The sequence below is a fragment of the Amblyomma americanum genome, chromosome 2, assembly GCF_052857255.1.
Source record: "Amblyomma americanum isolate KBUSLIRL-KWMA chromosome 2, ASM5285725v1, whole genome shotgun sequence".
Taxonomy (NCBI): domain Eukaryota; kingdom Metazoa; phylum Arthropoda; class Arachnida; order Ixodida; family Ixodidae; genus Amblyomma; species Amblyomma americanum.
In genome coordinates, this window is record NC_135498.1 from 34038786 (window position 1) to 34182325 (window position 143540).

Genomic DNA, 143540 nt, shown 5'->3' on the forward strand with positions numbered 1-143540 from the left:
CGTGCTACCACTAAAGGCCCTCAAAGCGAGAGTATTACATAGTGGGAGTGCAATGCATTCTGACCTACCGAATTCAATGAACGTTATTAAACAATTCATAGAATACAAGAAGAGAAAGAGCCTTTTAAGACAAACCAAAGGAGTAAGATTAGATGTACAATATCTGAGAAGGCGTATGAAGTGACGTCATTACACATCTACGTCCAGCGAACGCGGACTTTATATTTTTAATGTGTATTTTCGTGGCGATGTCTTGACGCAGACTGCTCTTCTGAATGTCCCTGTCGGCAATGAACGAATCGGCGTCGAGAGACGAGTGACAGGTATCGCGTAGAAATTTGAAAGGATGATCGCGTCTAGGAAGCACGTCGCGGGGGAAGTGAAAGGAACTGTCTTGAAGTGACGGGCGGAAATAAAGCCTCCACGATTGTGTGATAAGTTTTCAAATTAGGCACGTTCTTTTAGAACTGTAACAGTAGTAAAGTTCGAGTAGTATGAGAAGCTAATGGAACAGTATGATTTTAGAAAGGTTGGATATTATTGATAAAATAGGCTTGGACAGGGTCGCTAACGCCTGCTGCACATTCAATTACAGGCGGAATTATAGTGGTGCCAAGATGTTTTTAAACGTTGATGGGTGCTCGTTTGAATTGCGTTTGGGAATACCGAGTGCACAGTTAGTAGACTTTACAGAGGTATTAATAATGCGGTGCGATGTTAGTTCAAATTGAAGATGCACCCTAATATGTAATAACTGTTACTAATATGTAATAGCTAATGTGTAATAACTCTGCTCTACTTGTGAAAAGCGGTATTGTTAGGTATCTAGGCATTGAAATGGAGCCTTCTTTCCTTGGAGTAACAATCTGGATTTTATTTACAAAACGCAGCGAGCCGTTGCTGTACAGATTTATCACATCAAAAGCTGCACAACTATCAGTCTCAGAAGAATTAAATATCAAGAACTTGGGGAATCACAATTACGGTATGACATTACATTATTTGGGTTTTCTTCACAAACGCTAAGAAGAAAATTACCTGCATGATCCATGAATTTGTCCAAGATATGTTGGAAGGTATATTCATAGAAGATAAAGAGAAAGAATACTTATTTCCAATTGCCTTTCCAATTTGAAGATTTCCGTAATAGCGCCTCACGATCTTCAGACTGAAAAGGCAATTAAAAACGAACTACTGAAGATAAGTTGATTAAAAGTGGTCAAAATATTGATCATGTGCATCCCGATACACAGCAGTTGGTCATGCCCAATTCAGCCAAATTCTGCTATATTTCAGACGCTGTCGACCAAATACAATTCAACGAACGAAAAATATGAAGCTATATGATACTAGATAAACATCTATTAAATATTTAGGCCAAATGAGGCTCTCTTGAGTGAAGTAGTTTCCTCATAATTATTCTCTTATGTGGGAAATATCAGCGAAACTACCAATTTCGTCATCTTCACTACTACCTCTTGTGCGGTTGATAATGCAGCTACACTATAGAGGTTGGCATCGATTGACAGAGTGTTCATTAAGATTTCGAATTACGTGTGCATTGCGATGTTTGAATAAGAAAAACGCGCAGAATGCTCGCGCGGACAAAGCCTCAAATGGAGCATTCGCGCTGCCGGATTGGTACTACTGCCTTAAACGACTGGTAAAAACTGAAGGAACTGAGAGACGGGATTTACTTGACAGAAGAGTAACAGCCATATGGCTTACAAAGATGGCCGCATAGGCGCCAACTGAAACAGCAAGATAAACTGTTGAAGAAGCTTAGAGAATGTGATATCTACTGCGGCTGAAATTTCCCACAAAGATGTCTCAAATAAATGCCTAGGCCGCAACCAACATGGCTGCTGCCATGAAAAGGGTAAGAAGTTCTTAGGAATCGAGCCTCGCCGTGTTGCAACTTATCTATATCCTTGATACCAGGTCAAGTTGTAATTCTTGACGCGCTATAGTTACCCGAAGTTATTTGGTACGGTAATGCATTAGCAAATCGAAGGTCATTAATTTTTTGATAATCAAATTTGATCCTGAATTTTTTCGAATTCAACTGCCTGAATACCTCTTTGTAAACACGAGTAAAATTACAATGGCGGAGCTGTATTACCCTGTTGTAAACTAGGAAGCGCAAAATACCGGACGAGGGACGGGGTAAGGGACACAAAGCAACAACAAGTTTACAACATGCATCACCAACTAGCCCGGCAGCTTGCTCTCCTGAACTGTTTTACCCTGCCTGGCACCAATACTGGTTCGTGTAAAAATTTTCCATGTCCAGGACTTCGATCGCGGTGCGCAGTCCTTATGAACAAATTCTAACATATTTGCATGCGCCTCGTCTACGTCCTGATTGCTCAATGCCTGCGTGACTGTTGAGGAAACCATGAAAGGCATGAAAGCAAATTACGGGGTCATTCCATGCCAAACGTACCAGGGCTTGCGCTCGACCCCCTCTGATCTTTTCGATAAAATTTGTGGTTGTTCATTGAACCGTCTAAAGTAATTACCAATTAATAACTTTGGCGAAAAAAAATTCCTGGTCATTTGACAACCCTTCGATTTCTCAGAGAAACGCAAAAGTTGGTCTCGCTAAAAAAATTACAAAAAACAAATAGTTTTACTGTTGCGCTTGAAAACTCTTCAGAGACAATGAATATGCATTGTGGGTTTTAATCGCAAAGACAACAAAATTTCTAGCGCAAAGTTTTTGTGCCGCTTTATGTCGTTATTTTTCCATAAAAAAACGTTTTTCCAATTTTTTTCTATTCTTTCGCGACATTGGCGAGCAACATAACATGTTTCGGCGCTTCTCTATAATATGTACTATCCCATTAAATGACTGAAAATATGGTACAACACAGTATATTTCAGAAAAAAAATGTCGAACCTAAGAAAAGGGTACTGTGCAGCGTTTTCGAGCCTGAATTTCGTATAAATTCGTTATCGAACTCAGTTGATAGCTAGTTGCATTGAAATATTGCTCAGCGTTTTTTATCGGAGCCGTTTTTGTTTAAAGCGGCCAAATCTTTTGTTTAAGTTCGGCGCTGCACCTCATGCAACGGTTGCCCCATACCGCCACTGCACTGCCGAACACGGCCGCGGCGCAGCTCACATCTTTATATTGAGCCAGGATCGAACCCGCTTCTGTACGGTCAGCAACTGAGCACCATAACCGCTCAGCCAACGCGGCGGCTAGTGGAAAGAGAAAAGATTTCATGGCCTATATCTTTCATTTATTTTATTTATTCAATACTGCCAGCCTTGGCAGGCCCAGGCAGGAGGGGCAATGCACCGAGATCCAAGGCAAGGTAACGTTTATCACACAAATTAAAAGAGAAACAAACCAAAAACAACACATGCATGGTTCGAACAAAAAATAGGTAAACTGAACGCAATTTTCTGCCAGAACTGGACATACAACATTCAAAAGTCTTTATAGAAATTGGCAATGCTCTCAGTGCTTAATAGTGCACTCAAAAGAAGCTATCAGTTATCAATAGTATCGGCACCCTATAATATAGTTAACGCCACTGGGCCTGTGTACTATCAAAGACAGATTTTCATCATCGATTTTATCAATCCCGATGGTGTACTTGTGGGGTCATACATTCATGATAAGGCAAGGCGACTGAATGTTGAAGCGGTAGCAACGGATGCTGCAATGAAAACGCGCTGTTCTATAGCCAAGGTCCTTCACATCGTGCCGTGTGCCAGCGGCACACGCACACCATCGCACGTCGTGTCGCGAGGAGTATAGCCTCACGCAATTTCCGTTTAATGTATGGTCTAAATTACGCTTACAGCCGGAGGATAACTGAAATATAGTGGCTCACCTCTATGACGATTTTCAATGGCTTCAGATTGACTTGCTTGCATAGGTTCTTGTGTTGTCCCCATAACCACTGCCGAAGTCACGAAGTATCTGATGCCTTGCGTACAGCGCGCAGCCTACTAAAGCCACCTTGCTCCCGCTATCACAACACCGCTTTTGCGCTGCCTAGCGATCGGCCCATGTAGCAATGGTGACGAGAGAATTTCGTTTCCTTGCGTCATGCGTACCCAACCGCTGCGATTAAGCCGTCGCGACAGTATACCCATGGCGCCGTGGACCGATTTTGATTTTCCAGCCGGCCAACACGCAGCCTTCGTTGACGACACAGAGCCCCCTGGAATTGTTATCTCTTTAATGTTTGCAGCAGCGCGCTTCCCGGACAGCGTATGACTCTCGGAAACCGGCAAAAGCATGCCGAGCAGTGCAGTGGCGGTACGGGGCAACCGTGGCTCAACTGCAAAAACTTTTTCTCGCTTAAAACACAAAAATGTCTCCGATAAAAACACTGAGCGAAATTTCAATGCAACTAGGTATCAACTCAGCTACAATTTATATTTTTACTAGGAACATCTTTGTACGAAAATTATGCCCGAAAACGCCGCACAATACACTTTTTTTAAGATCGACATTTTTTTTTAATGAAATATACTGTGTTGTATCATACTTTCAATTATTTAATGAGATAGTACATATTATAGAGAAGCGGCGAAACATGTGATGTCGCTCGTCAATGTCGCGAAAGAGAGTAAAAAAAATTGCAAAACGGTGTTTTTTGTGGAAAATAATGAAATAAAGCAACACAAAAAATTTTCGCTACATAATTTTTGGTGTGCGAATAGAAAGCACAATTCACATTCATTGTCTCTAAAAACTTTTCAAGCGTCAGGGTAAAAATATATGAATTTTGCAAATTTTTTCTGACAACTTTTGCAGTCCTCTGAGAAATTCGAAAGGCTGTCACATGACCAGGAAATTTTTTTCGCCAAAGTTATTAAGCCTGCTTACTTTAGCCGGTTCACTAAACAGCCACAAATTTTATAGAAAAGATCGGAGGTGGCCGAGCGCGAACTCTGGTAACTTCGGCATGGAATGACCCTACGGCGAACATCGTCCGGAAACTGCGGTGAACCTTAAGACGAACATGAGGGCAAAGATATAGCCGAACATGAAGCAGAACTTATCCGAAACATTCCGAAACTTTCCTTCTGAATGATATCCACAAGAAAAGAACATTATCGAATTATTTTCCCGGAGGGAACCCTCACCAGGCCTACCTAATTGACTCACACGACGCCATCTAAACCAGGCCAGCACGTTTCATCACCTCGCAGTACAAACCTCGGCTCAGTGTTACTGTCATGAAATAATCTTTCGGTCTGAAATCATTAGCGCTTCGCAGAAAGTTTCAATTCTCTGCCTCTTCCACAAACTGTACTTTAATTTTCCAGCACTCCGGGAACACGTTCTGCGCACTCCGGTACGAGCATCTCGCCGCTTATTTAATCCATTTAGCGTACAGCGCTTGCACGGCTACACCAATGCATTCAACAAATCGTTTCTTCATTGTGCGATCGAATTCTGGAATAACCTGCCCGAAAACATTGTCGTTGAGACAAATCCTTCCAGCTACTCATCGACCATGTCAAAGAATAAAACTTTAATATATCCTGTGTCAGCTACGATGCACTGAAAAACAATCAAACACTTAATTGTACAGATTGCATTACTGTAGCGTGTATTTCTGTGTGCTTCTTTTTCACATTTTTTTTGATTGAATACGTTATTTTTTACTGTTTTGCTTTGCCTAGTTTTCTCTATTTTGTTTGCCTTGTCATATGTATGACAGTAGGACAATTTGTATCCCCTTCCCCTTATGCAATGTCCCTTCGGGACCCTTAAGGGTTAATAAATGATTATGATGATGATTATGATGATGTGGCGATAACAGAGGATCTTCGTTTTCCGATGCCTTTATCCGATGATTATTAGCTGTAACAATGGGCCCCGGCCCGATAGCATAAGAGCCTCGTTACAAGCTGCCAAGCAGGGCCACAGATACCATGCAAGTGGAGCCTCCGCGGTGGCTCAGTGGCTGCGGTGCTCCACGGCGGTCGCATTTCGATGGACGCGAAATGCTTGTACTGTGCGGTGTCAGTGCACTTTAAAGAAAACCTCAATTTTTAGGAGCCCTCCACTACGATGTACATGACCGTCTAAGTCGCTTTGGGACGTCAAACCCCACCAACCAGCCACCAAGCATCCAAGTGTATAGGGGGATTTCCCTCTCACCACTTTTCCACCTGCCAGTCATGGCAGGTTGCAGCTGGCTCTTCCGTGTGCCAACATTGGTAGGTGACAGCGTTCCGCCCGCGCCAGCTACTTTCCAGTCCCTCCCTCCTCTGCCCTAGAAGAGGGAAGGAAGAGGAACGGGAAAGTGTTGTTTTCGTTGACTGAACTGCGAGGTTTCTCTGGTTCTCTTGGCAACTGCAAACAATTGATTCTCTTGGCATATACCTTGTAAGCCGTGGATTGTAAACTAATCGGTCAGTTTCTTTAGTTCCTTTTTGTTGTGTTTTTGCGTAGTTTTTAATAACGTTTATCCTGGTGAGTTTCATTACGTTCTTGAGGCGTGTTTTTCACTGCCGAATACGTCAGTAAAATGGACCTGAACTAGCTTCAGCTATGGCCCAACACTTGCGTGTATTTGCTGATTTATTGAAATGAATGAATGAATTTTATGTGCTTCACACCCCCTTTTTGATGAAACAGCATGCTGTTAACATATTCCCACGCTTTCAGCACGCTTGGGATTTGTAGGGATAGATAGCTACATTACGGTAGCTAGTTTAGTTTATGGCGGTTTAACGTCCCAAAGCGACCCAGGCTATGAGAGACGCCGTAGTGAAGGGCTCCGGAAATTTCGACCACTTGAGGTTCTTTAACATGCACTGACATCGCACAGTACACGGGCCTCTAGAATTTCGCCTCCATCGAAATTCAACCGCCGCGACCGGGATCGAACCCGCGTCTTTCGGGCCGGCAGCCGAGCGCCGTAACCGCTCAGCCACCGCGGCGGCTACATTACGGTAGCATTTCGAGCCTTCAGCGTGGCGGCGCCGCCACGCTGTGGCTGCACCGCCACGCTGTCACGTGGCTGGTCACGTGGTGCGGAGAAGCTTTCGGCGGCGCGGCGCCGTGGCTAATCACGTGGTTCGTCACGTGACCAAGTTCCACTCGGCCAGCTGTAGCTATCGCGTCATTTCAGGTTATAACCAAAGCTAAACAACCGCCAATTTTTTTTTTAATGCACAGCCTATGCAGCTGGGAGATTTATCTAGCACAATGTTTCCACCATCCCTCCGCCGATATATCAAATGGATATGTGTATCTGTAGTGGCAGGGCTGCTCTATTTTTAGCGCAGGAATGAAATTCCCAGCACTTTTCTTGTTTTTCTTTCTTGTTTTCTTTCTTTTTCGACATTTAACCTTACAGCTAAATATATTTACCTATATTCAGTAAATATAGATCAAAAGGCACTAATAAAATCCGCCGCTCACTATACGAAACCGACCACACTCGCGAGATGAGGTTTCCGAAACTGGTGAATAACTGTAGACATACACAATCCCCCAGCTTTTCGTATTAAGTTGTCCGTCAACGCTTTGCGTATTCATAGTCGACTTGTGTTAGTTGCTCCACGGTTCCCCAACTTACCGTTCATATTCTCGAAAAATTTAAATTGTTTAAAGTTTGTAGGCATATCCCAAATCACTAGGGTATTCTTTTGGAACACCTCGATAAGCCTACTTTTGGTTATCCCCACAAACCGTCACGTATATATATATATATATATATATATATATATATATATATATATATATATATATATATATATATATATATATATATATATATATATATATATATATATATATATATATATATATATATATGCATCCTTCTGGCGCGTATTGCGCTTCTTTGCTGTTCCAGCTTGTAATGTTCGTAGTAATAGCATTATTTATGGAACCAGCTTTTACATGAAGGTAAGACGCAGGAGGTAAGCAAACTGAGAAACAAAGAAAAAATCCTGCTCAAATTTGAAACGTGCGAAGAGAATAGTAAGGCAATCGAAATATTCAATTTATTCGAAATTACAGTAGCCGCAATTTCAGATAAAAAGACGTAAGTCTTTTTATTTCGATGAACCGGATGAACCAGTTCGAACCTGAACGGAGCTCGTAAACGGAACCACCGGAACGCAGCCGAACCCGGGACTGAATCCGAACCGAACTCCCAAAAAATCCGGTTCGACACCCTGCTCACAGCGTTGGCAACACACCCCACAGAAGCAGGCTATAGAGAGAGCACTCACATTTTCTCTCTTCTCGAAATTTACGAAACTTCAAGCGAAGAAGAAACGAAGGAACTCAGTCTGCGCAGCTTGCGGGAATCAACGACTTTCAGACTGTCGTTCTGACCCGACAGCTCCTCAGCGAAGCCTGAATCTAGCTCCCTCGGCTCCCTTGCGGTGAAAGGCACACCGCCGCCTCACCGTGCAGCTCAGAGGCATCGCATAGATTACGAGTTGATATCAGACTGCCGTCGCGTCGCGTCTGCTTCCTTTATACCTGCGTTGTCTCATATCAAGTTAGTTTGGGTTCCGTTTTTGTATTTGTATAGGCATTTATTATACTTTCACAAAAGGTGGATCACTCTCTTCATCTAAAGAGCGAGCTAAAGTACCGAGGCATGCTTATTTGCAGTTGTCGTTGTTCTTGCGTCCAGCCAAATAAAACCAACGTTTTTGCTTTTTCGTTCAAGCGAAAGAATACGCCCTTCCTTTGGGAAGGATTAATTAAAATGCCCAGAATAAGCTAGAGAAGAAAAGTTGTTTCCAGCAGCTGAGTGAATTCTGAAATTAGTGGCAAGGGAGTCTGCAGCTATACGCGCAGGCGAGGTAAGAAAGGTGCAGGGAAAACTTTCCAGCTGTTTTTTTTCTCTAGACTTTGCGCATGCGTCATCGTAATTCTGTCCTTCTCTGAGTTTTCCTCCGTGTTTTACGCGCAAAATTTATTCGTTTAGAGCGTGGCAGCCTCTCTCCTTAATTCTGCACTTGTGGCGAAATCAAATTTAATTAGCTTAATTAAATTTATGGGCAATCGTCTATTCCCATGCATCATCTCACCTCCGCAAGGAAATTTACTGGAAGTGAAATAATGAATATGTTTTTTTTTCTTTCCAGTGCGAGGGTGGATGGCTTATCAAAACAGAAAACCGGCGTCGCCAAAAAATTACGCCGTTACAAATCGCGTTGGTCGAAACGGTGTGACATCATCAAAGGCGGTAAAATACGAAACGCTAACCAGTAATAGTCAGTACCTGTGCTTATAACTGCAGCAACGACAAAGGAATAGAATATAATTAGATTAGAATAAGGTTAAAAATAAAATAAAACTATAATGGAATTGAAATAGAATTGGGATACAACTGCAGCGTTTTCGTGATACTCGCACGTAAGTTGCTAAGTTCCTTATGTGCACCCGGTAATTTCGGCACATATCCTTAATCGCCGATGAGTTATGAAAGGCAGCGGTTAAAATTGTTTCAGGAACATAAAGTAAAGAAGCGGTTGGTTTACAATGGCAATAAATGGCAAAAAAAATACTGCTTTGTGAATAATAAGGTTACATGGTTATAGGCCCAAATCAGTCAGGCGATACGTGAAAATACTATGATGATTACAGCCCAAATTAAGAGCGTGTTTGAAAAAGAATCACAGCAAAGAGATAACAAAAGTTATCAAGCGAGCACGAAGTGCTGTTCCCACTGTCCCTGTCCGTCTGTCCGTCCGTCCGAAAGAAGCGGGTTCGATCCAGGACGCGGCGGTCGAATTTCGATGGAGGCGAAATTCTAGAGGCCCGTGTGCTGTGCGATATCAGTGCACGTTAAGGAACCCTGGGTGGTCGAAATTTCCGGAGACCTTCACTACGGCGTCCCTCATAGCCTGAGTTGCTTTGGGACGTTAAACCCCCATAAACCATAAACCAATTTGCAGCGAGCTGCTGGGAGTGGTAAAGGAATACGTCTACTTAGGGCAGGTAGTGACAGCTGATCCGGATCATGAGAGGGAGATAACTAGAAGGATAAGAATGGGGTGGAGCGCATATGGCAGGTTCTCGCAGATCATAAGTGGCAGTTTACCAACATCACTCAAGAGAGAAGTGTACAACAGCTGTAAGTCTTACCGGTACTCACCTACGGGGCACAAACGTGGAAGATAACGAAGAGGGTTCAGCTTAAGGACAACGTAGCGAGCCATGAAAGGAAATATGATAGGTGTAACGTTAAGAGACAGGAAGCTGGCAGAGTAGGTGAGGGAACAAACGCGGGTTAATGACACCCTAGTCGAAATCAAGAGGAAGAAATGGGCTTGGGCCCGGCATGTAATGCGAAGGCAGGATAACCGCTTGTCTTTACGGGTAACGGAGTGGATTCCAAGAGAAGGCAAGCGTAGCAGGGGGCGGCAGAAGGTTAGGTGGGCGGATGAGATTAGGAAGTTTGCAGGCATACGGTGGGCGCAGCTGGCAAAGGACCGGGTTAATTGGAGAGACATGGGAGAGGCGTTTGCCCTGCAGTGGGTGTAGTCAGGCTGATGATGATGATGATGATGATGATGATGATGATGATGATGATGATGATGATGATGATGATGATGATGATGATGATGATGATGATGATGATGGTGGTGGTGGTGGTGACGATGATGATGGTGGTGGTGGTGGGGGGGTGATGGTGGTGGTGGTGATATGATGATGATGATGAAACCATAAACTGATACATTCCGCGATATTTTCCCAGAGGAGCACAAGATAGACATAAGTTTGTTTCTCGCGAAGTACAAGGCAGACACGCAGACGCGATACCTATCACATAAACATGCGGATTTGCGATATGGTTGCGGTATAATGGGTAACGTTCGGGAATAGAAAATTATGACTTAATAACCTACCAAAGCTTCCGGAAGTGCAATTTAAGTCTTGGCACTCGTCACGAATTTAACAATATCTGTAAGATATTCTCAAGCATTTGGTCGGCATAATTAGTTCTATAGTACTTCGTAACCGCTCTATTCTTCATTGTGGAGTGAACATGTATGCGGAGATATTTCGACGCAAGCTGGCGATAGTCAGCAACATAGACCCTTTTTTCTAAATTAGCTTGATTATAGTGTCCTGTAGGATATCATAAACGCCTCGGCATTGTCCACTTCCAGGCGCTGTTAGTCACGATCCAATAACGCCGATTGTGACCCGTGGCGTGAACCAGGATTTGAATGTGACGCATGATTCAGACAAAGCGGAGTTGTGCAACTAGCTGAGCGGCACCTGCATGTGCAAACGACGCTGCATGCTCTGGAGAACTGCCGCCGTAATCATACGGCCGCGAGCGGCTTTTTAGCTCATTGTAGGATTCTACAAACCGACTCACACTTCGGTAATGGTAGAGGCAATTTAAGGGTTTCAATGTGAAACTGCATAAACGGTCCGAGCTAAAAAGTCCTGTGAACACTTTTCCGTTCTTATTGACAGCAGAACAAAAAAATTAAGGAAAAAATCGGAGGGGACACTTCAGTTCCGCCTTAAGGGTATAACGCGATAGCTTTAATGGGTTAATGCCTGTATATGCGGAATCGGTCATTATCGACTTCCGCAGATCCCTGGGACCCCACGCACCACTCCTGGCGCCGTGGTGCAACGGTTAAGCGATGCGCCACTGCCCTGCGTTGGCAGGTGCTGCCAACGGTGGGGATTGAGCGACCCAGGTTGTCCTTCCCGAGCGACCTCTCGCTACCAATCATTGTTTAACAGCCACCTGCCATGGTGGTCAGTTTGCTCACAATCCAGTGGACAGGTTTTGACGACGCCACAAGGCCACGTGACCAAGGGGGCCCACCTAGGTTGCTTCTCGGGTGATTTTTTCGCTCACGACACCAAGGACGACGACGGCTTTTCTGCACAACGGGATCATTAATGTATAAGCGTTAATCACTTGTTGACCCGCCGACCGAGCGAGTGACAGCATTAGGACGCGCTAAACTGGTGCACGGCGGGAGAACAGCGCAACCTCCTGCCTACTGCATGCTGTGAGTTCTGCCGCAATACGGACTACTCTGCACGTGCGAAACGTCTAAAATTCAGCGGCCCTTTTATACAGATTTGTACCGTTTAGACAGCCGGTGCGCTTTCATACTTTTATCCGTTTTGAGGTGACGTTTATTTTGGTCTTGTTCCAATCCACTTGAGACCGTTGTCTACAACAAACTATCCGGAATGCTTCACGGCGACGCTTGCCTTGAAGCGACATTGCGAAAGTTAGTCAGAAAAATTCTGTTCGAAAGCACGATTACTCCTACGACCAGTGATTCCATCGGTAAAGAAAGCCCATTGCTGTGGTGCAGCTCTAAAAAGAAGTATACTTCTGGGGTGCATAACTGGTGTAGAAAACATAATGAAGGCCATGCAGCAATAGTGCAAGCCAAGGAAGCAATGACCCATTTGCAGCTTTCTCTTTTTTGACATGAGCTTTAATTTTTTTAGACGGACATGAAGTCTTAACTACTACAGAGTTGTCGTAATACGTTAAATTTTGTAACAGTGAGGATTCGCAAGTTAACATGAGCCCCGAAAAGCAAATTAAAACTTGAGGATTGCCGAGTGGCTTTCTTTATGCTCCCTTTGGGTTTACTGAGTGGTGCCTTTGATTTAACGTCTTTTACAATATAGGAATTTAATAAAGAAACTGGCTTTCTTTCTAGTATATCTCAAAAGCGTTCTCAATGAATGTATGGTATTCAGAAGGAATCAAACAGTTTCACCTATAAGGGACACTGCATTCGATGGGCATTGACAGGTCTCCCAAACTCTCGCGATTTTCTTATACATTTGTTTGAATCCTTGAGTTTTTTAATTCCGCTAGCAAACTACTCTTTTCCAATGGCTACAATATGTCGGAAGTCATGACATGTGGCATTGGTGACAGTAAAAATATCCAGAAACAATTATGACAATAATGTCGACATCGACCGGCGTTCTTGTCGCAAGGGAACGCGGTGATTGCGTCGTAAGGAAATTCTAAAAAAAAAGAAAAAAGAAAGACGTCATGAAAGACGAATCCTTCTGCCGTGTGCTTTGTGAGTGCCATTGTAGCTTAAGATAAACTCTACGTAAAACCTGAAAAACCAAGAAAATGAACGTTAGTTCAGGAGCTCTCCGAATTCCAACACAACAAGTTGTTTCACCTTCGTTTCAGCCGGGGGCTAAAGGTCACGCGTCCGACTCCCAAGCATAAGTTCTGCGGTTTGGTTCCCCGTTGTAGACATGTCTGTCAAGGAAGTAGCAGACATTCATCCAGGATGCGGTAACAGTTGACCCTAGAATCGCTAAGTATATAATAAACGTGTAAACCAATAAATCTTAAAGCTTATAATTATCGCCTTTGCTAATGTGAAGGCGGTGAAGTGCCAGAGAAGCTATCATTGAAGCTTAAATAGCGGGAAACTACTTACTTGTGCAACATCAGACATGAAAGTCTTGCCTCGTTGCGGCTACAACAAAATCTTTTAACGATTCACTCGCTTCAGCATTGGAAATTTATTTATTTATTTATTTCCAAATATCGTTAGCCCTTGCGGGCTGTTACAAGGTGGGAATGGGATAATCAGTCAATACAGCACAGTTCCAGCTGTTTTACAAAGGTTTCAAGTGAATATGTTTTGTCGATTAAGCGTCGGTCCATTCCATTCTATTCCATTCTCTACATGTTATTCCATTCTACACATGTTTTAGGCAGAAACGAAAACTTATACACACCAACTCTCGGCATGTACGGCATAACTGCAAAAAGATGGTTAGTACGCGATGACAATGCAAAGAATGCTCCCAATATTCGCGCATCCGCCATGACTCGCCGAGCGCGCACGGAACAAACTCATTCGTCTCTTCGCTGTGTTTCATTAACGGTCGCAAGGTGGCGCTCGCGCATTTATCTACCACGCAGATGGCCTCAACGTCAGGATGCGTGGCTCTACGAACTAGCAACCAGAAATTAGATTCAGCGCGAATAGGTAGGCAACCACAAAGCAAAGGAACCTTTCCACCCTATCCCCTCTGTTCCCAAACCCACCCCCTTCAATATTAACTACAAAATCAAGAAAAATCGGGCGAATTATTAGCGCCGTAAATAGAAAGAAGCACCTTGTTCGCCAGACTGTACAAGCAGCCGCGCCTCCCAAATTGCGCATACCTTATAGCACCGGGAGCGCGCACGCTATTGTTCCTAAATGAGGCACCCATATATACGAGCCTAGGGCCGAAGGTGCGCCTAAATAGAACACACAGTCTAATTAAAACCCAAAGGAACGGGTAGATAGAATTAAAAGAATTAAACCAAGCTCCCAGAAGAATACAAAAAAAAAAAGCGTCCAGACCGCAATGGCTCACAGCGCGGCGCGGGAACTGACTCGAGTGCGAAGGGGGAGTGATTGGGACACAACTTTCTCTCGCGAAACCGTAATTTATTTTTACTGCGCAGGCCTGCGGAGAAAGAGGGAGAGGAGGACGGAGCAGCCGTTACGGCTTTTTCAAGTGCCGCGTTATTATACGTCCGCAGACGGCAGATGAGTGGGTGAGAGAGCTGGCGCGAGTGTGAGAACGTCATTCGCGCGACTCCGAGGCGGGGGGAGAGCAAGGCGAAAGCGAAGAGCCAGTAAGGAAAAGGAAAGAAGCGGCTGTAAGGTGGCAAGCAAGGGTCGAGAGATGTAAATAAGCGAGGAATAGGGAAGGGGGTGCGGGACGGGAGAGCGGAGATGGGGGAGAGGTGAAAGTAAGCTCAGTGGCAAGAGCCCGTAACGGTCCGAGAGGCAGCGGCGGCACCGGCTCCGACGCTCAAGAGGGGGGTGACATGCGCTGAATAAAACCGCGACGCCTGCGCGAGGAGCAATTACGGCGCGTACAGGGGGGCGGGTTGCCTCTCGCCGTTTCTGGCCTTCCGAGAAGACGACGCCGTGCGCTCGCGTTTCCGCCCCGGCGTCCTCACCCCAGTCGGGCCCGAAAAAAATGCTGCGGCGGAGGCAGGCGGTGCAAGGAGCACGCGTCGACATCGGGATGGCTTTCACGTCGGTTTGCCTTGCCCTGCTGCTTCAGAGCGCCGTCGGTAAGCGAGTTGCAGCCTCGGTTAAGTGCACCGATTTTCGAGGCGCGGTTCTTTTTTTTTTTTACACAAAAAGAAAATGAATGATCGGTCGCAAAGAGAACGATATGTTTGTTACTCAAAAATACCCCATATGGGATGACAACTCAGCGAACTAGGTGTGCAGTCTTGTTGGTATGCACTGATACCCTCTTTGAATCGGCGGAGAAAATTTCACATGGAACTTTCAAATCCCATATGAAAAATCCCGTATGCCGTATTAGACCGCATATGGGACGATCCTTCAACAAAAAGACCGAGCGGACTTGTTAGACGTCCAGATCCCATTCCTTGCATCTGTGAAGGAAGTCCAAGGATAACAAATGTGGTGTAGATGCCGCAAAGGACTTCGCGGTGGCTTCTTCGCAATTTCCGACGCGCAAGCGCAGTTGGAAAAAGCTAGTATGTGATTGAAATGCTTCATCTGGGCAGAAATTTCGGCGCCTGTCTGCCCTTATGGTCGTAATCTCCGCCTTTGAACGTCACGCGGCAGTTTCGGTGATGCTTATTTTATTCACTGTGACAAGCCGAAATGTCTTTGGACAGGGAAAGACGAATTTACAGTACAATACATCCTTGTCGGCGTAGGAGGATGGAGTCAAAACGAGTGTGATGCACTTAAGCGCGGGTATATGCCTCATTTATCGCTTCTGAAAAAAATCTCACGTACTGAACAGGGTAAACACATCCTTTGCTCGAAAGCGATCGCATGTATCCGACGAGCGACTACTCAAACGTGTACTACAACCGTTCTTTAATTGCCCTGTCGATAACCATTCTGCATGGTGTTCGCGCTTAGTCATTGAAGACGGCATATATCGGCAGAGTGACGTCACATAGTCTATAGTGACTATGAAGATGATGATGATGATTATGGATTTTTATGGCGCAAGGGCAGCTATGGCCAAAGAGCGCCATGTCACAAGGTATTTTTTTCTTTTTCTCAAGGTGGGGTCACAGACCCATTTCCCAAGCATTTCACCCTAAATAAGCCGAGCACCAGACCAGGGGAAAGCTTGTACCCATTGTGTCACCGGTGGGTACCCGGCGGCACTGGGGATCGAACCCCGCACCTCCCGCATACGAGGCGGATGACTATGAAGACTCACGACTGCTGGCACTGCATCCTTAAGCATAAGTCTTCACCACAACACCACCGCAACATCTGGTTCGTAGCGGCGTGGAAGCCATGAGCGCGAGGCGGCGGCTTCCAGATCTGTGTGCTTCACTCGCGAGAGCACGAAAACTGCACGCGATAGTGGAAGCCGTCGCCTAGCGTCCGCATCTGTCATGGCGCTGCAAAGTGCGTAGCTGTGAGACGGACCTTAGTTTCATTGTTTGAACACGATATGTCCTTTTATTTTCTGCAAAAAAAAGTTCGTTTTTCATGTGCATTTAACACCCAGCTCAATTTACTTTCTTTGTACGACATATCCTCCAACGACCGACTCACTATACATCATCTGGCTTGCGCTCCACTTTCACAAGCAGCACAACATCACTCAAGCAAGTGCACTTGAAAGTCCGCTGCCACGCGCTGTTTCGGACGAAGCCTGTCTTTCCAGGCAGGCATTCCCAGTCGCTAATCTGTTTTCTTACTCCTTCGAAGTTAGTTTAAGCCACGAAAGTTCCGCGGCTCCCTGGACTGCACGTGCTTATCAAGCATTAATAATAATAATAATTGGTTTTGGGGGAAAGGAAATGGCGCAGTATCTGTCTCATATATATCGTTGGACACCTGAACCGCACCGTAAGGGAAGGGATAAAGGAGGGAGTGAAAGAAGAAAGGAAGAAGAGGTGCCGTAGTGGAGGGCTCCGGAATAATTTCGACCACCTGGGGATCTTTAACGTGCACTGATATCGCACAGCACACAGGCGCCTTAGCGTTTTTCCTCCATAAAAACGCAGCCGCCGCGGTCGGGTTCGAACCCGGGAACTCCGGATCAGTAGCCGATCGCTCTAACCACTGAGCCACCGCGGCGGGGCTTCTCAAGCATTCTGAATTCATTTTCCTCGCAACCGCGGCAAGCATTACTCGCGTGCGCCAGCGTACCCTTTTTTTTACATTCCTATACCACTGAATCCATGAGAGAATGTTCACAAGTAAAATGGGAAACATGTCGGCAGTTTTCACAGCGCCTTTAGGACAGGACGCAGCTGTTTTTATTCTCATTGCCACGAAGTAAATTTTCGGTGAAGCACTAAAAGACTAATAATAACCACAAACCACGAGAATCACGCCGGAAGTTAAAAAACAATTAATTATACTGGGGCCAGACTGACCACGAAAGGTACGCTCTGCAAAATCACAGCAACCATCATTAATCATGCCGCGAAACCAGGCCTGACAGCGTGCGAGTTTATTGTGAACAAGCTGATGGAGCCTTTACACGTGCATGATCTTAAATGCGTTATTTTTTTTTTACATAGGTGTCCTATAGGAAACTTTGTCTTTTCTGTACCTTAAAAAACACGCGTGGTTGAAAATGCTATCGAAGAGAGACGGTATCGGTGATCACATGGGGGCCGGTGAGTCTGAAAAATGTCATATAGGATTGCGTAATGGTAGTGGCATTGGCTGTGGGTATTGTAGCTACGTACATTAGCAAACGCTATCGCTGCTGCTTCTGTGTTCCAAGTAAGAGTCTAATAGTAAAATTATTAGAGCTGGAGCACTTCTAGCCGCACTTCCCGGGTTTCAGCGGTGACCGTCTGTGTGAAACCTCCGAGCAGCAAGTGTAACTGGCTCACTGGGTTAGTGGACACCTCAATCGCGCTGTGAGCAGGCGCTAGCGTCCACCTACAAATTGAGGCAGTTATGCGCTTATTTTTTCTCAAAACCATTAAAGGTTTAGACTCCGTTAATTTTGAAAAAAGAAAAGGCGCATAAGTGGCTCCCTGGGTCAGCGGACACTTCAACCACGCTTTACAAAAAATCGTGCCTCCGCATAATATTCCGTGCTTATCAATGCTAAAGCGCCAGTCATTTTTAGTAAATTGTTACCGTGAGTTGGAACGCACACTTGTCCCGTAAGTAAAGCATAACAAGGCGGCTCTGGCTTTTGAAGGCTGTCATCAACAGCAACGAGCACGCATTCTTAAATACCACCTGTTAGTCTAGAACTGCTACGCTACATTACACTATAGAAGTACCCTGCAATCACCAGCGTTTAATACATACGGCCCGGAATGTTTACAAAATTGTTTCTGGTCGAGCGACTGCAGCCTTCTCCGATACTGCTTTGTGGATATTCCAAAGGTAGTTGCAGTGAAGTTTCATAAGGGAAGAGAACTTCACGAAATCAACAAAGTTAGTCGGATGTGTCAAGTGGTTGCGTTTCCGCGCTTGCGCATGGTTCCAAGTCGCAACCCTTGCATGTGAGCTTCGAGAGTTGAATGCCGTTGTTCATGGTCGTGGCCTCGACTCCCGGGTGGGTTCGACTCCCGCTGCCGGCAGGTTACTCATCGGTTTTCTCAAATGGGTGCATGACATGCCATGACCCGGACTGGTTCTGGATTTTTCAGGATGCATAGCTTTGGAAAAAGAGCCTGCGTCAAAATTGTGTCACTATGGGCTTGGAGAGGCAGTCTAAAAAAAGGGTGACACAAATGCGGTTTACCGCGAATGGTGGAGTTGGAACTTCGACGCATCAACGATCCGTCGAAGGAGGTAGGCCAAAGACCCTCTCTTTTTCCCAAGCATTTCACACCTGAGCACGGCCGAGACGAAGTTGTACCATGGTCAAAAACATTGAAGGACTATGCTTGTACTTATTGTAACACCGGTGGGTATCCAGAAACACTGGGGATCAAACCCAGCACCTCCCGCATGCGAGCCGGATGCTCTACCAGTGAGCCACCACTGCGGTTGTTCATTTGCATTGTACATTAGATTTTTAAAAAATTCTTGTCATGCAGTGCAGAATTATTGAGCTCGAGCCGAAACTCTACACGATCTTGATGACGAAACCGAACCTGAGTCAGCGCACTTACCGTCTTTGCAGAGGAATGCAGAGTGCTCAATCTTACCATGCGTATCAAAAGCTACAGCATCGCTACACCGCTCCTCCCCCTCCTCCCCCCAAACAATAAAGGAAAAAAAGGTCGATCCACCGTGACGCTTATCTTTTTTATCGTTGATTAGGTCCTCGTAGTTATTAAGGTCTACGCCATTTCACAAACCAAGCAGCTCTTCGCGTCTATCACAACCGCACCGAAGTAAGTTGTGAAGTCGGTCGAAAACAGTATCGCCACCCACTACCTCAATGACCTTGTCTTCGGGACACTGATTATCTTGGAAGTTGCGTACACTGGAAAAGTCTGAGATCACACCAAAAGCGATCTCGCGTAATGTGACCACTTTGCAACGAGGACTGTTCCAGCGCGATCTTAGGTCTTAGAATTTGTCTCCCATAGCAGCTGCGGCTCGGTTCGTCAGCGAATGTCAGGAGTGATTTACTCTTCACGAGGTTGGAAGCGCGCCTCGAGGCAGCTGCGTTTGGCAGTCTATACGCTGGCGTCAACTGACGTGAAATATAAGCTTTTAAGTGCTAGTTTTTTTCTGCTTATGTTTGAGTACGTGTACTCAGATATAAACAGCGCAAATAGTAAGAAGTATTAGTGCTGTGCTTACAAGACGCAAATGTAAAGAAGCGACATCATAGATAAACCGAATGCCACGTATCCTTAGTACTTCATGAATATATAAAGCCACAAAGTGTACAGAAAGAATGTTGGAACTTATTTTTATAAAAAATAAATTTGCACGCTATAGTCTTAGTTTGAGTCAGTTTTTCTGAGAAAACCTCTGTTGTTGGCGGGCACCTATTCCTTGAGCCGGCAAAACGGAGAACGGCAAACGCCAAACGAAGAACGAAAATAGATGTTCTCGGAAAAGCGGGGGGTGACAGCTGCTGTTGACCCGTTTGGCGTTTTACAAATGATGTCAGCCTCATATTCGCAAATCCAACTCACCGTTAGGGCAGGGGTACCTTTCGACTACTTCACTGACATTTAGGCCGCAAAAAAAAAGGTATTCGATGTGTATACAAGGTGCAGCCGTCGCTTATCGAAACGCCTTCATGACGGCCGACAGTAATAGCTTTAGCTTCCCCAGCTTTGCCCTTCGTCACACCGAGAGGGCCGCATACCTGGGTCACATACCTGGGCCACATAACCGGGCCACATATACCTATTCACATATCAAGCATCATTTACCACAGCATTGATCACGTGACCAAGACGGCATATTCTCAGGGGCCAGCAGCTAAACCCAGCCGTTTTTATTTGACGGATGTTGATCAGGTGATTCCGGAGACATGACGTCATTGAACGTTTTGTTTTGGTACGGAGGACAAACCTCTTTTATGTACTGCTACAGTAACAATGGTGGCTACACCTAAATCTGGCTCAAGAAGCTCCCACAGAACTTAATATTGACTGCTAAACTTTACTAGTGTTGGACTTTGATCGCACAAGGTTCACTTCTGACGCCTAATGAATACTTTCGTCAAAAGCGGTTGAAAGACAAATCGCGACAGAGGCTGTCGGAGCACTGAAAGCTTCGCTGCGTTTGCACTCGTAAGAATGGAAGTAATCCTACGTGGGCCGCCTATTTGCTAAAGTTCAACGGTAAAGTTTTGCGGTGTCGCATTCCAACGCAATTCCCTCGGCGCCTTAAATAGGATTCGAAAAATTTAGACAATCTGGCGCGCTCATTATTGCGTCCGCAAAACTTCCGTGCGCGCGTGCGCTTAGAAAGGTCCCGCTCGGGTTACTAGGCAGGCCAAACGCAAATTACGGTCGGGTGTTCGGTTGCACTCCTAACAAGGAAGTGTATCTGCGTATGCTTCAGAATTCCAGCTGAGTTCGCCGACAGAACTCTGTATCGTGGCTCTCGCTCTCTTTATCAACTGATGCTCGAACATCATGAAGCATTTATTCTGCTGTTTGTATCTGCATACGTCGCTGCCACTGCCAACTGCAATTAGAGACGACAGAGATGCATTGAAAAGACATAACCACTTTGTTTTACTTATTTGCAGTCCGGGCTCATCGGCACTAAAAACGGGAGTGGATGCAAAACAAGAACACGTGCACTAAGCAGATAAAGGCGGACGACTGGATACCGCTTAGTTGAAGATTTGGGATGCGGTGATGGCACAACAGAGGAGAATAGGTCGTTCCAGACCGTGCGACTCACTGGGACAAAGCATTCAATGTAAACAACAGTTCAGCGGTTTGAAACCAGCTTTCAGTCGATGGTCTGCTCGTTAAGACCATAAGTAGGGGCCGAAAAAAAATATTTTTCAAACGTAAGAAATGTATGTGGCCTGTGAAGGCTGAGAATAATACAGCTATAGCGCTGTAAGAATAAAACTCGGGGTGAAACAGAATCTCCGGTCGCGATAACGTATGCGTTAGTACATTTTCTCTCGAAAGTGTGCTGGAGCAGGTTGCAAGAATACCACAGCATATCAGACCTTCGTACAATGAACCCAGAACGTTCGCCCACGGAGAACAGCACAGAACGAGCAGCCAAGCTAATGGTCCGCTTCTATCTCAAAACGATTCAAACTATAATGAGGATGGTTGGTAAACCTTGAACACCAGTGCCTACGTTTCGCAGAGGTAATTCATTCTCGGCATCAAGGCAGCAGAGGTTAGCGGTCTTCAGCACGCTGGACATTTTATCGTCCACTAAGATGAACATGCATACCCAACAATCTTAACAAAAGCATTTTTGAGCGGGAACCTGTTTATGAACACAATTTTTTCATATAATGTAAGATTTCACTATAGCAATCAATATATCCGCAGATCACCCGACGGCAGTCATGTATTTTTTTTTCTATTCACGTGTTTGTTATCATCAAAAGCGTAGTAGTAAGTGGTTTTTATTAAAATAATAGTAAAAAGGAAGGAAAAGATTTTTGCTAGCCCCGGCATCTGCCATCGATACTGAAGTGCCTGAGCTGGGGCAGCGGAAATAAAGGATAGCAGGCAGAATGGAGAAATGAAATGAAAGAGGTGAGGGGACAGGAAGAGAGGATGGGGGGGGGAGGTAATATAAACAAACTATTTACACAATAAGAAATGTGTCCAGGTTGTGCGCGTGATTAGTTCATGATGGAGCAATAAAAACACATACGCACAGCACTATGCTGACTACAACTGGAGTGTGGCGTCCAGTTGTTAATCGTCCAAGGTAGAACTCGCGGAGCGTTCGGTCGCTGCGTGCAACTATCTGGCGGAGAACAGACGGGACGTCGAGCCCGTCTTCAAAAGCGTTCCCAACTGGTTTCCTATGGCAGTCTTAACTGTTCGATGCGATCACTGGACACACTTTAAAAGAAAGATTTTGCTACATATCATAATGATGGACCGTTACCTTCAATATTTCCGTAACAGTGTAACAGTATAGCACGTTCAACGATAACGGACAAAGAAGCCAGTAACAAGTTATTCTCACCGCCGCTTACACCCAAGGTTGTGGTCCCACCCTCGCTATCTAGAGCTATCAAGTGTCTAGTAATAATAATGATAATTGGTTTTTTGGGGAAAGGAAATGGCGCAGTATCTGTCTCAAATATCGTTGGACACCCGAACCGCGCCGTAAGGGAAGAAGAGAACAAGGAGGGAGTGACAGAAGAAAGGAAGAAAGAGGTGCCGTAGTGGAGGTCTCCGGAACAATTTCGACCACCTGGGGATCTTTAACGTGCACTGACATCGCACAGCACCTCCATCTTCCCTCTTATTTCCTTGCGCAGACCTGCCTTATCTAACGCCTTTCTTTCAAGGACAACAACTCTATCACAGGAAAGATAACGACAAACGCAATGATCTCGACCGTCGGGCATGCTCAGCTATAGGACGAGGACTGATTGACTGAAATACGTCCTTTATTAAATGCACTTCGTGGACCGCTTTACTATAGTGGCAGGCGCAAGAAAGCGGCTGAACCCGCTCGATGTTTTCACCACGTACAGGCCCTCTTTTCTCGTCGTTATAGTATAGCCGAGCTTAGGCGCTCTAAACCGAGCACGAAGCCAAAGCTGCGCGAGCTAGCGAGGTCGGCTGCTGCAGCGCAAGTGCGTTAGGCCCGCTTAGCGAGCGTTTTTCTCCGACGGAGGTTGGTTTTCTCTCGTACACAGCTTCCGACTGCGTCGGCTGGGATGGAAGCACCCCGCGCGCAGTTGAGCTGAATCCGTATGCCTCCCACAGCTGCTCTCATTTCCCTGCTAAAAGGCACTGATTGCGCGCAGCTCTGTATTTCTTTTTTTTCTTTTTCTTCTTACAAAAGCTGCGGAGGCGTGTAGTGAGCTCCACGAGTGCTTCCTGCTGCAAGCGCATTATGTAAGCTTCTGAGCTACGCTGGCTGCAGATCGCTCGGTACCTGTTGTGAACGGAGTAGTACTAACACACATTGTTATCCTTGTTTTTTTTTTCTTTTAAAGTTAAATCGCGGACCTTTGAACCACGGCGGTGTTCGGATTCAAAGGGCGCTTAGATCGCGTTCATTCTTCCCAATCTTTTTTTTTTCTGAATCACGGACGATGGTTAATAGGGTGTTCGCATTTCAGTACTTACGGTAGTGGAAAAAAAAATTTTTTGACAGAAAATATGAAAACACAAATAGGAAATTTTTTCGCGACTTATCTAGTATATATCATTTTATTCGCATAGCCTTTCAGTCACGATATGCGCAGCATATGAAGTGCGTTGACCGTCAAAGGTCAAAAGTTAAGGCTTCACACATAGCTCGCGTTTTTCAGCTGTCCTTGTGCAGTGGCGCTTTCGCGCTGAAACTATATTTCCAGTGATTATTAATCACGCAGTAATCGACTCTACATGAAGTCCTGCATCATGGAGAGTGACAAAAAAAGTTACTGCAGACGTTTTCTTACTAGCGCATTTTTACAGTTAAGTATATGCGTACCTTCATGTACGAATATAGACGAATTCGCTGATTGTTTTTTTAGCACGCTGCACAGTGGAATCGCACGCATCTACCTTTTTTTTTTACGTCGTTCTTTGTTATACTGCTGCTTTGTCTCATTAGTGCGCGGTAGAAGGAAGGCTTCATTAATGTCGGTCTCAGGTTTCCCCATTAACATGTTAGGGCGAAAAATGCAAGTTCCGCCCACGGCTACGCGTGGGTTTCTGTTGATCTCCTGAAACTACTTAAGTTGCTAGCTTTATTAGGACAAAATAAAAGTTGTGCGAAGCTCCTCTTCCCGCCCTCCCCTCTTTCGCCATCACTTTTTCCTTCTATTTTCAAATAAAAAAATACAGACGAATAAACTAAAACGTCAAAAAATATGCGGCAAGGAAAAACAGCAAGCATGCTCCACAAAATTATTGCGCCACAGCGCTTCGCTGAATAAATTCTTCCCTTAATTTTTTGCGTCCAAGCTGTGCAGGGTTTCTCATTATACCTTGCTACCATATACAAAAAAAAATAGCTTTTGCATTAGGCAAGAGCTACAGATACAGACGAGCTAGGCTACACATAACTTAGTTCCGTGCTGATGACGTAGAAATGCTGCAAGCCCACGTTGGTTCCCTAATTTGGCGAATAAGGTTTTAGAAGAGCGAAATACCGTGCAATTAGTACGTCAACGCTCATGTTTCGATTGCCTCAAGTTCGTTGCATTGATTTATACCATCACCTAAATATTTCTTTGTTCGTTACCTCCTCTAATCAACTTACAAATCAGCAAGCCAAATATCTCTTCTCTCCCCCCTCCAAAAATAACAAAATAATAAACTGACGCGAAAAAAATTATCAATTGTTAAGTTGGATTTACCAGACGGAAAACTGACCGACCTCTTTTCTTTTTATCGCCGGCTTTACAAGCCCTGCTTTTCCTTACTTGAAACTAATATGTTTTCAGTTACAAATTCATTATTCAAATCCAGTTACATTATTATCCGTCTTCCATTCCGCTAAGAAATGCACTCCTGGAAGGAAAGCAGCTTCACAAAAAGCTACCCAATTAAGTACAGAAGAATGCATGATTTGTCCTGACAAATTATATTGCATACCTACTGGAGGAAAACAAAAAAAAAAACACGGACGGCGCTTAACCTAGCCTTTAGAGTAGAATGCGATAACATTAGATATCCCTTCCTGGCAAGTATTCCTTCTCTGTCACCTAGGTTCGGCCCACACGCCCGTATACTCTGAGTTGCTCATCCTCCACTTTAAATTCGTAGGTCTTGGGGAGCTACCATACCGCTCCTGGCGCAGTGTGGTGCAGCGGTTAAGCGACGCGCCACTGTCCCGGCAGGCGGCTGTTTCAAACACAGCCACCGGTCGCACTTGTGACACCCATGGTTGCTGTTTCCGAGCTCCTGTAAGGCTCATTTTTGCGCATATACTTCTTCGGAAGACTGTCTTTCTCTCGACCAATTTACCGATTCGTTGCGTCACCGAGGGCACGTGGCAATTGCGCCGAATTTATTTGAATTAATTTTTTTTCCACCTGCTTTATCGTGACGCCAACGGACGGACGCCGGCTTTACTCGTGAACAGGGTCTGTAATGCTGTCCTATACTGATACTGTCCCTGAAGCAAATTGACGCCAATTCTTTCTTTACGGCGAAGAATAAATAAGCTGGGAGCGCGAAATCCTCGTTGTAGTGCGCGAGAGCATACGGGCGTCTTCCCTCGGCCCATCTCAGTTTCTATCATGACAGCTGCCAGCCAGCAGGCCCGTATAATATAGTGGCCGCGCACTATTTTTCGCACTGAGAGCGTTGGCAGCGCAATCTCTGCGGCGGACGAACGGAGCGCCTTCATTTCCTGCGCTCTTTGGGGACCTCATAAACAAACACGATTGCATTCAGAAAGAGAGAAAGAGGCTGGAAAGGTGCTGCTACCGAAACATTATTTCTGGCGGAAGCACCGGTTATATATGTACACTGGCACGCAGTGAGATAATCTGTGACGAAAGGGGCCCCCATAAATGTAGGTGTCACGCAAATGTCGCTGAATACTTTATTTATTGAGCTCTCCGCTACGATGCAACTGATCATAACCCACTGCGTTGCCGCGGCACGTGAAAACTCATTAACGCGTTACCATTTATTACATACCGAAGAGTCGCGGGATCTAGGCAAGACTGGCGATAATTATAGACGAGCCTAAATGTAAGTGCCGATAACAGCAACGTAGAGCTGTTGGTACATAATCTTATACAGAGTGCAGACTGAAATATTTAATTCTATAGTGCGCTGTGAGATAAATATTCACTCCAAGAAAGCGAGGTGAGATACCACCACTTCATGCTGCACCACGTTGGTTGTGCTTGTTTGTACGTTGCTTGAGTAATAAACTCAAGAAACATGCGCAAAAAATGGATCGAGAGAAAATGTCCAACATCCTGCGGACACTGCTTGTTACCAGCTTCTATCATTCAAAGTAGCCGTCCGTTCCCCTTCTCCCTTCCAGTAAATAAGGTGAGCAATGAACTGAAACCCATTTACGACAGAGATCCTACAATTGCCCAAATTTTTTTTTAACAAATGACGTCGCCATGCCTGCCGACCGGAGCCACAGTCAGGTCATTACTTGGGTTTTGATGTGACATTGGCGTATGCAAGTAAGTGCCTGCTACAAATGCACCCCTAAAATGACCTGCATGAGACGCCTCCGCGTGCACAAGCTTCAAAAATTAAGCAAATGTTTAACACGGCTAAACCTAAGTAGACAAAGCAGAAGGTTACGCGTAGTTATACTTGGCTAAGTTCGGACTTGCTAAGCTGCGGTGCATCGGGCAACTAGAGCGGCTTGACGTCTGTAACGTGGAGTGCATTCCTCACACTGGATAGGCGTCGCGCCCACCCTGCCACCCTGGCCGGTGGCAGTTCAATTAATGGTTGATCGCGAGAGGTTGGTCACAAAATTAACGCTGCGGCCCTTTGCTGCAGTGCCGCGTATCTCCCACAACGTTGTCAGCGCTAATGAATGCATGCAGCCCACATCTCTCTCTCTCTCTCTCTCTCTCTCACTATCCCACGTACCTCAAAGCGCGATTGAGACGTCCACTGCCCCACGGAGCCAGTTATGCGCCCTTCCTTTCCTCAAAATCATCGGAGTCTAGAACGTTGTCAAAGTCAACGGCCCATAGAAACAGAGGCGAGTGCTCGGTTTCGGCGGCGGCTGAGTGACATCACAGCTGTCACGTGGTTTCTCCTTTGTTCAAGGTCAAACTCGCGCACACGGTCAAGAAGCTACGCAGGGAAGTAGTAAAGCTTTGGCTTTAAAATATCAGCGAAGAGGGCAGTGTAAACGACACATGGCGCTGCATGTCTCTTATCGCATGCACTATAAGCAGAATGAAGAGTGCTAGGGGCCCATTAAATCATGCGTTAAGCCAGGCAGAAATCTGACATCAGTATATTTGCACTAAATTCCTTGCATCTGGCTTATGGTTACTCACTGAAATACAGATGTAAGGCGCACAGATGCTGTCGCAGCAGTAATGGTTATAACCATTCTAATGCATTCAACGTCTTCCCGGCATTCATGGAACAGCTCATACATCTGAGAACCTTTCAAAACGCGGCATTACATTATCAGGTACGGCATTACCTGGACAACAGACAACAGCAGCCTTACAAATAATTATAGGAAAAAAACTGGCTGTGGTTTAGCTCTGGTTAACCCTAGTTTAATTGCGAAAGCTTCGTTTCCCCGGCACGTCGTCTACGCAGCGTCTCATTCCGACGCTCTCGAGAACTCAAAGCGGTCTCTTCCGAAAGTGAAGAGTCGCTCGGGACGTGGCACGACTTCTTCTAGCCGCATCTTCGTTACGACGCTTCTCGAGTCGTGCGTGGCGTTCTTCTGGCGTCTCTTGAGCGCGTTGTCTCTTCCTCGCTTCGTTCTGTCGTTGTTGCCTCTCTTTCGCGCTCTTCATAACACCTCCCCCGCCGCGAGGCGACACCTCCTCTCCCTCTACCCCAGCGGAGCACATCCGGTTACAGTGGCTAGAATTCCAGCCACTGTAACCTGGTGGAGCGAGCGGCAGCGGCGTCGACGGCGGCGCCATCTGTTGGAGCGCGGCTGCGGCGCTGCTAGGCAACGGCGGCTCAAGGTCGTTCGTGGGCCACGGTATACGGCATAATGCTGAAGTGCGACCATGCGACGAGCCGAGCTGGCTGCCTGGCTGGCGTAGTCTTGCTTTCGCAACAAAAATTTACATCGCATGCTTCCCGAAGACGTGTCTTCATTTAACCAGTATTAATAATTTACTCAGAATTCGTGTTTGTGTAAGTTCCTGCTGGACGACGCACTAATGTAATATAAGTCTCAATCAGCTTACCACATAACTACATCGTGAACACAGAAAAATATGCGGTACCCAAAATAAGTAACCTGGCATATATACAGAAGCACACCTGAATTAATTACAAAAGTGGAGCTTGTACGGCGGACTTGATGAGCGCGTTTAAGCATGGAACAGCGCGACCGGAACCCAGACACGAAAGTGAGACGCTTGCGGCAGTTTGCATTCAAAAGAATTATTACTCACTAATCTAAAATTCTTCATCAGTTAGCGTATACAGTTAAAGCAATGACGAAAAGAAAAAAAATGTGTTCTGTTCATTCGGAATTTGAAAATGAATTGGAATCGTTAGGGGACCCCGCCGACAAACAGCCGTAAGGGTGCCGAATCATGCAAGAAATTATGGCAGTGATAATGAAAGAAAATATTTCAAGCACGCCGGAGACTCCACCCAAAAGCTCTCCGCAGCTTGAGAACCCCGTGGAAACTGCAATGGATGTGTGGTTCTCTGAACTCTGTTGTTGTTGTTGTTGTTGTTGTTGTTGTTGTTGTTGTTGTTGTTGTTGTTGTTGTTGTTGTTGTTGTTGTTGTTGTTGTTGTTGTTGTTGTTGTTGTTGTTGTTGTTGTTGTTGTTGTTGTTGTTGTTGTTAGCCTATCAACAGATGGCACATACCCACACTGGGGGATCGGCCAAGAATCGGGTGACTATTCACTTGTATTCAGGTAATTAAAATGAAAAGCACGCGACAAAGCAACACTGGAGGATTCTTCTTCATGAACAGAAAAGGGATGAAAGTTTTGATTTAAAAATTAGTAATAATAATATTAATAATAATAACAACAAAGAGAGGGACTGGAAAGATTCATTAAGTCAGAATGTACTAATTGAGAGGAAAGAAAATTTTGTAACCCTTAACATAGCAGTTGGTGAGAACTATGCTCTGAACAGCATATCACTGTCTTCTTCATCATCACCTTACGTTTTCTATTCTGATATTCACTCGGTATTCTCTATTTTCGTATTGTATTGTTTCCTATTAGATATCTAATATAATTCTATTTCTATTCTATTTCATTTATTTCTGTTTGATTCCCGTTATACTTCTACCCGTTCCGTACTACCCTTATTCAGGACGGATAACCAGGTTAAATGTATGTCCGACCACCCACTACGTCTTGTCCCTTTCTCAAAGCATTTATCTTTTTCACTCCTTCTCGGACGGTGTTTCATCCGAGGCACCCGCGGCGACGCATATTGCGGAGACCCTTATCACACACCGCGCCTCTGTAACGCCTTCCCTTCGTACTTATGAGCTGCGCGTGGAAGAAAATCTGCCTTTATATTTCGTTCATACTCCAAATAAAACGAACAGCGCAAAAGCAAGAAAAGCAGGAAACAGCTGGGAGAAAGGAGCACGCTCTTAACACGGCTATGGTATGCATGGCGAGCGCTTCCGGCTTCATACTGCCAGCTTGACTCAATGCGTACATACATTTCTTTTAGTGATGTGAATATTTTGTTTTCAGACTAGAAGGGGCCTGGGCTGGAGAAAGGTTTCCAAGGGTCGCTTTCTTGCGCGATAACTCTTCTTTCCACGTTACACTTTGTATAGTTGACCTTCCCCGGGCTAAGCTAGAAAAAACCTGCGCACGCACGTACCACGTTGTGTGGTTCGTAGGTGCGGTGCTTGAACCTTTTGAGGTCGCCTAATAAAGTTTTCCCTCGTTTTTATCTCTCTCTCTCTCTCACTACTCCTTTTTGTATAGCGCTATCTTCCGAGTCTTTAAATCAGCACAGAACGGCCGTTAGTTCCAGCGACAATGCGCCCCGCCTTTTAAAGACAACGAAGAGTGCGGGTAAAAAGCACGTGTACTAAAAGAAACCACCAGAAACAAAATACAAGCAGTGTGCCCCCAACAGAAACGAACTAAACTGGTGTATACCGTGGTATTCGTACGATCCTAAACAAAAGAGGTCGGCGGCTCTCATTCCCAAATTCGTTTCTCTCACCCCGGTTTATCATTATCGTCAACGATATATCACACCCACTTATAACTTCTTACTTATGTTGTTATGTCAACGCATTTCTTGGCTCATGAGTGGCGCCACCGGAAGCTGTGGACAGGCGCTGTGGACGGAAGTTGTGGACAGAGCGTGTCCGCGCGAACTGAACAAAAGTGTAAAAGTGCAGTCGTAGCGCCATCATGCGTCACCCACTGAAACCCGCAGTGGAAACAGGAGCAGGTTGTGATAAGCCGATTACGTATGCGTGCGGTTTTTAACAGCGTCAGCGCTTACTACTTACGTTTGTCAAGGACGCGTCTGTCTGCAATGAAGCTCAAATTGACCAAAACAGTAGCCATGCGGCCACACTATATCACACAGTGAAAGTAGGCGCGTAGCGCCTGAATTGATGTCTTTGCTTTCGATCCCTTATATATCTACCAGTATAGCGGCCGTTGAGGTGCCCCCCCCCCCCCACCCCACCCCTCGGGTCCACTATTTGCATAAAATTTGGGGGCAACCCGTTTGACGAAGAATGTTCTAAGTGGTGTCAAATGACTTGGCATGTTTCTGAAGATAAATGTACTAATTGAGAAGAAGCCCAAAATACGCGTGGGATTCGCACCGACGACCTTTCCGCCCCCAAGCCGTGCATTCCGATGGCCTTCAGACAGCCATTACGGCCGAACCGCTTTGGTCGCAGTGGGTTGCGGATGGTGTCAAATTATTCGTCGTGTTGTAATGCACACGTTTATAAAATTTATTAACTGAGTGAGTGAGTGAATGAGTGAGTGAGTGAGTGAGTGAGTGAGTGAGTGAGTGAGTGAGTGAGTGAGTGAGTGAGTGAGTGAGTGAGTGAGTGAGTGAGTGAGTGAGTGAGTGAGTGAGCTGCCTTTGTTTACACCGCAGTGTGGGCCACCGGCGCAACTCCACCAGCGGCAGCAGGCGCCGCAGCAGTTCCGGCCCACCCGGAACCAGCAGCTGCCGCCGGTAACGCCACAGCGCTGCACGGACCCTCCGAGACTGCGACGGCGGGTTCCCGCGGCGGAGTGGACGTGGGGCAGAAGGGCACGCACAAGTGCACCAACGTCAAGGTAACAGTGACACAGTCCAAGTCATTGAACTCCTTCTCTGAGGCAACACATTTAGAACTATAGGGGCGGCATAAAAAAAAATAACTAGTCTAGACCGAGACGAAAACAAGTCCTCTTCTCGAAACGCTATCGTCAGCGGCATGGAATCAAAAGACAGGAGATGGCGGATGGAATTCACGTCGTCCTGAAGGCCACCTTCGACAGGCGCTCTTAGCAATAATAATAATAATAATTGGTTTTTGGTGGAAAGGAAATGGCGCAGTATCTGTCTCATATATCGTTGGACACCTGAACCACGCCGTAAGGGAAGGGATAAAGAAGGGAGTGAAAGAAGAAAGGAAGAAGAGGTGCCATAGTGGAGGGCTCCGGAATAATTTCGACCACCTGGGGATCTTTAACGTGCACTGACATCGCACAGCACACGGGCGCCTTAGCGTTTCTTAGGCGCCCGTGTGCTGTGCGATGTCAGTGCACGTTAAAGATCCCCAGGTGGTCGAAATTATTCCGGAGCCCTCTACTACGGACCTATTTGTTCCTCTCTTCTTTCACTCCCTTCTTTATCCCTTCTTCTTAGCAACGCGCACAAACTGTGTTCTATAGTTGCAATGGCAGGAGCGTCTGTAGCACCTCCAGGAGGCAGATCCGGAGAAAATTAAGAAACGGTACCTAAAAGAATGAGAACTTGCCCGGCCTCTCTCTCTCTCCTCCATGCCCGGGCGGGTAGCGGCGGCCATTTTCTCCGGGCACTCGCTGCAGTGATTACGCCATTCGGCTGCATCAGCTCGACTGCTCGGGATAACATCCCGGCCGCGGCAGGCGCGTTTCGATGGAGGCGACGTGTTAAAAACGCCGGTGTACCGCGCCATTGAGTGCATATTAGACAATCTCAGTGGTCTGAATTAATCCAGAGACCTCCGCAACGGTGCCTCTTTCTGTTTTCCTTCTTTCACTCCCTGCTTCACCCTTCTGTCAAGGCGCGGTTGAGGTGCCCATCCGCAGCGGTACACTAGTGGTTAGCGCGTTCAGCTGCCGAACCCGAGGGCGCGGCATGAAATAGTAGCCCCAGTGTCCGCGTTTCAAGCCAGCAGATACTGAAGGCGCCAGCGTGCTGCACGCTGTCAACGCACATTAAAGAACCTTAGGTGGTCATAATTAATCATATTGTACCGCAGCGGTGACCTAGTCATTTGAGCATTCGCCTCGCATGCGGGAGGTGCGGGGTTCGCTCCCCAGTGCCGCCGGGTACCCACCGGTGATACAATGGGTACAAGCTCTCCCCTGGTCTGGTGCTCGGCTTCCTTAGGGTGAAATGCTTGGGTAATTGGTCTTTTACCCCCCCTTGAGAAGTAAAAAAAAAACCTTCTGCCAAGGCCCTCTGTGGCAACAGATGTCCTTGCGCCATAAAAATTCGTCATCATCATAATTAATCATATTCGACCCTTAGAAATGGAAATAAACAGTAATGCCCTCACTTCCCGGTGGACACCTCAACCGCCCCGAGGGGGAAGGGTTGCCTCTTGGGCAGCTCCAGCATGTGTTGACAATAGTGGGTATGGAGTCACACCCTTGACAGTGAAGTGCGCTGAGGTCCTGTTGTATTTTGTGTAAGGTGAAGTCATTGGGTAGTGAGTGCGTTTGGGCATGTCTGAGCAGCGCTGCGTGCTTCCTAGGGAGAGAGTCGGATGGCCTAGGGAGTTCTCGTTTGTCTATGCGGAGTGCTTCGAGGTAGGCTCTTCGCTCTTTGTGGCGTTCATCCTTGTCCACCCACCACTTGTAAGTATGGTGCTGGTACAAGGGGTGTTGGCCAAGCCTGGGAAGTATGTGAACACCAGAAGATCGAGGCCGTAGAGTGGACTAGGGCGTTGCCCACGGAGGAAGAATGGTCTGGGGTCCACTCGAGGTGCACCGACACGGCTGGATGGCGTTGTCCATATGCAAATAGAGTGGTCAGTATATTGTGAGGGAGCTTATTGCGAGCGAAGGCCCGCAAGGCAGCCTTTGAATCCGCGCCGACCGCGGCGGCTGTGTTTTATGGAGGCAAAACGCCAAGGCGCCTGTGTGCTGTGCGATGTCAGTGCACGTTAAAGATCCCCAAGTGGTCGAAATTATTCCGGAGCCCTCCACTACGAGTACCTCTTTCTTCCTTTGTTCTTTCACTCCCTCATTTATCCCTTCCCTTACGGCACGGTTCAGGTGTCCAACAATATATGAGACAGATATTGCGCCATTTCCTTTCCCCAAAACCAATTATTATTATCTGAAGATCTTTAACGTGCACTGACAGCGCACAGGACACGGGCGCCTTTTGCATTTCGCCTCCATACAGACCCGGGTCCCGGACTAGGAACCGCTTCTAGAACTTGTAAAGGGCTGGCGCTTAAGGCCAGTCCCCAATCTCTCCTATAAATTGCCTTGAATAAATGTTTTCCACTACCACCACCAGACCCGGGTACTCCTGGTTCTAACCCAGGTAGTCCGAATAACCATTGAGGGCAAAGGACTGAATTCCTATAGACAAAGTGAGCGAAGCAGAGGCCGACAAGTAAACTGGGCGGATGAAATTAGAAATTTATAGGTGATAAGGTGGCCGCAGCTGGCGCACGACTGGGTTAATTTGAGCTATATGGGAGAGGCCTTCGCTCTGCATTGGGCATAGTAAGGCTGATGCTGCTGCTGATGATGGCATCGCAAAGGACACGGACTTTTTTTTTGTTTCTGAGGCGAGGAAAGGTCATAGTAACTTTCTCATTTCTCGGCAGACACCTCAAACGCGCCTTGAGGGAAGGGAAGAAGGTATGAGTGAAAGAAGAAGGGGAGAGGGGGGAGGGGGCGTAGCAGGTGGCTCGGGAATAATTTCGACCGCCTGGGGATCTGTACCGTGAACTAAGATCGCACAGAACACGAGCGCCTTTTGCGTTTCCCTTCCTTCGAAACGCGGCGGCTGTGGCAGAGATCTTGAGCTGGAGCTTTTGGAAGAGCAGTGCACCAACCAGTCCCACCTCTGTCCGGTAAATGGAAGTTGCCTTTAAAGGGACACTGAGGACAAGTGCATTCAACTTGTCTTCAGTAATAATAATTGGTTTTTGTGGAAAGGAAATGGCGCAGTATCTGCCTCATATATCGGCGGACACCTGAACCACGACGTAAGGGAAGGGATGAAGGAGGGAGTGAAAGAAGAAAGGAAGAAAGAGGTGCCATAGTGGAGGGCTCCGGAATAATTTCGACCACCTGGGGATCTTTAACGTTCACTGACATCGCACAGCACACGGGCGCCTTAGCGTTTTGCCTCCCTAAAAACTCAGCCGCCGCGGTCGGGTTCGAATCCGGGAACTGCGAATCAGTAGTCGAGCGCCCTAACCACTGAGCCACCGAGGCGGGTGCTTGTTTTCAGTTAGAATCAGTTCTATGAGTCTGTCAGGCTATGTTGAGGTTTGTTCGGCAGCAAAAGAGGCATTTACTGCTGAACAAATCGGATTTAAATATCGGACATTTTTTTTTCCCGCCACTCGATCCCAACTCGTGATGTCAGTACGGACGACTCCGTGATTACCGCTAAAAATTTACGGCGGTGTAGCCTAGCCACCAGGATCAGCTGCAAAAATAAAATTGGCTTCACCATGGTTTACCTGCGAAAACTGTCGATGGTGGCGATGCCTGGATTTATATTCTTTTAGTCTTGTTAGCTTCTTTAATTAAGCTTTGCTTGTAGTGCAAATAGCCTTCTTCTGTTCATAGAAGGAGGCTATTGCTTCTATTCACAGGCAAATAGCCTCCTTATATTGTGATCCATAGGTACAGGCCAAGTTCAATTTTTCCTCAGCATTCTTTTGAAGATCCTGGTGGGGAGATGAGAGCAATCGATTAGTTAGGATATAGAAATGGCGCAGCAGGACTACGCCAGTGCGCAGTGAAGATCAATGGGAGAGCTGGGTGACCTGCAGTGTACTTAGCCTGGCAGCTGCTGCTGATGATGATAATGATTAGTATGGGCAAACTCCCCAGAGCGCTGTGTCCGCACTTCTCTCCTGTGCGCAGCTCTTCTCCGAGTGCCGGGTGCACTGCGAGTACGTGGTTGAAGGCAGAGGAGCGTACTTCATCTTCACCGACGGCGAAGACGGCGTGCCCTGCAAGGTAAGCACCACCGCCGGACACCATGCAGACACGATTGCTTGATGTACAATGCACGAATCGCAACCTTGTGACGGTCTCCGACGCTCCCGTGCATTTGGTACCGAACATTTTCGAAGGCAAAATGAAGTAAAGAGCGTACTTCGTTTCCCGGCGTCTACGGACCATATTGTTCCTCCCCCCAGCCTCTTTTCTTCATAAGCACTCTGGGCTGTCGCCTTTTGACAAACATCCCCCGATGGCCGACGCCGTCTTCGAGACTGGGGTGTGACAGGCACGCTATTTAAGAACTGATGAGAGTTTTGGGCAAAGCTACCTAACATGCCTCGAGAGTAGCGGAAAGGCCTCTTTCAGCCAGGCTTAATTCGCAACAGCACCGACTACTCCGACGAACAATGTTGGTCAAATATTTAGGGGAATCCCCCAGGGTGAAGTAGACTTATAATAAGGGAGCAATTACTGATTGCCATCCACCCCAAGCGCAGCCGATGAACCCGTTAGCTAATGTGGTCTCTTCCATACGATGTCGCCTTCACGCTTCCTCCTCCTCCCTTGCCCCGCCCTTCCCCTTATGTGACACGCAGACCAGGACTCTTGACGGCCAAGTGCTGAGCGGCTCTTGTCAACAGGGGCTGTGCACCGTCAAGTGCGGCGCAGAGCAGGCCGCCGCCGCAGCAGCAGCAGGCACGGTGGCAGCAGGGGCAGGCACGGTCGCCCCTGCTGCGGCTGCGGCTACGGGAGCGGCCAGCGTCGCCCCAGCCCACGCCGCTGCCCCGGCACACGCAGCAGCAGCCGCAGCAGCAGCCAAGCACAAGAAGGCCTGAGGGCGCGTAGTATGCGCATGCGCAAACGGCGAACGAGACCTTACGACTTATTACGTATTTAGGAGCGCCGTACGGGACGTCCACAGTGTCATGGACGTCAGTCGGCGCGGAAAGGTGGGACGGATAGTGCGGCTTAACGCGTGCGCACAAAGTGGTTGTCGGACGTTAAACTGCATCGCGTGCCACCGAGTTGTACATTAATCCAGCAATAAAGGTTAATAATGAGTGCTGTATATGAATGGGCGTTCGTCATTGTTTCTACTGCGCCCAGCACGCTTCTGTCGTCACTTCACGTAAAAAGAAAGCTTGACCTGCTGCCCTTCTGTTGTTCTTTATGCCAAAAACAGCTTCTCAAGGGCCAACACTACCCGCCGTGATGGCTCAGTGGTTAGGGCGCTCGGCTACTGATCCGGAGCTTCCGGGTTCGAACCCGACCGCGGCGGCTGCGTTTTTATGGAGGAAAAACGCTAAGGCGCCCGTGTGCTGTGCGATGTCAGTGCACGTTAAAGATCCCCAGGTGGTCGAAATTACTCCGGAGCCCTCCACTACGGCACCTCTCTTTTCCTCTCTTCTTTCACTCCCTCCTTTATCCCTTCCCTTACGGCGCTGTTCAGGTGTCCAACGATCTATGAAACGGATACTGCGCCATTTCCTTTCCACCCAAAACCAATTATTATTATTATTATTATTATTATTATTATTATTATTATTATTATTATTATTATTATTATTATTATTATTATTATTATTATTATTATTATTAAGGGCCAACACTCTCCTCTACCTATAGAAAAGATGAAGGTAGAATAAGAACTTCGCGAGATGAATCTCGGGTAGACTTGCCAGCTGCAAATTTTTCTACCTTCTACACGCTGAAGCTTGCGGAAAGTGTATAAAGAAGGTGATTGATGGACGTTAGTGAAAATGGAATCGGAGCGAATTTCTAAAACAATAAAATGGCTTGTCTTACTATAAAGCTAATTACCACTACTTCATTTGCCGGTGGCAGCCTAATGAGGGCAAGCAGAACCCTAGGAAAGCAAACAGCTCACCGCTGAAACTCACAGCTCAGCACTGAACAAGTATTTCGGCTACCGTGAGTCTACCTGTGGCTTGAGTGCATCCCGGCATTCTGGTCATGCACTGTCAGACTACCCCATCTTTGGTGTTGTGAAGGATTGGCTCTGTAGTGAGTAGTTCGGTAACGATGGTAACGGGTTCGTTGTTGGTGTAAGGGGTGGATGTTTACCCGCTCGGAAGAATGTACAGGGTGTTTCACCTAAGAATTTACCCAATTTTTAAAAATAGCCTTTTTAGAAAAACGCTTCTTTCGACATAGCATTGTTAGCGGTGTAGTAAATCAGTAATACAACTCAAAACGTGCTAACTAGCAGGACGGTTGACTAATAACTAGTGAATTAACTTTTTAACTATAACTGTCAGGCTCCTAAATTATTGAGAGGCGTGTAGCCTACCGTAAATAATGTCCATATCAGTTTTTTGAATTTCGAAAACGCGGTTACCCTCGGTGCTCTGACCCAACATATTTTGGCTACATCGTGCCAAAATGCGCCCCTTTCCGTAAACATGCCCCGTGAGGACCATAATGGCCGCGGCGCCTGGCGCGGGCGGAAGCCTTTGCCCGCCACTATGGATCGAAGCCCGGCGTATTCTACGTGGATTAGTCCGGCCCAAACCATGGTGCAAGTCACACGCCCACAGTAGTCCACCAATCTAAAACAGCGAACGGCCTTACTTTCCGAGCCCGTGACATACCATACGCGGAGGAGGTCGCCATTGCATTGGCTGCATCTGATCCCACCTCCAAAACAATTCTTTCCGACTCGCGAGAGGTCTGTCGGAACGTTGAGCGGGGCTGGGTACCGTACCTAGCCCGCCACCTTCTCCAAAACAGCGTCTACACTGGGGACCCCGCTCACCGGAATATCGTTTGGGCTCCTGCTCACATGGGCCTTGAGGGAAACGAGGCAGCTGACGCCGCCGCCGGCGTGCATTCTCACCGGGCATTCCCTTCCGACCCCGACGATCAGGAACTCAATTTCACTCCGGCTTACTCCTTCAAAGACGTTGCTTCAGTCTATCAATCTGGCCACGGCCTGTATCCCCGCCCGTGTAAAGGTCTCTCAAAGGTGGAGGAGCGGCTCCTGCTCCGCCTCTATAATAATACTTTTCTCTGTCCGGCAGCTCTAACACTTCGACCCTTCTTTCTCGAGCAGCTAGCTGTCAGCACTGGGCGGAGAAGTCTTCGGATATCTACCATATGGTGTGGGCCTGCCCCTCCGAACCTGCATCCCCCCTCACCCCAACCCCTCCCGGGAGGTATGGCAGGCGACCCTGCTATACGCCGTTTCAAACAGTACGTACAAAGCTGTGAAAGGTACGGAAGTAGTCCGCACGGAAAAATAAAGGGAGGCGTGTTACTCCGCGCTTGTTCTGCCGCCCAGTGGTCTAAGGCACGAGAAAGCGACAGCTTGTCGTCAGCAGTAAGAGTGCATCTAATCAAGCTCATGACAAAGGTGTCATGTATTAAGCCGGCAGGCAAAGCCTTTAATTTAAAGTTTCGCTTACCACAAGGAGCGCACTACTTATTGGTCGCGGATGCAGGCAGCGCAAACAAGAGCGCTAGCCTTGACAGCGTTGCACCTGATGTACGAAACGAAGTATAGGCTGCTCTAACCTACAGGCCCAAAAGGCATTGGTTGAGTGCGCCCGGGCAGCGCCCGACGCCATTGGGGAGCCCACCCAGGGAGCCCACTTAGTGCTTGTGAGGGCCGGCCCCTTAAGAGTCAGTCCAATCATACCTCCCTGTACGCAGTTTTTTCGAGCCAATAAAAGTCTTTCACCCCCACCATCACCACCACCATCACCACCACCACCACTAAAATACAGCAGCTTTCGAGAAGCTTGCAGGCAAAGCAACCTCTCCAGTGCATGTAGCTCGTCGAAATAGTGAAAATTTGTTGCGCCACAGCACCGAGGGTAATCGCATTTTCGAAATTCTAAAAACTGATATGGATCTTACTCACGGTGTGCTACACGCCTCTCACTAATTAAGGAGCCTAACAGTAAAAGCTAGGAAGTTAACTATCCAATATTAGTTAACGAGCCCTCTAGTTAAACGCACGTCGTAGCTGTATTCTGATGCACTACACCGCTAACGATACTATGTCGAAAAAAGCGCTCTTCTAACTCAAAAAGCCTATTTTTGAAAATTGTGTTAAATCTTAGGTGAAACACTGTATTTCCCGCCCCATTTACTCTCCGGCAAAGTGTTGGCGCAAATTTCACCGAGCCCAAGCTTTTTCTACTTGAAACAATCTCGGTCATCAATTTATTGCACCTCGTATGCATGCATGCGGGTACGTGCATGTTCTTGTTCCAGTTAAGGCTGCCTAACGAAAGCCTACCAGTCAGACAGTGGGGTTTCTGTCAGAACAGCCGCCGCTTCTCCGAGCAAGGTCTCCGAAGCTTTCCAGATTCTTCAATCACATTACAGTGCCAGAGACCGCTGTCGACACGCATTGCGCACAACGGATGAATGAAGTGATGATAGTGTTCACTGTAAAGCAGAAGCCCAGGAAGAGCAAAGGTGAGATAATTAAGCCGAGCAAACGAGAAAAAAGTATGCGATGGATCGCATGCATCGCTGACAACAAAGGTAATAACAGTTTGCAGACTGCATGCACTTTGCGCCGATATACGCCACGGGGTCAAAAAGTTTCGGAAGGGCCACTGGATAGATAGCACTTCTTGCAACGTGGCCCACTCTGCTCATGGTTCCAGGCGTGCCATAGTTTGCGACAGTGCGAGGCCCACACGAACCACCGGAAGAGGCTCTGCGCGCTAATGAGATGGCTATGATTGATCGATTCTCCTTAGCGATATGGCGGCCCCCCGTCCTTTCATTCCATGATCTTCCATCACTGAAGTGGCAAGAGCGCGTTCACGACCCTACGCAGACTTTAGCCTTGATTCTCTGGGCCGTTCGTGACCATTTTTCTTATCTGCTGTTGTGCCATATGACGCGCTTGCCTCGTCGGCTTTACAGCACTCTCCTTGGACAGATAAAGTATTTCTGATATTGGCTTTGTTCCTAGCGGCAAAACAAAATAAAGATGGCAGGGGAGAGGGAAAGGGAGAGGAAAGGGGCGAGTCAAAATAAGGTTTGGTTTGGCTTGTGGGGCTTTAACGTTCCAAAGCGACTCAGGCTATCAGGGACGCTGTAGTGAAGAGCTCCGGGAATTTCGACTACCTGCGGTTCTTTAGCGTACACTGACATCGCACACTAAACGGGCCCCTAGATTTTTGCCTCGATAAAAATTCGACCGCCACGGCTGAGATCGAACCCGCGTGTTGCGGGTCAGCAGCCGAGCACCATAACCACTAAGCTACCGCGGCGGCCCCTGTGTCAAAAAAGAATAGAATGAAGCCGGTGTATACCACAACGGCTTTAACCAGTAAGTCATCATCAAGTGGTTTCAATGCAATGCAAACTAAAAGTGATTTCCAAGTCATTTCCTACTACCCTCATGTCTCGTCGACTACGGCCACAGTGATATTGTACTGTGTCCAGGGCCACTCTGAAGCTCAGAACCGAATACAGGGTATGTCAAGGGTTCACAAGCCACAGGGTAAGCTTCTGCAGTATATTCTGGTACCTATAACACCTGTAATATTACCAGGGTTCTAAGGTTCTAAGAGGTGAGAGTGATTATTCAACCCTCCGTACAGAGATTCTGAGGATCGTGGATGTAGCAGGTGCCCAACTACACAGATCAAAACAGACCGTGTGGTTTGCGAACATTTGACGCACCGAGTACATTGCTTAAGAATCGACAAAATTGCTTCAGAATCGACAGTTCTGACAGGCGCCCAGTATGTTTGAAAAGAGGAAGTTGTGTCATTATTCCCATTCTCAAAACAAAGGTTATGTCATCAGTGCAAAACTGCAGTCCAGCACGAAGCAGGCAAGACGGTCTAGTTCCCAGCCTAGCCTTTGCGGTCTGTGGTTTATGGTCTAAGGGTGGTTAACGTCCCAAAGCGACTAAGGCGATGAGGGACGCCGTAGTGAAGGGCTCCGGAAATTTCGACCACCTGGGGTTCTTTAATGTGCACTGTCATCGCACAGTACACGGGCCTCTAGAATTTCGCCTCCATCGAAATTCGACCGCCTCGTGTCGAAACAGTGACGTTGAAAAAGATAACAAACAAAACTACAATCACCAATACAGCTGTTTGGTATGCGTCTGAATATATAACAAGGAGACGGAGATTTCACTCGAATTCAAGACACTGGAAAAGTTGAAGGATCGTGCGCACATTGAGAAACGCAATTTAAATGACTCAGTACGGTAGACCTCTGCACTAACGACGTTCTCTGTTGAACACTCAAGATTGCGACCAGCACAGCTTTGTGCGATTTACGTAAGTACAAGCTGATGCTGTAACAAATTAAGGGTCTTATCGGCAGTCTGCGAATGGGGCTGCCGTCAGGACCCGCCGCGGTGGCTCAGTGGTTAGGGCGCTCGGCTGCTGATCCGGAGTTCCCGGGTTCGAACCCGACCGCGGCGGCTGCGTTTTTATGGAGGCAAAACGCTAAGGCGCCCGTGTGCTGTGCGATGTCAGTGCACGTTAAAGATCCCCAGGTGGTCGAAATTATTCCGGAGCCCTCCACTACGGCACCTCTTTCTTCCTTTCTTCTTTCACTCCCTCCTTTATCCCTTCCCTTACGGCGCGGTTCAGGTGTCCAACGATATATGAGACAGATACTGTGTCATTTCCTTTCCCAAAAAAACCAACCAACCAACCAACCAACCGTCAGGCGCATGCATACGCAATTTCTATAGGTGCGTTGGCTTAAAATCATAACAATTGGTTTTTTGTGGAAAGGAAATGGCACAGTATCTGTCTCACATATCGTTAGACACTTGAACCGCGCCGTAAGGGAAGGGATAAAGGAGGGAGTCAAAGGAAGAGGTGCTGTAGTGGAGGGCTCCGGAATAATTTCGACCACCTGGGGATCTTTAACATGCACTGACATCACAAAGCACACGGGCACCTTAACGTTTTTTCTCCATAAAAACGCAGCCGCCGCGGTCGGATTCGAACCCAGGAGCTCCGGATCAGTAGCCCAGCGCCCCAACCACTGAGCCACCGCGGCGGGTGGCTTAAAAATTAATAATAATTGGTTTTTGGGAAAGGAAAATGGCGCAGTATCTGTCTCATATATCGCTGGACACCTGAACCGCGCCGTAATGGAAGGGATAAAGGAGGGAGTGAAAGAAGAAAGGAAGAAGAGGTGCCGTAGTGGAGGGCTCCGGAATAATTTCGACCACCTGGGGATCTTTAACGTGTACTGACATCGCACAGCACACGGGCGCCTTTGCGTTTTTCCTCCATAAAAACGCAGCCGCCGCGGTCGGGTTCGAACCCGGGAACTCCGGATCAGTAGTCGAGCGTCCTAACCACTGAGCCACCGCGGCGGGTGCTTAAAAATTGGAAAATTGGCTTTTCAGGAAAGGAACTGGCACAGTAACTGTCTGACATATCCCAGCGAACACCCGAACCACGCCGTAAGGGAAGGAAGGGAGTGAAAGAGGTGCCGTGCCGTAGTGGAGGTCTCCGGAATAATTTCGACCCCCTGGGGGATCTTTAACGTGCACTGACATCGCACAGCACACGGGCGCCATTGCGTTTTTCCTCCATAAAAACGCAGCCGCCGCGGTCGGCTTCGAACCCAGGAGCTCCGGATCAGTAGCCCAGCGCCCCAACCACTGAGCCACCGCGGCGGGTGGCTTAAAAATTAATAATAATTGGTTTTTGGGGAAAGGAAAATGGCGCAGTATCTGTCTCATATATCGCTGGACACCTGAACCGCGCCGTAATGGAAGGGATAAAGGAGGGAATAATAATAATAATAATAATAATTGGTTTTGGGGGAAAGGAAATGGCGCAGTATCTGTCTCATATATCGTTGGACACCTGAACCGCGCCGTAAGGGGAAGGATAAGGGAGGGAGTGAAAGAAGAAAGGAAGAATAGGTACCGTAGTGGAGGGCTCCGGAATAATTTCGACCACCTGGGGATCTTTAACGTGCACTGACATCGCACAGCACACGGGCGCCTTAGCGTTTTTCCTCCATAAAAACGCAGCCGCCGCGGTCGGCTGCGTTTTTATGGAGGAAAAACGCTAAGGGCCCGTGTGCGGAGTGAAAGAAGAAAGGAAGAAGAGGTGCCGTAGTGGAGGGCTCCGGAATAATTTCGACCACCTGGGGATCTTTAACGTGCAATGACATCGCACAGCACACGGGCGCCTTTGCGTTTTTCCGCCATAAAAACGCAGCCGCCGCGGTCGGGTTCGAACCCGGGAACTCCGGATCAGTAGTCGAGCGTCCTAACCACTGAGCCACCGCGGCGGGTGCTTAAAAATTGGAAAATTGGCTTTTCAGGAAAGGAACTGGCACAGTAACTGTCTGACATCCCAGCGAACACCCGAACCACGCCGTAAAGGAAGGAAGGGAGTGAAAGAGGTGCCGTGCCGTAGTGGAGGTCTCCGGAATAATTTCGACCACCTGGGGATCTTTAACGTGCACTGAAATCGCACAGCACACGGGCGCCTTTTACGTTTCGCCTCCATCGAAACGAGGCCGCCGCGCCGCCGTGGTCGGCTCGAACCCGTGTGCTCTGGCTCAGTAGGCGCCTCCATCGAAATTCAACCGCCGCGGCTGGAACCGAGCCCGCGTCTTTTGGGTCAGCAGCCGAGCGCCATAACCACTGAGCCACCGCAGCGGCGTTCATTGACTACGAGAAATCATTTGACTCAGTGTTAACCTCAGCAACCATGCAGGCATTGCGGAATCAGAGCGTAGAAAAGTCTTACGCGAAAATGCTGGAAGATATCTATAACGACTGCACAGCTGCCATAGTCCTACATTAATTCCAGTTAGGAAGGGTGTCAGGCAGGGAGACACGGTCTCGCCAATGCTGTTCACCGCCTATTTACAGCAGGTGTTCCGAGGCCTCGATTAGGAACAGTTGGTTATAAGAGTTAATGGAGCGTATCTAAGTAATTTGCGATTCGCTGTTGACATTGCCTTGCTCAGTCACTCAGGATATGAGCTCCAAAGCATGATAAATAACTTGAACAGGCAGAAAAGAACGGTAGGTCTTAAAAATAACATGCAGAAAATCAAAGTAATGTTCGTTTCGTAAGGGAACAGCAGTTCACAATTGGTAGCGAGGTGCTGGAAGTGGTAAGGGAATACGTCTACTTAGGGCAGGTAGTGAGTGGCCGGTGATCCGGATCATGAGAGGGAAATAACTAGAAGAATAAGAATGGGGTGGAGCGCATATGGCAGGTTCTCTCAGATCATGAATGGCAGTTTACCAATATACCTCAACAGAAAAGTATGCAAAAGCTGTATCTTACCGGTACTCACCTACGGGGCAGAAACGTGGAGGCTAACGAAAAGGGTTCAGCTTAAGTTAAGGACAACACAGCGAGATATGGAAAGAATTATAGGTGTAACGTTAAGAGATCAGAAGCGGGCAGAATGGGTGAGGGAACGTGCGTTAATGGCATCCTAGTCGAAATCAAGAGGAAGAACTAGGCTTGGGCAGGGCATGTAGTCGCGAATGTCCGGACCCCGTAGAGTATCTGTTATACGGGTCCAATTGGACTTTTTTGGAAATGTGGCGGAGAGTTTGAAGGATGTTTCACTCCCGCCATCGGTTGGCCCGGTATTGCACTACCTCCGGTGGTGGTAGTGGTTTTATTAAAAATAATAGTAAAAAGGAAGGAAATGAATTTTGCTAGCCCCGGCATCTGCCATCGATACTGAAGCACCTGAGCTGGGGCAGCGGAAATAAAGGATAGCAGGCAGAATGGAGAAATGAAAGAGGTGAGGGGACAGGAAGAGAGGGTAGGGGGAGAAGTAATATGTACAAACTATTTACGCAAGAAGTAATGTGTCCAGGTTATGCGCGTGATTAGTTCATTTTAGAGGAATTAAACCACACACGCGCACAGCACTGTGTTGGTTACAACTGGAGTGGGGCGTCCAGTTATTAATCGTTCAAGGTAGAACTCGCGGAACGTTCGGTCACTACGTGTAGCTACCTGACGGAGAACAGACGGGACGTCAAGCCCGTGTGTTCGAGGAATGCACAGAGGCTCACCAAAGTTCGCTCACGAGTGCGCGCACTGCCCTGCGGCCACAATAGCGTCTTGGTGGAGTCTGGTAGTATGCCCTGCGCCCTATAGGCCGCGAGCATATCGCGACGAGCATCGGCGAACGCGGCACAGTGAAGAAGCAGGTGTTCTAGTGTTTCCACTGCACCGCATCCGTCACACACATCACTCGTCGCGATTCCGTGACGCACCCGTCGTTCCCCGGGCCACGCGCAGCCAATGCGCGCGCGGAGGATCATTGCACGTTGTGACCGTGTAAGTGCGCGACAGCCTCCGGTATTGGCCTTGTCTTTAGCGCGTCTTTACTATCCTGTCTTTCTATCCCATCTTTCAACTCTCCTACTATCTGCACGTGGTAGCGATTGTGGCTCGGCTAGAGCCAGTGAGCAGGCCTGTGCACTTTCCTCTTCCTTCTTCCTGGCAACAACAACAACAACAACAGACAGACAGACAGACAGACAGACAGACAGACAGACAGACAGGCAGGCAGGCAGGCAGGCAGGCAGGCAGGCAGGCAGGGCATGTAATGCAAAGGCGCCCGTGTGCTGTCCGACGTCAGAGCACGTTAAAGAACCCCAGGTGGTCAAAATTATTCCGGAGTCCTCCACTACGGCACCTCTTCCTTCACTCCCTCCTTTATCCCTTTTCTTACGACGCGGTTCATGTGTCCACCGAGATGTGAGACAGATCATGCTTCATTTACTTTCCTCAAAAACCAATTTTTTCAGGGCATGTAATGCGAAGGCAAGATAACTGCATCGGAGTGGATTCCAAGAGAAGGCAATCGTAGCAGGGGGCGGCAGAAAGTTAGGTGTGAGGCGCCCGTGTGCTGTATGGTTAGTGGTCGAAATTATTCCGGGGCCCTCCACTACGGTACCTCTTCCTTTCTTTTTTCACTCCATCCTTTATCCCTTCCCTTACGGCGAGGTTCAGGTGTCAGCCGAGATGTGAGCCAGATACTGCGCCATTTCCTTTCCCCAGAAACCAATTATAACGATATTTCGGATGAGATTAAGTAGTTCGCGGGGATACGGGGCCGCAGCTGGCAAACGACGGGGTTAATAGGAGAGACACGGGAGAGGCATTTGCCCTGCAGCGGGCGTAGTCAGGCTGATGACGATGCTGATGATGCAGAGTCCCGACTAGCACACGATATGTCAGTGTTCCAACGTCCCCTGTCCCAAACTGCATGCGCGTCGCTGGTCATCGGGTCTCCTTATTTGGGGCCAACCAACCAACGAACCTTTCACAACAAAGGCAGGCAGCGCGTCTGCCGGCGATGTGGCTCATCGGGCCGCTTCCGGGCGCAATGCATGCGTCGCCTTTTTGCGGTCACCACGGCGTCTGTGACCACCAGAGCAACGGCTGTAAGCTTCCCTGCCAACGCTGGGGGATGACCAACCGACAGTGCCGTGTTCTGTGGGCTGTTCCTACACGGACGCAGCTGCTGGCGCCTACCCTCCCGCCCCCTAGTGACAGCGCCGGCCCCCTCCTGGCAGCCCGCTGAGTCGTCAGTCGACCAGGACGAGGTGCAAATGGACCCTGGGGAGGAGGTCCCTCGTCAAGTACGCTGTCACGCCCGGCTCCCAGCGCAGCTGCGGAAGGAACGCGCACCAGTGATGATGTGGCGTTCGTTTAGTCTGGGGCTGGTCTAACCGCTCCCGCTGCTGCCACGTCTGCGTCTACAGCGGTGGCCCCACCAGCGTCGGGCGTGCCTTGCGCAGTCGAGGCGGTTTCTGCTGCCGCGTCGTCTCCTGCGTTGAGGGCCCGTCTAATCATCGCGGAGCCCAGGGCAATTAAAAGCGGTCTGCGTAAAGACGCTGCAGCAGACCAGCTGCGGTTTTGAACCCCTCCAAGGTCCGCGGTGACCTGGGAAAGAAGTGCGGTCGTGTCGTGAAGCTAACAGCCCCTGCGACTGCGGACCTAAGGTATGTAGTACGCGGGGCTCTGGTAAATCAAACAGGACGCTTAAAGCTGCCGGCGTTGCGCGAGGATCTACAGGAGCTGCTCTCGCGTGCATGCAACTTGCACAAGACCCCAGCTTGATGCCAGCCCAGATGTGCCAGGAGCGTGACGTGGACATCCCGTCGGCATTTTCAGCCCTGGTGTAGGCGTGCAGTTTCCTGAGCCTTCGCCGAGAACTGAGTGAGTGCGATGTTGAGATGGGGCTCTTACGTGAAGTGAATGGCTGTCTATCATCTTCGAACTCTGGCTCTGATGCAGCGCAAGACGGCGGACCGGAGGAGCAGCCTCCCAATTGAGTCCTGTCCTTCTGAAGGGACGGCATCAGGCTTGAAATTCTATCTTTAAATGTCCAGAGATTTCGTAGCCATCGGAAGCTCACTGAAGTAACCGAGTTAGCTATATATAATCCGATATATTTTACGCCTACAGGAGACTAATTTTATAACCTTATCTGATTTATTGGCATTTAGACGTGTTTCAGCTGTACTGCTTTTCATTCGCCACCGCCACTTCGAGCTTATGTCGCGGTGGAATCGTGGTGCTGAACAGATCCCTTTTGCGCTATCATCACTTCCCTTACGACTGGTTTGGACTTGTGCCGACTTTCCATTGCGTCTATAATTCTCCGCGGTTGCGTATTTTTCCATTTACGTGCCGGTGAAGGCAAGCACAGAGACTTCTTTCGGGGTTTGGATATGTGCTACCTATAGACCGCTGCATTTCGCCACTGCGAGCGACTTTCATTGCGTCTTACTCTCTTCTGCTGACGTGCAGGGCCGCGTCGGGGCCGGCCGACCTGGAACACTCATGAGCTGCGACGTCTTATCCAGCAGTTCGCGCTTCTCGACGCCCACGGGCTCCTCTCGCGGTTTTTCTGGGCATGGCGTCGTGGTTCATCGGCGCGAGGGCCCGACCGCGTACGTATATGAGCCTCAGTCACTTTCTGCATGCATGACGTCATTAAAAGCAATGCTAAGGCGAAGGAAGGCGAAGCAGGCTTAGGCCTTATTTAGCCGCAGTCGTAGCCAACGTTTGTCGTGGCATCGGCCAGGCCTGAGTCTCTCCGCACCTGCGTTTCGAGTGTTGAAAGAGGAACGTGCAGCACGCCAGCAAAGGTGCTTGGAAAGAAACTACATTACGCTGTGCCATCTAATATTGCTCTAAAGCATTACTATATTCTGTTTCATACATCAGGTGCAACGCTGTGAAAGGTACGGAAGTAGTCGGCACGGGAAAATAAAGGGAGGCGTGTTACTCCGCACTTGTTCTGTGGTCGAGTGGTCTAAGGCACGAGAAAGCGACAGTATGTCGTCAGCAATAGCAGTGCATATAATCAAGCTCATGACAAATATGCCTTGTGGTAAGCTTGCAGGCACACAAGGAACGCACTACTTTTTAGTCGCGGATGCGGGCAGTGCAAACAAGAGCGCTAGCTTTGACAGCGTTGCACCTGATGTATGAAACGCAGTATAGTCCCATTACGAGAAAAGCTAGTGGCGTGTGTTTACTTGCAGAAAATGCCAGCGATGGCAAAATTGGCTGATGTCATCAAACGGCCGTATGAGGCACACAAAGCCGAGCACCGCCACTTCAGACAATCCTATGCATGTCGTTCGTCTATACATAGTCACCGGTGGCCGATCTCAATGTGGCACCAGTTTTCCCGATATTCATACCAAGTTTGTGATGCAAACGTTTTTCTTACAGCGTTCCGTGCAGTGCCATACGATTTCTCGTTGCATATAAGTTATATGTGCTAGTAAAGTTTTGGAAGCTAGCTTGTGACAGGGATTCGAACTGATGACTTGTGCACTTTCAGCTGTACGCCTGTGCAGACCTATTATAATTGTGATTCAACCGTTCGTTCTACAGTGTTACAGATGGTGTCATACGTACTCAGGGACAGTATAAGCAGTCGTGTCTCTGCCAAATTTTCTTTTAGAGCAAAAACTATACTTCACGACCAAAGCTGCAAAAGCCGGGGAATCGCTAAAGCCTTGAAATTGAATAAATGATCAATATTGCCACTACTGGGATTCGAACCCGCTGTGGTGCGAACAGACTACCTTCACTGGCCACTGCACGAGCACTATGCTATCGCCGCAGCCGATAACGCCTAGTGTTAAACTGCAACACACCCTTGTGCTGTGCATTGCATTTCTTCATCTTCATCAACTTCCATCTGCAGTGCAACAGATCAGATCAGTTTTAGCTCGATCAGAGCTTAACACGAGTCCAATATCATCACCCAAATCAAAACCATGAGCCAATCAGGCTAAACACATGCTTTCACATATCTACTCGGCTTAACTGCAGTGAAACCGTAGCCTTCTTTTTTTGCTCGATACTAATCCAAGGGCTGTAGAGAAAAGTCCACTGATAACAACAGACTCTGCTGGATAAGTAAAGAGCTCGCTCTATGTGAGTGTTTGTTACTAAATGAACATTTTATCGGTCCTTTCGTTGCCAAGATGTTCCTTTTTTGATGCACGTTCCATTTGTGCCTTCAGCTTTGTTTGGTTTCTCGTAAAGTTTAATTCAGACGGTCAATATTTACACTTCGATCATGCGTACAGGGTTCTTGAATATCTGAAGCCATCAAGCATTTTCAGCACATGCAACTAATCTTATCATCAGTGGCAAGCCTCCTCGCTTTTGTACATTTTAAACTGTATATCTGCTTGTAAAGTCGATGTTCTGTGACCTTCAGCAGCATTATGGTAGCGAGCGCTCATTGGCGCTGTTGATTCACGGTATCCCTTCACGTTGCAATCAGCAGCATCACAGTAGCAAGCACTCATTGGCGCTGTTGATTCACGGTGTCCCTTCACGCTGCAGTCATCTAAATGCACAGCTTACGGTGATACACACAAAACACAATTTTGTTTTACGATTTGGCTTTCTTCTGGAAAATATTGGAAAAAGTGAATTGCAAAAAGATAAATAAAAAGAAGAGTTGGGTGTGGGAGAGGCACTTTGGTAGGGGTTCGCACAGGGCGCAGAATGATGCAATGTCTGCCCTTCCTATTGCTCCAAAATAGTGGCATGGGGCAAGCTTTACCTTGTAATCATGCTCGGAGACAATGCCTGAAATTTAGCACCTGGATTTTTGCTCTGCAATTTAAGGTACTTATTGCGCATAGGTGCTAGATAACCTGATGACCTGACATCTAATACAGGAGGACCAGCTAATGCATAAAAACAATTACAATAATGGGGAAGCATGTTATGTGGCTTTAACATCCCAAAGATGCACACAGGCTATGAGGGAGGCTTAATGCAGGGCTCCAACTTAGGTCACACAGTTTTAACATGACAGCGTTAGAGGTGCCGTGCGATGGAAAATCCAGTGGTGTTACAGAATTCTCATTGGTCAACAGGGCCATGAACCACATACCCTCGCACGGGTATTCCGAACACCACATAACGATCACACGGAACAGTGATGACATCACTATACAATTCCTCACTGGTTTACAGGGTCGTGACGTCATCCCACCACACTGTGTAGTGCCTCTGAAGAAAGAAAAGCAATTGCACAGAAGAGTAGAATGCCGGGACTAAAGCCGCTGTCCCTGCGGTCGTGAGCAGAACACGCTACCCCACGACCACAGAGGAAAGTTCGTTCAGTGCAACAGTTTAGGGGTTTTATACGACCACTTCATACCGCACAGCAACACTATCGCATTACACTCTTAAGGCTACTTAAGAGTCCCCATAAATTTTTACTATGCACAGACACTGCACCAAACACAGGCATTTTTGCAATTCACCTCCATCGAAATACAGCCGAAGCGGCTAGAATTCTATCCCGCGACCTCATACTGTGCAGGATAAAGCTTCAGCCACTGTGCTACCATGGTGGGTAACCACAGTAACATTAGTAGTGCAACATTTATGAAGGAGAAATGTAGCCACACCTCCTTCCAGGAATTTCTTAGTAGGCCGCATTAGGAATATCAAGAGAATGTGGACTGTCGTCGTTGCTGTGAAAACTGACAATGTACAGATGAAGCTCATATTGGCAGGAGCAGGTCTCACGTGCCTTTTTACTTGCCACAGCATACCAAAAAGCTTATGATGAAATCTGTCCATGCCATAGTGCACTTACATTTGTCTAGTTCACCAGCAGCTGACTCCTTCTTGCTACGTACAGTGCAGAAATATGCAGGAGCCAAATGCACTAAAGACAAATTAGCCGAGGTAACACTGGTGTGCTATGCTGCATGATAAATTAATTAAAACTGATTAATTTCCCACAAGCCACCAATCACAGCAGAGGAAGCAATGTCCCTCTTTTGCAGAAAATGTATTGTTTCACAGTGTTGGTCTTCTGTTTTTCCTGCCTAACTTTCAGTTTCACTCTCATGCATCGCAGCAGCCATCACATTTTTTAGAACTTCTTGGTCTCTCTTTCAGAACAGCAACTGCTGCTGTAACAAAATGGTCTGGTCTAAGACACCTTATGGGCTTCTTCAGTCAACTCCATCCAGTCTGTGATCATGATGGCAATGATCAGTCTATTTGCTTCAGATATATAACACAACTTTCTCGGGTTTTCCGTCTTCACATTGGTACCGATGTTTGTTTCATATCGCTGCAAGGAGATCAATGAGCAAAGAGTCAAGCAAGTTCCTGAATGGCACTCCACATTCAACAAGAAATGCATTTCTCACATGCATGCTACTATTGTGCAGCTTCCACAAGTAAGATGTTGTTACAGTCATCATCAAACAGAGGGCATGCCGAATATTTTTTCCACTAGCGCCAAGCATTGGGCGCTAGTGACAAAATGAATGAGCTCCTTTGTCCCGAGGTACATGCAGTAGCTTTCCATCAACTTCCGACTGCTTGGCATTTTTAAGTTTTTCCGCTTTTGCATTCTAGCTCCCCCTAAATATGCTTGAAATCTCTGGGATCAAGCCCATGAACTCGTGCTGATGCTATACCTACTGATCCACCACAGCAGGCTATGAAATATAAAAGTGTTGCATTAGAGTACACAGCCCCAGCCATGAACAAATTTATTTCCACTGGCATCTCGAGTTTCTACATTATTCTATATTTCTTTTCGATAGAGGCAAAATTCTAGAGGCCCGTGTGCTGTGCGATGTCAGTGCACGTAAAAGAACCCCAGGTGGTCGAAATTTCCGGAGCCCTTCACTACGGCGTCCCTCATAGCCTGAGTCGCTTTGGGACGTTAAATCCCCCATAAACGATAAACCTATTCTACATTTCTTTCTATTTTTATCTTAATTGCAGGCTGCATGGTTTACCCGGAATGGCAGCATCAGGCTTAAAATAAGTAAATAATTAGAAACAGCATCAGGTGACCGCAAGTCTACACCTACAAAGCAAAGCTATAAAGCTTTCTTAAATGTTTGTAGTTGGAAGAAAAATCTGTCCTGGCTCATGGCCCGAACCTAGGCCCACTGTCTTACTGGGGCAGTCACTCTACCAAGAAAGGACCAACTGTATTTAGGCGTTATGTTTTATGGGGGTTTAACGTCCCAAAATGACTCAGGCTATGGGGACACCATTGTGGAGGGCTCTGATAATTTCGACCACCTGGAGTTCTTTAATGTGCACAGACATTAAACAGTGCATGCGTCTCTAGGATTTCACTTCGATCAAAATGTCACTGTATTTGAGTCTTGTTTGAAATTTATCCGACTTAAGGGACTCCTCTAAGTATGTTGCACAGACATGTGGGTTTATAAGCATGCGTTCAATTCATAGTTCGTTGTACTGACGTGTGGGTATTTAAGCATGCGTTCAATTCACAGTTCAGCGAGTCTCCAACAGCTCTCTCCACAGCCATACCTCGATGTGGCCCGATGGGAATACTAAGGGTTCATTCGGGCATGATTCAGAGATGATATTCCACATTTGATTCAGGCACAAAGGCACCTGGCAACCTTGGTTGTGTACCACGATTTAAAATTTTGCACAGTACCTTGCCTCAACCCAGAATGTCGAGCTGTCCTTGACCCCAAGCAGGCCCTTGAAAATGTACAGTAATAGTGCACTGCAACTCAAAAGAAAAAGCATAATGAAAGAATAACTGTGTGGCCAATGAGTAAGAGAAAGATTCAAGCCAAAATTCAAACTACCACACACTGTAATGGAAGCAAGGAGCAGTTTCTCTATGTCGCGATGCTGATCGACATCCCTGAGGCATAAATGCATGCTCATGCATGCTGTTTTCATTGCTGCAGGTGGCACTGGTGACAGACACCTCATAAGATGCATTTTGTGAACATTCTGCTTGGTGACCATCATCCCTGAAGTGAGGAAAATCTATGCCAGTGATCAACTGAGCTATTTCAAATGACCTATGAACACACCTAGGATCTCTTGCATCAGGTGGGGCACGTGACCAACTGTTGCCGCTGTTGCCATGTCCATGATGGATACCATTCCAGGGAAATGGGCACCAGATTCTGAGAAAACTGGAGATGCAACTTCTTGAAATTGCAAGAAGTCAGTCTGAACTACTTGAGACCGTGTATTGCCATGCGTTTGCATTCCTAAGGAGGATAGTGCACACAATTTTCAAATGCTGGGATATGTGAGAAAAGAAAGTGCATGTAGAAGATCGATGCAAGATAGCCTTCTGGTAAGCAGCAGACCCAACGTCACAGTAATACTGAACAGTTCAGCAAGGGAGAAATAATTTGCAATATGCAATAAGGCACCGGAAGTAGATTTAAATACAACAGCCGCATATTGACGGTCTTGCAGGACACGAGAATGAACTTAGTAGAATAAAAGTGAATGAAAAGCCTTTGTCTTTCCCGCCTAGATTATGATTAACAGCACTTGAAAAAAGTTGAGCATTCAATGATTGTATTTCTCCACTTCTGACCTGTGGTGCTAGAAGTTCAAAGCTAGTAAAAGAACTTGAAATTAGGTTAAGGGCATCCCGAACAATTTAAAAGGAAAATGATAGCTGTTGCACTAAGAGACAAGAAAGAATTCCACGCTTACTTATAGTACACCAGTTGAAGTTATACGAGGTAAATTTAATTAAATAATATGAACATGGACAGAGCATTTAATGCACAGAAATGACAACCAATGGCCCACTAGAGTTACGCAGCAAATACCAAGAGAAGAGAGCATAGTTGGTGGCGGCTCGAGTGACTAGCTTTGGAAATTTGCAGCAATAACATGGCTACAGCTGATACAGAAGCAGAATAAATGGCAGAGATTGGGAGAGACCTTAGTCCAACAGCGAACACAACTGATGATAATATAACAAATTTGCAGTGAAGTAGTATATACGAAAAGAAGTATAGAACTGCATTGTGCTACACACCTTTACTTTGCTGGATCACTGCTGCCTGCATTGCTCCTTCTGATAGAGTTACCTGGTATTGTGCCTCATTTTCTGTTTGACTTGTAGCATGAACAGCCTTTGTATGACCAATGTGTACTGATTGTGGGCACACATAGTGATGTCCTGTTTGTGGGATCATATAATTATGTGCTCAGTGTGACAGGCATGTTTTTTGTGGAATGCTGCATGAAAAAAACAACACAATATGAGAAAGAAAAGTCCAGGAGCACAGACTCCGTAAATCTAAAATAACAGATAAATGGTTACAACACAAACACTGGCTAATGTTTGAATAATCAACCGAAGCCTGAACATACTTGTTTGAACACCTTTAGAGTGTTTAGTTGATCGATTATGCGTCCCGAGTGCTGCTTTTTTGTGGTCTTCAGTATGCGGATCTCTTGCAAGTTTGCCTTCCTTGCCACTCCAAATTTCCTTCCGGCCGGTATTTGCAGTGCCAACATTTGTGTCTCCGCATTCAAACGGCACTTCCGTCATTGAATCAACAAGAGCTGTGGCTTTCAGCTCCACATGCTGCTTGCTGTCTTGAAGCAGCAGCTCAGCAATGATCTAAATCCCAGAAAGACTGAACATATTCTGTGGGTTGCGCACAATAGGTAACCCCAAAGCATTATTTGTCAAGGGTTTGCAAGGCTGGATACAGTCTAACAGTAATTAAGGCAGCTGTCAGGAGAAATTGAAAAGAAAAATTTCATTCTCGCGTTTTTGTCCTCGGTAGATGAAATGACAGTGACAAATTTGTAATTCTCGCGCAATTGGGCAGAGCGTTTCTTCGATCCTGTTCGACACGAACACACACAACACACTGACAACTGTTTTCACGATTCAGCACACACCTCAACGTTTCCCGATTCACCGGATGAGGATTCGCTGCCCGAAAGCTCGTCATCCTGCGCGCGTGAGGGCGCGTCGGACTCTGTCCACTTATCACGCACGTCGCAAGCGATATCGAAGGGGTTGAGGAACACTTCCACACTCTCCGCGTCGTTAACCGGAAGCTGCAAACGTCGCGCACTTGCATCACCAAGACACATGTGGAACCGCCGAAGTCTCTTGGCCTCTGCTTCGCGTAACCGAATCTCTACGTCCTCGCGTCTCCGTTTTTGTGCCTCCGCTGCGCGCTTCTTCCATTCTGGGTCTGCTCGCCTCCGTCTGATGGCATCCGCTTCGCGTTGTCTCACAGCTGGGTCCTCTCGCCTACGTCTCCGAGCTTCGCGTTCGGCCTCTCGCTTCTCCTCACTCTGGGTACGACGCCGCTCGCGGGCTGCAGCGGCTCGCTGCGCCTTCAACGCTCTCTCTTCGGATGGTGTGCGCACTTTCCGCGGCCTCCCTGGCCTCCCCATGGAGCGGAGTACGGTACACCCAGCACACCCGCTTTGCGTTAGTGCCAAGTGCACGTACAGCTCTATAATCATTCCAGTTACGAAACTCCGAATCAAAATTCGGGCAATTCGGGTGTGACCTACAGCCACTTTGTGGAGGTTAGCAGTCGGAGGCGCTGTCTACCAGCTGCGAAGTAAGCTTCTTGCGCCGACGTTCACCTTCCTTTCGTTTTTATTTTTTTTCTGTGCGCGATGCAGCCCACACAGCTGTGCAACTATTTGTGTATCATTAGCAGCACGTAACTTCACGTATGAGACATCGGGTCAAACTCAATCATCTGTAGCCGTCATAGTTTTGCCTGTTGCACTGGTTGCATTGACACAGGATTTGAAAATAATCGCGGTCAATCTGGCAACAAAAATGAGCAGAGAACAACCTTTCCTCCTAGAACAAGCGTTTAAACGCAAATTCTTTTTTTTTTTGCGCAAAACAAAGCTAGCTTTTGCAAGCATGTTCGCAGGTGATGATGAAAAGAACAGTTCCTAAATAAGAAACTCTGCGGAAAAGAAAGCAGACAGAGGCGCCGCCTATGCATTTCCATACTTTATGGCATTTCGGAAGCGCTCTTCAGCTTTTGAGCCATATAGTTTTGAGCTTTCCAAGTAGTTCAATCTTGAGCGACAGAACACCTGCAGCTCCTTCAGCTGTTATAATTTCTAACACAAGGTATCGAGAAATAAGCCTTTTCTAGAACAAAGAAAAAAAAAACCTACATTGTGAGCACACAGCATGGCACACGCGCACATGCTGTGGCGTGGCCACGGCAGAGCGAGAACGCGACAAACCCACGTGTGATAACACGAAGGTCGCGAACACAAAAGAATTAATATAGAGAGTCATATTCGCGAAGCATGGCTCGAACCCGTAAACTTAGCTTCGCTGTAAAACGCGGACCGGCATTGAAAACCGAGAAACGTCGATGTCACCCGTCTTCCAGCACGCGCCGATCTGCTGCCGTTCGCACTGGCGTATCGGCTCCTTCCGTGTAGTCTCAGAAACCACGGCCTAAGATATATATATATTGAAAAACGCACGAACCTCTCTCCATCTCCTCTTCGCAAACGTGCCTCTAATCTTCTCCTATTTGAGTTTCCTCGCAAAAACACAGCACAACGCCGGGCTTCAGACGCAGCCCTTTCACCGATAACCCAAAGCTCCTCAGCAACGTCGGACTGATAATCAGTGTCCAGAAAGTGGTCCGAACAAAATAACACATTCGGCGACGGCGACCACTGTGGCCGCGACGGTTGTGCAGCGCGAATCCACATTCTGCGAAGCTTCGTCTCTTGGAAAACTGTGGCACGGCGTATCCCGCCCTACGATACTGTTTCTGCACCCTTGTGCGCAGCAACGCCTAGGCATTATGTAACTTTTGTAAACGGAACTCTGTAACTGTACAGATGAACTTCGTCCGAGGCAAGGGGTGCCTATAATGACATAAAACCACCCGAAAGCTTTTGCACGCGTCCATCACCGTTTATTCTATTAAAGCCTGATATGTCTGTCAATACAAATTCACTGCGGAAACAGTGCTGCCGGCATTTAAATAGGAAACAAAATAAAACAGTAAAAAGAAAACGCTGTGGAGGTGCCGGGGATCGAACCCGGGGCCTTTCACATGCAAAGCGAACGCTCTACCACTGAGCTACACCCCCAGCTGAAATCGAAGGGCGAGAAGTATCTACTTGATTCTTTGGCAAAGTAAATGCGTTTTTAATCAGTTTGTTTGAAATACAGAATCCCACAGTTCACTGAAGATAAATTCAAGTTTTATACTACGAAATGGGAGAGTTCCCCTGCTACGGTCCTTTTCCACCTAGTATCCAAACCACACGGTATGCAAGGCCGCTATTGGCCATCATCAGCGGTCGTGTGCGCCAAACGCGTATGCGAAGTTCTTAAACAATCGTAAACAGTGTGTTGTTCTGAATGGCCGTAGCTCATCATACATAACCGTATATTCAGGATTGCCCCAGGGCAGTGTACTGGGGCCACTCTTATTCTGATAAGTGACATTGTTTATTATGCCTTGGAGGCAACGCAGGTATTCTGAAAATAAATAAATAAATAATCCCTTGCGCTCGCGTGAGTAGTTTCGCTACGCTGGTTAAAGGGACCCTGAAATGATTTTGATGGGCATATTCTAGTGCAACAGATCTGTAGAGGTGCTGGCTTTTCTGCCCACTCACGTCATCGAGGTAGGGGACGCGCGGCGGTGAGGCGTCGCCCTAATCGGTTGCGAGGTACTGCGAGCCACAATTTCTAGTAGAAGGTATTTCTAAATTATATGGTCCATGCAAAGCTTTCAAATTTGACTCGAATACCCACAAAGACCACCTCTACCGATTTGTTGCACTAGAATATGCCCACCGAATCCATTTCAGGCTCCCTTTAAAGTGCCAAAAATTACGAAGCCAGTACAACGCGCTTACTATAACAATATGCAAAAGTGTTGATCTTATGCTGCTTTACAGGAATTAGGCGTTTGAATATCGCCGTCGCTGGTAAATCTTCCAGATACATACGGCACAAAAAGCTAACCAACACGGCGAAAACCAGAATTTATAAATCCTAAGGTGATGGAGAGTTCATGATATTTGATACCGATTCACTGTCTGTATAGTTTTATCGTTATAAGTTCAGAAATCACTTTAAGTGTTATGGTTTATGGGGGTTTAGCGCACCCAGAGGGATTCAGGCTATGATGGACACCGTAGTGAAAGGCTCCAGAGATTTCTACCATTTGGGGTTCTTAACGTGCACTGACATCGCACAATCACAGGCCTCTAGAATTTCGCCTCCATAGAAATGCAACCACCGCGGCCGGGATTGAACCAACATCTTTCGGGTCAGCAGCCGAATACCATAACCATTGAGCCATCGCGGCGGCTGTTTAGATTTCAATTTCACAACTTTCAACAAATAGCATCATAGTTCTGTGATGTGGAGAACATCGAGTACTAAAAAGCTAAAGGCTGGCCATCCATCCAACATTTTCATAACCTGGAATTACAGGATACATAATAATGAGCATGAATGACAGATGCATAGCTGGAGTGAACACACTTAAGTTAGCCATGCCTGAGAGCAGAAGATTGTCGTAATTTTTTGAACCCTTGCCTCTCACTTGAAGGCTAACTGGCAGTGAGGAAGTGTGCCGAGTGTCCATTTATAACACAGAATACTCACTGTCTTGTATACCTTTACAGCGCCAACAGGTAGAAGTGGCATGGTGTGGCACGTGTGATTTGATGTCCCAAAAAGATGCATAAGGGCTCTTTCACCCGTCAAAATAAGGCCACTGCAGCCGGGACTAGATCCTACAACAGTGTACTCGGCAGCGGAAGGACTTAGCCACTGCACTGTAGCAAGAGGGCTGACAGATCAGAATGGTGCAGCATTAGCGCATTGGTAAAATGGCACTCCTTTTATTCATTTCATGCAAGTGAAAAGTAAACAGACCATGTGACTGGAGATGGGTTTACGAAGAGCTGCTCTGTTCAGTTGAAAGCTACTCTCCAAGGCAAATTAGTAAGGAGCCATAAAAGAGCTCAAGATTCTTTAGCAAGGACATATGTGAACAAAAACACAAATTCAACACACTGCACACCCTTTCCCACCCCTCTTTCTGTCTTCATTTGGAAGCTCATACAATACATTGAACAATAAAAAAACAGGCAAGTGCAACACTTCTGTGTACTGCAGTGTTCTGGGGTGTCACACAATGCAGGAACATGAACCAAGTGACCCCTGAGCTACACTTTGTGCATTTTAACCTGCATATCAAGCCAAAGAAAGAACATGTTGGCCATAGCACAGTAGTCCTGCAATAAAAAAGTCAAAAAAAGAACAAAAAAATGGAACATGGCATCCACAAGCAAGTATATAGTTCACTCACTGCATAACGCACGATCATACAAAAATCATCAGAGGGACTCTGGCCCTGGTCTGCGTTCACAGAGCACAAAAGTAACAGGTGAAGATCTCTGTTTTCCATATACACACTGCACAATGTTCAAAAAGTTCTCCTTGTTTTAGACATCAATTGTGTGCAAACATCTGCAAAAATTCTAACCCTTCCCATAAGTTGTAACAACACCCGATTCAGCAGTGTCAGTTCATGCCGTAAGAAGTCTGTGAAAAAGAAAAAAAAAGTCCACTAATGCTGTGCACGACTTCCGGTTGCCAGTATAGTAATTTGGCTAGGCGGCATGACCAGCACATACTCGCATAACTCTCAAGGAAAAGAAAAATGTGCTCCGGACATAGTGCACATGCAGGCAAACTTGTAGCAGGCAAAATTGTAGCATGTATACTTTAGTTGCAGCTACAGTGCTTTTTAGCGATGTAATACGGTTAAAGCAGCAAGAATCCCGATGAATACATTACACATGAATGCAATATGCATGGAGTACATCTGGTATACTCAAGTACACTGCATACACCATGCCAGAAATATGGTAAACTCTATTTAATCATTCAGCATGTGAGCTACAAGAGAGTTACCGACAATGGCTTCCCCTGACACAACTTATGTAGTATGGGTCTCCCAGTTTATGGTGATCCGATTTCTCCCATTCATAAAAGACAATTACGTACAAGACAGATTACAAAAAGTGGAAAACGGCAACTTACACTCTCACATCTCTGTGCTTAAATTATTGTCTAACAAAAACCAAGTATGACACGTTTGAAGCATAACAGGCGGCCATAGATCAAACATATTTCAGTTTCTGGTACAGCCACTTTGTACTGCCATTTAACACACAAAATAACAGCAAAAAGTCGCACTCTACAGAAACTGCCACGGTATGTTTGACAGGCAAGCACAATGTTGGCTTTTGAATCCAAGATGCCTACTATGAGTGCCTCAATGCATTTGAAGAGTACCAAGTGGCAAAGAGGCAAAAAAATAAAAAAACCTGCCTGTCGCACCTCAGTCGCAGGAACCATGCATCAATATCTGGTGCCAAGAGGCAGTAATGCTGACTGCAGCCAATGTTTGCTGCCTTGAAGTCAACCTAGAGCTCTCATTCAGTTCATCAAACGCTGCTGCATCTTCGTCACCTAGTCACCTATCGAAAGTCACCCGGAAACTGTATTCACAAACAGGAGAGGGTGGCGCACTCCAACTACTCGGTACAGGCAGTTGAAAAGCCACATATACTCTGCTTAACTTGTGCCAGAGCAGCACAGACCTGCTGGCAATTCAAGTATGTTAACCTCCTGGTGAAATTGGACTAACAGTAAGTACGCCAGAGAGCATCAGCCTTGCCAACCTTCCTCGCTGCATAGGGAACACAAGAATTAGACGCAGTGGCTAAAGCTGAGGCCTCACACACTCCGACATTTTGTATTAGCCCAAAATGGGCTTGCATTAGAGAGGAGGGAGCTCAGGCTAAAATTGTACACAGAGGATCCGTTCGTGGACCGCTACGGGTACAAGCTCCAGAACAGCAGCTTGCACATGTAGGCGGCTTCTTCCGCCGTCAATGAGCGCAGAACTATGGACTGGTTGCAACTGGCCATTTTCACCAGTTAACATTCGTTGGAGAGTTTCGGGGCGCATTTCGCAAGCAGCTGAGCCCGTCCAGAGGCTCGGACCTAGGACACACACACAGAAACACACAAAGGCTCACATGAACGGCATTGGCATGGGATAGTGTGTGGTAGGGTAAGGGGGCATGGGTCCACCAACGGGAGGTAGAGGATATGCAGGGGCAGGGGGTGCAGGCCGGCTTGGCGCGCCACCCATGGGCCTTGGAAGCCGGCATGTCAGCAGCTCGGTCATTTTTTCTGCCTTGATGCGCCGCAGGTGAGCGAGCTTGCGCACCTCAACGAACTCCTCCAGGAAGGACTCGACTGTCCTCTCGCCATCCAGAAAGCTCGAGGCTACCTTCTGCAATGTCACCAAAGCCATCCGCATCATGTGCTGAAATTCCAGCTCACCTTTTCATTCAAAAGTTGGTACTTGCAGCAAATTTCTCTGTTTACATCAACTCGGCTTTTGTAGATCACTGGTCGGCTCCTCTGCACTGTGCCTCATGCAGTTGGCATAGTAGTACATACTCCTGGCTTGAAGCAAGGTTAAAAGCTTAGTAAAAATACTTGCCTCAACGCCAATTACCTCAGCTAGACCTTTTGATTGCTGCTACAAATGCAATACGGTCTAAGGACCAATTGTTCTCTAGAAATAATATTTATTTCTGCACCCAGAGCAATAAGAAATTAAACACAACTGCTTTATGAACAGCCCACCTTCAAGAAAACGTGATTACCAACAAGCTGAGTAAGCCACTGCAAATAGCAGAAGTTTTGAAAATGAGCACTCATGTTAGACTCATTTCAAAAAGGTTCAGAGAGCAAAGTGATAACAGCAAAAGCCGTAATATGGCACCAGGTAAACATCTGCTTTAGGACAAACTAGAAAGGCACCTTTAGTCGCGCAGTACACACTGCAAGCACAGAGTGTTGTCGCCTGGCCGTAAATAAATTAATCAATGCTATCCTCGTGATTTTGTTCTGTAATGATACGAATTTCAGGTCATATATTTTTTTGCATCCCTGTGACATTTGTTTTCTTAGTTTAGTTTATGGGTGTTTAACATCACAAAGCGACTCAGGCTATGAGGGACGCTATAGTGGAGGGCTCTGGAAATTTCGACCACCTGAGGTGTTTTAACGTGCACTCACATCGTACAGTATCACCGAGATTCTACTGTATTTATTCAGCCCTAGAGTGCGTTTCTATAGGCCCACTCTTATGCATAACCTACGCATATGCTGGTATAGCCGACGACCGAAAATTCGGATGGTCCGGCACCGCGACATGGCCCATAGAACCAATGTACAAGAGCGCCTGAAATTTTGGACGCACCGCAACTGACTGCTCAATTTTTCGGACCTCATTTGCCCTCGCCGCCAGTACCCAAGCCGTCATATAATGCGTACAGTGAGACCTCATTAATTAAACTTGCAGGAGAGATCGAAAACTTGATCAAATAAAACAAAATTCAAGGTTAAAGGGAGCCTCTTAGCTTGCGATGCTGAAATTCTGCACAAGTCGACACATTGCGCTCGCGGGGTTTCAAATTTGTACTGTTCTTGAATGTGTTCCGCCGCACGAACTTGACAAGTAGTCAGAGTTTGCGGAACTCATCTGTGCCTAGTCTTTCATCCTGAAGAGGGAAAGAGGCAGCAGCGAAACGTGTGGGAGGCGTATGGCTTCACAGAGACGGCGAGCGCGGGAGGAAATGGTGGTGCATTTCAAAGTGAGGTCAGCGTACTCGTGGCAAAACGCACCGAAACCTCGACTTTTCTTTCGCAAAACCGTAAACAACAGGCGTTTCGATGACAGGCAAGACTCCTCTCATTATACGCAAGCCACCACAGAGGGATATCGCTGGATACGATGCCGATTTCGGCTCTAGTTGCTAGGCCTAATGATGAACGCCAACGCCGACGGAGCGCTTGCTTCGGCTGTTTCTCGGTTCTTATTGTTTTGCCATCTTCGCGTTCTCATTCCGGGCACATCGTACTGCGGGCGCGGCGCAGTTCCCACAGCGGCGTGTTCGCTTTCCCGTTTAGACTTTGTCCCAACCCGTGCGTTCATCAGCGACATGCTGAGGGCAGCACAGCCAGGCCGAGCTCGTGAAAGCAGTCGCCGCCCGTCGCCTGTGCACATGTCGCGTGGCAAAATTTAGCCATGAGGAGCTTTAGAATGTGTGCAATACAACTGACCCCTTCCTCCGGTATATTGATAATAAGTCGTGATTTTTTCGGTGAAATTTGATTTTCTGGATTGCCTGATTTTTCGGTCGTTTTCATGGTCCCAAGAGAGTCCATAAAAATCGGTCGTTGACTGTACGAGTTTAAACGTACTAGCAACTGAACTCATTGCTCCTCCGAACAACTTGCATCTGACTGCTTTCCAAAGTTTTTCTTGGTTTTTCTCCAAATGCATAATTTTGTTCTCTTGTAGTGCAACAATTTTTACAAAGATCATTGCATCCTTTTGAATTTAGCCACTGGAGATGTCGCAGACAACAGATCTAAAGATAAACAACAAATAATGATGTTGCGTAGTACACAAAAATATTTTTAATGGCAATGAGTGGCCTAAGCCTGGTAGTTGCTGTGATGCACAAGATGCAGAACTTCAGGAATGCTGAGCACTGTTTTGAAACTAACTGGCACATACTACAACTACTACCCTAATGACTGGTAATAGTAGAAATTGTGCTTCAAAATCAAGATCACCTGTTGGGCATGGCAAAAATTACAGCCACTTGTTTTTCATTTCCAAAATTGTATGTGGTGTTAAGCAGTTTGGCACTAAAGGCACAGCAACATATTGTAGAATCCAGTGTTGAGAATTTTCTGGACACTCTGCCACACTTTCTGAAGACTTCTTGCTTCATTCGGAATTTGAAATCGCACACTCAATAAAGCATGAAACTGCTGAGAAGAGGTTTGCTGACCTCTGGCAACCTCGAATTCATCAGTCTTGCTCGAGCAACAGGCTGCTAAGTCTTCAGCAGAGCAACCAAGCATTGTTCAATTAAATTTTCTGCATTTTAAATAACCACGGAAATAACTAGGAAGAAGAATTAATAGCTGGGCGAGTTGGTAATAGTAGTTCATTGTGGGTGATACAGCACGAAACATCAGTGTCATCTTCTACTTTGTTTTTTTTTTTTTTTTGAATCGCAGTGTACCACACAGTGAAGGAAGTAAGTTTGTGAAGGGCACCTATTCGAGGTGTGGAAATAATCAAAATTTTCAAATATGAATCAAATATCTGTTCAGTATGAAAAAAAATCTCAGAAGAAAGTAAGCAAATGTCCTTATTTATTATTATTTTTTCAAAATAGTGCACGGCCCTTGCAACCAAAATAGAAAACATAGGCTGACTCGGCACCACACAAAAGCTTGACATGCCCAGAAATGTATACTGTTTGATTAAACCACAAAACAGTATGCAACCTGTACTGTGGTCATACATAAAAAAAACCTTGAATGACATATGACTGGCATCAAAAAATAACATGATGGGTAGTACAGCCTCATTAATTTGGACTTCAGGGGACTGGAAAAAATGCCCCTATTACCTGAAGGTCAAGTTATTGATGGCCTTCCACCCCTGCCTATGGAAATTCAAAACTGCAGTGAAGCCTTGTGAGAAGGCTACATTGCAGTAACAAGAGCCCATGACGAGATCGCAGCTTTGGCGCACTGAAGAACAATGTGGATGAAAGCGAGTAGCAAGCCACACTGGCGTCACACAGCTGGATTCGTATAGCTGGTGAATTCATGGCCTATACCAAGGGCTGGAGGTCAAGCTCAGAAACCGAAACTGCACATCCAGGCTATTTGTTGCGATAGCGATAGCGCCTTCCTATCATCGTCGCGCCTACCGTTACAAGCATGTACTAAGATGCGTGCAGGCTATAGCGCGCCATTCAGTAGCCATGATTTTTACACGACCAGTTTCCCCACCGGCGACGCCTTGACTCAGGCCCCCACTGTAGCAGCTTTACCGCACACCACATCTGACAAAAACGAGACGGCGGAGCTCACGCTAAAAGAGTTGTGAAGGCGACAGGATGAGTGCCAAGGGTGTGAGCATTATGTAAGTAACACAGTATAGAAGGATCAGAGAAAAACTAGTGCGCTTTAGCATTGTGACTGCTCGATGTGGGTGGTCGGCCATCTTGCTCTCACCGCTTGCGATATGTGGAAAAGCCCACTTGCAGAATTTCGGACAAGACCTAAGCCTATCAGCGTCCGAATGTAGCCAGTCCGTACAACAAACAACAGAGAAGAGAACGAACAGGACACCTCTGTACTGTTTCCCTGACACTTCAAACTCGATCTTCGGAGAATTTGCCCAAATACTGTGGTTTTATCACAGTAGGTATTCGATCGCTGTCGAATATTCAAATAGAAAATAAACCTCTTGCATCGAATATGAATCAAATAACGAACACCTCTGATGCTCACTCAAGATTTTGAACCTTTTACACCGCTAGTAGTTAAACCACGAGATGGGCTGTGCAAGTACTTGCTGATAACCTATAAACAGTGTTCATACAAAACAAAGAAAAAAAAGGACAATGAACTACATCCTTGTATTTAGAGTGTAGCAGCAGTAGCTGTAATAATAATAACAATAATATTTCTGAAAGCCGTGGCCGTGAAAAATGATTGATTCCACACCACTGCACTAATTACTTTCTGCAGTCATTAAGCTATACAGTGCCAGTGTTACTAAATAAGCACAGTCTATCCAGTTTCAATAACGCTGTAATAACACGCAAAATTTTGCATTCAATGTTTCTAGAGCAACCTGTGTTCGCGGTTTCTAGCATAAAATAGTACCGCGTGCGATAAACATACCTACCTATGTTAGTCTTGTCTGTTGTGTGCAATTACTGGTTTTGTTGTAATATTGTATGCATGTTAACACTAGTCTTTGTATAACACCTTGATATCTTTTAAACATTTATTTCACCTCTTATATTTGTAAATTTATGATAAAATGACTTTTTTAGGCATCTTGTATAAATTTTTTGTACTGCTGTCACTGTTGCCGGCCGACGGCTCCCAGTCCTCCTCAAGCTGTTCCATCTTTTTGCCTGGGAGGCCGACAACATTGTGAAATGTTGAAAATAAAGGTGAATTGAACTGAATAACAGCCACATCAACAGACTCTAATACAAACACAATAACTACATAAAGTGTTGACTTACCTCCGATTCTTCCTCTGCCTGAGCTGCTGCGGTCTGCAGTAATGCCAGCGTTGTCTCGAGGGATGACTGGCCTCCCATGGAGTCTGAACGATATACGAGGCACTCATGTGAAAGTTCGATCATAAGCTCGCAATTTGAACTAAGAAAAACACAAGGCAAAGCTGTAGTACAGAAATAAAAATTTTTAAAAACACCCCACAGTAATCTGCACTGTTTCAGAAATGATACAGAGAAGAAGTTCCCATCATAAAACTACAGAAGAACTGAACACCAGAAAACAAGGTACGTTTTTTAAATTCAAACCTCAGCAACAGCTGCAGCTATTGTCTATGGACAGTACTACGAAGAATTTTCATCACTTTCCGAAAACTGGCAGTTTTTGGCTGAACAAGCAACAGGTAAAAACTGTTTTCCATGTTCTGCAGACAGTACATAAGCATTAAGCATGAACCTTGCCAAACCAGTTCAAACAAGGCAGGGCGACCGCAGCTGTAGCCTAGTGGGCTGCATGCATTAGCGCTGACAACGTTGTGGCAGACATGCGGCACTGCAGCAATAGGCCGAAGTGATCATTGGGTGACCAACCTCTCACCATCTGCCACCTGCCAGGGTGGCAGGGTGAGAGCACTGCAATGTTACAGACGCCAAGCAGCGTCTACTTGCCTGATACACCACAGCTTTCACTCTCTAACCAGGCTCAGCAGTAGTCAAACAGCAGCTAATTTTTTTTCTGCGCTGTTCAGAGGAGAAGGGAAGCGGTGCTAGTGTTTGCTGCTGGTTTTTATATTTGCCTCAGCTAAAAGAGAGGCAGGGATGATGACAACTGGCTGAGACCGAATAGGACGAAAAAACAAAGGAATGTGTGCACGTGAGGAAGAGCTTGGAGGAGTGTGCGGACAGCAGCCGTCTTAGATGATGTAACCTGGAGTCTAGGAATGTTGCTCAGAAGATGTCAACGTAGAATGAGACTTAAAGTTAACCTTACCTCGGATGTGTGCAACAAAATGCAGGACATCTTTTTTCATAATAAACATCTGTTCTAAATCGCTAGATTTCTCTAAGTTAAACACCTACCAACCTCCCTGCTTCTTTTTACAGGCATTTAGTCGCACATTATTAGCAAACTTTGCCACAGTTCTTTTGAATTCGGGTTTGTGTATTTTTAGTTAAACCTACCAATGAACAATGGTGCATTTCAACTGAATTGGCATGAACACCGCAAACACAGCGATCAACGTTGGCATTGGTGGAAACCCACAGCCACAAGTCACCTCTGTGTGAAGCTGGAGGCTGAACAATATATTTAGTAGGTCAACAAGGAGGAATGTTTACATCTACTTTCCTCGATGCTTAAACAATAGGTAAAATACCTCTTTCTCAAAGATTAAGTTTACTGAAGGAGGAAATGGCCAGCTGTCCAGACATGCATCAGCATCGACCACTGCGCATCAAGACTTGAACGCGAACAAGTACAGACAATGGACTAACCTAAGGTCTTCTTGTTCTGCTCCACTTCAGTCATCAGCTCCTGTGCCTGCTCGTACAGCTCCTTCAGCTGCTGCCGCGACTGCCTGAGCTTGGGCTCCCGTGCAAGGTTGAAGTCCGCGAGGCTCTTGTTGCTGGCCAGCAGCATCTCACGTTCATTCTCAGCATTCTTCACCTGTTGTCATGGCAACCAAACAACAGCACATTTAAACCACCTTTGTTCTGCCGTATTCAACACAGCACTAAAACTTCATCTAATTTTCTGGAAACTTTTCTTAATCTAATTTCCATGTATGGAGACAAGAAAACGGCCCAAAAAGAAACATTAAAGAAATGAAACACTAACGATCCTCAGCATGAATACAGCAGCAGGAATGCATGCAGCTTGATTGAATGCTTCTCTACTTTCGAGGGGAAACAATAAAACACTAAAAAGTGTCATATCACAGAGAGAACTGCACTAATGTGTTTGCAAAAAAAAAAAAAAAAAGAAAATGAGAAAGAATGGCTCAGCAAACTGGCATCTAATGACAACCCCATAAAAGTGCATTTCCTGCTTTAGAAGATTTAAACAAGGTCCCATCAGTCATCCATCATCGCATTTTGGCTAACCAAAAGAGGATGGTGCAGGATCTCCATAGTATGATGCAGCATGGCCTTTCACATCTGTCAGCTACTAAGTATGCTTGGCGTAGAATGACTACATGCAATCGCGTTAAATAGTGTGGTCTACAGCAATTGATCAGCTGACAATCTTGAATGAACCACCCATATCACTTGAAGGCTGCACTTACAACAAAGTAAAAAGGCGATAAGTGACAAGGAATTACAATAGGAAGCTTCTGGTTTTTTCATGCCATGAAGTTTCGAGTCTTGCACAGAACAAAAGTAGGCACATGTGCGCGACATCAGCCACGCAGGGAATTTCGTGCCTTTTGTTTAAGTGAAGCAGCATTCCCAAAAATTTCCTGACACGGTTGCAGCGCCGAGCAGGTCTCCTGTTTCGCAAACAGAAGCACAGGAATCGCGACCCACGTTCACAGCGACGCTTCACACACGTTCACACTCTCGATGAACATGACACAAATTAACGACGGCGATCAAAGCACTTCCGTGAAAAGACGACCAAACGCCATCGCACGACGACACACCTGTTGGAGATCCTTGACCATACTGTCGACTCGGGCATCGTCGTTTAGTAGCTTTTGTAGCTCTTCTGTGTTGAGGTGCTGGAACAACCCCAGGGCTGCCGTGTAGTCTGGGTTCACGTCACTCACGTAATAAGGCATGTCGACCAACCTGCGAGCATGGGCAGGGGCAGGAGGCGGAGGTCGTTTAGGACGAGGCATTTTTCACGCCGACCCCGAACTCCGCTGTCCGAGAACAAGCGTTCATCAGGACGGGACGGGTCGCAACAGGACGGGAGGTGCGCTTATCGCATAGCTCTCGACACCGCTGTGACGCGCACAGCAGAGCAGCTATGGCAACAGCCAATCGGAACACCTGCTTTAACTTTATGCGTGACGCTTAGAGGAACCGCAGGAAGATGACGAAGCTTACGGGCGTGCCGGACCCCTCCGGCGTCAGACACACTTCGGCAGCGAGCGGACCGACAACAATTACAACAGCCCGATCCGAAGTGAGGGAAACGGTGATTTACCTTTGGCCTCAGTCGTCTTCAAGCGTTAGGACGCAGGCGACATTCACGTAAAGTTACAGGCCCGAGTGACAGAAAAACAGGATCAAGATGACTCGGGGAACGTAACTTTAGCACACCTCAACTGGCATCACGATGACCGCGAGCAAGAGCGAGCAACAACAAATGGCGACAATGTTGCTAGATCAGCCGAACAGGCGCGCTCCGCAGTAGAAAGCGAAACTTTAAAGGCAAAATTTTCCCGTCATTTCCGATGAAAATTTGCATGAAACTAATGCCTAAGGAACCAATGCAAGCAGTCGCTTGAAATAAATGCCACCTGCCAAGCCTGCCATGCTAAGAACGTCTGCAATTGTAATGCCGCTGTGATGACCATTGCAAGAGCGCAAACGCACGTCGTATGCTTGTTTGTTTCGAAAGTCGCGAAAATTTCCCAATCATTCTAAAGCTACAGCGGCCGTTATGACCAAGTGCGTACTACTGCTGTCATTAAACCTGTCTGCGCCGCTTATGCAACTGAAGTTCACTCAAGTGAACGCCCCTTTCCTGCCATTATGCGCCATTTTGTGATTTTTTTTTTCATGACGCAGAACCTTGCAAACTTGTCATAACTGGTTGAAAGACTGCTGGCATATGTCCATAGGTTACACAAACTGTGCACTCAGCCTGGTGCGCAATGCACGTTTTCGACACTCCAACCTGAGAATATGCTACGTGCAGTTCTTGCAGGAGGTAAATTTGGCTTGGTCAAGTGAAAAACCTAGAGAAAACAAGCATGCTAAAAGATTAGACTTACTAAGGCAGTGCAGGATATTTGACTAAATATAAACTGAAACCGAGCACAAAAACAATGCTGAACATGTACCGGCACGTAACATACAGGCACACATATTCTTCACCGCTTTCAGCAATGGGTTAATGATACAGTGGGACGTTTCTGCTCATCGGAATTAAAATGTTTAATTGTGAAACCAACACAATGCAGGCTAGCATATTCTTGGGCAGTAGCTAGAGAAATAACCAAGATAATTTCAGATGTTTTCCAGTCAATTTATTAAACGTAGACTTTTAACACAGCATTTTATTGACAACACAAGACAGTGTTACAAAAACAAGTGGCATGCTTTAGAGGTAGATATGAGCAACATTTTATGCTTCCATGAAACAAAACCTTTTAAAAAATGCTCAGTTATTCCTACAATAGAATGCAACTCCCCAGACAAAAGCAGTCACCTCTCATCTATAAATGTGTTACCACCTCCAAGATGTTTGGGAATTAAAGTTTTAAAATGCCCCCACCGTGCTTTTAAATGAAACACAGCCATCCTTCACTGCATGTTTTAACTACAGTAAATATGAAATTTGCGTCTTGATTACACAAGTTTTTTCTCCAAGTGTACCCCTAAAACACAATGTGATCTGAGGAATCTGGACCAAATTATTGTCAGAGGCAATAAATGCTGGCTGTCACATCACTAAAAAGATTTGTAACCGCCAAGAACAGTAATATAAAATGTTACATTAACGTATTTTGCATTCAGCAATGAAGCAATCCAACGTACTTTCTCTTGGACAGACCTCAACAGAATGGCAACACTGTTTTCAAAAACTGGAATGCAGATCTCCGGTGCGATATGCCATTAAATAAAAGTTTATAACAAACAGACTGAGCCCAAAATTTCGAAGTAAACACCACGATAAATGAATATGTGCATCGAAGCCACAAATGCTGATTAAACAGCAGAGTGCACTGTATGAAAGTGGTCGTTGTAATCCAGTGTCCTTCCATACATAAATGCCAAATAATTGCACTATCAATAGATTTGTGCGCTAAGTGACAGGAATCGTTTGCCAATGTTGCCATGGTATATACACTGAATGACAATGCCCACAAAAGAGGCCCTGACACTTATCTACTCAGCCCCACCCCGGGAATGCGTCTTTTGATGGACACACAGAGGTATTCGTTAAATGGCGCATGTACAGGTATTACTACTAAAACAAAAATTGGCAAAAACAGTGTCGACCACTCCGATATGCCTTGACCTGCTGCAGCTGCTTTTCGACTGTCTGGAAAAATGTGAGTAAGTTGACATGAAGCTCCAGTCTCGATTTCCATCTCTACTCAACAGCATTTTTGTACTGGCCAGGATTAAATTACTCACCCTAGAATTCACTGAACCACACTGCTATCATTTCTGTACACAAAAGGGAAGGGTACGCACACACACCGGTCTTACTGGAGCAACAGTGAGCAGAAAGCCTTGTGCTATGTGCAGCATTGATGAAGACAGCATTTTTGTCATAAGTTGTTCATTTTACTACAGGCGTCCCTCTATGCTAAAGTGAAAGTCTTTCTGGAAGTTTTGTATCTATGACACGTAGGTAAGTTTTTTCATTTAGACCATGCATGCATTGTTTCCTTCCCTTTGTTTTCATGCTATCTGTTGGGTGTGTTGCAGCAAAAACACAACATGACAGCAACAACATAAGTTAGTCATCCCGACTGTATTTGCTATCTACACAGCTCTTTAATGAGCTAGTGTCTCACATTGGGAGGATTAGTAGCAGTAATTAAGTCTGACAAAGAAAAAAGTTAGTGATCTATGACTGGCACACCATTGATCATACAGTTTGAGGCTGGATTAAAGTGAGTGATCATGCTAAATGATGGATGCCAGGAACGAACATTCGTTTGTCCACATGTATACACTGAGTCACATTACTGTGCCTCAAGGGAAGGTCAAGAGTAGAAGGGAAGTGCCATAGATTGCCATTGTTATTGCTTATTACAGTGAAAACTTGACTTCGAAAAATGTGGAAAGCAAATGCGGCAGCATAAAATAAACAAACAAAAATCCAACCATTTGGAATATTGAGCTGTGTGCACAGCTTACCAATGGGATGAGTACAAAACATAAAAGATGCTGAAAGACTTGCTGACATATTCATATCCCATCACTTTTTCTTTTCTGCAAAAAAAAAATTGAATTGCAGCCTGCTACTGGCCTGCAAAACTCACCATCAGGAATCAAAATTTATAAACAGGACATCACATTATTTTTCTGCCTTCAAAGGCCACAATTGAAGTTACGAACTAAAATCTCTCTTTTTAGGCTATCCATATCTGTTAAGCCTTTAACAACTGTTCATGTTCAGCATGCATTGACATACCACATTTCCACTTGTCCGGGTGCTCGGAGAAAGCCTTCTTCCAAGCATGCAAAAGGGCCTGGAAAGAGTCCTACGTGCCAAAGCAGCTGCAATGATCACCAAAGCGAGACAGTGATATCAGCTTGTAGCTGATGTAGCTATCCTGCTTTCAAAGTAGCCAACGAATTCAACACGTCTAGTCATAGTCAACAAGTGTTGGGTCTGGTTCATCCTCCTCTTCCTCTGCTTCTTCTTCGGGATTCTCTTCATCAGCCGGCAAAGCAGCTGCCTTCCCAGCTTTGCCTGTGGCCTTCTTTCCCTTCTTCTTCACCATATCATCGGTGGCATATGGTGACATGAAGGCCTCCTTGTTCAACGCCCGTGTGAGCGCGGCCTTGACCTGCAGCCACAGTGGGCGGGGGACACAAAGAAATGAGAGAAAAAAAATTAGCTCTGCAAAAAAAAAGAACAGTGCTGGGTTGCCACGTGAAGAGTAATGAAGTTCTGAAAGTTCAAGGCAGCAAACAACAAAACGCATACATAGGAGTGCAAATGAAATGCTTCTGTAACTAAATATGAGCTTAAAACGAATACATCTCTATACAGACATTTTTCAATTCATTCACTCAGCAGGAAATTCCAATGAGCCATGCAGTCAATGAGACGATGGCAACAGAAAGCACTCAGAAACAAAAAAAAAAAAGAGTTGAGCTTGGGTATTTTTTAAGGTCGATCTGGCCATCTTATAGTGAGAGAGGAAGAAAGATAAGATTTGGAAGCCAGTGTCTGACTGCACCAAAATAATTACCTGAGATGTTCATAGAACTTTTACTTAAAGGGGCACTAAAGACAAATAAAAGTTGGACTGTATCGGCAGAATACCGTGTTCTAATCACAAAGGAACCCATATCACTTAAGGAGGCAGCGAAGGCCGCAGAGTGAAATACAGTACAGGTGTCACCCACACCTTCCAATTGTGCAAGTGAAATGCGTGCGTCGACATCGACTTTTGGGAATGGATCCCAGATACTACACTGCACCTCCATTCACTTCAAAACAGTGGCAGCCTACCCTTTCAGCAAAGATGTCAAGAGTTGGAATCGCCTTGTGGGAAAACTTTTAAATCTAACTTTTCACTCATAAATGCGCCTTGTGCTTCCGGACAAACGTCAGCATAGCCACAAGGATTTTTACCAAGAACAATAATTGAATGGATTTCTCCTCGGTGTCCCTTTAAAATACCTTCCTGTGCTGAAGCTGAGGAAGTGGTTATGAGCCATGCCACAATGGAAAGCCAACTTAACTTTAACCACTGGAGGGAAAGGATTCAATGCACACTAATATCATGATGCACAAATGATTATGGGTTTCTACTCTACAAAAAAGCAGGCATCATGGCCAGGATCAAACTCTTAAAAGTGTGTCTTGTAGCAGGATTCTTGAAGCCGCTGTAACAGCTAACAACTCGCAGTCAAGGTAGGCACGGTTAAGCAGTGCGGTACAATTAAGTCCACTTGTAAGATGTCACCAGCTCTTAATTATCAGCGGCCTTGTGCTGCCCAACCCTACTCAATTTAAAAATGGAATCACTGAAACTTTGTAATACCGGCTCTTTGTCAGAACTCGAGGTAAATTAACAAAGACACGATTCTGAACCAGACATGCACCTCTGCAACAAGAAACACTCCACCCCACTCAACAGCCAAAAAAAATGTATCTTTCCCCTTCTGTACCAATGTAATTACCGTATAAACGCGTGTAAGGGCTGCGCTTTTTTTTCCAGACTTGAGGGCCAATTTTCGGGGTGCGGCTCATACACGCGATGTGCGAAAAAAAAAGTTTTTTTTTAAGTAAAAGCTCACCAATCGGGAAATGAGCGGCATTTATTCTATGTTCAATCGTCACTCGCGGAGTATTCCGACTCCCAGCTGGTGCTGTGCTCTGGTGCAAACTCATCCCACAAGAAGTCGCGCAGCATGTCCGCTGTCAACGTGCAAACGCTGTTCCGTGCTTCTATCACTTAGCAGAGCAGCTCTTCTTCCAGTTCAGGAAACTTGCACTGCTTGCCTCGGAAAGAGCACTTTTTGCAGCTTGTGTTCCTCAATGCATCCTTTTGGTTGCACCATTGTCGGACGTACTTCTAGGCCACGTCGAATTTCCTGCCTGCTGCACGCTTGCCATGTTCGACAACAAACTCCCAGCCGTGCAGCTATTAAGGTGCTTGCCCATCGTGCTAAAACTGCAACGCTCGGCGGCAGCACGCGAAAGCCACAACTACGGTGAACTAACACGCTACCACAACTCCCGTGCCGTTGACAGCCACAAAAGGCTGGAGCTGGCGATACTGATGCCGATATGAATAGCGGGAACTCGCGGCGGAGGAAAAAGTTGAAGATGATAATGATCCGCGACCTTGGACGCCATCCGTGGGCGGCACCTGGAAGCTCCTGTGTCCATGCATCGCCCCTGCGATCAAGCGCACCGTTGATCTCAGCTGGAGCTGATTGCAGAGGCCACGGCGCGTGCATTTCGAAGGCTAATCCCGCGTGGGTCGTGGAAAGTTTGGCTGCGGCCCTTACATGGATATTATTTTTTATTAATATTTCCTTCAGGAAAATAGGGTGCAGCCCTTACACGTGTTTATACGGTAATGCAAATCAATTTTTTTTGTTCATAATGCACAGTCTGTGAACCAATATGACAACTGCCTGCAACAAATTCTTGCTGCTTGTCTGAAGCCCTCAGGAGCAAATGCAGCAATTGTGGACAAGTCAGACTTGCCATCAGCAAATCTTTGAGTCTTTGCGTGAAGCACGCTGAAGTGAGGCCTGGTCAAGGCACAGGAAAGTTTAGTGACAGGGAGGTAACAAGCAATGGCACATGCGGTTCAAGAACAGCATGCAATTCGAATGCACAGAGCAAATATAAGCTCAAAAGCTTAAAAAACTTTGCAGCATGAGTTTGAGATAAGAGGCTTCATTTGCACTGATATATGGCGAAGTAAAGAGGAAACTCCCAGAAGCATTAAGGCTCAAAGTTCGGCTGGTTAGTGTAACATTTGTTGTGGCAAAAACAGCCCAACTGCAGAGTTAGGTGCACACCTCTTCTCTACATCCCTGCAGCTGCATTGATTTGATAATCCTAACATTAGACTGTGAATGCCAAGTGCCAGCGCTTTCATGTCAACGCTAAGATGCCATGTTGATGCTGATGTTGATGTTCAGGAGGTCAAAGTCTGAAATGGGCTGAAATAACCACAGAGGCAGAAAAGATGTGAGGCAGGAACATTGGTGGGCAAATATGCCTCAAAACAGAACCCTAAGCATCCCCTTGAAATTATACTTGCATATACAGGGTGTCCCAGCTAGCTTTAGCCAAAGTTTAAAAATATGCTGCGGCACTCTAAGACGACGCGACCAAATGCATGTTGCTGGCTGTTGTATGGAGCAACTCACACTATTTTTGTATTGTGCTTAATTGCATAATTAGTCAAGAATAATTAACCAGCTTTGCAAGCAACGAAGAGAGGTGAAAAAGTCCAGTGAGAAAGTTGTAGAACGGTCCGCGAAACGTCCATCTGAACAGTTTCTAACTGTCCATCTATTACGCATCGGCTTTTTTTCGCTCTCTGCAGATGCCCGCGAAATACAAAAAGAAAACGTGGCATGCCCGCTTGTGCGCCACGACTGCAGTGCTCTCAAACGTTCCATGTAGGAACGAACAGAACATTTAGCCCTGTGTGCTGCCGCTTGAAAGGTGACAGGGCTGCGACGCAGCAGCTGGCTGTGCGATGTAGGCAAGCGGTATGCTTCCCTTGTGGCGCTTGATAGCATCAAGCAGACACTGTCCTTACCACTTGCGCTCACGTAAATCGCACAGCCAGTGCCTGCGTCGCAGCCCTGCCACCTTTTTAAGCAGCAGCACACTGGGCTAAATGATCTGTTCGTTCCTACGCGGAGCGTTTGAGAGCACCACAATCACGGTGCATAAGTAGACACGTTTCCTGTGCAGAGCGTTTGAGAGCGCCACAATCACGGTGCGTAAGTAGACACGTCATGTGGTATTTTTTTGTATTTCGCGGGCATCAGCAGAGAGCGAGAAAGAGCCGATACATAATAGATGGACAGTTAATTGGATGTTTCATGGATCGTTCTACAACTTTCCCATTGGACTTTTTCACCTACCTTTGTTGCTTGCAATCTTGGTTAATTAATCTCCACTAATTATGCAGTTAAGCACAATACAAAAAATAGTGTGAGTTGCTCCATACAACAGCCAGCAACATGCATTTGGTCGCGTCGTCTTAGAGTGCCGCAGCATATTTTTAAACTTTGGCTAAAGTTAGCTAGGACACGCTGTAAATATAATCCCCCCTTTCAGCAAGGTTAGTCGCTGTACCTTGGAGTCAACAAGTGCCATGGGGTCTCGCATGCCTGGCCACATGGCCAATTCGTTCAGGCTGTCCAGGTCAGCTCGCTGAAGGAAGTAATGGTGCATGCGACGCACAACAGTCGGCACGCCTTCCGCGCCTTTGTCAGTCAGTGGCTTCGTCAGCGAGTCCAGCAAGGGGCCCACATAGTCCATGGACAACTGCGTTCTGTCTGCAGAGATTCTGTGTGACAGTGGAAGAAATGAACAGTAGAAAAACATTAGTTCACGTAGTCGTGAATGGTGCGTTAAATGCGGATGAAACTAAATGCTGACAAGACAGTATTTATGCGGACCACTAATAAAAGAAACAGTCATTCCTTTTCATATAATCTTCCCACCTGGCACCTTTCAGAAGTCAAAGAATACAAGTACCTAGGAGTAACACTAACGAATACCCTTAGTTGGAATAAACGTATTGACACCGTATGTTCTTCTTCGCTTCACAATCTCTGTTTTCTTAGGCATAAGTTAAAACAAGCTCTCCCTAACATTAAGCAATTGGCGTATTACACTATGATTAGACCAAAACATGAGTATGCATGCACTGCTGGGGACCCTCACACAAAGACTAACATTAATGCCCTAGAAAGAATTCAGCGCAAAGCTGTTCGGTTTATATTTTCTAAATATCGCACCACTGACTCAACATCTGCTCTAATACTTCAGTATAACATACAATCCCTTGAAGCCCGGCTTAGAATACTAAGGTTACGATTTCTCTTTCTACTAAAAAATAACAAATTGTCAATGGCTCCCGATTTGTACCTTCAACCGATAACGTCCAGGTCAACAAGAAACAGGCACACTGAATCGTTAAAACCCTACTTTGCCAGAACTAACTTATTCAAATTTTCTTTGTTTCCCCACACCATTACCGAGTGGAATCAGCTTCCACCGTCATCAGTAGTTGACATTGATGCTTTGGAACGGGCCGTTCATTGAATTGTTTTTGTTGATGTCTTGCCTTGTACTTGTTGTTTTGTGCTTATTGTGCCCTTCCTGCCAGGGCCCTTCACTGGGCCAGCAGTATGCTCTAAATAAATACATCATTGCAGCCAGCAGGATTTAACACTCATAAAATCATATCAAAGGGCTCATGTCCAATGATGTCATATGCAAAATCAAACTGAAAGCTGATTTAAGTGCATGACTAAAACATTCTCTTCACAATGCTAAGTGCACAACAGTGAATTTTTCAGTGCACGGTTACAAACACCATCCTAGTTCTCAATGAGGTGGTTTTCTGAAGATTACCAGCTCGTTGCCAGTCAAATTAGAAATCCAATGCATTAGAAAAGTGAGTCAATGAGGAATCAAAAGCTCTAACAGCATAGCAATTAAAACAGTAAATGTGAAAAAGTAAGCCTTCAATCAGACTTTCAAAAGAACAAGGGCCAGAGGAATTTGAATGCAGCCTGTAAGTTCTTTGCACTGCACTATAAGTGTCAAACTACCCACAGCGAGCTTTCTTCACGTAACACCACACAAGCATTAAGCTTACAAATGCCCAGCTCCTGATACTTATGCCTACTCTCTTCACAGTAAAACATTTAATAAAACGTTTAAAGAAGACATCATTTGTTTCACTGAATCGTCTACTGCCCTCTACTTGGACAACTTGATGTAAGCCTGCTTCTGTGAGGCAGTCAGATGGGCAAGCTGATATGTGTTCACATTGAAGAACAGCACAAAAAATAAAAAAAAGTAGGAAAAACAAATGGCATACAAGCACAAGTGTGTTGTCTGTCTCCCCCACTGAACACGTACGAGCTTGTCAAACTGAGTGCCTTACTGGAGTCCGTCTTTAGACCCTCTTTTTACGCTCAAGACCCAACCATTTAAGGGGGGACACTGGTTTTAGACCTATTTTCCTTATTTTTAGTCCAATCCTAATGAAACTGTATGATGTTGCTCAATTTTTATACTGATTTAAAATATGAAATTGCTTTTTTAATTAAATCATTAGTTCTTAAGATAATTACTTTTAATTAGTCATTTATTAATACCTCGGTACAAAAAACATGGCTCAATAAAAAATAATCTTTAACCCATGGCTACATAGTATGGTGAGTAAAGAGTGCTATAATCAAAGCAGTTTTTCCATTTTATCCTCATTAGTAATTTTACAGCACTTAGAATAGCAGCATTCAAAGTGTGAATATCGTGCATCGATAAACTTTGCAAAATTACAAATTCTTGAAGTGTTATTGAACAATTGTGCTTCGATTATTGCATACATTGTGCCTTCAGCTTCTCTTAGCAAACAATATGACATGTCTATCTGTCCTAGACGTTGAGATGTTGACGTACTAAGACAGCCAGGTGTCCAAAATTTTCACAGTGTTAAATCGGCTGCTCCTGAACAAATTGAGCCCACACAGTGATCTAAATTAAATATTATGGTCAAAATACCGATTTCCTGGAGGAGAAAACTGGTAGAGTTGAAGAATAATAGCTACAGGCTCGAAAAATGTCATTTTTAAAAAATTGATTTTTGGGTCGTTTTTTGGTCCCAGAGACCAGTGTCCCCTCTTAAGCTTGCTCCTCTACCATTCTCTGCTGCCAACGTGTACTGCTGACTTCCTCACCTAGTGTGCATGTGGTGCTTAAGCTCGCGAAGCAGGCGATGCCGCTTGGTTGTTGAGGAGTTCTTGCCAAACCAGGCAGGAAAGGCAATCATCTCGCGCATGTGACCCCGCACCAGCTCCCCGGGGATGACGCTGGAGAAGAATGCCTGCATGGGCAGCAGGGCCCAGCTGCTGTCCTTCCGGATCTGCCGCTCCACCAGCTCACCCCAGCTGATGCTGTCAGCAGCTGCGCTCACAAGTTCCAGGTGCTTCTGCCGGTCGCCCCTGGGCGGTGGACCAACGGCCAAGGACATGCAAGTTACTGGGTGGAACATGTACTTTTGACATATGTGGATGAAGACTCTTCCAAAATTAACCGAAATTAATCCAGGCCCCACCAATACACACGCCTCACAATCCTCAACGCAGTTTTATGGTTTATGAGGGTTTAATGTTCCAAAGCGACTCAGGCTATAAGAGACACCATAGTGAAGGGCTCCGGAAATTTCGAGCACCTGGGGTTCTTTAATGTGCACTGACATCGCACAGCACACGGGCCTCTAGAATTTCGCCTCCATTGAAATTAGACCACCGCGGCCGGGATTGAACCTGCATTTTTCATGCCAGCAGCCGAGCACCATAACCACTCAGCCACTGCGGCGGCCAACGTAGTTTTGACACATTAAAATCCAGGAATATAATTTAATTTAAAGAAAATGAAAGTGACTATCATACAACATGCGAATAGTTGACATCTGCTCTTATTTTTCACCCTAATTCATATGCAAGAGAACAATACTGCATCCATACTAGATGCATACTAGATGCAAATAAACGTGGGACAAACTATATAACACACACATAACAGAATAATTCATCAATTCTGTGCGGGGCTGGCAGTCACAAGAAGAAAGTTTCAGAAATGGTGGCTGGCATGCATGAGCTTTTGATAAAGGTGAAAATTTTAAAGCCAAGTTAATCCAGAAAATAAGACACAATTTTCTATAGAGAGAAATCTGACCACTCGATACCAAGGCTGTCGTTTATAGTTAGCCATGCAATTAGCTCATATATTATACAGTACAACCTTGATGATACAATTACGTTTGATACGAATTCATGAAGTTCTTTGGCCGAGTGCATTGAGTACAATGTGCAGAATTTCGCATGTTCCGAACACTCTCCCATGCCACTACGGATGATCAGAATGCGTGACCCGCAACCACACCACTGAACACTAAGCATTGCCTGCACACTGCTGATGTGCACTTGCCAGTTGTGCGGTATGCTCCGTGAGCAGTGAGTGGCTGTGCAAGGCCCGCACGTCGCTTGCCCGCCCACTACTGACATTGAGGGAGCGATGGCATGCGGCCGTAAATAAATCCTGGCAAACAGATCTGTGTGAATGCATTTCCCGCACTTCTGTATACGAATTTTGTTTGTATTGGATGACAAGAATTTTGCATGATACAAATATTTTTCACGACCCCACAAGTTCCGTATCGCTGAGACTACTACCACATTGGGCCAAACAAAAAACTGATTAGATCACAAACCAACATACCGGAAAAAAAAAAGAGAGGAAAACAACATTTTAAAATGTGCACTACCTCAACCCTTTCCAGCACAGACTGCACACTACACTTTACAAATGCAAGCTACCTTTGAAATTCCTTCTGGACATGTTGCCAGTGTCAATTTGCATCTAAAGAATGACTTGCATTTTCAAAACAATAAAGAAAGGTGGGCACTGTGAAGTTCTATGGTGCACCACGGAAGTGCTGTTCAGTGCCGTCACTGGTTTTCCCTGTGACATGGTAGAATGTTTTACTAAAGGACATTGTAGCTGAGCTTTTGTTGCGAAGAAACAACAGATAAGTGAATTAATGAACTATGCATAAATGTTCTCATAGCCCTTAGGTAAAGGAGGCTGCGATTTTGCGTGCGTGATTCCCTAAAGTTCTTGAGCCATTCGTATTTTTTTAATCTAAACTAGAGGGTTCTAAAATACATATGCACATTAAAAATTTTTCATGATATAGTAGAACCCCGCTACACTAAACTTGGATACAGTCAAGTGAAACTGCGGTCCCATTTTGCCTTCCATAGATGACTACATTTTTCTTTTCATTACAAGAAACGGCAATAGTAAAGAGCGTCTGGCCATGTCGACGCACTTCCCACAGAATGACGCCATCGCGGTAGGCGCGAAGTCTAGGATTGCAAGGCCAGTGTTCGGACACAAATGGGTACTGAAGACAAAAAGGCGCTTTTTCGAGATGGCTTCACACAGGGCTAAACAGTGCGAGGAGAAGCCACCTTTTCGAAAACCTTGGGGCCGTGAGGCAAAGCACGCGCACGAAAAAAGAAAGTAAAGCTTGCTGTGAACGTAGAAAGAAGGCGACGCGGTACTTCCACAAGAAAATCGAAAGCATGATAACATAAAATGTGATAACTAAAAATAAATTATCACATAAAGGGTCGATAAGAGCAGGATGGAAGGTATATCTGAGTGCTTCTTTTATAAGCCAACACTTTGTATTTAGTAAGTAGCCAGAGATCATCTTCAGAGCCATGCCATCATCAACAACTGGTATAGTAAAGACCCTGATATAGTAAAGATCTTCGCTGGTCCGAGTGAACTTAGTATAGAGGGGTTCTACTGCGGTAGAGCATAATGCATGCCTGAGAGGGTTATTAGGAGACCATTTTTACCAATCATTTACCATTTGTCCTTTATTCTGCCACATTAACTTCCACACACACAAGTCTCTGTCCCTAAAAGCCAACTGAGGAGACAGAGAAGCTCAAAGCAAAGCTTACTTGGCTTCAAGGGGTTGGACGTGCAAGTAGTTGTCTTGGACGAACAGCGGCACCATGTTGTAGTCGTGGAAGAAGAGTGCCGCTTTCTCGTTCAGTGTCATGGACTGGCCGCCCTCCGTGCTTGACAGGATTTTCCGCACTACGTCAAATGGGCCCTGAGGAAAAGAAATGGCATGCATTGACTGACCTACCCACTACTGCTGCTGGGACCTTCCAAGTGCTAATTTTATAGAAATGTGGCTGGTTCTGCTATCACTTGACACGGCTGGTTCAGTAAAAGGCTGTCGCAGGGATCTGAGCATGGCATCTGCTTTGGCTGTTGTTGGAAATTTCCGTTAGATGAGCAACGTGTGCTGGTCGAGATGCTTCTCTCTAGCGGCTTTGCAGCTATACAGCGACTCCGATGCTCACTTTGACTGCAGAATGGAACAACTAGATCTTGTCGATGCTGACGCTTCTCGCCTTCTTTTTCCATTTCTTCTTCTCCAGTAACATCACAAAGCTAATGATTGCACTGATGGTTATCCCGGATGATGTCCCTTAAACAGCTTCTCACTGTAAAAAAGAGTAGAAAGAACAAAAAGAGCCAGGCGAGAGAGAGAGAAAGAAAAGTTAGAGCAGGAAATTTGTGTCAGCATCAAATACGACGATGAGCAGGGCTGTGACAGGTAAATTAGCAGTTCCTGGCCCTAGGCAATGAGCATTGCCTCATTATATCTCTATGTCACAAACATATTACAGGTACAGCAGTATTAACCAGTGGTTTGAGCATCTACTCACCGATTTTCTTAAGTACTCTATATATACACTTGTCTAAACAGTGTCTTGCAGAGCATGTTTTATCATTTATGAATGGTCTCAGGTCCAAAGGAATACATCCTACCATGCATGCATTTTCAAGAGGATCCATGCTTACTCCTTATGCCTCAAAAACATAAGTCCAGCCAAGGAGGCTGCGGCGAACGTAGCTAGAACCCACCAATGAGTGCAGTTCGAGCATTGTTGCTCTTGTCAAGTTGGATATGAATAAGGGGGGTGGGACACGCATTTTGGTGTTAGTATATCAGCACATAAAACATTTGGGACAACAGCGCCAGTTCTGCTCCCACCAAATTTTTGGTCGCTTTTGGCCAAAACTAAGGGAAATAGACGAGATAAATAATTTCAAAGGAAACCTCACCAGCCGGATGTCCTTGGTGCCCTTGCCAGCATCAGCCTTTACTTGAGCCGCATTCACGCTTTTTGTCCGGGAACTCCAAAGCGAGAGGTTGTGAAGTGCCTTGAAGAAGAAAAATATAAAGAAAGAAAAAAGATACACAGTGGAAGCTCAATCTCAGCGTATACAGGATACAAGTGGTAGAAAAATAAAAAATATGCAGAAACACAAAAGAAAAGGGCCAACCTGCCGCACATCCTGGTTGGAAGCCATGACAATCTCTTGCACGACAGCGGGGCTGATAGAGAGGCCTTCCTTGCACGCGATGGACATCAAAGCAGCCTGCGGAACACACACACAAAAAAGGCAAGTAACTTTGAAGACTTGCCAAGAATAGCCACTCTGCTTAGAAGACACATGTGCTGTCAGCACCAAAACAAGTGCAAAACAAAGCAATTGCAACAGGAATAGCAAAACGAGGTTTTTTAGCTGATGGGGACTGAATATAAGTACACTTGATTTTCACTTCCACGGACTCAAGATGGCTGCTGGAAGTACTGCGCATCTCCTCTCCGGCACCCATTATTCTTGTAGATTTGTTTTTGCATGCCAGTTACCTTGTTCGCTTTGCATTTGACGCTGACAGTACTATTCCAAAGGACAGGAACTCAATCTCAAGAACAGGCAAAATTTTAAGATTCCTGTAATATTAGTGCCAAAGACGCTTGTTAATAAAATTTCAATGATGTGAAAAGTGTGAGGCTTCTAGTGGCTTTAAAATGTAGAGCCCAAAATAAGACTTTAATGTGCACTATGTTGTGTACAAACATAAGCTATTACAGGAAAATAACTACACACCGCATTTACTCGCATAATTTGTGCATTTTTTTTCTTTACATTACGGCTTCAAAAAGGGGGTGTGCAAATTACGCAAACATTTTCTGAACACGTCCCGAACAACTGCACAAAGGTCATAGCGTGCAATATATGCCATATATTGCAGTCTATACAGACTGGGCCCCCTATCTCGCATATCCCTCGCTGGCCCAAGAAAAGCTGACTCTAAACATGGAGGAAGGAAAGAATTCCTGCAGCAGAATTCCTTCCTCCATGACTTCAAATGTAGCACACATGCCCTCTCCAGCCCCATCCCATGTTATGTAGTCCCCCTGGGATGGCCTGATGGCTCGTGCGCAGCTCAAAGCAATAAACGTGCAACAATACAATCGCGAAGTCAGCAGTGGGAGGCAAAGGAGATAACGGGCGATAAAATGCCACCCTCGCGTGTGGCCCGACTGACTAGTGGCAAACTGAACAGCACATGGGCTATTAGTTTCAAATTTGAGCATGCCCACAACTGTTTGTCTAAGAAAATGACTGCCAACGCGAGCGAGCCAGGTAAACGGCGCACAATTCGTGCCCTCGCCACTCACGCCTTTCGCAACCACACACGGCAATGAGGCCACCCCGATGTTCCCAAGCCTGCGCCTTGCGTGCACCCGCATATACGATGCTGGTGGTCGGGCACAGCAGAGAGCGCAAAAAATGCGAGGAAATTTTTTTTTTTAAAAATCCGGGTAAAAAGTTGGGGGTTCAAAAATTATGTGCAGGCGAAAACTGCGTGAGTGAATGCGGTATGTTCGAGTTTACCGACGATGTCAGTGCAATGAAACTACAGCCAAGCCTGAACAAAATGAAGCTAAATGATTTCTTCGTAACAGACGTGATATCGACAGCAAACTTAGTAAATTAGAGAGGCCACACCTGCAACTAGTAAACAATAAGACAACAGGTGGTTGTCAGGCAGCTCAGAAACTACGAAAAAACAAGATTTCAATAATATTTCCTTGTATTTCGCACAGCAAAAGAAAAACTCAGTAGTTGAAGTTGCAATGTACCAGATGCGACGCTTTTCTAAACGGTGAAAGAGCAGGGGAGTTTCGACCCAAGGCATTAAGTGTTGGACAAGGGTGCACGCAGAAAACTCAAAAGTGCCAAATAAGTGTTTCTTTTACCTTTATTTTGAAAGGTGACAAAAAAAAAATGTTTTGTTATGCTCATTGATAACTTTAACCTAATGTACAAAAAAAAAAGGATTTGTTTTGGGTAATTCCAAAGGGGATTATGTCCGGATCATCGCATTCATTACAGTATTTTCCTGCAGGCCATTTGAGTTCATAATTTCTATCACAATTTTAACCAAGAAGCTCCCCATATCACACATGCTCAGCGGGTTCCTTGTAATAGTCACCCTAATGCCGTCTACCTCGAGCAAGCTTGTACTGATACGTCTTTTTCCTCAGAACAATCAGCGACTGGAATGAACTTCCATCTGAAGTGGCAGCCATCATCAATCCCCTTCACTTCAAATCTGGCATCGAAGACCAACTGTATACATGCTAAAAAACTTTTGTCAGCCCATCCCTCATGTAATGCCCCTTGCAGGACTTTGAGGAAAAATAAAACTAAAAAAAAAAATTGTAAACAGGTTTCATGTTTTGAACTATTAAAAGCCTCAAATCAATTATTATTCCACAAAAATAGGCTTTGCTGGATCTCTACATATGTAACCAAATTCAGCCCCCAACCCTTGCTCTTCTTGCGCCAGCTCAGGAACAGGAAGCAGTTCACCTATTTTTTTACCAATGTAAAGTTAAGTTAATTTATTGCGGTTTAACATCCAAAAGCGACTCAGGCTATGAGGGACGCCACAGTGAAGGGCTCCGGAAATTTCGACCACCTGGGGTGCTTTAATGTGCACTGACATTGCACAGTACACGGTCCTCTAGAATTTCGCCTCCATCGAAATTTGACCACCGTGTCCGGGATCAAACCCGCGTCTTTCGGGTCAGCAGCCGAGCGCCATAACCTGGTTACTGAGCCACCGCAGGCAGATACCACTGCACTAAATGCCCCTAGGAAACAAAGGGCGAAGTGGCATGTTTATTTTAAAGCAAGCCTTGGCATAATTTTAACATGCAGACCAGAACACTCCCACCAGCTTCGACCTACCTGAATCTGCTTGACCTGTGGTCGCTGGAACCGCAGGTCAAAGCAGTAGTTGACCAAGGAGCGCATCTTCGGATGCGAGCGGTCATTGCAGATGCAGATGATGGGAATTCGCGTTGTTTTTATCAGGGCTATCAACTCCTGCAGGTACAGACCATAAAGAGAACAGTAAATATGAAATGTTGGGGCATATGATTATTTGAACTGAGAGAAAGAAAGCTGTAACGCAAGCAAGGAAAGAAATGCAAACAGGAGAATGAGAAGATTCTAGTTCGGGGTGATCAAATAGCTGTCAGTAACATTCGCTTTGAAGCTGCAGCGACTACTGCATAAAACTGATAACAAAGCTTGATTCTGTTTCCTCGCCTTCAGCTATTATTTATGTGTTCTTGTTTCCAAGTTATACTTTTTCCATTTATACATTTCACTTAGTCTCGATAATAGCAATGCTTCCAGTTTCAGTCCAATCACTGCAGGAGAGCTCACACAGTGGAGTTCAAACAGCAGGGGCTCTCACTTGCCTGAACTCCACCTCTGTCTTCATTGCCCGCCATGCCGTCCACTTCATCCATGATGAGCACGTGTTTGGACGTCATCCCGCACCCTGCAAGAAAGCACACACTGTCAACTTTGCACGCCACAAGCCTCCCAATATGTAGCTAATATAGCTCCTTTACCGCTATGCAAAACAGACCAGCCGAGGTGGGACTTGAGAAAGCAAGAAAATACTACATACAAGTGGTAACTAATTAAAGAGGAGTCACAGGGAGAACTGTTAACTTAAAATTCTCTGGTATATCAGACCTATTAAGATATGTTTAACAGCTGTGAATTAGGTTAAAGCTTTTACGAAAACGTGATTTGTCCCAAATGGCATGTACCTTTTGCCTTGCCTGTAAACACAAGATACCAAAAATGGCCACAAAAGGACCTGCCCACTGAAGCACAAACAATCCGAATTATTCAGAAAAAGTTGGCAATCAAACAATTAAAGAATCTTTCTTTTTAAAGTTTTTGCTAACACACATTATATTTGCTAGGCTTGTGCAAATAGTGAATTTTCAGCTCAGGGCGAATACAAAGCGACAGTTAATTTGTTCAAATAGTTTTTAAACGAAGCAACTAGTCTACGATTGGAAATGTTGTTGCAAAAAAAAAAAAAAAAAGAGGCGATTCGTTACAGCTGAATAGCATATGCTTGAATAGATGGTTTGCAGAACTCACTAAAGGAATTGAAATAAAAATAAAACAAAAATAAATGCTTTGAAAACTGCATTATGCAATGTTCAAACACCAGCAAGCCAAAGCGCACTAATTAGCATTATAGCCTCAGGCCCTCGCCATACAATTCTTTATATACTGATGATTTTAAACATAAAAGTTGCGGACAGACTTTTCAGACGCTGAAATTTCGGTCACGATCCTTACTTGCGCAGCACAGAGTAACGTACCCCCCAGATTTCAGTGTACAACCGTGGCTGAAATTTCTGACACGTTGCATTTGATGCCACTATTTCTCTGACCACATTCACATGGTATACGCTCATGTGACCGCACTGCGCACGTGCCAGTGCTGGAGGAGGCTATGGCACGAGTACTTCCTTTAAATTAAGCGAAAGTCACAAGACGTCAGCGAAGGCACCGCGCGCGCTCGCACACCAATAAGAGAATGTGGTACCCGCGGTTTCTGAAATGGGCCTTTGTGCAGACCAACCTCGCAATGCAGTGCGCGGCGATGCTAGTGTGCCCCTACCCACATGTACATGCGCCGCTGCACTAAGGCGCGAAGTGCACCTATCCATGGACAGCAGGTGTAAATGGAACTCTTCTGCTCTTCTGAGGAGTCTCTTCGTCTAAACAGTGCGAAAAGAAGTGGGGGAGGAGTAGCCTGACGGCAAGATTGTGAGCGCAAGAAAATGGCGGCGCTTTTCGAAGTGAAGACTGTGCCCTTGTGTCAAACCACTTCGCAGTACCGGCTTTCTCATCGCAGTACCTACAACTGCTGTTTCACCTCTTATTTAGTATCAGTCATTGAAAGGCATAGACAACCACTTATCGCATGCGTCAAAGCTGATTTCCAGCAATACCACAACTACGAAAGCCAACGACGACGGAACGCTTGCCTAGGCCATGTTGGTAGTTCTGCATTCTTTTCTTTTTGGCCATCTTTGTCTTAGGGACCTTTCGTGCAGCGAGCTCACTTTCACATCTCAGCTTTGACCCACCATGGGCGCTCGTCGGCGATGTGTAAAAAAATGCAGTCGATGAAGGCAGAGTTAGTGGACGTGGCTGCCGCGTCGCGCGCATGACACCTGTCGACATCCAGCTCAGTGCAACAGCGTGGATGGAAGTATAGCGCATAAGGCCGTCTACTGCTTCTCCCAGCAGCTTCTTTTTGTAAACTCTCAAACTTCAAAAAACTTCGATAATATTTGAGGTTTTCGAATACTGCTGCTCGCTTCGATATTTCACAAATTTGAATATTCGCACAACCCTAATATTTGCTCTTCACTGCAAAGATCAAGCACTGCTTGCGCAGTGATGTTTTTCTTGTACATTATACTTTAGGAATGCATTTATCTAAACACAATAAGACATGTAGCTTTTTTCAACAAAAGAAATGGCTGGTGCATTTTCTGTAGAATCCCTGTGTACTATGCAAGCAAATGAACAATGACTCAGAGCAAGGCAACACTACTATAAATTCTCTTCAGTTTTTGCTCAAAAGAAGTGACCTACAGGTGGAACTGGCTACCCTGTATACAGTAAAACCTCGTTAAGGCATACTTGCTTAAGCGGTTTTAGTCGCATTAACTCCCTGGCACAGCCTTCATTAGCTGCGACATGTTAGCTAGGGCGAATAAAACAGCGGACAGAGACAGAGAAACAGGCGGGACACTTTCAAGGGACAGGTTTTTAAACGCCATGCATTTGGTGCCCGCTTATGTTGTAGTGGCTTATCGCTAACATCTCAGTTAGCACGTACCTGTCATCATGTACAAGGCTGAACGGGTCTCTCATAAAGCAGCAATGAACTATGCTGCATACTGCAAGGAAACTTCACCCATGCTTTTAACGGTGTAATCGCAGCGACACGTCAAGAGAGATGCTGGCAATATGGGGCAGCATGCAATGAGCATGCTTGCAGCTACTGACATGCTTAGAGAGAGTGCACTCTCCCCTCTAGTCGCCGGAGGCGCCAGTGTACCCCCACCACACCCAATCATGGCCTTGCCGCCACCCCATTTCTAAGTGTTGGCGTCCGAGCGATCACAGTCTGAGCCACGCGGATGTGCCCATTGCCATAGCTATCACTCATTGTTGCCATGTGACTTGCCTTCTCCGCAGCACAGTAAGTTTGCAGCTTAAGCTGGCCGCAGCAAACTACTGTTTTCCTGCATGTGCTTGCTGTAGCCACCTTTGCTGAGTACCAAGCTGAACCGAATGACTACATAACTGCAATTCTGTCCCATCTCGTTGAGTTGTCGCATCATTGCCATAGACATGGATCTTGCTTGCCACGTCTAATGCATCGGGGCTTCGACCCTGTGTGTTGACCACCATTGGTGAGGACACCTGTAAAGGGCTCTCCGCAAAAGTTTTGAACCAGGAAGGCATAGTGGGAACTGTCACCTTTTGTATGGTTAGTGACACAGACAGCGCAGTTGCAACTTTTCCAGTAGGCCCTGATGGCGACATTCTTGCTATCACTGGCGAAATGCCATTCAATGCAAGAGACGCTAACAAGGAAGCTGAAGGCAGTCAAGCACTATACTATTGCAGAGAATGTGGGTGTGAGACTTGCTTTGAGTGCCTGCCCAAGACTTGCTTGAAGGCTGCCCGGGCGGCAGGCGCATATAGTAGCAGGTTTCTGCAGTCCTACATGAATAAATTAAGCTTCCGCGTGTGCCTTCCTTCATGGAATACCTCAAGTATAATCCTTTACCGGGTGGTGGATATACTTAGGCTGTTTTCCAGTTAGGGTGCACTGCCACTTTGCATGTAGTTCTTCCGCGGCCCCGTGAGGTATGCCTTCATGATGGTTCACTTTACTTGGGGTACAAAAGAGCAGGACAGAGGCTAAGGAACACCAAAGCAGCATGCTACCACTTTTTACACCCCCAATGCTTAAATGGAAAAGCCAGGTCATTATGGACGGGTCATCAAAGTAATGCAACGCATGAGACAGCATGAACAGAGTTCGGACTTGAAACATCGACTCTCACTGGTGACTATGACACGTAAAACCAAATGTGAAGGGCAAACCTGTCTTTTAAGAGATGATGCACTTCACTTGACTAGCTTTTTTCGGAGCTAAAAATGCCACTGGTGAATCCTGCTAGCTCTAGTTTTACAAGTGCAGACCACAGCAGCCATACCTGAGCTAGTGAGAGCAAGGTTTCCCAGTGTTTCAGCCACGTGTTCGACAAGATTCTTTTTGGAGCGGGTGTCCGAAGCATTCATCTCCAGGACGCTGTATCCGGCCTCCTGCATTGCCAAAGCAGTTGGCAACCATTTGGTGTGCAAGGACTTCAATGACCTGCCACACCATTGAAGCAGCAATCGCATGATACAGAGGAGAAGGCCAACATCAAAATGGCAAGGTACCGTACCAAAGGAAAACCTCGGTACTAAATCTTAGGAGTCAGGAACAGGCCATGATAGTCATGGAAAGACGGCAAGCTAGCCTTGAAAACAAACTTCACACAGTAAACTTGTCTCCGTTGCGAGAATTAGTGCGCATAAACAACTTAATATCACATGCACATCCTTTGCTGCTGTAGAAACGTAACACCATCAGTCTACATGAAGCATAAAGAGTGTAGAAATACCCTTCTTACAAAGATGTCACGCAAATGCTTTGGTGTAAAAGAAGACATAACAGTTTATATGGCCAGTGCTGTGTCGTCCACTGTGTGTTCTTCGTGCACTGTTTATCTACCAGAATGAACAGCTCCTAACTAGCATAGATTGCTGTTATCTTACATTATGTTAACTTTCACTTACAGCCTGGCCTTGTAGTCTCTCAGCTGAATAACAGCGAAAGTCTTTGTGCTTTTCAGGTAACCTACTGACCAAGTTCTCAAGATGATGGGAGGGCCCCCAAGAATGACATGGTGATGCTCCAACCAAATAGTTTGGCGATATAATGACAACATCTCATAGTTCCTAAAATTGCGGAGATCCTAAAATCGCATAGTATAATACCCCAAACCAAGTTGTATACTGTCCCTATTTACAACAACAAAACCTCAACTCGCACAGACTTCTGCCTTCCACTAACAACAGTGCTGAAAAAAATATTGAGTACTCAGGCTACAGCACAACATTATAACAACAAGAGCTTCACATATTGTGATGCAAGAGTTACTGTAAATTGGTCATGAAGTAAATGTTTCCGAAAGATGTGGTGCAGACTCTATCCCTCTCAATGTTGCTACCACTCTACAACAGCTATGGCACTGAAGCGGCATCTATGTTCTAGCATAAAAAGCTGTTTTCTTATATACGTGTAGTTAATTACATTCATCTTGTTATGTACATATCACTTCCCTGCAACTGCACTATTACACAACTTAACTATTTCCTGCTGCATTCATATTAGGGCTGCATAAAATGAAGCAAGAGAATAACCCTGGTAACCACTTTACAAAACCAATGTTTCTGTCTTTGGGAAATGCTTTCAAGCTAATCTATTTTACTAACTGAAGTAATGTGATGCCTCACATGCAATCAGGCAATGCTGATGCCCATGTCATAACCCAGAGCAATACCGAAAAAGGCTCACCCGTGCAGCCAGATTGGCAGTGGTCGTCTTGCCAATACCGGGAGCTCCCGAGAGAAGTGCTGCCTTATAAGCTGAACCATCTCCTCCACCTCCTCCCCACTTGGCTGCATTACGAGTTTAATTGAAGAACACTTTCAAGCCAGCACAAACACACAAAAGGAGTCGAAGTAAAAATGCCAGTCAACTACTAATCGCTGTAAGCAGGCTTAAGCATAAAATGCACTTCAGTCAGTAGCTAACCTGCTTCCGATGCTACAGAAAGGAACCTAGCCATGTTAAATCTGACATCATAGCCTCACCCCAAATGCTGCCCCCGTGGCACTGTTACTCCGCAGCTCAACTGTAGGTAAATGCCGAGCATCCACTTTGTGGGCGACGCCAGCAATGCTGCAACTCTGAGCCTCAAGTTTTACGGGATCTGCTTTGCAAGACTGCCAAATGGCACATCTGGGCATTTCATGCTGGCAACAGCAGAAGAGGTCAGGTGCCAACAGCGAGCCTGCAACTCACGCAGTGGCTTCTTTGGCCCCGTGCGGTTCTTGTGCCAGCTGCGCAACCATGTGAGCAACTTGCCACAGTTGCTCTTGTCCCCCTGCTGCCCAATGATCTGCTTGGTGGACTGTGGCTTGTACTTGTCCACCCACATCTCCTGCAGGGAAGGCAAGGACACCAAAATGACTGGAGTTAACTCCAAGACAAACCTGGCTGGTAGTGCCATGAATAATTGCCGCAATTTCTCCAACACTGCCACCACAACGTTCCTTAACAAACCACTAGTACTTGTAGTTCATGAGACACCATTAAAATGCATACGGCTAGGTTTCCGAGACAGTGGTACTGAAATGAGAGCCCCAGATCCATGAAAATGCCTGTCATGCTAGCTTATTCAATGAGGCCTCCTGCTTGCTTTGCTAACTTGACGACAACACCACAACGTGTGGTGTGTGCTTGCTCTGGTTTGGCATGTGGACCAAATCACACCCCTTTAAACTACCATGGCTGCTGCCGTACATGTACAACAGTGTGGACGCATCCCATATGATTACTGTCACAGATGCATGGCGACAACTGTGCGCTCAAAACTGAAAGCAGGTGTTTACAGGGAGGTGGTCACATCTCTTGATATTTAAAAAAGTTAATTTGTTGTGTTTCTAACCTGCAACAGAAAAAAGTACCAACTTTTGCCTCAGTCAGCGATCTGCGTGGCTTGCAATCCTGCGCTCGCCTAGCTTTGATTTCTCCACACACGACGTCTGTCCATGAGGTGGTGCATACAAGCAGATTTTAATCTTGACTACTGCTAATCACAGTTTACTGCCAGCACTCACGTGTTGTTATCACTCTTCACTTTGTTCACTAACGGCCTCTTAGTCGAAGTATTAACCATGGAGCAAGTGTGAATCAGGGGATGAAAGCTTGTCTTCGGAAGGGGTACTGCATGCAACCAGTTATGACACCAAGCCCAACACACCCGCAGCATCACGGAACTGGGCCCGGTGTGGCGATAACAGCACTGAGATACAATCTGTCCTCTCCTTTTTTTTTTTATGCGACAGCGTTAGGAAATTTGTATCAAAAGCTGGTGTCGGCATTGTTGGCACTGTAACACGAGAATCTACAAATAAAAAATCTTGTGCAGATATGGGGAATCGAACCCAGGTCTTTCAGATTGCGAGGTGAGCAGACGCAGAAAACGCTGCGAAGACTCGTTGGTTCAAGCTGAATAAAAAGTGGGCCTAGTGAATGCGTTGTGGTGTTTGACTTTGTGAAGTGTCTGTGTACTGATGCATACATGAGTAATTATGAGTATGCGATTCCCCCAATGGGCAAGGTGTTGCGCCGAACGGGCGATACCGTTACAGGGACTCCCTGGTAACGCTCAACATGCTGTCGCGTTCCACTCTTAAAGGCAAAGCTTAAGCGTGCCCCAATTTTTTTTCATTTTGATAGTGAACTTGGTAATTTGTTTTTGTTCTAAGTACTATTAAAGAAACTAACCAAAGGGACACATTTTCTGAGAAAAAAAATTCCACCTTAAATGGATCAAGCACAATTTGATTTGATGAAACGCTGAAAAACACCTCCTCCAAGCATTTTACTAAGCCTGTGCGAATGTTCAATAATCTCGAATATTTGGTTGAATAGTAAACTATTTGATATTTGATTTGAACCGAATGTTTAGTAATCGAAATCTCGAAGTATTCGTCCCGAGGAAGTAACGTTTTTGGAACTCTTGCTTCGTACTCCGGGATCACAACTTGGCACGCACACAACTAGAGCCCCAACTTCATGCCGTGTGCCTGCGCTACCTCGCATATTCCGGAGCCGGTCTGCACATGCTCGCGGCAAGAGATGCGAGCAGGTGTAAGCACGACGCCTAGATCTGTACCTGCTAGGCATCTACAGCTGCACTACCCGCAGTGCGCACGCACGTGCCGTGACCGGCACGGCTACGAGCATCAATACAGATTTAGCACTGCGCAATCCACTTCCGTGTGCCACTAGTGTGCATGCACTGAATGGTCCTGACGGGGAAGGTGTACGAAGAGCTTGCCGACAAACGGCGTCTTGTGGCGTCCCGAGGGAGATCTACTCATGCGCAATGGCTCCTCGCGGAATCTGATCACCATAGCGGCCGCGAATCACGTTACGCTAAATTTCTCTAACTAGCGGATGCACAGTTCTCTTGATTTCCGCAGAACGAATATGAGCAGACTGTAGGTGCCGCACCAGCTCCTCTCCATGTGAAATTTGTGAATCAAGCATGACAGGAAGCTAGGTAGCACGAGGCACATGAGGATGGGTGCCCCTTCCCAATGCCCGACACGGAGTGGCACTGGGCGTGCAGTGCGTACGCCTAGCATGTGTTCATGGAGTTGTCGGTTAAAAGCGCTACATAGTTGTGCAACAATGTAATCGCAATTTATACCAGCACTCGGGGGCTCTCATAGATAGGTCTCACATCCCACACATACGTCGGTTCCAAATGTAGACCAACTCCCCAATTTCCGATGGTCACTTTTGCAGGACCTCAACACAGCTGCAATAAGTGTGATCAAGTTCAATGCATTTTCTCTTCTCTTCATGTAACGGCCATGTGTGTTCGACAAATACATGTTTTCTAAAATGCTTATTGTGCCGTTCAACATTTTTTGAGCGCTAGACGTATTCGAAATATTCACTTCGAAATTATTCGAAGAAAATTATTATTCGATTCGCATTCGCTTAGAACCAAAAACCACTATTCTCATATGCCTACATTTTACACTAAGAAAATAAACCATGCACAAAGAAGCCAAAGCATGATCTTACAGCAGGTGCCTGTGACCTCTGACTGTCAGGTGTAGATGTGGATGGCAGTGCTTCTGGTATGGAACTGCAAACTCCTGACTTCTTGGCAGGGGATGAAAGTGGCTTTTTGGCTGCCGGTGCCTTTTCCTCTGCTGAACCATTTGAACTCTCCTCACTGTCCACCCTTCGTTTCTTTCTAGGTGCGCCTTCCTCTTCCAACTCTTCTTTGACCTTTGCTTCCTCCTTCTTGCTCTTGCTGTCTTTGCTCGAATGGCTTTCAATGAGCTCGTAGAGCTCATTCTCGTCGATTATATTCACCTTGCACTCTTCCGCCTGAAAAGAAAATGCTTTTAATAAATGGTAAATATATTATCCTGCCTGTAAGGCAAAAGGGATTGCATGTTTTCAACAAGGTGGTTCATATTCATTTTTTACAAGTTACATTTAAATTATTTACACTGAATATCACAAGTTGCCATTCTTATATCCTAACATTGCATTGTTTCTAAGCAATGCAGTGAGTTCAAATACACAGAGTAAAATGCAAATTCAAATACTATATAGTAGAATCTCGTTGATATGAATCTCATGAGGTCAGAAAAAATACTTAGATCAATTATTGCTAAAAACACATTCTTTTTGCCCTCCGAGGAATCAAAAGTGCGAACACATTTCAGAACACAGCTTTTCTGCCGACAACATTGTCCAAGGTTCCTTTCTGTTACCTTCCTCGAACGCCTCTTTCAATCGAGACAAGCATCGTGATGCCTTATGCAGTGTGAATCACCTTGCGTATCTTGGCTGGGCCCGAGTCTCTTCCTGCAACCAGGTAGGTGGTGTTGCGGCTGACGCTCTGCGTGATCTTGGCACCACAGCGGTCCAGAAGAGCCCGGGCGTCGTCCCGCTCGATGCACTCCAACACTCCCGTCATCACAATTGTCATGCCTTTTAAGCATCCAGGAGTGCCCTGGAGAGTTGGAGAGCAAGCATTTGATTTTTTTCTTTTCATGTCCTCAGGGCCAAAGGTTCTCAAAATTGGTTCCAAGGACCCCTTGGGTTCCTCGGAACATTGGACGAACAGGCAACATCTTTGTGCGCTGCCAAGTTTGCCAAGCCAATCACCACCACCGGTGCTCCCATCAAAACATAAGCACACCACACCATTACTGGTGCGCAGCATCCTGGCGCGCTGCCATGATCTGTGCTGCGGCCGACGCAAAATTGAGGAATGAGCTAAGAAAAGTTAACGCCCTAAAATGCTTTGACTGAACTGCCTGCTCATCTGTGCTCAATTTTATACACACAATTATCACCAACAGGTTTTGTGCCATACACACTACACCACACTAGGTTACACTATTTGCCTGCTTTGTTTATTACAAACTGAAGAATCAAATTTATAAAAAATTCATTTTAATTGCAACACTCCAACATATCCCAACCATTAAGTCCACTTTCAAATTGATGCTTAAGGACGGTAACTATAATTTATTGATAACATGAGAAAGAGAGGCTCGCTTAAAAGGTCACATCAAGCACAGTGTCATACCCACTATACTACGTCAGCGCTTACTATTGTGATGAAAAGAAACATGAACGCCACTGTTCGAATTTCTTTTCATCCCGCTTTTACCTGGGTGGTAAGAAAAAGACGTTAGAGTCATCCTAGAATGAATCACAGATGACTCTAGCGTCTTTTTGCTGCCACCGAAGTAAAAGCATAATGAAAAGAAATGCGAACAGTGGAGCGCCTAGGCTTCACTCTGTTCACATTTCTTTCCATTGCCCCTGTACATTAGCTGTACAAAGTTTTGCATCCACACTGTTTCTATTTCCTTGTGTTGTTCACTCAATCAGTGCTTGCGTGTTGGCCCTATCCATGCGTCTGTATTGGTTTAATACGAAGTCTACTGTTCACAATACCTGTGCTAGCCAGGTCAAGAGAGCCCAACTATGATGCTATCATGTTTTCCACTTGCTTTTGCTAAGTGTAAATCAATGTTTAAAGAACATGAAACAAGCAGGCTCAGTAAGCAAGTGGCAGTTGACCAAAATGACACACAACAGCACCTCAGGTATGTCCCGTGTTCCCAGCAGCCTCGGGCCTTCCCTGTTGAGGTAGCTTTGGTAGCTGGCTGCATTTCCCCTCCGCTGAGCTGGCGTGGTGGCAGGAGCTGCTTTCTTGGGAGCCTCCTCCTTCAGGACAATGAAAACAGTCAACGCAAGGAACTCCTTGACATATATTCACAGTGCAAACTCAAGATTCATACGTTTGGCAAAGTTTTTCCATTGTTCGTTTCAACACAGCTACACATAATGACATGCAACAGGGCATCACAGCAGGTCAGCACAACCATGCTATTAAAGAGTGCTCAACATCCTGAAGCCTTTCTCAAGGAGTCTTACTGTCACACTGAACAGCCTTAGAATCACCACAGAAGGATAAGCAACATCAAGCTCTGTGTAGAATGTTTAATAAAAGCCTACACAAGAGATAAGTGAGAAAAGAAGAAAATTAGAAGTGAGGCAGTACATGTCTCTATTATCCGTAGCTCAAAGGGAACCAACAGCCGACTCTCCGTGATTCGAACTTGGAGGGGACAAATAACTTGTTCAAATCATAGAGTTTGAATTAATAGGAGCCTTTTTAATTCACTTGACGTCCACGAAACCACATCATCCGTTCTACTAAATCAGCAGTTAAAATTAATGAGCGTCCCCTGTACATGACAAATATAAGTGATAATTTGCCTTCTCACACAATTCATATCAACCCGCCTAAAATCTGCTCATTCTTCAAGTATCATTGTGTTTTGCAAACTGCTATGAGAACATGAACATACAGGAACCTGGATAAAAGCTGTAAACAAAATAAATTTAGATACAAAGTGGACCATTACAAATGAGATACAGATGTACCCACAAGCACAAGGTGCAATGATACAACATATTGCATGTGGGCATTCAGCAGATTTTGAAACTAGTCTTCTTTTAATATGCTGCAGCTCTTCTTAAAGGCAAAATTTCAAACAGACACCAATAATGCTTAGAGACAGGGCTGAGAATACAGTAGTACCTTAACTGACACTGGCTTCTCCTTCTTTGAAGTTGGCTTCACAGGTGCAGCCTCTTCAGATTTCCTTGGCACTTTTTTAGGGGTTTCCTTTTTGGGGGTTTCCTTTTTGGGTGTGGCAGCCCTCTCTGCCTTTTTGGATGCCACACTGGTGGCTACATGGGCAAAATCAGAGATTAAAACAAAGAAGGCACTTGACAAAAACCAATACAGCGTCAAAACACCCTGGCCAGAAAAGTGAAGCTTACACATGTCAACAATGCACACATAGGCCATACTGCAAAAAAAATAAGTGCATCTACCTGAAGTTTCTGCTTTTCGCTTTTCTGGAGTACGTTTTATTTCAGACTCTTCCTTGTCCGGCTTCTTGCTAGGCTTTACATCTTGAGTGCTCCCTGAAAAAAAAAAAAAAAAAAAGAAGTTATGAAGGAGCAAAGAACTTTACCATAATGTATCCATATAAATACACATTATATAATCGAGCCCACTTATAATGAATCTGATGGTCACGCAGATTGCGTTTGTTGTATCTGATGTTCATAGTATGTGGAATTTCCATTGTACAGGCAAAAGTACTCTGTTGGACTCTGATGAAATAATTATTTCTTAAAAAGTGCATCATATGCGTTTACAACTTCAAATAAGAAACCCTTGAGGAGCTTTACAAGCTCTCCGGAGTGATCATACTTTTCTGGCCGAGACTGCTGCTGCCAACTATCTTCGTCAGAGGTGCAATATACCGTATTTAATGACGTAATGAACGCAATTTTTTCCTTCAGAAAAGTTTACATTAATTTGGCAGCAGGGTTCATTATGTGGAGAAAAAAAGCTTTGGCAGAATTTTTTGCGAGTGCCAAAATTTCATATCCTACGTCCGTCCATTCCCATTCATCCGTTATCAACAAAAGCACGCCGTCAGTCATGTTCGTGTCGCCAGTGTTTAGCATTGTTTGTTCCGAAAAGTGTTTGCTGTACCATGGTGAGATCCGACGATTTTCTGATAGTCGAAGGAACAGGCCATTCGCGGCGAGATGACGCAAACGTGCTCAACACCAGCCATGAAGGTCAGGTGTGTGTTTTTTCACATGAGGTTAAAAAAACTTGCAGAATGGTTATGAGTGTGTAATGCAAATGTTTAAGAGTTAGATGTGGTGTGAGTAGGGTTAGGAATTTTCACTGCCGATCTCGAGCTTGCCATATTGTTTGGGGATCTGAAGGTCCTGCTTCCTCAACAACATTTCAATGTGGAGGATGTTTTATAGCGTTTTGGTTTACACTGCTATGCCCCTCTGCAATGCTCAAGCGCCTGCTGGCTTTCTAAGCATACACTGGTACAGCAGTGCGCCAAGCAAGCCACCACTGCCAGTGCTCCTGTCAAGAGCGCACGGCGTCTTGGTGCTCTGTCAAGTTCACGGAGCGCAGCATTCCCGCAGGAGCTCTTGTCAAAAGATAAACAAGCCGTGATGTTATCGGCACACAGCATGATGGCGCGCTGCCCAAGCCTACGCTCTAGACGGACGGCGCGAAACTGAGGAACACACTAAGAAGAGCTAACGCTTTAAAAAAAAGTAAATTCTCAATTGCAAAGATGGGCGATAGATTCATTACGGGAGTGAGTAGGGTAACTAATCATGGTTAAGTGCGCGAGGGTGCTGCTTCGGGCTAGTTGGTGTAACAGGACAGAAAAGGCAAACAGGGCAAACACAGTCATTCGTCTCTACCTTGTCCTGTGTTTGTGTTGTTCCCATTCTTTGTCATGGTTGAAGTGCTCATGGCAGCCCCCAGGGAGTGCTCGCACTTCGTGTATGATGGCTTCATCAGTGGACAGTCTAGCGATGTTGGTATCCGAATGAACGAAGTCTTCCCAGGTGACATCTGACCAGCTATGCATCAACGATGTGTTGCCACCAATTCACATGCATCTGATCATGAGGGTAGACACCAGTGTCATCTGTTGTTCCTGGGCCCATGCAGTGACGGAAGTAGTGCCGCATGTGCACACGGAATGTATCAGCTGTGCTGTCCTCAATCGACGCACTGCGTACACCTGGTAGCCGCACTGAAGATGGAGAGTGACTGGGCAGGCAACACACACCACACAAGAAGTGGGACCAGCCAAGGCATTCCAACTTTAAAAATTCTGCATACAATTGATCCATTACCACACGCAGTCACTTTGCTTTCAACGCTAATCCTGTCTTGTGTCCACTGCTCTTCTTTAATTGATGCTTTTCCAAGCTGGCACACACATAGCAAATCATTCATTCCCCTTGAAGGCCATCAGCATGAGCATAGCCAGTGGTTAACTACAGTTTCTATTCCACCTTAATTATTTTATTTTTGGGTCGCAATGTTCTTTCTGGGGTAGTGTTATGAGGTCTGAAAGACGTTTTTTGGTCTCCGCTCTTGCTGGGAGCGCGAGTGTTTCAAGTGGGCATGCGAGTTTATGATGCCTCCTCGTTCTCAACAACCGAATGATGTAGCCACTGTTGTTTGCTGTATCGGAGATGAACTGCCATTGCTCTGATGCATATTCTGACAGAAGTGCCGTCCCCGTTAATAATGAGTGAGCAATCAGTATACCTGCGGTCGTTATATATAAATGGGCTCAACTGTAAACCATTCATGCATTCAATTTGCATTTTTTAGATTTTTATTATCAAACCACCATAAACTGCCACGTAAGCCAAAATGACTCAGACTGCCAGGAGGACATGTTTCATCCCTGATTGTAACTAAAACAAACCAGGTACTTAACAAAATTAACAGAAATGCAGTGTAATGCCTAAATCAAACAGGCAGTTTCATTCCCACAATAGTCCTCTGTCAAATGCTACCAACACAACTGGAAACACCCTACAAAACTAGCTATGGGATTGAAATATAGCCGTATGTGAGGTTTAACTCTTTCCTTACCATGCCTATTCAAGTTGTTCAATTTGAACAATGTTGCAAAATGGCCTATTTGGTGCAATCCAGGCCACTTCTGGACAAGTAACACTATCCAGTATGTTGCAAAAGAACTGTGCTTAAGCTTCGGATGTTTTTTTTTTTTTCAGCCTAATGAGGCAGCATTTTTAACCTTACTGTGAAATTTGTCAATGCGGCGTCATCACTGCGAGCAAGGCATCCAAGGTGGTGTCCCTGTCTTGAATCAACCTAGATTTAGTTTTCTTCAAGACAGCTCGGGGTAGACCTTTCCACTAATGCACTGCCACTGCACTGCCACGATGCTTCACGGAATAGTCGTTTCTGACATAGTAAAGCTTAAAGTGTAAATTCTAGATGTTTTTGCTCTCCTAATTTCCAACTGAATATATTTATTTATTTTTTTGAATGTTTACACAGGTCTCTCAAATATTGCCAACAAAGTTTCTTTGCCCATTGTAAGCAACACATATTCAGAGTTTATCTTTATGTCAATGAAAAGAGAACGCTTTTACCTAGATTGATATGCTGCAATGAAGCAGAATTTTAAAATACTTATATGGGTGAATAAATTTTTCACGCACATCACCCTACCTATTTTCCCACAATAAGAAAATGGTCAATGTCTAGAAGTTGTAAGTGGGTTATGAGGTATGACACAGTGGAAGGCTCTGGATAAATTTTGACCCCACCAGGTTCTTTAATGAGCATTAACATCACACAGCACACAGGCGTTTTTTGCACTTCATCTCTATTAAGATAAGACACTATGACCAGGATCATCTGATCCTGTAATCTGGGGCTCAGCAGACAAATGCCAAATGACAAGGCCACCGAGACACTGCGGCAAATGGAATCTGTAGTATTCTTACAAAGAAAGGAGGAATAACGCCCTGCATTTCTAGGAAGCTGAAAGTGCTCAAGAAATGAGCAATGAAGAACCAGTGCACTAAGGCACTGGTAGAGGCACTTTTCTGCTGTCCATAGCATGCTGACCACCTGCCTACCTATTGAAGAAGATGAGGTAGAACCTTTTGAAGAGGATGAGGTAGAAGGAGCTTTCTTCTTGCCAGGACTCTCTTCAGCTTTTCCAGTTTTCCTGGGGCTTGAACGTACAGCTGGATGTTTGACCTGATACGGCATTTGACATAAAAGGGGGAAAAAAAATAGCTGCGGTTTAACTACTGCTGAACCTGGTGGTGTATCGGGCAACTAGACGCGGCTTGGCGTCTGTAACGTTGAGTGCGTTCCGCACAATGGATAGGCAGCGCGCCCACCCCGCCAGGTGACAGTTAAACAAATGGTTGATCGGGAGAGATTGGTCATCCACGGAACGCTGCGGCCTATATATTCCCCCCAGATTGACGTCACAACGGCAGTTTCCATCACGCGACATCATGAGATTGTCGAAGATGGATGGATGGATGGATAGATACGGCTGAACCCTTTACATCGGGCGGTGGCTCAAGCCACCTAGCCATGTCTTGTGAAATTTTACTCCTGTCTTGCTTTTAGCCACCAATCAGATAACCTTCGCTTGGTTACTTCTAACCTCTTAAAATCCACTTTCCCTTCACTATCCCTAAACCCCAATGCCTTGGGTAAGTCAGCCCCGCTGCCTTCCACTGTAGGGTGAAGCCCTTTACAGAAAAGTATCAAGTGTTCAGCTGTTTCCTCCTCCTCTCCGCACGCAATGCACAAAGTGTCTATCTCCTGGTACCTGACTCTATACGTCTTAGTCCGCAAAACTCCAGTCCTGGCCTCAAACAACAAAGAACTTCCCCTACAATTATCATAGATATTTTCTTTGACAATTTCCTGTTTAAAGGTCCGGTATGTTTCTAGTGCCGATTTCGTCAGCATCCCTGTTTTCCACAAAGCTCTCTCTGTTCCTTTAACCTTTTTCTTAACCGATAATTGCTGATTTGCCCCCTTAGTGCTGTCCAGATATTTGCTTGTCAATTTTCTAGTTCGCTTTCTCCATTTCGTGTCAACATTCTTTATATACAGGTATCTGAAAACTTTCCTAGCCCACCGCTTTTCCTCCATCCTTCTCAATCGTTCCTCAAATGCTATCTTACTGCTAGCCTCTCTGCTCTCGAAAGACGCCCATCCCATATCACCCTGTACCCCCTGATTTGGTGTATTGCCATGTGCTCCCAAAGCTAACCTCCCTACTCCCCGTTGCCTAATTTCCAGCCTTGCTTGAACATCTGGCCTCATACACAGGACCGCATTCCCGAAGGTCAGGCTAGGGACCATCACCCCTTTCCAGATTCCTCTTACCACCTCATACCTATTGTAATTCCACAGTGCCCTATTTTTCATGACAGCTGCATTCCTACTAGCTTTATTCATTACATATTTTTCATGCTCTGTCAGATACTCAACACTGTTATTTATCCACACCCCAAGGTACTTGTACTCATTCACTACTTTTAGCACGAACTCCTGTATTCTATGCTCGCCGCCCTCTTCATTAAATGTCATGACTGCAGATTTTTCCTTACTATACTTGAAGCCTAATCTATCTCCCTCTGTACTGCATATGTCTAACAACTTCTGCAGGTCTTCCTTGTTGTCAGCCATTATCACTATATCGTCCGCATATATTAGTCCCGGTAATGTCTGTTTAATCAATTCCCCTTGCTTGAAAAAAGATAGGTTGAAACCTAGTCCGCTCCCCTCTAGCTTGGCCTCCAAACCTTGCAGGTACAACATGAACAACAAAGGAGACAGAGGACATCCTTGTCTAAGCCCCCGCTGTATCTCTACAGGCCATGATACATTTTTTTCCCATTTTATGAGCACTCTGTTACCTCTATATATATCTTTTAAAAGATTAATTACTCCATTTTCCACATCCAATGTGCCCAATATGTCCCACAAATGCTCCTGAGTAACGTTGTCATAGGCTCCCCTAATATCCAGAAATGCTAGCAATAAGGGCCAATGTTCCTTTTCCGCAATTTCTATACACTGTGTCAATGAAAATAGATTGTCCTCCAACCTCCTTTGTTTCCGGAACCCATTCTGTAGTTCCCTTAACACCCCCTCGTTCTCCACCCAGGCCTGCAGTCTATCCTTTATAATTTGGATCACCACCCTGTAAACCACAGATGTCACTGTTATGGGGCGATAGTTACTTACGTCTGCTTTGTCCCCCTTTCCCTTATATATCATGTTCATTCTACTTAATCGCCATTCATCGGGAACTTTCTCATCCACTATCATTTTATTCACTACCTGTATTAATGTTTGCTTGGATTTTGGTCCTAACTTCTTTATCAACATAATCGGGATACCATCTGGTCCTGTTGATGTGCCACTAGGAACCTTCTTCTCTGCCCATTCCCACTCTCCTTGCTCAAGTGAAGCTATTGCTGTAACCGGTCTATCCTCCTTCAATAAATTATGTACCACGTGCTTTGCTGAAAATTTTTCCGTCATCCTTGTTCCTATGTTTTTTATTGCTTCATCCCCTTCTAGTCGAATACCCTCATCTGTAACAATAAACCTTTGTTCTAGCCTAGTTTTATTACTCATTGCATTTAGATGTTTCCAGAATTTTTGGGCTGCTTTTCTATCCTTTTTATTTACTTTTGACATCCATTGGGCACCCTTTCTTCTAATTTTCTCATTAATCAAATAGGATGCGTCCCTTCTACACTTTATGAAGGTATCCCATTTTCTGTCTACTTCGGGTTTTGGTTCCCCCCTCTTTTTGGAATATCTGTGTTCCCTGGATGCTTCCTTGCGCTTTTCTATTGCCCTCTTGACCTCCTCATCCCACCAACTCTTGGGTTTGCATCTTTTCCCTTTTAGCTTTACTCGCACCTTAGCTAGCTCTAGCTCCAGTAATCGAGTTAATTTGGTATAAGTCCATTCTGTTTCACTATCCTCAAAAATTACTTTCTCGATTTGTTTGGCTGCTACTTCCAATTGCTTTTCTGAGTAAAAATTTCCCCGATTGTTTATCTTGATTCAGTCCTACATTGCTTTTTCTTCTGAAGCTCAACTTGATACGCTTGTGGTCACTACCTAGACTTCTGGAACCATCTTCATCTATGCTCATTACCCCTAATCTGTTATACATCCTCTGTGACATTAGTGCATAATCTATCGTCGAGTGCAGACTCCCCGCCTCCCATGTTATGAGCCCTTCGCACTTCTCGGTGCTGTTGCATACAACTAAATCATGCCTGTCACACATGTCCTGCAGCATGCTTCCTGTCGAATCCGTGTACCCATCCAGGTCTTCTATGTGTGCATTCATGTCGCCTAATATAATTATCTCGCCCTGTCCTCCTAGCTCATCAATGTCGCTTGCAATACATTCTAACATTTTCCTGTTTTCCTCTCTGGCATTGACCCCTGTCCACAGGTATACAAAGCCAAGGAGTGTTAGCTTGCCTGCCACTGTTCCTTTTAGCCATAAATGTTCCCTGCATCCCAGTCTAACCCTTTGAAAATTCATACTTTTATGAATGAATGCCCCAATTCCACCTCCCTTTCTGCTGCCCTCTGTTCTATTGCAATATTCCCATGCGTAGTCTGGGTTACAGGGTGGTTGCTCCATGTCTCCAAGATGTGTTTCCGCTAAACCATATACCATTAATTCCTCCTGTCTTAACTGTTCTTCTATTTCCTCCCATTTCAGTCTATTCCTGCCACCTTGCATGTTAATGAAACCTATATCTGAATTAACTTGGCCCTGGCACTTGCGTCTCTTTCTTCCCCTATGGTTCCATTGTCCGTTTGATCTTAAATCTTCCTTCTCTACACTGGTTCCTTCAGAGCTCTGGGTCCCCCAAAAAAGCTGTTGCCTGGCGACCTATCCTACTACCCACCTTCTTGCCAGTGGCACCACCGTAGTGGATGCCATCCTGTGCAAAAGGGTGGGGCCTAACCTCGTACACTTTTCTGTTGACCTCCATCACCTCGTATCTTAGTCGTCGACTCAATAGCCTAATTACCCGATTAGTCTCCACGACCCTCCTTTCCGTTTCGCGAGCCTGCCTCTGGACCTCTGGGATTGTGCATATGGTCACATGCACACTCTCAGAGGCCTCTCTAAGCCTACGCATCCCCACCTCCAACTGCGTCTCAAGATTCTGGCTCCTCCCCTGCAGTACATCATTGAGACCAGCATGGATGACCACAAGGTGTTCGCCATCCATGCTGCCCACCACCACCTCCCGGGCTCTGGCCATTGCATCCACCATGCACTTTCCCGACTGAGCCTCCACCTGCACCCGCCTGTCTGCCTTCACTGCCGTCAGAACGCCTCCCTCAACCCTCGCTACATTCGAGTCCCCGACCACCAGAACTCTCCTGCGCCCCAAACGTTCGCTTCCTAATTCCATCTGTTGGCCTCCGGATCGCTCTAGCTGACTCTCCTGCCGCTGTACGCTATTGTCGCGAGTTTCCATGCCCGCTTTAACCTTTTTCATTTCGTTCTCATTTTTATCACTCAATGCTCGCTGCACTACAGCACTGTACGATCGACGAGCCTCGTCCCACACCTGACCCTTCTCCGAACTGGGGTGCCCAGCCGGCCGCGACCTGAGCGCTTCAACCTGTTTTTCTAGCTGGGTCCGCTTTTCCCGCTCTTCTTTAATCTCGCCCACCATTCGCTTCAACAGGGCGGCATTATTCTCCTCCTTTTTAATCATATCGACGACCTGAGCTTCCAGCTTAATCCGTGCCTCTCGTTCGACCTGCCGGTCCGCATTAAGTGCATTAAACCCAGCTTCCCATTCCCCTTTTAACGCATGAACGGCGTCCCCAAACCGCTTGCACATCTTACACACGAAGCTAGCCTCATCCGCCTCGGCTAAGCTCCCGAACCCTGTCTCATCTAAGTAACACCAACGGTCGCACTCCTGGCACTGTACTAACTCCCCGTCCTTGTCCTCCTTAACTTTCCTAGCTTGCCGACCCATCGTCCGGCCGACTACGCCTTGTGAAAGCCCGCCAAAATTCCTATGCGTAAAAACCCGCCAAGAATATTACACAAAACTTCGGCACTACGCAACGTAAAAGCCCGCCAAAATTCCTAGAGAAGAAACCTTCGGCACTAGTCAACGTAAGAGCCCGCTAAAACTCCTGCACAAAAACCTTCGGCACTGCGCAACATAAAAGCCCGCCAAAATTACTACACAAAAAACCTTCGGCACTACACAACGTAAAAGCCCACCAAAATTCCTACACAAAAACCTTCGGCACTACGCAACGTAAATGCCCGACAAAAATCCTACACCAAAAACTTTCAGCAATACGCAAGGTAAAAGCCTTCCAAAATTTCTACGCAAAAACCTTCGGTACACACACTTCCGCTAGCCTTTCTACCCTTAACTCGGTTTAAAACTACTGCCCGAAAGCATGTGAAGTCATGTGACCATTCTAGCGCCCTCTACCGGCAAATCGAAAGGTCGAAAGTCAAGTGGTGTGGCACCATGGTGGACCACATATGGTAAGGCCTGTAGCCACACTTGACCTCTGGCTCACTTGAAGGCTAACCGGCAACGCACGGTGAAATCGGCGTTACATATCGTAGTGATAATAATGACACACCTAGATACCAGTTCACTTGAGGAAAAATGGACATTAAGTCTGCAGAGTACAGTAGATTAAGTAAACACCCTTCAAAATAAGCATGTACTGGCCATAACAAACAAGGCAAATTAAGGACAGAGGGTATGAGGATTCATAGCGCACAGAATACACAGGACACAACACAAGCGCTTACTTCCACTGAATGGTCTTTATTTGGCGCTGACAGGCCGGTGCCTGAACAAGCGACTCAGCGAGCACCACAGAAGTGTTAGAGATCAGGGACCAGGTAATCTGGCCCGTCACTGACGTAGTCACAAGTGCACGCCTAACTTCAAGGAGTGTTCAGTATTAGGAAAAAATAGCAATCAAAAAACGAGGGAAATAATTGAAGCGGCAGAGATGGAAAAAGAGGGACTGGGAAATTGTATCAGTGATCCTTCGGTGTTTTTATCAATGAAAGACTTAGCTTTCTTAGGTGCAAGGCAGAGGGCGAAAGTGTGAAACATGTGCACTGTTTGGTAGGTTTTTTGTTGTTTTTTATATTTTATATTTTTAATGTTTTTATTGTTTTGGTTTTCGTCTTTCCTTGTCACATCATGACCTTGACAAGATAATCATTGTTAGTTGTTTGTACCTGCGCAATACCTGACCTTTATAAGGCTGTCAGCGCCAAATAAAGACCATTCACTGGAAGTAAGCGCTTGTGTTGTGTCCTGTGTATTCTGTGCGCTATGAATCCTCATGCTGATTACCCACTAGCCCGAACCCTGACCCTTCTAAGACAGAGGGTAGGCTAAAGTTGAAAAAAAATATATAGATTTTTCGTTTTCAGGTGATCTCGAAAGCCAAAATCTTGAAAATTATCCAGTAGCAGCAGTGTTTTTCCTACTGTCAGTAGCGCAAGAACAGCCAGGCATTGAAAACTAAGAGGCGAGCGGGCACACTAGATTTCTTTGGAGTTTGCAGTTGCTCACATTTCTGCCATGAAAATGACAAAACATGATGTCCTAAGTAAAACAGAGAATTTTTTTAACTTCAGCTGGCGAAAAGGTACATACTATTATGTTCTACTGAATGCTGGCAAGTTTTACTCGATGCTTTCCATGCCTTGTGTGAGGTGCTTGATTTCTTCAATCCTGTGTAGTTGTTTTGAGTTTTCTTTTTCTTCTGGTTGCAGACATGGAAAACAAGTGTAAGGCTGTTTGGGCTCTGTATTTCTACATCAGCTACCAACAGCAACACTTGTCACAAGCTATGTCTGAAACACCCCAACACTTGGTGTGAATACAAGAATCAGATGACCAAGCCTTTCGTACATAAATACCAATCCAAATCAGCTCTTCATGTTACAAAGTCTGTTTTCCAGCAACTAGCTCAGCCAGAGCTTCTCAAGGAGTGTCTACATGAACAAATAACCACCTAGGCTTGGAATGCGCACTAATGAATGCCTTCCTTAGGATACACATATCCAAATTACCATTTTAGACACCGTGTTCACATTCAGTGATGGCAGCACGGCCCAGTGCTGTGATTCCCACAGTGACATCCCAAAGCATTTGGGATATTGCTGCAAAGCTTAGTATTGTTAGTTCGTTCATGCTCGATGCCGCTGACATACGGCTTTTATCACTTTGTCTGCAGTGAGAGATGGGTCCCGATTTATCTGGAATGTTTGCAGCACTGCTCAACTGCTTCTATGTTGTTCAAGGTCGTCGTGAGCGATTCCCGCACCTTACCTCAAAAGTTCTTTGTCAGCTTTAACCCGAGCACGGCTGAGAGCAGTGGTGATCCCATTCTTTGACAAGTGCTGACTAGGCTTGTTGTTGCTATCGCCACTGCCGAGTCGTCAATATCTTTACGGGTGCAAGTCAGCCGAATAAAGAGTTTATTTCAGTGCCAAGTACACCAGCCTGTTCGTCTGTTTAGTCTGGTGTCATTGCCACCATTAAACAGTATCATGAGGGTGCTACAATGTGAAGGGTTGTGTGACATGGACCAGCGTCGAAAGTAGGTACTTTGCTAGGGGAGATGCAGAAAGATCACAAAGGAAGCCACTAAGACAAATTGACAAGGAAGTGTAAAATTGACAGTGTTACTGACTACATGTCTAGTGGCTTATAAAAAGGCGTTTCATTTCAAGCGGTTTTTGTAATAAAGGCCGAATTTGGGCGAGTTGGTTTACCATGCTGGGGATGACTGTGTAAGTGCTCCGTCAATTCTGCTCTCACAAAAAGAGATGTCCTATATTTTATCATTCAAGCGTGACGCTCGATGACTCATCTATCTTTCACTACTCTGTGGTAATGCCTTGCAGGCATTATCGAGAGTATAAAAATCTGTTTCTTGCATGTAATAAAGATCAGTTGGAAGTGAGCGCTCGTGTTGTGTGTCTTACTCTACGTCCTTGTTTTTTGCGCTTTTACGTTCAGCACGGTTTTTGTAAGAGATTGAAGTAAATAAATGTTTCGTCTTTGACCTTATATCTCTCAATATGTTGTTTTTTGTTACGTTTGACCTATTATTAGGAGAGCAATAATAAACAAAAGCTGTTTTTTTTCCCCCGGCTTTATCTACTTGGAGGTGCAAAGCTAATGAACTAGAACTGTACACATCTATGCAGTAAGTTCCTTTCTACAAGAGATTTATCCTATGAAAAAGCAAAAAAAAGCTATGAAAATGCAATCTCAAAGTTGACAACACGTGCTACAAAACCACTATTTTATTTCAAATGAAAAGACAGAATGGGGAATAAAATAAAGAAAACCCCATTGAGCTATGTATAGTAGTTGCTGAGAAAACTGGTTTTAAATATGCCTCAAAATACATGAGAAGTGTAGGGCCTACCCTGCAGTCTTAAGTGCTTCCGCAGATTTAGTGCTGGCCATTTATCAGAGCAGCTGAAAGTTCACATCACCTGTTAAGTAACCACAGCCTGAAACTTAGCCTCAAACAACAGCAACTGTGCACACATCTTAACAGTACTTGACTAATAGAAACAACCAAAAACCAATGCAAAGAACTAATCTTTGCATAAATGCAGTATGGTGAATGGTGCAGTATTTACAAGGTAGTAATAGTTTTTCTCACCCCTTGCTTCTCGTCTAACTTCTTGAGTGTCGTCTGGAAATCATCATCATCATGAGACTCCTTTGCGCTGGTGACCTGCACAGCGCAAGGTATGTGCCATGGTTTTTTGTAAGCCATAGCATAACGATCTTTCAACAAAAGGACACATGTTCGAATACAAAAACAAAAACATGCACACTGCCTACAAGGACACTACCATTACATCCAGAGGTGAATTGGAACTAGGTGTAAAATACAGTTGCAAACAACAAGCCCTTAAAGGGACAGTGAGGAGAACTCTATCAATTTTTGTTTGCTAGCAAAATCTGATAGTTCGGCATTTCATGGCTTCGTTGCCACTTGTCTGGGAGCAAATTTGGATTCGAAGTTGAAAATGTTTTTCCCGTCGCTCTGATTTCACGTCACTCCGTCATACGATGGAGTGATGGGAAACGTGACGTAAACAAGAGTTTTGTTTGCAGTAAGAGTGGCGTCTTTGTGATCAGGAGCTGGTATTCTATCGATACAAGCCAACTTCAATTTCTCCTCAATATCCCTTTATGATGACTAGTCCTTTATACACAACAGCCGCCATATAATTAGTGAGCAAGTATAGGTTTGCCAAGGAAACATTATGCCATTCTAAAGCCCTCTAAGCCAACTAAAGACATGTGGCTTATTTGATGTGTCACCAAACTTGAATGGAACACGAACAAATGAAAATTAAAAGCACAAGGAGGCTTTGCGTGTCCTGAAGTCCATTTATACAAGACTCGTGTATAACTAGGTGTTAACCTCCACCAAATCTGACGTTACACATTGAAACATGGATAACATGGGTGAATGTGAAAGTGTGGTTTTGTTTATGCAGCTAATCATACATTATGGTCAGGTAACACATTATGTAATGTTTTATGGCTCCTTAGAACTTTAAATGCCCCAGCTCAAAAGAGCAAAAGAAGGTTTGCCTTACATTCAACCAACAGCATTCGTCACCACATAGGTTAGAAATTTACAGAGCCAGAGCTATCTGCAAAAATATGCTCGCACTAAAGTAATTAGAAGAAAAAAAATAAAGCAGGACCAAAATTACCTAGTACATACTTTTTTTGCTTGAGCAGCCTTGAGCGAGAGCTTGGAGGCTGGGCTTATAGATGTGCTTGCAAAAAAGTCATCAGCAGATACAGGCACTAGTTTCTGAGCCGGGGGTTCCTTGCCATTTACTTTCTTAACTGGCTTCTTTGGTGATGGAGCTTTCAATGCTGAGGTCTGCTTGCTTATGGCAGGCTTTGGAGGAATGGGATCTTCAGAGTCTTGAAGAAAAAGAAAAAAGCAAAATTAAGAACATTCTCAATCAGCAGGACTGAGCACAGTGCATTCAACAGAACAACACACACACCCACACTGAGGTATGGCCACATTCTCAGTTCAATGTTTTGTGGGAATATATTTACTTCAGAGAGTCTCATGAGGCCAGGGCAATTCAAGCAGACACACTGAAAGAGTATGTGGGCGTGAACATTACCCACCTGACAAGTACCTTGGATAGCTGCTTAGATAGGGCTTAGAAGCTACTAAAATCAAACATTTATCAGCAGCATAATAGAAGATGCATATACAAACAGCATAACCGAGTTTATTTCTACATTAATAACCCTTAGATGCAAAGAAAAGTTAATGTAACTATGCAAAAAAAGCAAAAGTGCAACAATAAGACACTTGCTGGTTCAGCTAATAGCTGCCTGTTACCTCATTAAAGCAAACAGCACGACTGCATTCTCTCAAACTGTGACTTTATGTCACGACAGCTGTGCATGTTTTTAAAGAAAGAGCACAATGTTATCATACTATGTCCTTCCTGCCAGGAAGATAAATGCTACTAAAAATGAGGTAGTCAAATTATACATGGAGGCCTATTAGTCCAATGACAATATCTGCTGATAGTGCATTTTAAACGAGAGAATAATTGCAATTAACACGCACCAGGTGCAGGTCCTTATCACCATCATCAGCCTGACTGTGCCCACTGCAGGACAGGGGCCTCTCCCATATCTCTTTATTTAGCCCTATCTTGTGCCAGCTGCGGCCACCTTATCAGTGCGAAGTTTGTCATATGATCCTTGCACCTAACTTTCTGCCGCCTCCTGCTACACTTTTGCCTCCTCTTGGTCCGGTCCGTTACCCTCAATAACCATCGGTTATCTTGCCTTCGCATTACGTGCCCTGCCCAAGCCCATTTCTTCTCCTGGATGTTGACCAGATTTTAACCCGCATTCGTTCCTTGACCCACTCTGCCCTCTTCCTGTGTCTTAACGTTACACTTGTCATTTTCCTTTCCATAGCTCGCTGCATTGTCCTTAGTTTCAGATGAACCCTTTCGTTAGCCTCCATGCTTCTGCCCCATAGGCGAGTTCCAGTAAGGAGAGTGCCAAATTCTGTTCTGGTGAGGAATGTAAAGGGTTAAAAACAAAAGGAAAGGCTGTGCAGCTTTCTCAAGTCCCTACTGTTGGCACAAAATTCATCCCAACTGAGGTTTGAATCATCACTCTGGAGTGTGCGGCACTACCCACTAATTTCACTGGGACAGCTAGCTATCAGCAAAGTAAAGCCAGGCCAATAAGCTCTTTGTAAATATTGATTACTCCTCTGATGAATAGAGATGTGAGAGGAAGCCTGACTTTTAGCAGTGGTCGAGGACAAATTCCTCCATTGTGCATCATTCCAAAGACTCTAACAATCACATTTTTATGAACTGTAAATTGGTCCATGCCAGCTTTACTGACAAATAAAAAGACTTGCTCATCAGTGCAACATATATTCAACCAAGCTAAAGAATGCAACATCCACATTCGAGACCAAAATACAAAATGTGATGCATTTGTAGGAATCTGAATGAAAACAATGGGTATGACACAAAGAGCACACAAAGGTAAACTTGATGATTGTGGTACTGCACTGCACGACAGTACACTTGGATATAAAACTCACTATACATAGCTACATAAGACACCTTTCAGTATTCTTCTGAGCAAGTGTGAACAATAGTGTCACTATTGTTCATGCATCACAGCAAAAGGACTTCAAAGAAGGAAGGAAGAGATACTAAATTTAATATTGCATAGGATTAACAATGTGCTAGCTTAAAGCATCGGTTGCACGCAGATGAAAAAAGAGCAGAAACACTGACTTACTAGATGCTAATCCACAGGTGCAATCAGTTAGCAAAGAGAATCATGCAAGTGACTCACAAGAAGTCACAAAAACAGAAACGCATGTTTCGGCATGAACCCTTCTCAAAATATGTAGTTTAGCAGCATAACTACAGCTATGCACTAAAGCTTGAAACCTGCCCTGGTATAATCCGTAAGGTTGTTGGAAAATTAGTGCCACTAGCTATGAATCTGCAATTTCGTTCACGTTCTGTGACCCTGCACTTGTTTTGATTTCACAACAGCAATCTGTTGCTTGAGCTGAACGAAAAACTGGAAGCATTTTGGTTCACACTTTAATCAATGGCAGTGTCAAGGACAACATAAAAAGCAAGTCAACAATGCAAAGCCAGCTCACCATTATCAGAGTCAGAGTCAACAGTTGCAGCTTTAGTTTCTTTGGCTTGTTTCTTTGCTTTCTTGGGTATTGGCTCTTCATCATCTGAATCTAAATAAAATTCATAGTGCATTTTTTCTATGAGGTTGCATAATTTTGAATACTTCACATCTTTTGCACAAATTGATACATCACCAAACCTTGCAGGCCACATACATGCAATTCCAACAATCTGAAGACAACTAACCCGAATCAAGCATGACAATCCTTTGCCGTTGCTTTTTTCCAGGTTGCTTTTTTTCCTGAAAAGTGGAGATGCAAAAAGCAGCCAATCTGGTATGGAAAATTATGAGCATGACAACTCCCAAAACTTTCACAGCATAATTCAGTCAATGACTTATAGTCAATCAATGGCGTATAGCACGTGGGGTTTAATGTCCGAAGATGACACAAGGGGTTTGAGAGGTGCAGTAGTGGAGGGTATTGGATTAATTTCGACCTCGTGAGGTGATCAAAGTTAATGGAGTTAGGGTGAAAATATGTGACTATGCTCTGTGCTGGATGAATTGGAGCCCAATTATTTAAGATATACAGCCAGCATGAAAAGGCACGTGAACAAGAAAAAATACCTGGGAGAAATACTAGACCGAGAACAGATTTTTCATATTTCTGTGCGTTTTCGAGAACTCTAAACATGATCAATGTGCAATTACTCGATTTGGATCAGTAAGCTCATGCCCTACACTCATTCTTTTGACAGAAAGAAAAGGTAACAGGTAACGTTTTAGGTGCCGACAGTCAGGCTGCAACAAATCACAAAGAAATTTGCTGCTTGCCAGGTCGTGCACTAATGAACTATACTCAGTACTTTCCTTGATATAGTCCTTACTTTTTAAATTTTAAGTTGCTGTTTAAAAAAACGAAGCATGCACAGGTGACAAGCTCTTATTAATATTACTTTTTCTGTCATGCAATTATCGAGACTAATTACAAGAGTCAAGCGGACACACGTCAAAACAAATACGCAACCGTTCTTTCAGTAGCCACTTATGACGCTCTAGGAATGCAACGCAGCTTTCATAGTACACTCGTACCTTGTTTTCCAATTGCTTTCCATGCTCTTTTTCTTTTTTCGAGCTCCTTGCGGGTGAAGGCGTTTTCGAGCTCTTTTCTGTGGCCTTGGATTTCGCTGGTGCTACCGCTGATCTCGCTGGCTGTTTCGATTTGCTTTTCTCATTTGCTTGCTGCTTTGTTTCGTCTACAGTTCGCTTGGCTGGCGCCGAACCAGACGAGAAAAACTTGCGAATGTCCTGAAGTGGAGAGGTCGTTACAAACATCGGTAATTACAACTTCCCGCTGAACATACGTCTGTCACCTAACAAGAAATGCTACAGATTGTGCAACACAGAAAGAATCACCCCCCCCCCCCCCCCCCCAAAAAAAAAAAAACTTTTTCCAGACTCTGGACGTACACTACGCGCGAACATAGATAGCACGCTAACATAAGGCATCCTTTCACAAACAAACGAAAATATGTACCGCAGTACACGTTTATTCTCACGCTAACGTTCAGGAAGCACACAGCAAAATGACCGAAGTGGCGAACCAATAACTGGGGTAGGCAAAATTACACACCATTATGAAGATTTGCGCCGGCGGAATGGCTGCATCAGTAAAATGTAGCGTTGCGGCCAATTTCCACGCGAAACGCCTGAACAGGACAAGCTTTCAATTTCATGCTACGACATGTGCTTCTACCACAACAAAAACGGCCGTTCGCGCCATTTTCTCCGACGTGATAGCTGGTTGCCAGGCGCCACCACTCATCTCCAGTAGGGGGCTGGATGCCGCATGCGGCGCCCGAAAGTGAAGCCACCAAAAGTTAGGCGGCATGTCCCGATAGTCAGCCTTTGGCAGTGCACGAAACCAGACCTCAGCACGGTTTTTCAGTTTCAGTTTTCGTTTTCCACTTAGCATTTTGTCTTTTCGACGTTCTCGTCTTTTTTCATGACAATGCCTACCTGTTGCGCCGTCAACTGCATGAGGAGAGCTGCAAAGTCCTCGGGAAAGACGTTTCAAAAATAAGGGTCCGTTGCATCGCTATGGGACGACACTAGCAGACGACAGAACGTCGCTACATACACTACGTGCGGAGCCTCGTCAGCTCTGTGTCGTCCCGTTGCGCTAGCGTCGCCAACTCTGCTCTTTGTTGTGATGCACGTTGTCGTGCTCAAAGCCCAAGTTATACCATCAGTGGGGCATAAATTTAATAATAAAGGGTAGGTGGAAACCTTCATTAGGTAGCCGACTTAGCAGTGACCATTCTACCGAATTATATGTTTAGACCGAACAGAAGTAAGGACGAGGCCACAGTTTGGTGGGGTGCCATCGGTGTTCTGCTTGTTCACATTAGCGCGTCCAAAAGGTACAGTGTTGTGCGTTTTTATCGTGAAGACTAAAAAATTTCGTCGCCTCAACCGCTGGCTCATTTGCCGTGAAACTGCACACAGAGCTTGCGTATTATGGTAACTTTTGTATCGTAGCAAGTTTGACAACGGTACTTACTTAGTTGAGCCGTGCATGATGCGAAAACATAATCGTCTACATAGAGATCGGCAACCAAATAATAATAATAATAATAATAATAATAATAATAATTGGTTTTTGGTGGAAAGGAAATGGCGCAGTATCTGTCTCAACCAAAACCCGCAGACGACACTTTTTCGCTGGAGGGCGGCAATGGGGCCATCTGTTTTCGGCAGTAGAAAGCGTTATGACAAAGCCTCCGACGACGAGCGTTGAAAACAATATTCTTTGAAAGGTAAAGCCTCGTTAAATCAGCTGTTCTGATATTTTTTCCCGCTCAGTTAGCCGCAAATGTTGTAAGCGCTTCAGTTGAAGCAGACGAAACGGCCGGAACGGCATATTAAAAGGGCCCGCGCTCCTTGCAACGCTCTCCTCGAGGGTCTCGAGGTCACGCTTTCCGCTGCTAAAAACAGATGACGCCACTGCAACCCTTCAGCGAAAAAGCGTCGTCTGCGGGTTTTGGTTGCCGATCTCTACGTAGACGATTATGTTTTCGCATCATGCACAGCTCAACTAAGTAAGTACCGTTGTCAAACTTGCTACGATACAAAAGTTACCATAATACGCAAGCTCTGTGTGCAGTTTCACGGCAAATGAGCCAGCGGTTGAGGCGGGGAATTTTTTAAAGTGTTCACGATAAAAACGCACAACACTGTATATAGTACTGCTTTTTCGACTCAGCGTATCAAGTACTGTTTCGTACTGTTGCAAATTATGCTTGAATGGGCTTTTATTCGTGATGCTTGGTGCAGTTGACTTCTAACAGCGCTTGTCACATGCACTGCTGCCATTCGTATTTTTCGTCAGTCGTTTCTCTCGTGCTGAGTAAATGAAACGTGGCTGTGCTATAGAGTTAGATTAAAAGCACGTCTGGAAGGTAAATGACACACTAAAACGATAAGCATCACCTGCAATCGATGAGAAGAGACATCGTCCGCCACCAACTCGAAACCGAAACAGCGGCAGCTGCTGTATAACGAGTGGCTCTTTGAGTGTCAGGATTTCCGCGCCATTGCCTTTTCTTTGCTGCACGAAAATTTGGTTTTAATATGACCTAGACTCATCGGCATTCCTCTGCTTCTCCTAATTACTCTCGGAAGACAAGAACCAGATCAGAAAATAGTGTTTAATGCACGTACCTCTTTGTCGCGGCATGATGAGACCTGAAATTACAGGGTTTCCCAAACAATGCTCAAAATTCTCGCATTGAGCTTGCTTATTCTTTTGATATTACAGTAGACGTTACACGAAAACAACGCGAAAAACTGAGAACGGAACGGCGAAAGACGCGACTTTATGCATTGAAATACACAGCAGAACCCAACTTCCTGCACCGAACTTCTGGTGGCTTCACTTGCGCCCACTTCGGGAAGCGGGAATGCGGCATCCAATGGCGCCACTAGTGCAGCCACAAAATTGACGATTTTCACTGATTTTGTTATATATAATATCTTACTGCCATAATATAAATGCTTTACAAACTTTTCTTACTCAAAGTTGATTATTATTTCATTTCAACAAATTAAAGCAGCAGCAACAAAAAAAAAAAAAAAGATACCCAGCGTGACGCAAGAAAGGATGGAAAACACGCATGCGCATCACACGTCTATTCTGGAATGTCGCGTCGTCGCGTCTGAGTGCTCGTACTAGTAGTTTCGTTTTCTCGACGGGGTTGGTGGCGTTGAGTAGGTTCGTTCTCGTAGATCTCGAATACCTGGCACTTGCAAAATATGTCATTTGTTAAATGAGTACTCATGCGTGCGTATTTGTAACACTCCGCCAACATTGAGTCGAAAAAAAGCGCCACATCTGAAGATGGCTTCCAGCGAAGAATTTTTCACCGACCGGCGACCGGCCTCTGGTATGACTCATTTATATTTCAGCTTTCAAGCTTGTGTTGTGGGCGTGTCTATCCGCTTTGCGCTGGCTGGTCGCACATAGACTGAAGCTTGAAGCCTACCGTAGAGGATCAAATGCTTAGAACAACTTCCAGTTTGACAGCGAGCGTAATATCATCGCGCTGTGTGTTCTCTCGGCAAGGGGCAGGTGGCGCGGAAATTAAAAATTGGTTTTGAGGAAAGGAAATGACTTAGTCCAGAAACATGAACCGGAAATTTTAAAAGTGCGGCGGGAGCAAATCGGAGTAGATTTTGTTTCTATTGGATTCCAGTTTTCTAATATGTTTCTGGAATTTCTGGTTGGTCTTTTTTCATGGGATTTTTGAAGTGAGAAAGGGGACGGGGCTACTTTATCACTGTACCCTTGTTATATCACTCCTGAGCATAGATAACCAAAACAAAAACACACGTAATAGCTTATCACACCGAAAACATTAAAAAAAAACTTTAACTTCCAATAGGTATTAGCGACCTGATATATTGACCGATTCCAATTTTTTCGAAGTCACCACGTGGCCTCTACATGCAGCCTGTCGCATATGCGGTGACCCAGTGCAGTGTCAGGTGCTATTTTATTTCTGGTACTTACTAACAACTTACATACAAAATGTCACACACACACACACACACACACACACACACACACACACACACACACACACACACACACACACACACACACACACTGATAATTGCATCCTCAGAAATAATCTGATGATCACAAAATATGTCTGTTGTCCTCACAACAGTCTGTTTTCAGGTGGTGTGAGGAGTTACAGATGGTTCTTAATATTTAAAAAAAAAAAAAGGTTCTTTCCTGGCTATAACAAGAAAAAAAATGGCCACACATATTCCATCCTCAATACACCCCTAACCAGAGTTTATGAGCATAGCTATATTGGCCTAACATTATCTCATGATATCCAATGGGAGGCTCCTTTATTACTATTGTTACCTCAAAGGCACTGAAATTACTGTTTTTATTCTAGGAAGACACCAGCAATTGCATCATCTGCAACAAAATTACTGGCTTACAAGAGATTCATGCAAGATCAGTACTAGTATATGCTAATATTATTTGGTTTCCTTATGGTAAACAACTTACAAAAAAGGTAGAAGTGATAGAAAGTAAGGTAGTAACATTTATCTTTAACAAATATAGACAATCACCTGCAACTCTGCTGAACGATGCCAGAATGTTAACTGTACAACACCAAGCTAAACTAGCATGGTTAAAATGTGTTTCAACTTATTCACAATCAAGTAAACACTGATATACTTCGAAGTGCACACTTTCATTTACAAGCATTTGACCAACATGCCATAAACACCAGTGCACTGTCCAAGTTCTCACTACACAAAATGTTTTAAATATTCTTAGTTTCTTCTGGTAACATAAGATTAGAACTTACATGATCCTTCAGTCACCAACATTCCATCATTAAGCAATCTTATAAGACTTTTGGAAAGGGAATAACTTGCATCAATTCTCAAGGCTATTGATAAGTTGATTTTGTGCCGTAAAAGTAATGGGACTAACTGCTTTAAGTTTACAGTGCTGTTCATTATATTGTGTTAAATTTTGCACTTTGAATTTGCTTACAGTTGCACAAGCAGTTATATTACTTAATGTCTATAATGTTCACTGCTGTTTCTCTTTTATTTGAACTGTTAATTCTGAATGGAGTCTTGTACCTTTTGTTCTCTGTATTTTGTATTTTATCTGGTTTGTCATAATTCTATCCTGAAAATATCTGTGTGTCATGTTTTTCTTCATACTTTATATTCCTGACGTTTTGATACTTAATTACTAATATTTGTTGATATTTATCACTTTTCTTCTTGATTTTACAAGTGCTATATTTGCTCTATTCTCTAACTGCAAATATTGTTTTTCCCTTTCGTTTCGATCTTAAAATTGGTATAGTTATGCAATATTGTGTCTTTCCTGTAATATACAGATCCATAGTGTGCTAGAATAAATCAGTCAGTCAAAATAATTCTTTATTATCCAAGTGCAAGAAAATACAATATATTTGGGCTGATAGTTATGTGGCTAAAGTAGATGCACCAAGAAAAAATATATTACATTAGACAGCTACGCATTAGTGAGCACATATTAAATAGTCTTAAAGCCTTATTTTTAAATGGCAGATATATTTGAAGGGCCGATTCTCGGCGACGGATGAAAAGAAAAAAGAATGCCTGAAAAGTAAATGAATAAACCCTGTACTGCAAAACATAAAATAATAATTCACCAGTATGTATCATACAAGATTTTCGAACAGTTGCCATCAGAATAATACTGAAAACTCCCAGAGTTCTTGATCTTATTCCTGCCAATTAAGATAGTGATAGTGTGCTACATGCTACTCTGCACTCTTTATTGCTCCTAGCCCCCAGTCCCTCCTGCAGGGACCACGTGATTAAAACTCACGAGGAACCTTATTCTGCAAGGTGTCCAGATGCCTGGGATTAAAAGCACATTTTTCCCTCTGATATGGTTAAGTAACCCTGCCTGCATTGTTAAGAGTCCTGCAACCGCCGCGATTGTGCAGATGGCAACGGAGGCAAGACGCAGTTCACAGACGACATTGACGTCCTGGATGTTGTAGACTTTCCCTGCCTTGTGGATGAGGAGACGATGGAGTTTCTTCGTAGCCACGGACGCGTGTTCCTCCTGTCGCGCGGCCCGCCCGGCTCGGGAAAAGGAACGGTGGCCTCGAGGCTGCATGAGCTGTACCCGGACAGCCGCCTGTACTGGTCCGACAAGATGTTCCTCTCGCCTGCAGCTCCGGCCAGGACCAAGGAAACATTAGCTGAGTCTCATGCGTTGTGCAGGCAAAAGTATGAACATAGTGTTGTTTTCTGTTGCAAAGCTCTTTAGTATTGTCCCCATCAGAGTTGCTTGCCTTTACAGCGGCAGCTGTTAATGGGAGGGACCTCCGGATCCCTGACATTGGCGTAGAACTCCACAGCGCATAAGGTGGGAGGGGGGGGGGGGGGTAGAGGAGTAGGGGCCATGGGGTTGCAAAAGCTATATCGCATGGAGAGAAATAATAGGTGCATAGCATGGAGGGCGAGCATCAGCTACAACGCGCTATGGTGATAGAGGATGAGGCGCCACAGGATGACGTAAGAGGCACAACAGTTCACTGCATTGGCGGTGCAGAAGGTAAAAACTGGATTAATTCAATGGAAAAGAAGCATAGTATAGAACTGTATCAATACTGGAAAAGGTAGATCACGATGGAATCATTCTGTAATAACTGAAGAGTCAATGACAGGCCTACTCTTTGAAGCTATATTAGAGTGTCTTAGAACGTGCAGCTACAAAAAGAAATTTAATGAAAATGACACATATGCTGTGTGCAGTAAATTTGTAGAAGCAAGTAAACACCACATGCTCGAATGTGATGGTCTCTGTATGGATGTTGATGCAGGTCCAGCCACTTTTCATGAGGCCCTAGGATTTAAAGATAACAATGGGCATGTAAACAAATCTGGAATGGAAAGCAAAAAGCGATTCGAAAATTGATGGCTCAAAAGCAGAGAGGTGACATAAGGTTAGAAGTGCAGACTGAAAACGTATTTAAAGGAAATGGTGAATTTTGAGACCAATTTATAACACAGTTAAATAAAAAGAAGCCGAGCATGATGGCAACTGCTACCACCCCATTTCAAAAGAGATGTTCCTATCTTTCATCCATCCGTCCATCCATCCATCAGTGTAGAAAGCGGGAGGGGCGAGATGTTACGTAGGTAGCACAGCGTAACAGGTGTCACTGGGTGTAGAGCAAAGCGTAAACTTTTGTCCGTTTTTTTTTCTTCTCAATGTTTCTTTTTCTCCCAGCATTGTAGCATGCTGGCGGCTCCTGTGTCTCGCCTGGTGTGCCACAATGATCAACTGCTACATAGAAGGCTATAGCACACCATGGTGCATGTTTTTAATCGCCTATTTTTTTTTATAGTGTCTTCTTGAAATAGCTAGCCTCACTTCTCTCAGGAAGCTAGTCGTTCGTTGGTTTGTTTTTCACAAGGCTATAGACTGCAGACTAATGCTGAGGATGGTTGCAGGGAAGATAAGAAAGAGGCGTGAGGAGTACACCGAGGCCTTTTTACAGGAGTCCTGAAGCGATGTTTGTCGAAGCCACAGGAAGCTGGAGCAGGAGACACAGATGTAGAACTGTCCCACTAGAGGAGTGTTCGGAAGTATGGAAATGTAAGCACACTAATAAACAGATGAAGAAGCATTGCTGATTAGAGGGTCTAGGGGAATTCTAGTGAGAATCTAGGGGAATTCTAGTGCTTCAGTGAAGTTTGAAATATTGGAAATAAAGTAGAAGGAAGGATAGCATGCCATCTTTGAGTGAAGGACTTACCACCACACGTCATGCGTGGCCCCTGAATGACTCGTCTGCAGTCCCCCTTTCTGATGCTGCGGAAAGTTTATGAAAACAAACCTAGCCCAGAGACTGTGAACAGAAATTTTCGGGCCTGACTGAATTGATGCGACACCTCTGTTTCTGCACTGTTACATACTTTTATCAAGCTGTGACAAGATAGCATGGCATCGTCTCTTGACATGACTGAGCAGAAAGTTGAGGTCGGGAAGAGGTGTCCCTATGGAGAACAAATTTGTTTTTGGTGATGGGGCTCAGACGGCTTCATCCAGGAGCGTGGTCTGTGCTCTTTTCCGGGGCGGCCATATTGAAGTCGCTGCGGCAAGGCCTGGACGACACAGTGGCCTAATTGAACGATGACACGGTGGCCCTGCAAAATACATGGGGTGCCGGTCAAGATGTGTCTTACTACTTACTTTTAGGAGTGTGTCCTAGTATCGGGGAAAAAAATCTGTGTAGCCATTGTGCATCTTACTGCAGTTCTTGTAGCCATCTAAGCATGGGCATTTTGCTATGGGCAGCCTGAGATTCTGATGATCTTGTGGTGTTCGAGTGCTTTGCAAGCCCTCCTGTTTCAGTTTCAGGCAAAAGATTGTGAGTTGGGCTGCTGATCTCAGCCCTGACTATCTTGGTTGCAGGATTGCTGAATACATGAAGAAGAATGTTCCAGTCGTTATCAACAGAAACACCAATATGATGGTGTGGGAGGTGTCTCCATTTCTGCAAATAGCTGCCACTTATGGATACACCGTAATCATTCTCGACATCAACAGAAATCTCATCTTGGATCCGCAAGTAAGGAGCTTTCTCCGGTTAACCCATTCAATGCCTGCAGAAAGGTGAAACTATATTGTGTTGCTTTTCGATGGGGATGTTGCATGTGTCATCAGGTGTTTGAAATGGAGCTATTTTTTTGTTCTCTGCTTTAATTGCCTCGCTTATATATGTTCTGCACTTTCACAGCGGTACCGCCATCTTGCTGTGCAGGGACCGCAGGCCTGACCAACTATAACCGTATTTTCTCTTGAGTGTGATGTATTGCTCATGTGGGCTGTGATGATAGTGGCGGTTTCAGATCAGCAAAAATGAGTCCGTTCTTGGCAGATGCATACGACTGCTGGTTGTGTAGCATGGAGGATAAGAGATGGGAGGACATTTAAGACAGGGCCACTCACGCTGCAGTAGCTGTGGTGCCTCTTTGTCTTAAATTTTTTCTTGCAGACAGTTTAAAGCTTGATCTATCTGCTGTCTTGGGCCCTAAGTTGTCTTTTGAGAATTATGGCAGTCGCAGCAATTCTAAGGATGTGCTTGACCAACGTTAAACAATTCGAACCTTGTTTTTGTTTTCATGGAACAAAACTTCCGGGCAAGCATCTTTCAATTCTCTTGAATAAAGGCTTCGATATTTACTGCTTCGCCTAGCTGCCATTCTCCAGCAGAAGACCGGAAATTTCTAATCGACAGACACAAGTTTGTGAGCCACGAGTCACAGCGTTGCAGTTTGTTGATGCCTTCAAGCGCAGATCGGGCAAAGCAGAAATAAACATGAATTTCTTTTTTTTTTCATGCGTGCTTACGCGTATGCAGGTTCTCGCTATTACCAACAGCAAGGGACTTGACCAGCGTTACATGTCAAACAGAATGAAGCAGTGGGAGCACGTGTACCCGTTCGCCACGGGCTGGTCTCCGAGGCCGCGAGATGCCGCGTTGCTCCTTCGCCGTTACAAGGAGCTCGCTGCCGACCTCGCCAATGGCAGCAACAACCGTGAGCAGTGGCTAAACCATCTATTCCAGCCCATGTGTCTGTGATGTGGTCTGGAAGATAGGGGTGGACACATTGGAAAAGAATGGGTTGGGATTGTCCTAGGGTATTCTCGTACACTCCTTGGGAAGAGGCGGAAAAGGACGCGAAAAAAGACCGGCACTAAGTTTGTATATATCTCCCTTAAGTTGTGATTATGATTTCGCCGAGCAGCTGCACACAGGTATGTATTACGTGCTCTACGCCTCTGCGCAATGCCGTTCCTACTCGGACGTGGACATAGCTGGGGTCGTTGTGCTGGCGCACCGTTTCGCAGAGCAATGATGAATGACTGGCAGGGTTAATACTGAAGGCGATGCTAAGGTGACAATTGTGAGGTGATACTTTGATTGCCCAGTAGCCTACTGAGGGTGATGCTAACTGTGTGGATCACTTGCCTTCCCCGTTCGTTCATTTCTCTGCTGCCAGACTTGCTCTTCACCGTTGCTCCTTCTTGCCTACACCGCGGTTGTGAAGGTACACGCTCGCAGACAGACATGCGGACAGGCTCATCATTATGAAAGGGCTGTGCGTCTTCAACAAAACTTCTTCTTCCGCTTACTAGGCTGTGTGTTACGACACTGTGGTCAGCATGCAAGTCTTCGGCCTAAGTTCTCAACAGTTAAGTTATGCATGCGTGTCAATGCGCGACATAATTGTACATTGGCTATGGAAAGAAACACACACAGAGTGGAGCCTGGCCGCTCCGCTGTTCTCATTTTTTTTCGTCATGCTTTTACTTCTCTGGTAGCAAAAAGACGCTGGAATTGTCCATGATACATTCTGGAATGTCTCTAGTGTGTTTTTTTACCACTCAGGTAAAAGCGCAGTGAACAGAAATTCGAACAGTGGAGCGTGGAGGCTGCATTGTTCGCATTTTTTTTTCATTGTCAGTGTACAAAGCCATATACTGTATACAAGGCGATTTTTTTTTTAATGCTTGCAAATTTTTATTTTTAAGACTGTCTGAGATATGTCGGGGCAGTATGTGCAGGTGAATTCTACAGCAAGGCAGACATTATGTACCTGATATGGGTAAATAATTCGTCAATTAATTAACTAAAAACTAATAATTTTTATTTTTAATTTTAGGGGCTAGGTTATGTCGCAAAATTGAAGATCGCCAGCATCGAAGGTGTGTCCTGTTTTTAATGTTTTCTTAATTGGCAACGTGGTCTGAAATATCGAACATCAAAAATACACATTTGAAGGCCAACTCAACGAGCTTTCAAATCCATATTTTTGACGTTCAGTATATCGAACTATGCATTACGGTTAAGAAAATTTATAAACAGAGCTCAACTCTGATATTGACGGCCTTCAATTTCACAATATAACCTTGCCTGTAAAACAAATAGTGTCTTAGTTAATTTTAAATAATTAATCTTCTAAACATTGATCAATATGAGGTACATAATGTCCGCATTGCTTTACTATCTGCCTGCACAGACCGCACCGGTGTACTATCTCTTACTGTTTTTAAAATAAGAGTGTAAATGGTAGAAAAAATCACCCTGTAAATTTAGAGCCCAGCAGCTGCTTTCAGATGTCTGTTTCGCAGCGTGCTGCTTGCATTCCAGGTAGCACGCTGGTGTACCCTGCATGTACTATACAGGCCTCATAAGCTCACGGAATGCAGGGGACATGAAAAGCGTGGGATGTGCTTTGAACTTTGAAGGCAGTGTGTGTGTGTCCAGAAAGTGGAAGATGGGACCAGCTATTCTGTGGGCGGGTGTTGGGCGGGTCATATTAGTGGGTGGAATCAATAACATATGGTCACTAGAGTAACATGGTAGATTCCAACGGAAGGGATGAAAGAGAGAGAGAAAGGAAGGGGGAAACAGCCGGCTGAGCAGATTAGGGGAGGAAATTTGCAAGGTAGTGTGGTCACGCCTAGTGCAGGCCAGAGCTAACAGATCATTGGGCGGGGCCTATGAATTGCACTAGACTACAGTGAACTAGACACTAGACGTAAGTAGTGATGATGATGGTAATGATGATTGTGTACGTGGGCTTACCTCGCTGTTCACTTCCTTAATTAATCCCAGTTACGATTATAGGGCTGGGGTGTACACCTTACTGAGCCACCGGGGTAGGAGAAGGCGTTCGGGTCAGTGTCTCACACCACGTTCTTCAGTGTTCACTCTCTTGCTGGTCAAGATTGTATAATATGTTTTGAAGTTTGTGTCATAAGGCCCATCGTATGCACATTCGTGGAGAGTGCTCCTGAAAAAAAAAAAACGACTTCTGTTTCTTTATTTTCTCTGCAGATGTGGACCTTAAGCCTGTTCAGAACACACAGGTTTTCCCTTTCTGTCTGGCGCGGGTTTGCTGGTTTTGCTGGGACGAAGGAAATAGAAACTACTGGCACAGCGAACAGGTAAGGAAAGAGTGCTATGTAGGATGTTACCTCGAAAGAGGCCCTCTACGCTTCATCGCCTTTTCGAACAACTGGCGTCGCAAAACTGCACTGGGATTCATATTTAATTTTTAATATTCAAATTCCATTTTTGTAATGCCGTTCTACGAGGCGACCGAAATTAATCCGGAGCCCTTCTGTTAGAACCTCCCTCATAGCCCATGTGCCGCTTCTTGACGTTCCCTTATAAAAGTTACCTGTAGACTGTCTATAGGCTTCTTATACATTCTGTTGCCTTCCTATAGGTATTTCCTTTTGTCTGTTTATAGTCTGTAAACTGTCTACAGAAAAAAGTACTAAAAGTGTATGACCATAAATTTATAGATTGTCTATAGACTGTCTACAAGATTTTTGTTGCCTATAGACCATTGTAGGATTTGTCTATAAAAGTCTATGGACTTCATAGACAAAAGCCTATTGATAATCTATACAATATCTAAAGAAATTTTTGTAAGAGTTAAACCCCACAATTTACAATTTTTTTTACATACATTGTGTAGCGGTGCACATTTTATTGTTGAATTTGCTCATGCAGGTTAAAAAAGCTTACGGCTCAAAGGACACGATCAGCATCTTCGGCTATGCCGTCCTAGGCGATCTGGTCACAGCCATGGTGGACCTCACAGATGTCCAGCTAGCACTCACGGGTGACGGCGAGCGAGCAGCAGACTGGAACTCAGCCAAAAATAGCTCCAAAGATGAGCACTTGCCAAACGCCGCGTGCTCGAGGCTCTCAGCAGTTATGGAATTCGACGAAATGCAATGCACCTTGGACCTGGACGCGCTGGCTGCTCCAGATGTAAATGAGGAGGAGTTGGAAGAGACCTCCGCATACCGCGAGCTTCCGCCACCTTCGAGAGTGAGCTTCATCATCCTGGGCTCCACCAGCTCTGAACCCATCACATACAGTCAAGCTGTGCGCAGCTGCTTTTCATCCCTATGCAATGGCTTGCTGTCCTGGACGAAATCACCTGATGCGCAGTCGAGGATGGATGTCGGTGGTGTCGCTGTGTACGGTGCGGGCTCAGAAAATGGCTGCCCTGTCTTCATCCTGGATGAAAAGACAGTCAAGATGGATGTGGTCTTCACTGGCTACTACCAGTCTCACACCACAAGGTGCATTTTCTCCCATGCAATTATTCTGTTATTGCATTTGCAGGAAAGTGTTTTCTAACATCTTTATGTCCATCCAGCTACCATTCTTTTTTTTTTTCATTTGTCACGGTCGTAGACTAAATTGCACGCTTTCTTCTGAAGGACGAGTGCCCGCTGCGGAACATGGTCGACTGGTCACGAGGGCGTGGCTTGTGGAAGGCGCCCTTTCTGGAGAGGACCGCAGCGCGGTGCCGCTGCCACACGTTACACGAAGAGTGAGTTGCGCATGCGTGGTCTGAAGTTCACGATCCATCGCAATGCTTTGGAACGCATAATTGTGTTATCAGTGCCATGAGGTGGCATCGCAGAAGAGGCAAGTCCGCCTTGCTGCTACGAGTAGCACATATCATATCATAAGTAGAGGGCAGACCACACATAGCGTGAAGACTTGAGTGCACGGTTCTGTGGCTCGCGCAGCTTCAGCTGCTGGTGCCTCTGATTGATGGCGCATGACTATATACTATATTTGAAAGGACGCACGTACTGTAACAGTGCACTAGCTGTGCAATGCGCCCGAGGTTAAAGCTACACGAGCCGCAAAAGCGCACGCTGAAGTGCTCCCACTTATTGTGGTGCGCCCTGTACATTTGTCACAGTTTTAGTGTGGCCTCGCTATTATGTGCGGTCTATACGGCCGATAACTGGACGCTTTGTTCAGACACTGCGCACGGCATTTCATGGAGCTGTGGACGAAGCTAGTTTCATCAGATGCTGATACTTGTTGGCTTCGGACTTTAGGGGGTCGGCTTAGAATCAGGGCCGGCCTAGATTTGAGTAAATACGGTACCTTTTGGCAGTGTACAGTTGCCCACAGAAGTTCTTGGAGCACGGAAGCCACAAAAATAAGGTTGACTCTCCTCGCTGCCTAGGGGCGTGACCTGGCACTGAAGGTTGCACAAAAAAGTGCAGAGCACACGTTTCAGTTTGTTGCAGGATACTCACGCTGTCAAGCACTTATGCTATTTCCTGATTTTCATGTTCTGAAAACTTTTGCAGGTACCTGTGCGTTTTAGCAATGTGGTGTACCTGCGGGAGACTTGGGAAAGTGTTCGCGATGGATGCAAAAGTGCAGCTTTGAATGCAACGAGCATGCATAACACTCGGCATTCGCTTCTCTACACATGAAAGTTAGAATTTTTAAATGCTTATGGTTTATAAAGCCAACGTTAGCACTCCTGAAGTGCGGTGTAGACGCTTTAGGTTACAGTGTTGTCCTGGTGGCTCTGAAAGAAGTAGAAGGTGAGGAGCAATAAGTTAGAGACGGCTTAGTGGCTCTCAATCATTATAAAAGAGTATAGCATTTAGAAAAAACATGGGACAATGCGGAGAATGCTGATATATTGCAGCTCTCTAATGCATGCATATTTTAATACACTTCTCTTATAAATGTTGAACGTCATCCTGCAGTTTCACCTGCTGTTGCAACTCGCCGAGCACCTTATATTTCTGAGCGTTTAGCCTAAAACAAGTCGAACCACCTAGACGCCAGCGTGATGCTTGGCATGTGAGCACTGGTCGGGTTCTGCAAGCTCTTCGTGACTGCCTGAGGGCGCAACGTCGAAGGTGCACGAGCTCTGCAGCCGGCATATGGCTGGACTTTCATTGAGAACATAATTATGGGTCACAGTGACAATTAAACCAGAGCACTGGACATCGCTCTCTCGAGGCAACTGCGCTCGATACTTGCAGTACATTTTTTGTTATTATTTCGGTCGTATTGATCACGCGGAAACTTCACAGCGTCCTTCTTTGACTTATGTTCTCACTTAAATCACGCCACCATGAAGGGAGGACCTAGCTGAGGATCTGCTTGATTTGTTTAAAATGAAGAAATGAAGGATTTGTAAGCTACACCGTAACATACGAATTGCCCTGTAAGCAAGTGAGCGGTCGTCTAATGCACATGGACTCTTTAATAGGGACAGGAATAGGGAATAGGGAAGCGTAATTTCGCCACCAAACATGTTCAGTTCTAGAAGTTACCAAGGTTTTAACCAAGATTTTAATTTCCTCTGATTGCTGACTACATGACCCCCTTTTTCATGGTTAAGACTCTTTCCACGCCATCTGTATCAACTCAGTATATTTTCAGCTAGAAATGTGCTTCCGCTACCAACAATAGGTATTCCGTAATTGTAATGATGGAAATTCACCCTGATGCTTGGGCAGCATATACTATGCTCCTATGAGGAAGTGCTCTAAATGACAGCTTACTATCTTAGACTTATAGAATAGTTCGTGTTTAGGGCGTACCATTCTAGAAAAGAATAGAGCTTCTGAAAGTGCAATCATCGGGACAACCAGGAGCGCCCTTTCTACTCGTAGCGTTACACCAAAGAGATGCACTACTCATTACAGGCCACCAAGTAATGAACATCAAGCATCAAAAGAAATAGACTGGTGTCTTATCTCTCAAAGTGTTGCTTAACAATGTGTTGCATTCTGGGAACGATTTACCTGATGCTTGTGACAGTTGCTGCTCATCTTCCGCTTCAAATGGCATGGACCCGCTGTAGGGGAGTAGCCAGTGTTTGGCGTAGACCCTCTGCCCCCTACAGGAGAAAAGAAGAAAATCGAAACACTACGTAAAATAAAAATATCAGTGGCGAAGTAGGGCAGACGTCTGGAGGAATTCTGAAAAAATTTTATGCCTGTGGCACATGGCAGAATGGGCCTAGTCATAGTGGCAGTCATAGCTGTGTCTTCGTCTGTGGCCTCGTCCTTTCAAAGTCCAATGTGCACCATATCATTTCTACCCACTGGTTCTGCACTTGGCTAACTGTCTAGTCGCAGCTTCGCTGGTTGAAGTACTGCTTCTCTGATAAACAAGCCTTGATTTCCACTTCGTCTTGATGATGCGAGCTATTTTTTTTAGTTATCTTTGGGAGTGTGTATATGGTGCAGTGAACTGAAACAACCCCCCCCCCCCCCCCCCCTTCGCTTTTAAAATGTCATCCACCAGTCACTGGGCATTTGGGCACACTTACTATCGACACAAACTGAAGTGGCGTAGCAAGAAGGCCAAGGACACAGAGAAAGAGTCGCAGCACTGCTGTGGTTTTTTTCCCCGCGTCCTTAGTCTTGTTGCTACGCCACTTCGGTTTGTGTTGAGGTGCTGCACCAATGAGCCTGATGATCCACGCCAACTTTGCAGCTATGCGAACCACAGATATGTGGGATTGTTGATTGACGTGTGCGGTGACTACTTTGAGCCTTCGCATTCTCTCTGCCTGGCCTTCCGCAAACCAACTAGTCACACATTCATCATCACGCCCAGCCCCACGAGCAGCAATGGGATACCGTGGCGGCACGTTTCCAATGGACAACACACAGCTGCTGGAACGCATGGATGCACCTTGCCTCAAGGACGAGAAGACGCAGCGCTTTCTTCGCACCCACGGGCGCCTGCTGTTCCTGGTGCGCGGACCTGCCAGCTTGGGCAAGGACACCGTTGCAGCTGAACTGGAGCACCTGTACCCCGAGAGCCGCGCCTATTGGTCTGACAAGCTGTTCAGCTCGCCCATGGCTCCTGGGAGGAACGCCGCCAGTATTCGGGAGTCGCACGATCTCTGCCTCAGCAAGTGAGTCCCCTCGTGCACCAACTATGTTCGCAACTTACCCAATGGGAAAGTTTGGGAAGGTGGATACGAAAGGTGTGAGAGTGAGCAGGGATAGTGGATACCAGCTATATATGGGGCTGTAGTTTTCTCGGCACTCCATGACTGCTTCCAATTGAAGAGGTGTACCAGTTCGAAGTTGTCTCAAAGCAGTGGAGGCAGTGACTTTTATCACTTCCGGAAAAGAGCTGTAAGCATTGGAAAGAAATAAAAATGAATTTAAATCGTGTTGAGTTATGGCAAGCATGTATGTGTCTATGCTCCGCTATTTCGCAGGTCACTATAGACCTTTTCATATTTGCCTTTTTGGGTGCAGCCATATTTCCACTGGGCTGTGCAAGGAGCGTTCTGATTGGCATATTTCATACAGGCATCTACTGCGCATGTGCAGCACAGTCCAACATGAACGAGCTCAATCAAGCTGCAAACAGTGAAAAGGTCTATAGCTGTGGTACTCTGTGATTAAGAAATATCCTCGCCATGTTGTGCGGGAGCAGTGCACCAAGCAATCCCATAATGTAGCCGAGATTTATCTTTTCTGTAGTCTCCAATTCCGAGCAATATATGCAGGAGAAAAGGAGAGGTGTCACGAGAAAGTCGCTGTGGAAGCCTTCCAAGAAACAGGCTGCTTGTGTAGTCGCAAATATCGATGGAGCAGTAATGCAAAGCCAATGGGAAACGCCTGCATGCACTCTGTGCAGGAAGCTTGTGCGGTTAGGAAAGTTTCTTCTTAAACCAGAAGTTTATACAGTCAATAACAGCACTCCACACCATTCTTACACAGCGCCGTGAAGTACCAAGTGGTCGCAGTTCGTAAGAAATTCTGGACGAAAGAGGCAATCCTCCTCAAAGGATCTCTGATCGCTATCTCATCGAAAATCCAGCATATTCTTGTGGCTTAATTGAGGCATCATTCAAGGAACGCGCCCAACTGAATTTCCTGCAAGTACTCGTTAATATTGGAGTTGCCCTCGTACATGTGGAGGCTGTGGTACCTGTTCGCACTTCTGGCGTGTTGCCTTTTCTGTGGCAGGACAAAACTTGTCTACGTATAACGCATTTGCAGTTTAAATTTGCTAGTGTCTGCGAGTGGTGTCTGGTTACTATTTTCTGGTGCTACTGATAGGCAGCACATGATTTTCAGTGGTGCATTTTGGGGCGCTTCAGTCTGATTGTAATTTCAGAGTCTCTATATAGTAGCCTCCATAAAGAAAATTTATAAGGCTTGTCGCTGTACAACGTAGATAAGGTTGGCAGGCAGTATTCAAATGGGTCCCTATTTTATGTGTAATGTTTCTGAAAGACATTGAAGAAATCCGCATACCTAGCGATTTGCATCAGCCCTATCGAACTGTAGCATCACCAACGCGTTTTCTGTTGATTTCTTTCATGTACATATTGTAACGAACGCCTCATTTTCTCACCCGTTTTTGTTCCATATGTTGTGTGTGTAGCTCTGTCTCGGTTTGTAACCGAGTGGTGAACATTCGCATCGTAGGAACCTTAATTGAGTAGAACAGTGAACCATGCTAGTTGCTCATCAATGCTGGACGTAAAGAGCCAAAAGTACGTGCTTTTCTTGCCAGCAACGTCAGCATTTGACTCCTGCCTTTTAGTACTGCGCCAAGTCCTGTGGGGCACGTGCAGTATTCCCGATGAACGATCAGACACAAAACGCTTGTTTCAGCATAGTGGCGTGCCGTTGCGTCCAGCCTATTTTTACAACGTGAACCTGGCGGGAAGGCCAGCGCTCCCCGGTGTCTCACTATCAATGATTGGTTGCTTCACACCTCCTCTGCTACCACTTCTTTCCCGCCTTCTCTCGTTTCACTGTACTTATCTTTAAATTATCGCTCCCGCGGTAACTGTCGTTCTTAAGGCAGTTGCGATCGAGTCTGACGTGCCCGTTCACCAAACTACAGTGGCACGGTGCAGTGAAGCCATCTTATCAGGAGACGTATACGTGTTGCGGTGAAGTCCAATTTGCAGGCGTGCCGTTCTCCTAACGACATCGCTGCAATGCGGAGAAGCCACTCTACCAAGGGACACAAAATCGCGTGGTGAAGTCCACCTATCAGGCCTGTGGTTGCGTTGACAATTTGATGACGGCCGACGCCCTGCCCGCCAGCTTCTGACCGAATATCCTAGCTGTATTCTGCGACGCAAAACCAGGGAAGCCAGGGAAGATAAGCCGACCACTCATTGACTCATTTTGGAGGACCGTATACAGACCAGCATAGGCCTTTGAACGGGGCCTACATTTTGTTTCACTTTTTTTGGCCTTGAGGCCATCTCCACAGCCGCGCTGAAAATGAAAATGTGTCGTATGTACGGGTGGTTCGTGACTGGCTTGCGCCCATGGCTACAACTGTCGTGATTTGGAGTATATTAGCAAAGGTGCCAGCCTATCACCGGTCTATGTAACCTGCGTACGGCATTGAGAATCAGGCCCCTGATTTGCTTGCGACAGCTGCAGCTTCCAGTTTAGCCAGCGCATTGCGAAGCAGAACAGACCCGCAAAAAAAAAAAAAAACTCTGTGGAAGTTTTAGGTGTGTGTGGGGGAGGGGCCTTTTTTCCTTATCAGTGTTTTATTTCAAATTCCAGTTTAGGTGTATTATTTTTTAGCACCTGTTCGTGTATATTTATTGGTTTAAGCCTGTGATAGCCATGCTGGGATAGGCATTCCCTCGCATTTTAAAAAATTCTTTTGCCCTTTGCCTCTCATACAGGGATTGCAAAATGAGGAAATGAGGGGGTGCAAGCCTTCTGCCCAACGGTTTTGTTTGCAGTTTTAGTTTAGCGCTGAGGCCTAGGTCGGGAGATCGAATCTCGGTCGCAACGCCCGTATTGTGCTGGAGAAGAGATGCAAAAACGCCTGTGTGCAACAACACCAATCTACGTTAAAAACCTCAGGTGGTCAAAATTTATTCAAAGCCCTCCACTACGGCGGCCATCATTGTCCACGTGCAGCTTCTAAACGTGAAACCCCACATGGCATATGCTGTTTATTTTTTTGTTTGTTTCAGGGTCGAGGGCTTTATGAAGATTGATACCTCTGTGATAATCAACAAAAATCCAAACGTCATGGTTTGGGAAGTTGCAAACTTTCTGGTGCTGGCATCGAGATACGGCTATACCGTCATTATCATCGACATGCCGCACCACTTTTCCTCAGATCCCAAGGTAAAAGCAGCTTGTTTTATTTATGTTCCTTCAGACAACCGTGTCTTGGTGGGATCATTGTGCTTCACATCGTTGCGAGTCATTGGCCTCACCGAACATGCAGTCATGGGTTGTATACTTACAGGATTGTTTCAGGAATGTATGGGCACCAGCCATCGACACTTCTCCAGCTCAATACTTCTCTGGCCTGTCACTAATTTATCGGTTAACCCACCGGAGACGAACCACTTTTCTTTTGCTATAACATGCAAACGTGTCACGTGCGTCATTCACTTTGTGCGGCCAGGTTCTGGGCGCTACCAACATGGGACTTGGAGAGCCGCACTTGGCTAGCCGAGTGAAGCAATGGGAGGAGGTGCACCCATTCGCCACAGGCTGGTCCCCGAGACCCAAGGACGCGGCACGGCTGCTGCAACGGTTCCGGCAGCTGAGGACAGCTCTGCTTGAGAAAGACCGTGAGTGCAGCTTATACCAATGATTGCAGTGTTCGGCTGCTGAATGCAGATTTACACTTGCGATGCCAGCTGCAGCAGCTGCTGGAATCGAAAAAACGTTGCTGAGAGCATTTCTTGCAACATTAGGCAATCTGTGTGCCATCTCTTCTTGTTTCATGCCGAGAGTAGTGCATTAAGGGAGTAAAGCATCAATAGAAATTTCTAGCAAACTGCGTACTGCCACCACTTCCAACGACTGCTACCGTGCGCTGCCACAGTGCATGCACAGATCACCCTGAGGGCGCTAGATGGCTCCAGGTGTCGGCCAGCTGCGCATAAGCCTGCCGCGTCGGAACCAATCAGCGCGTGTGTACTGCCTGTGTGCAGTATGTGCTATGCTAAATGTCTCCACGGCTGCTTTGCCGTTTTTGCATTACTGGGACGGACGTCAAAGCACATCCTAAATTGAGCCTCGCTCGCTGAAGAACGGCCGGGCCAAGAGCTATCACGATGGAAAGAAACGTGGACGATGTGGCACCTACATGCTCCGCTTTTCGAATTTCTTTTCATCGCGCCCTTACCTGGGTGGTACGAAAAAGAAGTTAGAGTTGTCTTTGAATGTATCATGGAGGACTCTAGCGTCTTTTTGCTGTCACAAAAGTAAAAGTGCGAAGAAAAGAACCTCTAACAACGGAGCGTGCAGGCGCCGCATTGTTCACGTATCTTTCCACTGCGATAGTACACGGCTCTCACTAAGTGGCCCTGCATGTGTCTTTCTACGCACTCTCTTAACTGTGAAACCCTATTGCTTCCAGCAAATGTGGCTCCACAAGACGTGTCCACCAGCCACATATACCCCTTCTGCCTGGCGAAGCTCTGTCTTTTTGGCCGTACCACAACAGACAGCGATTACTGCAGGAGTGAAAAGGTATACATATGGCACTGACTGGGTTCCAGACTCTGTGTCCTTCCCATTGTCTTTCATGACTAGCTTCGGATGATGTCTACTTGTCGGCTGCCATTTTTCATAAATTTCAAACTATAAGCCCATCAGTGACACAGCAGTGAGATCTTTTCAGCGTCTAACATCTGTACTAGACTAACTTCGCTCATTGGTATTGGCTGCGTGACATCCTAATAATATGCATTCCTTTCTTCAGGCACACCTGTTAAGTTGTTGTTGTATCTGACTCAATTGATGCAGGTGAGAAAAGCCTTCGGCCAGAGTGACACGCTTCGAGTGTTTGGCTACGCCGTGGTCCGAGGATTTGTGTTCGCCTTGGTGGACTTGAGCCTTGAGCAGGCTTCTCTGAGCAAAGCCGATAGTGTCGATGACTGCGGCAGCTTAGTAGAAACTGTTGACGACATGGATGCCCTGTCACATCGCTTCGAGGTGAGCCTCAGTCCGCAAGATTGGGAAGAAGTCTCTTGCATCGTCGACCTGGCTAAGTTTTTGCCAAAGGGGGATGGCAATGACCAGGACAACATCCTGCACTCGGTTGGTGACAAGATCAGTCTTAAAGGTAAGGCTGCATTTCCGTCCAAGATGGGAGGTATGCATTAGGCGGCAGTACATAAAAAAAAAACCCAAACCTGTCACGTTGATGCCATTGTGTGCTCATCCACACTTGGCAAAAATCACAAATCACCTCAGTTGTGTTAACACTTGATCACCCTGATGTTCCTCTTGCCCCTTTCGTAATAGCCCTCATCGGGTCTTTAAAGTAGTAAGATTTAAGAGTGCACGTTGTTGGGCGAGTCAGTCGTACGTAGACTAACAAGGGAAATGCGCTGAAAGACACTGACGAGAAGAGCGCATGCACCCATCCTTGTGCTCTTCTCTACGTGCCTTTTTTTTTGCACATTTTCCTTGCTTAAGGTAATAAAATGAAATGAAATGAAATTTCACTCTAAAAAAACAATTAGTTACATTCGCTCACACAACGCTCCGACTGAATCTGTTCTCTGCAGAGTACATTTCATTCAGGCGAAATCTTAGACAAACTCGCAGATAATGCACCTGAAGCACGGTGCATGCCGATAGCGTCTCTTAGTTCAGTCGTTCCATCAACAACTAAATGGGAGGGGGGGCACAACAGGTGAGGAGCAAAAGCAAGCATGTTGCGAAGGGTCACTTGTGCCTCACATTTCACGCTGCGGGCCACAGTGTTATTCGAGCCACCAGCGATAATGATTGGTGAAGATTACGATGACAGTGGTGGCGGTCACTCTAGATGGACAACATCACATCTCGCCTCCTCTCGCGCTGCTTCTCTTGCAAGACGTGGACCCTTCGAGAGTCACCTTCATGCCCCTTGGCTCGGTTGAGGGGACGAAGTACAGCTACAGCGGAGCTGCGGGTGCTCCATGGAAGCTGCTGTCTTCGATGCTGCGCTCCTGGGCTGCGCAGTCAGCAGATGGCACGGACTGCTCGAAGAGAGTTGCTGGCATCGGTGTGTATGGCTCCATGGGGGCAACCGATGATGTCCTTCTCCTGGTGGACGAAATGACGGTGGAACTGGACGTCGTCTTTACGGGATACTACCAGCCCCACACGACTGGGTGAGAAGTTTTTCCCTGTCATCCGAAAAACAGCAAGTGTCAGTTTTGTTTGGTCTCGTGAGTAGCAAAACATTCAAAGGAGTACAGGCACCAAACTTTGGGTGTGTTATCTTTTTATTGATGCTCAAGATAGTGGTAAACATGAATCGTCATGCAAAATTTACCTACGCCAAGCAAATAATTTCGAATTGGGTTTCTTCTCTCATGTTTTAGTCTCAGTGTCAACAGCTGAACGGGAGCTGCGACGTTGAAGTTCAGTTCATGTGAGTTATAAAGAAAGAGGTATTATAGCTACTTCTTTATTCTTTGTCAATGCCTGCTCTTGGGGCAGGCTGGCCTTAGAGCCGCGGCGAATTGAAACAACCAAGTAGCGATTATATCGCAGTTTTGTTATGCCTCACATGACATAACCTAAACTTAGTCGTCCTAGTTGTCGTTCAGCGGTTCAAACTGAAACAACAAAAAAATCATTAATTTACAGAGCAGAGGGAGAAATTTGATTATTCACCGGAAGGTTAGCAAATTTAATGTAATTTTCTGGCGTAGAAGGATTCTGCATGGCGATTCATGTATCCTAATGCCTCATGCATAATTCTAAAGAAGAAAACACGCAACCTAAATTTGCTGTCCATACTCTTTTAATGCCCGAAAGAATTATAATTGGTACATTTTATGTGCTAGTTCATTTACTTTGAAAAACTAAGTTGTATGAATTTGTTAGGACACTGATCTCGTAAACTGATATGTTGGAATTCGCTACAAGTACATGAATTCAGTTCAGTTTATAAAGAGCTAGCATGATTTCAGAAGGCCATTTTGGAAGGTTTTTAGAAGCTTAAACTCTTAAAAATCGCAGAAAATTTTGTTGTTCTCACATAGAGAATGGCACAGATGTGTACAGAAATCTGTTTTATTACTGCAGTTTAATTGCTTTTCATACTGATAAATCACAGTGTGACCTCATCGGAGAATTTGGTCTTTCATCTCCTCGGCACATTATTGGGGTGTAGCTCTTAAGTGCCTGTTTGTGGGTTGAGCCGCGTCGCCATCACCGCCGTCGATGTAACCGAGCGAACGATAGTACCGCCACTCGCTCATATATGGCGCCAGAGTGGTGCGCGCCATGCACGTCGTCGTTTGTCACCACTGCATGAACGGAGGTAGGGTGGCCAGGGGAGGGGAGGTCTGTCTGTGGCGGCAAGTGCCTACGCGCACCCACGCTCTGCCTCCTCGCAGTCGCGCCACACTCCGCTCCGCTGGCGGGCGGTGCTTTGAAATGTGCTGCATACAATAGATTGTCCACGTGGGTCACGCCATTCACAGTGTTGTCTTTCTAGTATAAGTGGGTTGTTCCTCTCCCTCGTCACTCCTCCCACTATCGTGACAACCTTGCGAAACACTTGTAATTGACCTCATGTTCGAGAACCAGGCATTGGTGCAGCAGGTTAAACATATCTCCATACATTTCTCCAACCACAAGGCCTCCTTCATGACAATCAAAGACTGGGAGAGGAGTGTTACCTGGAGAGAAAGAGTGTGTGTGGAAAATAAAGAGTGCTTTGTAACTCGACATACTTTTCACATTTCTTTAAAAAATTCTTTACCTCAATATATCGCAAAATTAAAACACCTACAGAGCTGTGCTCAAATTTCGCATTAGGGAGTATCATAATCCTTACAATTTTTTTTCATCACTGCTAAGACCAAACTCAGGCTCTCATTGTCTTTTGTCGTCGACCTGCCCACCCTCACTGCTGCTTCCCGCATTCAGCAAATTGGTGTGCTTTGTGAAGCATACATGCTGTGTAGGCTGTTATCCTTGCTGCTACCTGGCTACTGGTGTTTTCCTGAGTTTGCCTGATATGCATGCATCAACATGTGTTCGCTCTTATGATGTGTCTATTCGCTTTATTTTGACCATTTCTTTGTTTTGCTTCTCGTTTTACAGTGACAACTGTTAACATGTTTCCTGGTTGCGGGGCGTTGATGTCGACGTAACACCATTCAAAGCTCATTGGTCAGCATGTAGTAGCCGCATGCATGATGTTACTCCAATGCGCCAAGCTGTTTGCTCAGCATCCAAAGATGTCACATATGACTTTATTGCAACGTGCCATGGCAGTGCACAATGCTGAGTGGTCCGAATGCACTGACGTTGCAATGACAGCATGGTGACAGCACACGCACTCTACAATCGGGATGATGATACTATTGAATAAACAATATTAAGTCACAACATACAGCTGGCGCTGCATCTAGCGATACTGAGTGCTAACGAACTTGTGAGTTTTTTTTTTATAGATTATGAATTATTAATGTTCAGAGCACATTAGTGTGTATTTCTTTATTTTAGCTTGCAAGCAAATGACAAGATACTTTCAGCCTGTCTACTTTCACGTCAGTGTACACAAGAATCTGTAATTGTCCCCGCCCTCTCTTCCTTTTGCACCCAGGCTGAGTCGCCGCACCTGGTCACAAGGGCGAAGCATGAGACCTGGAAGGCCACCAAGACGCAATGGCCACCCCAGACCAGACTATTGTATTTTATACTCCGCCTGTCCCTATGATCCTGAGCTACGAAAGGCATGATGTGCACATGTCCATGATGCACTGGTCGAGCTTCTTTGGCACTCTCTGGAGGCAAATCGCGGAGCACAACGGGCTAAAACACTGTTGGATGGTTTAATACTGTTTGCAGATCTCCATACATCGAAGAAAGTGCTTGGACAATCAACTGCCTGGTGCGTGCTCGATCGCATGATCGTAGTGTGACCAACAGGCGGCTACTATAATCACAAAGAAGGGCTAGTTCAGTGGTCTTAGTGGCATCGGTGCCTGAATTTTGCCAGTGTGGACTGGTTGGACATACTAGGTAACAGCAGTGTGTTCTGTCTTTCTTTTTTTTTTATAACATTGCTGTTCAATGAAAAAGCTTACAAGTCAGCCTGAGAAATCAAGATCTGCCCATGTACTAAACACTGAGAGAAACAAAGGTAAAAAAAATACAAATTCGAAGAAATAGTTGCATTCATATGTATCGCTACAGGTGTATCAAAGTTGTAATCTCATCATGCCCACAGCCGTCACCAAACCTATGTTTCATACCGCAAATGGCATTGCAGACAAGCCGCCTCTTGCTGCTTCTCTGTGAAACAGCCTGAAATTAAAACTTTTTAACTACTTGGATGTATTGTTTCTTGTGGGACGTTGCATGTATTTCTTTAATACCGACTGCTGGCTAGTATATGCTTTCAAGTGCCTAAAAATGTTCTTTTGTCTCTGCGGTTATTCTGCTGCGATTCCTACAAGTTCCCCTGTTGTCCTAGTCATGTATCAAACTGTACCGTGTACTTGAGGAATAAAACTGGGCCAATGAATTTTGAAAATAAAAATACAAACGAGCTTTGTCGAGTATTTTTTTCTCCCTGCTTATTGTTGTTGTAGTGCCAGAGGAAAGATGCTTACATTTCCTGTGTGCACTGTGTACACGTACCACTTCTTCGATGTATTAAAGGGGTACTGACACGAAATTTTCGCTGAGCCCTTTTTCTCACTTTTGAATGGCGCATAAGGTATAAACATGAATCACCCTTCAGAATTCAGACACCGCGTGAATAATGTATTATTGCGTTTCTTTTCCAGTGTATTTTCGCTTTCATTTATGCCGTTGACATCACAAGTAGGTTGAGGTCACGTGAGGCACACAAAACTCTGTACAATCCTCGTTTCGTTCGGCTGCGACGTTTCGTTCGCCAGCATGCCCTAGGAGCAGTAATGAGCGCAAGCGAACAAACCACTGTTGTATCGCAGTTTTTGTGACCTTACCAGGGGCAGGAA

At 45.5% G+C, this 143540-nt stretch overlaps 4 protein-coding genes, 2 long non-coding RNA genes and 1 other non-coding gene across 12 annotated transcripts; 3 read left to right on the plus strand and 4 right to left on the minus strand.

Moving 5' to 3' along the window:
- Positions 1 to 14837: 14837 nt before the first annotated feature.
- Positions 14838 to 36674, plus strand: LOC144118458 (uncharacterized). The gene is made up of 4 exons (XM_077651396.1): positions 14838 to 15062; positions 31305 to 31489; positions 35525 to 35620; positions 36202 to 36674. Exons 1-4 carry the CDS (start codon positions 14966 to 14968, stop codon positions 36439 to 36441), a joined length of 618 nt encoding a protein of 205 aa, XP_077507522.1. The 5' UTR covers positions 14838 to 14965; the 3' UTR covers positions 36442 to 36674.
- Positions 36675 to 47162: 10488 nt separating this feature from the next.
- Positions 47163 to 48476, plus strand: LOC144118460 (uncharacterized). Its single transcript, XR_013312029.1, has 3 exons — positions 47163 to 47579; positions 47686 to 47796; positions 48391 to 48476. It is a non-coding gene; the product is annotated as an uncharacterized LOC144118460 (long non-coding RNA).
- Positions 48477 to 51321: 2845 nt separating this feature from the next.
- On the minus strand, positions 51322 to 55799 carry LOC144120949 (uncharacterized). The gene is made up of 3 exons (XR_013312503.1): positions 54938 to 55799; positions 53964 to 54146; positions 51322 to 52213 (listed from the first exon to the last, which is right to left on the minus strand). It is a non-coding gene; the product is annotated as an uncharacterized LOC144120949 (long non-coding RNA).
- A 2146-nt stretch (positions 55800 to 57945) lies between these two features.
- On the minus strand, positions 57946 to 58017 carry TRNAA-UGC (transfer RNA alanine (anticodon UGC)). Its single transcript has one exon. It is a non-coding gene; the product is annotated as a tRNA-Ala (tRNA).
- Positions 58018 to 59774: 1757 nt separating this feature from the next.
- Positions 59775 to 70408, minus strand: LOC144120950 (vacuolar protein sorting-associated protein 37B-like). Of its 2 annotated transcripts, XM_077653777.1 has the most exons (5): positions 70259 to 70408; positions 69750 to 69897; positions 68602 to 68773; positions 67114 to 67196; positions 59775 to 62261 (listed from the first exon to the last, which is right to left on the minus strand). In XM_077653777.1, exons 2-5 carry the CDS (start codon positions 69885 to 69887, stop codon positions 61998 to 62000), a joined length of 657 nt encoding a protein of 218 aa, XP_077509903.1. In that variant the 5' UTR covers positions 69888 to 69897; positions 70259 to 70408; the 3' UTR covers positions 59775 to 61997. The 2 variants fall into 2 exon arrangements, with proteins under 2 accessions (XP_077509903.1, XP_077509902.1); XM_077653776.1 differs by lacking the exon at positions 70259 to 70408 and having other exon boundaries at positions 69750 to 70074.
- Positions 70409 to 71284: 876 nt separating this feature from the next.
- Positions 71285 to 117459, minus strand: Gnf1 (germ line transcription factor 1). 2 transcript variants are annotated; one of them, XM_077653778.1, is made up of 23 exons: positions 117280 to 117459; positions 116739 to 116954; positions 115892 to 115946; positions 115666 to 115755; positions 113203 to 113411; positions 112120 to 112194; positions 103482 to 103605; positions 99849 to 99941; positions 99550 to 99701; positions 98544 to 98669; positions 97261 to 97440; positions 96495 to 96806; positions 93693 to 93831; positions 93183 to 93286; positions 91774 to 91882; positions 87916 to 87998; positions 87398 to 87535; positions 84632 to 84727; positions 84410 to 84508; positions 83230 to 83384; positions 80428 to 80691; positions 77807 to 78020; positions 71285 to 73808 (listed from the first exon to the last, which is right to left on the minus strand). In XM_077653778.1, exons 1-23 carry the CDS (start codon positions 117280 to 117282, stop codon positions 73605 to 73607), a joined length of 3240 nt encoding a protein of 1079 aa, XP_077509904.1. In that variant the 5' UTR covers positions 117283 to 117459; the 3' UTR covers positions 71285 to 73604. The 2 variants fall into 2 exon arrangements, with proteins under 2 accessions (XP_077509904.1, XP_077509905.1); XM_077653779.1 differs by having other exon boundaries at positions 103506 to 103605; positions 117280 to 117447.
- A 2358-nt stretch (positions 117460 to 119817) lies between these two features.
- On the plus strand, positions 119818 to 143102 carry LOC144120953 (uncharacterized). 4 transcript variants are annotated; one of them, XM_077653782.1, is made up of 15 exons: positions 119848 to 120091; positions 121118 to 121220; positions 122687 to 122975; positions 125170 to 125326; positions 126119 to 126296; positions 128603 to 128712; positions 129287 to 129867; positions 130009 to 130121; positions 133184 to 133487; positions 136551 to 136707; positions 136994 to 137162; positions 137957 to 138069; positions 138346 to 138664; positions 139376 to 139703; positions 142157 to 143102. In XM_077653782.1, the coding sequence occupies exons 3-15, from the start codon at positions 122773 to 122775 to the stop codon at positions 142290 to 142292; spliced, it is 2868 nt and encodes a 955-aa protein (XP_077509908.1). In that variant the 5' UTR covers positions 119848 to 120091; positions 121118 to 121220; positions 122687 to 122772; the 3' UTR covers positions 142293 to 143102. The 4 variants fall into 4 exon arrangements, with proteins under 4 accessions (XP_077509907.1, XP_077509908.1, XP_077509909.1 ...); XM_077653783.1 differs by having other exon boundaries at positions 139424 to 139703; XM_077653781.1 differs by lacking the exon at positions 121118 to 121220 and having other exon boundaries at positions 119818 to 120091; positions 139424 to 139703.
- Positions 143103 to 143540: the final 438 nt, after the last annotated feature.

Excerpts from the sequence above, each read along its gene's own strand:
- LOC144118458 (XM_077651396.1), top strand. The coding sequence starts at position 14,966 with ATGCTGCGGCGGAGGCAGGCGGTGCAAGGAGCACGCGTCGACATCGGG. Across the intron at positions 15,063-31,304 it reads GCTGCTTCAGAGCGCCGTCG|TGTGGGCCACCGGCGCAACT; the intron begins GTAAGCGAGTTG and ends TTTACACCGCAG. Across the intron at positions 35,621-36,201 it reads AAGACGGCGTGCCCTGCAAG|ACCAGGACTCTTGACGGCCA; the intron begins GTAAGCACCACC and ends TGTGACACGCAG.
- LOC144120950 (XM_077653776.1), bottom strand. The coding sequence starts at position 69,947 with ATGCCTCGTCCTAAACGACCTCCGCCTCCTGCCCCTGCCCATGCTCGC. Across the intron at positions 68,774-69,749 it reads TGGTCAAGGATCTCCAACAG|GTGAAGAATGCTGAGAATGA; the intron begins GTGTGTCGTCGT and ends CCATGACAACAG. Across the intron at positions 67,197-68,601 it reads GCAGAACAAGAAGACCTTAG|ACTCCATGGGAGGCCAGTCA; the intron begins GTTAGTCCATTG and ends TATATCGTTCAG.
- Gnf1 (XM_077653778.1), bottom strand. Across the intron at positions 98,670-99,549 it reads AGAAGCCAGTGTCAGTTAAG|GAGGAGGCTCCCAAGAAAGC; the intron begins GTACTACTGTAT and ends ATTGTCCTGAAG. Across the intron at positions 91,883-93,182 it reads CTGCCAATCTGGCTGCACGG|GAGGCCGGATACAGCGTCCT; the intron begins GTGAGCCTTTTT and ends TTGGCAATGCAG.
- LOC144120953 (XM_077653780.1), top strand. The coding sequence starts at position 120,046 with ATGGCTTCCAGCGAAGAATTTTTCACCGACCGGCGACCGGCCTCTG. Across the intron at positions 126,297-128,602 it reads CGCCAATGGCAGCAACAACC|ATGTGGACCTTAAGCCTGTT; the intron begins GTGAGCAGTGGC and ends TTTTCTCTGCAG. Across the intron at positions 138,070-138,345 it reads ATTACTGCAGGAGTGAAAAG|GTGAGAAAAGCCTTCGGCCA; the intron begins GTATACATATGG and ends CAATTGATGCAG.